At 37.8% G+C, this 144179-nt stretch overlaps 1 protein-coding gene and 1 pseudogene across 2 annotated transcripts; one reads left to right on the plus strand and one right to left on the minus strand.

Moving 5' to 3' along the window:
- The first annotated feature begins 7064 nt into the window (after positions 1–7064).
- Positions 7065–97368, plus strand: PTGER3 (prostaglandin E receptor 3). Of its 2 annotated transcripts, XM_004483713.5 has the most exons (4): positions 7065–8492; positions 41525–41704; positions 91443–91534; positions 93645–97368. In XM_004483713.5, the coding sequence occupies exons 1-4, from the start codon at positions 7596–7598 to the stop codon at positions 93646–93648; spliced, it is 1173 nt and encodes a 390-aa protein (XP_004483770.1). In that variant the 5' UTR covers positions 7065–7595; the 3' UTR covers positions 93649–97368. The 2 variants fall into 2 exon arrangements, with proteins under 2 accessions (XP_004483770.1, XP_071073480.1); XM_071217379.1 differs by lacking the exon at positions 93645–97368 and having other exon boundaries at positions 7118–8492; positions 91443–91538.
- Positions 64523–66599, minus strand: LOC111761980 (heterogeneous nuclear ribonucleoprotein Q-like; annotated as a pseudogene).
- Positions 97369–144179: the final 46811 nt, after the last annotated feature.

Genomic DNA, 144179 nt, shown 5'->3' on the forward strand with positions numbered 1-144179 from the left:
AAAGGGAATAGTCAAGAATACCCTTTGGATTTCTGGCTTGAGTAACTGAGTGGATAATTGTGGTGGTTTGAAACTGTATGTAGACCCCAGAAAATCAGGTTCCTAAAGCTAATCCATGTAAATATAAACCTATTGTAAGTCAGACCTTTTGATTAGGTTACTTCAGTTAAGGCATGGCCTAGAGTGGATCTTAATCCTCTTACTGGAGTCCTTTATAAACAGGATGAATACAGAAAGAAAGAAAAAAAGCCACAGAAGCAAGAAGCTGAAAACAATGAAACCCAGAAGAGAAGGGAGAGACTATCAGATGCCGCCATGTGCCTTGCCATGTGGCAGAGGAGCCCAGGATCACCAGCAGCCAGTCTTTAGGAAGAAAGCATCATCTTGATGATGCCTTGATTTGGACATTTCCACAGCCTCAAAACGGTAAGGTTGTAACAAATAAATTGAAATTGTTAAAAGCCAGCCCATTTTATCTATATATTTTAAATTAATTAAATAATTAATTTTAAAGAAACTTTAGGTTACATAAATGTTACATAAAAAAATAAAGGATTACCATATGCCCCACTTCCTCCCCCTCCCACACTCTCCCACATTAACAACATCCCTCATTGTGTGGTACATTTGTTACAATTGATGAACGCATATTGTACATTGCTACTACATGTGGATTATAATTTACATTATAGTTTAAACTCTCTCCCAGACAATTTTGTAAGTTGTGACAAGATATATAATGGCCTATATCTGTCATTGCAACATCATGCAGAACAATTCCAATGTCCCCAAAATGCCTCCATATTACACCTATTTTTCCTTCTCCCACCCCTGAGAACCTCTGGTGGCCACTGCCTTTATATCAATGATAAGAATTCTTTCATTGCAGGAATAATAATAACTCTATAGTAGAATAATAATAAGTCTACTCTAGTCCATCGTTTGTTCCCGAATCCTGATGATTCTGGGATGGCGATGCCCATTTTTCTTCTAACAGTGAGGGGAATTATATCCCATGGGGCAGATGGATGGAACTCTCTTGATTGCAGTTGCAGACATTCTCTGTTCCTTGAAAGGGCATTATCTGCCTTCATCTCCTTTTTAATTGTCCTGCGTGAGTCCAAAGAACTGGAGAGTAGGTGCTGCAACTCTTTTGAGATTCAAGGCCCAACTGGCACAGATAAAGCCCAAAGATTTAAGTCTCTTGGACATAAACCTTTCAACTTTAGCACTATCTATAATTTCAAATAGAATGGGCAGAAGAACCATATGTAGGGAAACTACAACTGAGTCCAACTCTGTCACACTGGGGAGCATAAATTCCAAAGTAGGGCACACTGGCAGGGCACCAAACTCCTGACCTGTTTGCCCTGCCTACAGTGTCTGAATGTCTCCAGAGCTCTCAGGAGCCCTGCTATTTGAAGCAATATTTACTGTGCCAGTCAATAAGATTCTGCTGAGACATGCATAATGAAGCCTCTGAAATGTACTCCTGACTCACTCTGAAGTCTCTTAGCCATATAACTCATTTGTCTTTATCCTTTCCCCCTTTTAATCAAAGTCTTTTTCCAGTTGCCTTGCTAGTTGGTGCTTGGTAGTAATCCCTCCGTGCCAGGAAGGCTCATCCTCAGGAATCACATCCCACACTAGGAGAAAGGAATGCATTTATATGGTGAGTTTGGCATAAAGAGAAAAATGTTAAAAGCCAGCCCATTTTATGGTATCTGTTTTTAGCAGCCTAGCAAACTAAAACAATGATGGCATAATATGCTGAGATTGGGAAGACTCAGGTTAAACCAGGACAGGGGAGGAAAATTTGGAAATTCCATTTTGAACATATTTAGGTACCTAAGAGCTATCCAAATGGGATGGCAGAAAGTCAGTTGGATATGTGATGGTGGAGTTCAAAGAAAAAGTATAGGCTGCAAATATGAATCCGGTAGTGATCAGCATATTGTAATACATTTCTTCTTAGAGTTTTTCATGTAAAAATAGTCCACAAATGACACATCAATATGTAAATGGATGTTATTGTACTAGTGTTCCTTATAGCAAATACTAGAAATAAGACAAACATTTAGAAGGGATTAGTTGGGTATTTAAGAAGAATGAAGAATTTCTATGCATACTGACTATGGAGATAATCACATGTTGTTAAATGCAAGAATACTACATATATTTTGTTCTATGATCTATGTCTATCTTTACACTAATACCACAGTGCCTCTCCCATGCAGATAATAATGAAAAAATCAGGTTAAAAAAATGTAAAACACAACTATTTAAATTCACTGGAAAATTTTTGGAGTAATGAAAATGTTCTAATGTTGATTGAAGTGATGAATACGCCACTCGGTGATTATATCAAATGCCATTGATTGTACACTTTAGATAAATTACATGGTTTAGGAACAAAAGAATAATAAAGTGGATTGGGAGAAAACACACCAAGCGTGTTTTCACTAGAGTTAGTAAAAAATACTTCAATGATGCTGTTTCATAATTTGTTACAAATGTTTCACAACAATGCAAGGTATTTGTGGTGGGGTGATATATGGGAGGTCTGTATGATGTTATGCATGTTTGTTTTGTAAGTTCACAACTTTAACTATACACTTATTGCTTATGTATGTTCATGTATAAACGATAGACTTCAATAAATTGTTTTTAAAATCAATTCACTGAAAAGTATACAAAGGCATATAAAAATCAGAGAAGGGATTAATCTCAATTGTAACTGAAAAAGGTAAGAATTAAGTGTAGCCTTTTGGATTGAGGGTGATGCCCAACCCTCATGACTATGGCTTTGGGAAATAGTGATGAAAAACTACAGGCTTAATGCTAAAAGTGCCAGAGATTGGAGTTCGAGGCTGGAAATGCCACTGCAAATTTAAAGAGGAAATCCTGGCAGTCAGAGAATCACAGAAGGAACCAGATAGAATTTCTGCCCAAATCCAAGTCTGAGAGCTAAACTATGCATGAGTGAGAGGGACGCCATGAAGCCTGGTGAAAAAGCAGGCAGAGTCCAGAAAGATACCTTGTCTTAAAGGTAGAATTATGCAAGACTAGATTTATTTCATCATTTTTTTAAGTGAGTGCATTCTCCAACTATATGTACCTTGGACGGCAGAAAAGTGAAGCTTTCCAAGCTTGAAACATCCAAGCACAGCCCAAAGCTGGCAGAGCAGCTGGAAAATAGAGGAGAATGCTTAGAACCAAGGAAACCACAGAATGAGCCCCTTCACTTACTAACCACCCCATTATGCAGGCACAGAGGAAACTGATCCACAGAGAACTAGCCTTTTAAAAAAGTGCGAATGAGAAACAATGAGAACAAAAAGAGATTTTAGCAACTCCATAACACAAGGGTGGCAATGTTGGCAATGTGAACCCAGGCAAGTTAACTGCATAGCAGAACAACAACAACAAAAAATCAATAATCCTCAGAAGAACACAATGGAATCCAGAGTTGTGCAATATATTAACTACAATGTACAGTTTTTAGCCTGAAAAATTACTCTGTATGTAAGGATACAGGAAGAAAAAGCAGGAGAAAAGGTGGACAACAGAAGGGACTCTGAGTGTGCCCAGATGTTTGATTTAGCAGAGAAAGACTTTGCAGCAGCTCCTTTATTTTCTCTCTATGGTATTTATTTATTTATTTTTAAAGATTTATTTTTTTATTTATTTCTCCCCCCCCCCCCAAGTTGTCTGCTCTCTGTGTCCATTTGCTGTGTTTTCTTCCGTGACCACTTCTATCCTTATCAGTGGCACCAGGAATTTGTATTTCTTTTGTTACGTCTTCTTGTTGTGTCAACTCTCCCTGTGTGCGGCACCATTCCTGGGCAGGCTGCACTTTCTTTCGCGCTGGGTGGCTCTCCTTACGGGGCGCACTCCTTGTGTGCAGGGCTCCCCTACGCAGGGGACACCCCTGCATGGCACGGCACTCCTTGTGGCGCATCAGCACTGTGCATGGGCCAGCTCCACACGGGTCAAGGAGGCCCGGGGTTTGAACCACAGACCTCCCATGTGGTAGGCAGACGCCCTATCCATTGGGCCAAGTCCACTTCCCTTTCTATAGTATTTACATTGACTGATGTTCAAGTGTGAAATCTCCCTTGCATTCATGAGATAAATATCACTTAATCATGAAAACTACATAGCTTTTCAGTTTTCACAAAACCTATACATAATTTTCTTATTGGGGGTCTATATAAGTTCTTACTTACATGGCATATTATTCTGAGATGCCAAGAATGAGCACAAATTTTTTTTTGTTTTGGTAGCCACTAAGGTCAGTGTTATTTCTTCTATTATTTGGGATTAAAAATCAGGAGTTCTGAATAAAGTATAAATCTCATAAATGTAGAGACATTCATGTTTTGGTTTTGTGTTCTTAACAACTAGAACAGTCTAACGTAGAGTAGTTTTTCAATAAACATTTTTGAATGAATGAATGAAAAATAGACTGAAAGTAGTAATGACTCCATGGAGAAAGAATTGATATCTTTCATCTAAAATGAGGTAATCAAAGGCCTGATCATGTGAAATTACTTATTAAATTTGTTTTTATATCCATACTTATTTTAAGGCCCCTTAATAGAAGTTTAATAGAACAATAGAAGAAGAGCAAAATATATTCTTTATAGCTAGTTAAATATTCACTTACTTTATAAATAAGAATATGTAAAATGCAGGAGGGGTACAATGAAATAATTGTGGAATAAAATAATTTCTAGGGCATAATTTCAGTTAAAAATAGAAAATGAGTGAATATGAATATGGGCTTTTAAATTTTAAAAAGCATATTTGAACATGGTCTTGTGTGGTCTTTCAATTATCTGACTATAATTTTAATCCTCCACTGGTTTATTGATTAAGCAGATATGTCAGTTAGTACATTCAAAGGAAAACAAAATGATCACAGTTATGTATTGATGAGTAAACCTTTAGGAAATAAATCAACGATTCCCTAATCAAAGTATATATTGGTCATTTTAAAATTATCTTTAATAGAGCACACAGCAGGTTATTAGACTTTAAGTCACTGGAGGGTGCTGTTGTTTCAGACCAATACAATTCAGACCATTTCTGTAGTAACTCCCTCACTAAAAAATGCCAATCAGAATCCAACCACTAGTTCCTATTATTTGATGCCTCAGATCCTAAAGTCACTTGTTTACAAGGTGAATCGCTCTGAAGCAGATAACTTGTTAGAGAATGAAGCAACACAGTGAAAAGAGGGATGTGTCATGAAATATCTGAAATGCAACATATTTAGTGCATTGCTGGAGAGGTGAGTAAAAGAGGCTAAGACTAATTTTTCCCTAATACATATCCTCATGCTTTTTCACTCTTAATTGGCTAAAGTGTGTACTGCAATGGGAGAAATAAAAGTTTCAAAAAGTCAACTACTGTAAATAAAAATGAAGATAATATTTGCTGTAATTGGAGAAAGATCAGCTTTGCTTCTTTGCTCTATAAATCATGAAATTGTCTTAAATTTTTACATAAAAATATAATTGCAATATAATTCCATTAATTGCTGAATATTACATTTAATATGTACATCAAATGCTTTGGTTAAAAATTATATCTGAGAATACCATCAAATATCATTTTACTTTTCAACTCACATTATCCTAGAAAAACTCCCACATACCACATATGGATTTGAGATGAATTCAAATAAATAAGATGTAAGTTTGGGGAACATATAAAAATAAAAATCCACTTCACTATTTCTTCCTAGTTGTCATCCTCATTATAAACATCACATTTTAATAAATAAATAAAATTCAGAGATGCAAAGATTAACATGACAGCAAAACATATTAAAAGTTGTGATTAATGAATGCTGTTAAATGGAGTTTAAATTACATTTTTTTCCTCCTTTAAAATATAATACAATATTTTCCGAGGTCTGATATAAAATAAAAACAACAGCACCTAAATAATGAATGCAGGAGGACATATTCCATTCTCATCCCCTACCACTCATTTACACCAAAACAGGATATCAACTAAACTAGGAAAGGCAAACAAACAAAACAAAAACAAAAACCTTACAGACTTGCTCTGAAAGTCAATGTCAGGTCTGAATAATAAAACAATACTATATGAGTAGGTAGGTCTAATGTCTTAAATATGAGGAAAAATGAAGTTTGTAAATAATTTTAAAAATCTATTCATTTTCTGGATAAAGTGAAGAGACTGAAAAATCAAGCCTTTTCCAGAAGTGATAACTGGCTTCAGCATTAATTTTCACCTGCTGAGAGAAGTTATAGTAATCATATAATGAACTCTGTGCTTCAGATAAGATGATAGGGACTAGAAAATTGCTGTGAGACCCTGAGGACAACCCTTAACTTAAAGGAACCTTACTTACCTCAGCTTACAAGGAGAGTAGTAATAATAGTAATAGTACCTTGCAGGGACTCTGTAATAAAGTGGAAAAAAAAGTTTGTGAAACACGTATAAACTATTGACTTAATAAAAGATGTTACTAAGTAATTATTCCCAATTTCACTAGTGTATTATATCAAAGGCAAAATGTCCATATGTCTAAGGCGTTCAGAACACCTAAATGCAGTTTCTAGTCCTAAATGTATGATAAGGAGCATTGTGGAGAATGGCAGATTTGCCAGTGATGCCCTGAGATGTGCCTCCAACCAATGATGCCCTAAATGGTTTTTTTTTTTTTTTTTTTTTTTTGGAGGGGGGAAGGTTGGTCGAGAGAGGGGAGCGGGATTGGGGCAATGGTAGTGTGGATTTCTTTTTCTTCGAACTTTGTTTTGTTGTCCTGTGCCTATTAAGCTGCGGGGCACTATGTAATGTTTTATAGATTCAGTGCATCCCCTGCTTGACGTGCCCACAGTCCCTTCAGGGTACCCACGTGAAAAGTTCAAGCTCCGCTGTGCAAAGGGTTATGTATGACTGGGGTAGATTGTTCAAGGACAGGTGATTACACTTCTCCGAGTTACAAAGAGGGCGGTCTCTGCATAAGTGCGGATAGAGTAGGAACTCAAGTCCTCCTTGGCAGTTTGCCTGGGGTCGGGAAGTCCAGTAAAGCTTTGTAGGACCTCGCGGTCCACCAACGCTCCTCTGCTGAGGAGCAAAGCCGCGTCCTGGAGCGGGCGGAGGTGGGGAGGGCGGCGAGTGCGCGCCGATCCGCCAGAAATGGGGGCGATTCACGAGGAGTCCTGTTGGGGCTTTCCCAGACCAAGCGGCCAGGGCGTGCAGGAGTGGAGTGGCGCGCACTTACTTCTCCACCCTCCTCCCGCCGCTCTACTTTTCACACCCACGGGCGTCCCGCCCCCCTCGGCCTCATAGACTGGGCAGTGCCCCTCCGCGCCGCTCGCAGCGGGAGACCGCCTGGAGCAGACGGCGCGGGGCTGCGTAAGTGGCCTGAAAGCCGTGACGCCGCCGGGGCCGCGGTCCGGGTAACCAAGCGCGGCGATCGCCGCGCCCCGCACCATGGAGGGCAGGCCAGCCCCAGCCCGGGTCACCGCCTACCTCCGCCGCCACCCGCGCCGCGTCTGCAGGCTCCCGCTGCTGCTCTCCGGGCGTCGTCCGCTCCTCACCTCGAAGCCAACATGAAGGAGACCCGGGGCGACGGCGTGGGCTCCCCCTTCTGCACCCGCCTCAACTTCTCCTACCCAGGCATGTGGGCTCCGGAACCGTCCGTCGACACGCGCGGCAACCTCACGCGCGCCCCGGGGCAGGGCCAGGAGTGCGGCTCGGTGTCCGTGGCCTTCCCCATCACCATGTTGATCACCGGCTTCGTGGGCAACGCGCTGGCCATGCTGCTGGTGTCGCGGAGCTACCGGCGCCGGGAGAGCAGGCGCAAGAAGTCCTTCTTGCTGTGCATCGGCTGTCTGGCGCTCACCGACCTGGTCGGACAGCTGCTCACCACTCCGGTGGTCATCGTAGTGTATCTCTCCAAGCAGCACTGGGAGTACTTTGACCGGTCGGGGCGGCTGTGCACGTTCTTCGGGCTGACCATGACGGTCTTCGGGCTATCCTCGCTCTTCATCGCCAGTGCCATGGCCGTAGAGCGGGCGCTGGCCATCCGGGCGCCGCACTGGTACGCGAGCCACATGAAGACACGCGCCACACGCGCGGTGCTGCTCGGCGTGTGGCTGGCGGTGCTCGCCTTCGCCTTGCTGCCTGTGATGGGCGTGGGAAAATATACCATCCAGTGGCCCGGGACGTGGTGCTTCATTAGCACTGGGGGAGGGGGCAACGGGACTAGCTCTTGGCACAACTGGGGCAACCTTTTCTTTGCCTCAACCTTTGCCTTCCTTGGGCTGTCGGCGCTGGCTGTCACCTTCGCTTGCAATCTGGCTACCATTAAAGCCTTGGTGTCCCGCTGCCGGGCCAAGGCCACGGCGTCGCAGTCCAGCGCCCAGTGGGGCCGGATCACCACTGAGACAGCCATCCAACTCTTGGGGATCATGTGCGTGCTTTTGGTCTGTTGGTCTCCGCTACTGGTAGGTAGTTACCGGGTTTCCGGGGAATTCCCGGGAATGGGAGGTCAGGGTGGGCGTGCGCTATGGAAAGGGAAACTTCTGGAAGTACCTGCGCTTGCAGCGCTATGTTTGCAGAGCCTTGGGCGACCTCTCCGCCCTCGCTGTCCTGGCTGTGACTTCAGAGTTGATCTCCACACTTAAATTTCTGAGGGCCTTTTAATGCTAGGAAAAGCATTAGGCTCCAGTTATGCCCATGGAGACCCCAGGGTTGCAATCCTGGAGGCGTTCGCATTCTAAGCTGGGACGGGAGGAGATAGCCAGGTATCATTTCAGTCTTTGGGAGCAGAATGGCAATGGTAACTGTAGCTTGTTGCTGTGGATTTTTTCTTTGAGTCCCACTCGCCCATTGAGGCGAATGAAATAGAAGTACCCTACGTGCGACAGGCACAGCGCTCCTGCTGCTTCTGAGCCACGGCGTGCTCCTCGCTCACTCCTGACTGGAGGCCGGAGAAGACGAACGCTTCCCGACTCTGCAGCCAGCCCTAGCCCTCTGGAGTGGCACTTTCCCATTAGGAAATGCTTGAACTGAGTCAGTGCATCGAACCCCAGCATCCCAGCAACTCCCATGACCAGCGTTGTTCGCCTTTGTTGCAATCAAAGAACAGGTCTGGGTCACAGTCAATCCCGGGATATGATGTACAGGTTTCTCACTGCCCAGTTCCCCACAGCAGCGCACTGCCTGGGAGCAAGTGATGTTTCCACGTGTTCCATGTCCTTGCTTAAACACCCATTCTTACGTGCCACATTTTCAAGGCTTTCCTCTGCGGTGTTTTATCTAGAGATTTCTGTGAAACCTCAGAAATCCTTAGGAACAGTTCTCAGAACCCAGCCCAAGAATAGTTTTAAACTCCTTGTATTTTAAAATAGAAATGGTGTCCCTACCCCCATTCTTCCTTTCATTCGATAAAGCAGATAAAGGAAGAATCCCTGTATTTAACAGCTGTTGTACATTTAGAACACAAGATTTGGCCCCAAGTCAGTTATGTGTGGTGACAAGGAGAGCTATGTTGGGACCCGATTGCCCAGTGAGTGGTTGCGTGGCCGTCGCAGTTATGTGTTCCAGGAGCTAGAGCTAAGGCTGATGTCATTACCATGGCTTATCAAAACTATCACCAATTTTAGACATAGTTACTTCTCTGGTCCAGGAACTGGTTGTGTAGGGAGTGAAACAGAAGGGAAAAGAGTTCTTATTTAAATAATAATCACTTTATTTAAATGTGATAATTAACATAACTTTTAAAGGCAAACAAGGTATCTGGATTTTTCACAACTGTCATTTGATTCCCACACCTTTGAGTTTGTTGTATAATGTGATTTATGTCCTAGAAGGAAAAAGGCAATTAAATCATAGCAAAAAATGCTTGCTCATACATTTAGTTAGACTTAGAGTTTTACAAAAAAAAAAAAAAAAAAAACAACTAGAAAAGAAATTATGTGTTTTTTATTCGAAAATTTTGATTCTAATACCATGAGTATGGTGGCCTTAGGAAGAATTTAGATCCTGAAAATTATACCTTAGTTTGGCCAAGTCTATGTTGAGAACTAGTCATTTGATCTCAATTAATATATTTGTTTAATTGAGACCAAATAATATTTATTGTTTTATAACATTAATCAGCCACTTTATTAATTCAGTTCTTATAAAAATATTAAACTCAGAATAAATTCAACATGTCATATTTCAAAAAGAAATTCATGGTTTCCACAATAGATACTTTCAAACTAAAGGAAACGGCTTTATCGTTTGGTTTATGCACCGCTGAAATTAAATCTCCGAGTATGTTCAGAGGCATCTAGAGTACAAAATTGCAAAAGAAACTGGCAACATTGCTTTCCTAATAGTTTAGAGAATTATAGGAATGAAACACTACAATTTAGTGAATTGAATTTTCAGTATATTAGTGTTAAAGCGAGAGATTATTTTACACTTTTTCAAGCTATGGACAAAATATATGTTTTCTATTGTTGAGTTGAGCATAGGATACTAATCTAATTATCCAAACCCCTTACTTAAAAAACCCTGATGTCTTCTCTTCAGAAGGCAATCACAACTATAATCTTCAATTGTTACTGTTGGAAAACTTAGAGCAGAATTAGCATAGAAAGAAAATGCACCACTGCAAGTTCCACATAAACACTTAGAACAGTAGAACAGAGGTTTATCTATGGTCAAATAAACACTTTTTTCCCCCATTTTTCTCTCCGAAACTTAGTAAAATACAATGTGAGTTGTCAATTTAAGGGAGACAGTGGGAAACAATGTCACCATTATAGATGATCTAAACTTCTCAGTCCCTGTTCGTTTGAAGCATCACATTGCCATTTTGTTGGAACTAGCCAGTTGACTTAGCAAGGCAATCTGTTTCACTTTTTATTATGACTATTATTTTATTTTATTTTTGAACCAGGTTTACCAAAAATTCTGATTATTTTGACACAATATGCAAGTTTCCAAGAAGCAGAAATAACCTTACAAAAAGTCTGGTTATTTTGGCATCATATGCATATTTCCAGAAGCAGAAATAGCCTTAGAGTGTTGTTCAGAAGAAACCATGAGTGTATTTTGTACTTATGTAAGCCTGGCACTTCCCAAACAGGTAAAAGGTAGCTAATATTGTAGCTATCTTAAAAATAGTAAATAGAAAGCTATCAACATTGTGTAAAATGAGGTATGAGGAACCAGCAGATTTCTTCATCTATAACCTTGAAACAGAATGAAAGCAGCCTTAGGAATTTTTGCCTATAATATTGAGAACAAATTCCTGACTCAATCTCCACAAGTGCAAACAGGGATGCTTCAGTTAAAAAAGGTATTTTATAATGTAGTTGTGATTTTTTCCCCTTAATTTAAGGAAACACTAAAATATTTTGAACAATGAAGTTGCTTTAATATGCCCCATATGATATAGATTATGTTACCAAAGTAACGCTAATTTACAGTATAAAAAAGTGTTATTCAATTGCTAATATTCTCTGCTAATAAATCCCTGCCATATTCAGGATGTTGCTTCAGTGAAAATGATTAAACATGTGAATCAGTTTTATAGGAAAAACTTCCGAAATTTGTTTTCATGAAAGTTGAGATTTTCAGAATTTTTTACAATTTTGAGTTTACTACAATACATTTTAGGCACTGTGGAGGGACATTACATAGGCTTACTAAAAACTGGTCAAAGAGTTATAATCTATTCATGGAAGCAGAATTTCCTCATTTATGAATGAAACAATTAAAGAAAAACAAAAAATAGCATATAATTAATGCATTTGGTCTAAGAAGCAAAGAGTCTATCTGAATTTGCCAGAGTAGGTCTTCAGGAAGAGAGGGATGACAGAACTGGAGCTCACAGCTGAGGAAGAGTGGGCCTTAGGGCCGAGACAGTGGAAGAGATGAGTCAGGGAAGGAAAGGTAAGAGAGAACTGATGTTATTAGAAATGAGCAATTTAAGGAGTGATGGATTAAACATACATTTAGTGGGCATCATCTGTGTCCTACACACTGTGGTAAATATTTTTACATACATTACCTCATTTAACTGAATCCTATAAGACTGCCATTATAACTTACATCATTTAGATGAAGAACTTGAGTATAAAGGATATTAGAACCAGAATTCCAATTCGGGATATCTGAGTCTGAGTTTATTTTAAGGGTTTTTATGTCTATTTGTTTGGCTTAGATAGAGGCCAGGAGTTCTAGCTTTTCAACCTTGACAAGTTATTTGTCGTCTTACCTATAAATTGCGGAGGTAGGACTAATAGTTAGCTAAGATCTTTTTCAATTTATATCATTCTCAGCTTCTCTTATGTGGAAGAATCCTGGTTATTGAACCAAAATGTGCAATTTGGAAAGGGGACTTTTTGATTGATGTTATGTAGGAACGGGGACTTCCTTAGTGGCTGGGGCTTTTGACCGTGGTAAATTATCTGAATGATGTATCCAGAGGCCAATACAAATTGAAGATGAATGAGATAAATCAGAGCTAAAAATACAGATTTGGGAATCTTTCTATTTTGCGTTTATCAGAGAGAGCCAAGAATTAAACACTTCTTAAGCCTTCATAGTTGAAGAAATTTGGATAGTCTAGAGTTGTTAACATAACTGCAACTCATTGGCCTTTTTCTTTTGAAAAACCTGTAAAGGTCAACTGCTCAAGTATAAAAAGTTTCCATAGATTCAGTTTTTTGGGAATAACACTCAGAAATATTAGCTACAAGTATTTGCAACAGACTGTGATTCAACGAGGAGTTCTGAGGGGTGAAAGGTGAGCGACGCTGGGTGCCATGTTTCAGTTTTCAGTTCTGGCCTTGCACTGTGGGGGTGGAAGTCGTCCCTACAACACCTTACCTTTTTGTAGCATTTTCTAATCTTCCAGCATGTTGCATTTATCTCATTCATGCCTAACAACTCTGATTATGCTCTGTAGCAAAACGTGTCAAGTTTTCATGACCCCATTTCCCTCAATTGCTTGTCATAGAAGTAAGAAGTTTGTAGTTCAATTCCTGCCATGCTTGAAGGTTAGTAGAAGGTCTCTCAAATCCTCCTTTTCCCTAGAAAATTCCAACTTTCATAGATTAAAGAGGATAACCAAAGAAGAAACCTAATTTTTCTTGGGGTTCCCCTTATATCTTATACCTTCACCGTATATCAACATTTCACAGAACACATGGTAATTCATTCTTTATTATTTGTAAAAACTACCACTTATTGATGTCCATTATTCCACATACTCTGCTGTTTTACTTTCATTTTTAAATTTTAATCCTCACAACAACCCCATGAGTTGTAGGTATTATCATTCCCACTTTACAGATAAGAAAACAAGCTCAGAAAAATTGGGTCATTTGCCCAAGGTCACATTGCTAGTCAGTAGTGGAGCTGGGGTTTGTCTGTTGCTAAAAGCCCGTGTTCTTTTATTGTACCCACCTAGGTCAGCCTTGGGCAAAGGTCGTGATGGTCATGCTCAGTTCTACAAAGAGCCCCTGAGGGTGGAGGTTGCCAGCCATTCTCACTGCCAGTAGGGATGCTTTGAAGCTGACTTAATGCTTGTTTGTATTCCACTTGGTGTTTTCCCTGGTTGACCTGCCTGGGCCATTTATACCCCACTGAGCATTGGCTGCTGCCGGCTTGGAACTCCTGCCATCTGCACCGGCTGTAACCCTGAGGCTTCTGCAAGGATTTCATAAACCATTCTTAGATAGAAATATGCAGAATGTGTATATGTGTGTGTGTAGTTAAAGAGATGATTAGCTGTCCAATATATCCACATACACAACATACACTGTGGAATGGAAGTTCTCTGTGATTTCATGCAGATTGTTTTACTCATAATACTTATCTGTCCATTTCTCCCCTTGCTACTCCACTCCTTAGTCATTCAACAGTATCTGCCAAACAATCAGTCCTTTTGGATTGGCAAAGTTAGATGTCACTTCCTAGGAAAACCTCCTTTAATCCTTTCCAGGTTAGGTTGTGTTCGTTTGCTTCCACGGCACCATGCAATTCCCTGTTCTAGTCTGAGTCACAATTCTTGGGACCTAAAAGTTCATTATCTTTCTATTCTCTTAGACTTCCTGAGGGCAAATACACTATCTTATGCACTCTTCTCTTCTCAGGAACTGTCAAAATTGCTCATACATCATGTGCTCAATGCATGCATACTGACTGGCTGCCTGAGCACATCAATCAGAGAATAGGCTCTGGTTCCAGATGCTTCAGCAATTACTTCTGTGACCTTAGACAATTTCACTTGATACCTTTGTGAATTATATAATAGGCATAAAACACCTACCCAACCCATTTCACAGCGTTGTCATAAAAAGCAATAAGGTAGATGTATGTGAGAACAATTGGGAAGTGTAAATTGCTATGAAAATGCTTTATTACTGAGTCCTTTAGCAAACTGGAAATATTTCTTCCATATTAGGGATAAGTCTCTCTAATGATGTCTTACTGGATAATAGTGTTGACTTCTTATATTGAGATAGATTTTTCCACCTAGGAAACCGGAGAAAAGAGGAAAGTGGAATTTCACAGCTTGATTAGATACAGTTCACTAGGAAAAAAAATGTGGACAATGTAACTTTTCGAAAAATAAAATAAGAAAAATGGTAAACTGCATGGGTATGAATTTTTACAGTGTATTGTAATTCATCCCACCCATTTCTCTTCTGCATTCTCCCAGCACTTGAATCCATTACCCCTCACAGCTATGAATTAGCTCTCTAAACCCAAACCATATTAGATCCAATCTCCCCTTTCCTCTAAACCTAGAAGAAGAGCCCACTATCTCCAGAAAAACTCATCCTTCTAGCAAAGAGCGAAAGGTCCTTTGTGATCAATTCCCAAACTCCTTTCTGAATTCCTTCTTTCCCCCACCTTATACCCTTACTGCTTTGGTTGTAAGACCAGGTAGCATGCACTGAGTGAACCACATGTTTTGAAGACTTCTGTCACTGTTCTAGAATGCCCTTCTCCTCCATGGCCTTCAGAGGGGGAGGATTTATCTTCTGCAGTGAGCTGTGCCCCTTCCCACCTTAACAGCCTTTCCTCTCTTTTAGACTTGTACTCATGCCCTTCCTGCCTTCACATCCTCTCCTGCCTGCTCTCTCCAGGCCAGGTCTTTGCCACAATGTTCTTTGTGTGTATACACCTGTTATCTAGTGAATGTTTGAGTTGAGTTAATTGTGCATCTAGTTATTGGCCTAGGTCAGGCCATTTTGCAAGCCCCTTAAGGCTAAAGCCTGTGTATCAGTTGTCTTATCCCTTCGCAGGTGACGAGAATTGTTGGGGCTGAACTGAATCTCTGCCACTGACTCACAGACAAGAATTGAGTTTACACGGGTTATAAATAAGGCCAAATATTGAGAATCATAGAGTTGTAAACTGCCTCACACAGCTTTACAAGGCATTAATACTATTTGTATCCTACAAATGGAACAAAGTGCTGTTTTTTTCCATCTGGTGGCCTTCCCAGACATTCTCTTGGGTGACATTTCAGTGGCTGATCCTGGTGCTTGTTCAAAATCCACACATTATTTTATCAGCACTTTTTTTATGATAGGTGTTTGAAGGGCCATAAGTCAGGAAAGAAAAATGGTAGTAGAGATAGAAATGAAACCTTGATTATTCATGACTTAGCTACTAATTTAGTAAAAGTCATGTAATATACATGCAAGTTAAATCCTATACAAATAGCATTCCTATTATAAAAGATCTTAGTAATACAAAAGGAAAAGATCAAGTTGGAGCTGTGTAGCAGTTTGATATTGTTTATGAATTCCAAAAATAGATATTAGATTGTGCTTGTAAACTGGTCTGTTCCTCTGGGCATATTAGATTGTGTTAGATTAGAGGTTCAGTTTTATTTTATTAAATCAAGATTAGGGCTTTTATTTGACCACATCTTTAGGCTGTGCAAGGTTGAGTCCCCACCCTCTTGGTGAGGATAAAACAGACTCTCACACGGGAGTAAACACACAGAGAAGGAGAATATAGAGAGTTTAATTTTGGATGCTGGCGTCCTAGGGAGAGAGCCAAAACATTCGCCTGATAGTTTGCAGCTGAAGAGACCAGAGTCCTGAAAGCTGAGAAAGCCTGAATAGAAATGAGCCCAGGTGGAGAGACAAGGCTTATGCTAACCTACAGCTGAGATTGGAAGGAGCTGGGACCAAGGAGCCTTAGAAGGAAGAGGAAACCTGAACCCTTACAGAGACTGGCAGCCATCTTGCTCCAACACGTGGCAACAGACTTTAGTGTGGGAAGTAACTTGTGCTTTAGGACCTGGTAACCATAAGCTTTTACCCCAAATAAATACCCTTTATAAAATCCAACAGATTCCTGGTACTTTGCATCACCACTACTTTAGCTGACTAATATAAGCTGGAAGCCTATTTATTTTAAGCAATTACTAATCCAAAAGAAAATCCAGTATAATTTTAAAAATACACTTTTCACTGATCCTTTAATATTTCCTGAAAGTAGATTTTGTCTGTATATCTTTTGTTCCTCTTTCAGAATATTTAATAAATGTCATTGTTCCTGTTGGTACGATTCATGAAAATTTGAAAAAAAGGACATTGTTAGTGTTGAAAATGGTGGAAGAGAAATTGTAAAAGATAAGATGCATTTTTGGGAATTCACAGAAGTGAAGATTTAATTGTTATCCTGATGTATGAAATCTCTCTGATAACTTCCTGCTATGAACCACCTTGTATGGGTTGGGGCTTCTGGCAGATACCTCCCATCCAGTATTTCCCTAGATTAACCTGTGCCACAGCATCCAGCAAAGGCCAGTTATTGACTAAATGATCCCTGACTTGTGAGCACTGCTCTCTGTTTCATGAGAAGAATAAAAGAAAGTCAATGAAGGAGGCAGATGAGGGCCACAAAGAGAATAAGGACCTAGATGGCAAGAGGCCTGAGTCCTTGTCTTGGCTTTGCATCACACGATGGAAGTCACTTTATCTTGCTGTTCTGTCCTTTCCTCATCAGTAAGATAAAATGTTTATCAACTCTAGACTCCCTTTCAGTTATAACTTCCTGTTCTAAATAGATAAAATGGTCTCTGTGGGGGAAAACATTCAAAGACTTCTTAGGAAGAAGCATAAAAAATGTATACAAAGTAAATTACTAATTCTTTTATCCAATCATTCTGTGTTAGTTGAGTGTGTGTTATGTGCCTACTCACCTTGGCAGTACAGTGGTAATCACAGCTGACTCATGTGGTTGTAACGTTGAGCAATATTTAATGGTTGGGGCACTATTTACATTATAGTACATGAATGGCACTCCTTGGAGGTGAGCAGTGTGCATCCTGTGAAGCTATACTTGGTAGCAAATGCAATGATAAGTGAAACAGACATGCCACCTTCCTTCATGAAGCTTTCAGTCTACTAAGGTAGACAGGCAGTAATCAAATAACCATTCCAATAAATACATGTAACCAGTCTGTGGGCTATTACGTGCTCTTACTTGCTGCTGTGGTACCCCTGTTTGAACATGTGCCTGCTCACGCTATAGCGGCTCAGTGCTTGGGCTCCATCATCATTGGAGTGTATGTGAGTTCACACCCATAATTCATGCCGTAATGCTCGGCCATAATTCCAAAAAGCACAACCACTGTGCTGGGGTCTATGGAACCACAGGCTGGTCGGCCTCAAGCCACATATTGTTCCAGAAACCGGCTCTTCCTCTTGTGTCCTTTGACTCTGGGTTGTACTTAGATCACCCCCTGTGAAGTTGGCATTTCTCTTCCAATGAATTTTTTCAAAGACATTCCATGGCTTTTCCCTCTAGTGAATGTGGCCAAAGTCATTTGGATCCAAATCTCTTGGCTTCGAATCTTGGGGAAAAGAGATTAGATTCTTGGTCTCTTCTTTCCTAGAAGACTCCAGAAGCATAATGGTCCACCTCTTCCCTAGCAACCAACTGTACATACTAGGAGTGTCGGGTGGATTATCCTTTGTTATACCACAGAAATTTCCACTATGTAAATACCTACTCTCTCTACCTTTACCAGAGTAAGTGATTTTTCCTTATATAACATCTGCTCTACTGTGACTTACTCTGTCCACGTGACAGAGAAGTAGGGGCAGCTCTCAGCATCTGCTTACGTATATCACTAAAATGATGGGCATGTTATGAAGGCAAGAAAAAGGTGCTTTGTCAGAGTGTCAAAGAGGAATACTCTTGATGCATTAGTGGGGGTTGGGTTGGTTAGGGAGGTCCTCTCAGAGAAAATTTCCTTTATGATAAGTCTTGAAAGATGAGGTTTCAAGGAAGAAAGAGCAGCGTGCGAAGGTATGAAGGTAGGAAAGAGCTGGAAGCACTAGAGGACCTGAAATAAAGGCAGATGGATGGATTAGAGTGAGTAAAAGGGAAAACAACTTCAAGCTGAGGCTAGCAAGGTAGACAGGGGCTGGATAATGCAGAACTTTGTCATTTTTTTCCCTTTTTTTAAAATTGTCTTTTTAAAAAAAGATAAATAGATCACACAAAAAGAACTTTGTCATTTTTGTTTGGGGGTTTAGATTTCTGCCTTAAGTACAATGGAAAGCAACTAAAAGCTTTGAGTGAGGAGTGATTTGATCTGCTTTATATTTTAAGAGGATCGCTCAGGTTGCCTTATGGATTAGAGGGGGCAGGGTATCAGAGCCCTTGAATACTGAGGATGGATAATGTAGAGAAGTTGATGAGGAAAAACTACCTGGAGTCGTGTTTTAAGTGTTGCCTTAAAAGAGAGGAGGGATATAACTTGACATAGAATTGGGAGGGTGAGATCCGTGCAGAGTGGAGCCAGGTATACTGGGAATGGTAATGTATGTTTGAGAATATTGAGAACTATTGAGTCCAATGGAGATTGGAGGGTAAGGGAAGGAGGAGCACATTGTTAGATTGCCTTGAAGTATTTGTATTTCATTTGGGGCAAGTTGTATTGCTTTTCTATATTTCTGTTTCTTTTCTGTAAAATAAGAGGATTTATGTTATAAAGCCTCTGAGTACATGAAGTATGTAGTAACACAACTCATCTAATGAATGTTCTCTTTCCAGAATGTCCTTGGCCAAGTTGTCAAACTTTTAACTTTGTTTTATTTAAAGGTTTTTTTTCCTGAGTCAAAGCCTGTTTGGGGCTCTTTATCACACCTATCTTACAACATACCTATGAGGGAGATATTATTATCTCTAATTTACAGATAATGAAGAAACCAAATCTTAAAGAGGCTGACTGGTGTGTTCAAGGTAACAGAACTAATAAATGGTAAGCAGGATTCAAAGGCCAAGCTCTTCCTTCCATGCCATTGGAAGTAGCTGAATTCATCTTATATTATTCTTTCTATTAAGAATTCCTTATGTTGATTGGCTTGGAGTCTGTCTTCCCTTTTGCTTGCTTCCATTGTGCTAATTCTAGTCCTTGGGTTGTGTGGATCAATACTAAATTTAATTAGCAATATCTTTTATTTTTAAAGTTATATGGTGCTGTGCTTCTTTATTAAATATCAAGGAATTTCACTAAGTTTATGAGCAGGAAAATAACATGAAATTATCCTGACAGTGTCAGGGTCAGGTGTCATGTTTTATTAATTCATTTAATGGACATTTATTGAATATCAGTTATGTGTCAGGTACATAGCCCTTGTCTTCAAGAAATGTATTGTCTATCAAATGATTTCCTGGCAAAACTTGATACTGTAACTCAAAAAAGCAATTTTCCATTGTCAATTTTGAATATAAGAACAAAACTTGGATCCATTTATTTTTTGTTCTATTTTTATATTTTTTAGTTACGCCAGTAAAAGTAATTTATTTGGGAAATGGGGAAAAGACTAGAGCTTGCCGAGAAATGGGAGAGAAAGATTGAAATACAATCCAAGATTTGGTGCAGCCCCTCTAAGCAGTGAGAGCCCTGGGTCCATTTAGTATTCACTAACCTGTTCATGCCTTCAGTGAATGCAATGGGCACATACTATGTGTCAGGTTCTGTTTTAGGTGCTTGAGGTACAGCAGTGAATTAGATAGACTAGCTTTATGCTCTTAGGGAACTTACATTCTAGTGAAAGGATAAAGTCAGTGAACAACTAAATAAACTAGAAATCAGGTTGTGATTAATGCAGTTAAGAAATAAACAGTGGTAAAGCCACATGATGTGATAGAGAGAGCCTGGGGCGCTTTTGTAGATTGGTTTGTTTCAGGGAAGATGCCCCTGAGAGATACCATTTAAACTGAGACCTGAATGAAAGCAAAGAACCATTCGAGAATCCTGCAGGGAAGAAAATTCCAGCCAGCCGGAACAGCAAAAAAATCTCACTTGGTGTGTTCAGGGGTTGGAAAGAAGGCCAGGATGGCCAAAGTGAAGTGAGAATGGGCGAAGGGAATAGTGTTGTAAAATAAGGTCAGAGGGGATGGCGGGGCTGGATCACATAGGACCATATCAAGGGTATTCGATATTATTCTAATAGACCCAACGGAAGGTTGGAAGCAGGGGAGTGAGATTATTGGATTTCTGTTTTTTAAAAGATCCTCTGGCAGCTGTGTGGAGACTGGATTGTAGGAAGGCAAGAGTGGGAGTGGGGAGACCAGTTAGAAGGCTGTTGTAGTCTTCTAGGTGAGAGAGGACAGCTGAGTGTGGAGACCGGAGTGGAGAATTTACAAAGGGATTTGGAGACAGGGTGTACAAAATGTTCTGAAATATCCCTAATCCCTATCCTGTGATTCTGATGAGATGTAGGGGCCTCCCTTCCTTTCTGGGTACTCTGGCAGTGAGGTGGCCACCTGTTCGAGAGGAGTTCTAGGGGTTTATGGAACTGTCCACAAATTTCTTTCCATTTGGCTCCCTTAAGAAGAAGTGGCTGCTTCAAGTTTGTGCAGAGTCAGGATATAAGTTCTATCTAATAGGTGTTTTTTTCCCATGAGAGATGATTCAGAGCAGTCAGGCAAAAGCACAGAATTTGACAAAGTAAGTTTGCTTATGAAATAAGATGTCATAAGAATCATGATCTCCAGAAGAAGATCCAGACCAGACCAAGCTAATTTCACAGAAGGAATTTAGTTCATTGTGGTTGTTCTGGTTAAACCAGATCCTGGTATTGTGTGTCTCCACTTCTCCTAAACTGTGGAAGTAATTCTGAAACTAATATTGCCTACTTTTAAAATCAGGATTGTTTGGTTGCAAGCAACAGAAACCTAATACAAACTAGCTTTTCAAAAGGGGGGGGGAGGCGGAGTGGAAAGAGAACTGATGATTTATACAAATTGCTTAAATTGCAGAAGTGTTGATTGGAATTAGGCTTCTTGAAGATTGAAGCCAGGACTCGGTCTCTGCCTTTGAATTCTTGTCATTTATCAGAATTCTGAATTCAGGCTCTGAATCTAAGGAGTCAACTGAAGACATAACATTGCAGCTCATTGGCCAGACCCTGTGTTCTTTTTTCAAAGCTCGAAACTAATATGTTCACACTTACGATCTGCATATAGCATTTTACTTTTCCTTTCATAGCAAATCAAAGATTTTAGTAAATATATCATCTTGAAGCAACATCCTATATCTTTACTTTTTTTCCTTCCTCCCTCCCCTTCCCTCTCTCCCTTCTTTCTTTTCTATCCTTCTTTATTTCTTTAAAAAATTTTTTGTTTTGTGAATACAAGAAACAGCCATAGATGATGTAGAATGTCAAGACTCTACTTCATCTTCAGAGATGAATATGAGTTTTGCTAAACCATGAAAAATATTTGGATTCAGGGAGTTGTCCCGAAGTGAGTAAAGCTTTTAATGTGAGGTTTCCAGTGTAACAGAGGTGGCTGTATGAGGCTCCAAGTCCATAAATACCACATTAGCACCTTAGTGTGGGGCCAGAGAAAGAAAAAGTTATTTCTTGGTTTTTCTATGAAGGGTGACTTGCAGTCTGAGTTTGATGTTAATCTGGCAACTGATTTACTCTTTATAAATCAATACCTGTTTCATTGGTCAAAAGGATGAGTGGCAATTTTTGAATTTATTTAGTGGTAGTAATATTCTCCAAGAATAGATTTAGGATTTGCCTGAATCAAGAAAGTACATTTCTTAATATTAGCATTTGTTCTATAAGATACATTAGGGAACATTTTGAAAATTTGTTCTCTAGCATCTATTTCTAATAAAATTATGCTGTGGATCAATTTCAGGAAGTGTTTCATGAGCGCTCAGAGCTCTAGTCTCCTCCCTGCACATGGTTCCTGATCGTAAAAATAACAAAATCTAACAAAATCGGACTCCAGGCCCAAAGGGTATATGTTAGAAGGATATGGGATGGGGGTGGGGTGGGGTGTGCACAGCATCTATAGAAACCTGGCACACCAGCATTGGAAGAAAGGCAGGATCTAGAATGTTCTGAATGCCAAGCTTCAGGCCACACTGTCAAAGTCATGTTGCAAAAGTTTGCTGCATGCCTCTGTAATGAACAAAGCTCACTCTTTCTTTGTGTCACTTTCTCCAGATTCAGAGTTCTGGGGATAGCTATTTGCTCTAGCTTGGGTTATTGATCCCCCGGATAAAACAAGGTGTCAGTAGAAGAAGGATCAGGGGTCTCTGGTATCTGGATTTTTAAGTGGGAGGTGACAGTGGGAAGTAAGTGTGGTTATTTGTCTCCCTCCCAAAGTATAGAGAAATTTCTCCCAAACTTGCACACATATGTATCTATTAGGGAGATGGAGTGGCAGTGAGACTGGTGGAGAGGAAGCTGAAGAGACCTAAAAAGCAAAGAAGGGAAGAGTAAAAGAATTTATATTTAATGAATGCCTACTATGTGCAAGTACTTGAGAATTACTGCAAGAAATATTAAATCCTTTACATTTATTATCTAATTTAATTTTCACAATAATTTATGAGCTTAGTGTTTTTCATCCCCATTTTTCAGTTGCATATATGAAGACTCAAAAGATTATATAACTTTCCCTAGTCTCATATACCTACTAATTGGTAGATCCTTGGGGTTTTTTATACTACAATGCTCTGTTTCATATAGGTTGTCTCCTCCTTATTAGCCTATTACAATATTTTCAAATCACTATTGAAAATATTTTGCAAAAAAGAAAAGATTGAAAATAATCAAGATAGAAACTGCCCAGGTCAGAAAACCACTGTGATTAAAGATTTCCTGCAGAATCTCCATTGACTCATTAATTGATTGGCATTCTTAAGGAGCTTTGGTTTCTAGGAAACATATTCTGGAATTCCCTGAGGAAGGTGACAAGGGTTTTCACTTGCCCTATAATAATGTGTAAAAAGATTCCAGTCACTGCAGATCTTACAGTTTAGAAAGTGTTTTTTTTTGTTTTGTTTTGTTTTTTGTAAAGGCACGGCATCAATTTCATGCAGTGCTGTGTGTTCAAGCTCAGGCCACTTGCATTTAATGATAAAGTTTTACTAGGCAAACATATTTCAACAAGCATGATTCACAAATATTATTCTTTGCACTACACTATTTATAAAACAAATAAAACTGTTTATTGAGCTCTCTCTTCTTAGCGAGAAAGTGTTTGACTCTACTCAGATTTAGAAAATTTGTTTTGACAGTTTTGAAACTTCCAGCATAACACAGTGCAATTGGGATTCTTGTAAACCTACTTTCATCTTCCTTGCTAATAATTATGGAATAAAGACAGAGTCTTTGAGAACCTCAGTTTGAACACAGTGACTTTCTCATCTGGAATTCAGCCATGTTACTTTCTAGCATCTTCTCCCCCCAATTTAAAAACTTTTGGGTTCTTTAGTTTAACCCTTAAGATCTTCTTGGATGTGGCCACACTTACAGTCCTTCCCTCAGCACTCTTTACTTTAGTCATAAAAATCAGTTCACAGTTCCCAGGATGATTCACACAATTTCACACTTAGAAGTGTGAACTCTCTGTCTTTCAAAACTCCATGTGCATCAGCTGTTGGGGGAGCTCTTCCATGGTCCTGGAGACTGATTTAGATGCCCCTTGTTTTAGCTTGCCAGGGTTGCTATGACAAATATCACAACTGGTTGGATTAAACAACAGGAATTTATAGGCTCAGAGTTAGGAGGGTAGAAGTTCAACTTCAAGATATCTCCAGGCCACGCTTTCTTCCAGAGTTTGTAGTGTTCTTGCGCTGGCTTGCTGCAATTTGGGGGGTTCCTTGGCTTGTTGGTGCATGTCTACCTTCAACACATGGCGATCTCTCTGTCTCCTCCTTCTATTGACTGTATTAAAATTTCTCTGCTTAGAACAACTTTGTCATATGGATTAAGGCCCACCCTGTTTCAGTTTGACCTCATCTACATAGGATCTTTGAAGATGCTATTTACAAATGAGTCCATACCCACAGGGATGGGAGATAGGACTTGAACATGCCTTTATGGGGAACATGATTCAATCTACCACCTCACCTCTCTACCTCTGCATACCTTTACCTTAGCACTTAATTTTGTACAAATTTATAATAATGGCAGTGAGGATGGTTCATGGAAGGTGAATGCTTACTTTACAAAGGTACTGTGCTAAGCATTTTACAGACATAAATCATATTGCCCTTTCAACATTTTTAGGGGATAGCTTTTGAAATGTTTGTAACTTTCCTGTAGTCACAAGTTAAAATGAAACAAAGCCAGTATTCAAATCTAGATTTGTCTAATTCTAGATTCTATTTTTTCAATCCACTGCCATAAAACAGCCTCTTTTTTGTTAATGTACATCAATTTATCAGAGCCACCCATAAAATGTAAACGCTTAAGAGCAGAGACCTTGCCTTATTTGTTTACAGATCTTCTTGGCCCCTAGCAGCCACTCAGTAAATGGTTGTAGAATGAATTAAGAAAGGAAGTTGTGATAAAGTAACAAGCACAGAAAGTTTGGAAGCAGATCAGGGTATAAATTAGCTTCAGAGGTTTACATATATTAGGTAGCTTTTAATCTTCACATAAATCCTGCAAGGTAAGTGATATTTATCCCCAGCGTTTTCCATAAAAAATGAACCTTAGCTGGGTAACCAGCTTGCTTTATGACCCACAGCTGATAAATGGTATGTGCAGATTGAACCAAAATCTTTTTTATTACAAAGCCACTACTGTAACTTGTATCTAATGAGTAATTATTTATACAGTAAAACTTGAGTATTTTTAACAATTATGTCTTCCTTCCTATTTGTTATTTTTACTCAGTTTCCACATTGTTGTTAGTAATGAAAATTCTAGACAAATAGAAAATATCTTTAGTATGGACAAGGTTGGGAGAGACTATGAACTAGCATAGCCGACTATGAACTAGCATTAATGGAAGAGAGAAGTTAACTAGAAACAGTATGTGGGAGCACTATGAAACAACTGCTGACATGCCTGGTGTCCAATGAAGAAAAAAACAAAAAGGATGTTTGGGAAGATACTCGGGAATAACAATGAAACAAGTAGGGATTTTAGCAACAATGAGCAAACAGTAAAAACAAAGAAAGAGAAAAGCATAAGGTTTCAGAAGATGCTCTTAAGTTTCACTGTATTTAGATTGTTCTTTGTGTTAATTAGAGATGGTGTGATGTAGTAGCTCTGGAATAAAACCATAACCTCACTCCAGAAAGAGGGTGGCCTTCAGAGTTGGTTGATCTAGAGGCTTGGCATTGTCATCAGGGCTCATCTCATCTCTTTTGCAATCTACTGCATTGGTTTCATCCTATGGCTTGTTCCCCTCAGGTGGTAGGGCCATTGGAAGAGAAAAACTACTTCTGTGGTTCTCTCTAAGAAATGAGGAAATGTCCCAGATGCCCTCAGCAGACTTCCTCTTGGATCTCCTTGGTTAGAATTGCATCACATGCCCATCACTGACTTAGGTCTTTCCTAAAGCTATGGTTGGGGTCAGTCCTGAAGCACTTAGGCTCCAATGAAACTAGATGTGCTGTTGAGAAGGAGAAAGAGGAGAATGGATGATGGGTAGTCAACCAACAGTGGGCACTGCAATGATGATATATATGCAGTTTAAATGAGAACATATACGTGGAAGACCCTCAGAAAGTATAAAGTACTAGAACTGTGCTACCCAGTATATTAGCCACTAATTTACAAGGGATTGTTGGGATATTGAAATGTGGTAAATCCAAACTGGTATGTACTGTAAGCATAAAATAAACACCAGAGTTTGAGAGTTGCATAAAAAAACAGAAGTTAAAATATATCATTAATAATTTTCATATTGATTGTATGTTGAAATAGTGTTTTAAATATATTGGGTAAATTAAATATATTATTAAAATCAATTTCACATGTTTCTTTGTACTATTTAAAAAATTATGCCCATTCTGGACAATTTAAAAGCATTGATGTGGCTCATATTTGTGGCTTACTTTATATATCTATTGTGGACAACTCTACATTAGACCAATGGTTTTCAAAAATGTTTTTGCTGAGGAAACTATCAAGACACTTTTTTAAGTGAAACAGATAAAAACAACTCTTCTGGTTAAATGGGAATAGGTAGCTGGATTTTTTCCAAGTTCGTATAGAATCTAGTCACCAATTCCTGAAAAAAACATTCTTGAAAATGCCTACATCAAATAAAGGTTTTAAAATCAAATCGCAAAAGCATTTACACTAAGATATGTAATAGGAATGATTTTATAATTATGTGTCTCAGATCTGCCTTAGGAACTTAAGTAGTGCAATAAAAATTGGCTTCATTGAGCCTCCACATTAAGGCAAGAGGGACCTAATGGATTCAGGAGTTGGGGTCTATTCATCTTTTCACAGGAAGCTGTAATTCTCAGAGGAGTTAGGCATTTGAGTCATGGGAAAAATAAATTTATTCCTAATGCTTCCTTCCTTCTGGTTTCTATTATTTATTTTGCTGTCAGATAAAATGGTAGTAATCCACATAAATCAACAGTTGAGACAAGCACAACCCAAGGGGGAAAAACAGAAAATGAGCAGGTTACAATTATCTATTTTCCTGCATTACATATGATATGAATTTCATCTTTTTACGACCTCCCTTAAACCTTGTATAAAATTGTAAGGCTAACCATAATTTAAGTGATGTTTTGAAGTCTGATTTCCTGAGAAAGAAAAGTAAGACCTGTTCTTCAGAAGAGCATTTTGAAAAATAAAGTTTATGATTTGTAATATAAATATCACATAGCATTTGATGGTCTTCACCTGCACTCACATATTGAGTGAAAGAGATGATTGTGAAGGTGTGTTACAATGCTGCTGCATGAATCTTAATGGAGAAAAGGTGCCCCTCTTGGACCCAGCAAGTTTCCATTCCGTGGCATGCCATAACCACAGTCTTCCTAATTGGAACTTATATATTCAGGAGATGACAGTGGGGGATCACTGATGTTTTTTTTAAAAATTTTATTTATTTTTTAAAGATTTATTTTATTTCTCCCCACCCCCTTGTTGTTTGTGCTTGCTGTCTGCTCTCTGTGTCTATTAGTTGTTTGTTGTGTGCTCTCTGTATTTGCTTGCCTTCTTTTTTAGGAGGCACTGGGAACCAAATCCAGGACCTCCCATGTGGAGGGAGGCACCCAATTGCTTGAGCCACCTCCAATCCCTGCCTGTTGTGTTTCTCATTGAGTTTCCTCATTGTGCCTCCTAGTTGTGTTATCTCCTTGCATCATCTTGTTGCATCATCTTGTGAACCTGTCATGTCAGCTTGCCACCTTGCATGTCTTCTTTTAGGAGGCTCTGGAAACTGAACCCAGGACCTCCTATGTATTAGGTGAGCACCCAATTGTTTGAGCCACATCTGCTTCCCCACTAATGCTTTTTAAACTTTACTTAACATGCAGAAACAATAACAAAAACAAAAACAAGTGATACTTACATTATACTTACTGTGGGTTTATGATATACCTTTATATCTGTTATTATAGTGAACCTGTGAGGTGAGTGGGTTGCAGGAATCAGTGTCTTTGATGCTACAAGTTGGTGTACCCAAAAGGAGAGAGTCACCAGCAATATGTGGTCTGGTCACAGCTTTCGTCTTCATAAAGCAAAGCAATACAGGTGCAGGTTAAAGTCTATTAACACAGCTCCTTTTAGAAAGGTTGAAGCTTTGGAAGCCAAGCTTCCTGTCATGACCAGGAAATTGCAAAATATTCTCCTTGATGCAAAAGAAAAAGTGATGACAATGTATGATACTTAAAGCCTCCTGCAGTTGTGGATATGGCATTGTACAATTATTTTGCAAGTGAAGTAAACTCTTAAAGATGCGTATCTGTTAGACTCTGAGCAGTATTTTAAATCCTTAGTACTACTTAAGATACATTCTCAGAATTGTGAGCAAGAATTCTCTAAACAAGGAGTCCTACAATCATATGTAAAACTTGTTATGGCCAATAAAAGAACTTTTGACATGCTATAAATATAAGTCTGCATTCTTATTAGAGATGGCATTGATAACCATAGTATTTTCTTTTGTTTTTGTCTTAACCTACATTTTTGTAAAAAATATTGTTACATAATCAGGCAATAGGAATTATTCCTTTCTTATAGGTTCAAGATGTTTTCTAGGGTTACTGCTGTAACTATGTTCTGGACATCAGAACATTTTACTTAAAATCAAGGGTGGTAAGGAGAAGTGCCTGAAGTCCATTAACAGCTAGGTTGAGGCTGTCATCCTGACTAATTATATGAACGAGAGGGGGAGAAAAGGGGAGAAAGGCCAGAGCCAGGAACAGGGATGAATTTTGCTGCATTTCCTCATTGGGAAATAACTTCAGAATCTGCAACCCCTAAATGAGTAGAATATACTGTATCCTTCATTCATTTGTTGATTCAAGAATATTTATTAACCTATTATGTATCTTATTATGGGATATGCCATAGCAATACACCTAAAAAAAGTAGAAATGTTCCCTACACTTTTAAATATTTTTGTGACTAGAAGACACTAACAACTAAAAACAAGCAGCAACATAAAAGGTGGGTGGGATAAAGGAAATAAAAATTTATGGGAGTCCACAGTAAGACCAAGTTTAATAGACTTTAGTCAAAGGAAACATCGGATAAAGTGATGTTTCAATTCCACACAAAAACAAGCAGGAATTAGTCAAGTAAAGAAAGGGAATAAGAGTTAAAAGACCTAGGGATCCACATTTGTGAAAGTCCAGAAGCAAGAAAGAGCTTGCATTTTTAAAGAACTGAAAGAAGTTCACGATGGTTGGATGATAGAAGTGAGGGTGAGGAATGGTGAGATATTAGGCTGAACAACTCAACAGAGGCCAAGTAGTGATAAGCTTTGAAGGTCCATTTAAAGGGTTTGGGCTTTATACTCGGGGCAGTGAGAAACTATTGAAAAACTTTACGAAGTGAAATCCTGCACTCAAATTTACATTTTAGGAGCAGCATAGCCTGGCCTAAATGGAGGCTAATAATTATGTAATAGACTATTGTGGTAGTTCAGGCAAGAGATGATGGAGGCCTGGTTTTAGGGTTACTGGGAGTGGAGATTAAGGAAGTGATAGATTAAAAAGATATTAGGAGGTTAATTAGAGACGTCATGCTTGATTGAATGTGAAGGGTATGGCAGATGGAGTGGATTGGTGCAATACAGGAAGACACAGAGAGAAGTGATTCAAGATAAACCAAGAATGATGCTCAGGTTTCTATTTGAGGGAACTGAGAGACCATTCACTCAGATAGGGAAGATTAGTGAAGAAGCAACTCTGCAAAGAAATGGTTTTGAACTTGTTGAATTTGATTCATGTCAGTTTTATAGGCAGCTAAATCGATCAGTGTAGAGCTCAGAGAAGAGGTCTAGCTTATAGCACATAGATGATTTTGAAAGCCATTGGGATGGAAAAGGTCACCTAGTGAATGCATGTGTACAGTGTTGGAAGGTTGAATTGTGTTTCCCACAAAAGATATGTTCAGTTGCTTCTCCTCCCACCGTTTTGTGAATGTGACCCTGTTGGAAATAGGGTCTTTGAAGATGTGATGAAAAATGAGACCAAACTGGATTGGCATAGGCCCTAATCCAATATGATTGGTACCTTATAAAAAGAAGGATATTTGGATGCAGAGACAGACACAAGAAAGAATGTCATGTGTCGATGGAGGCAGTTTTAATTGCTGCAATTGCAAGTCAAGGAACACCGTGGATTGCTGGCAAACCACCAAAATCTAGGAAGAGACAAAGAATTCTTCTCTACAGTTTTCAGAGAACATGTCCTTATGACATCTTGATTTTGGAATTGGAGCCGCCAGAACTGTGAGACAATAAATTTCTGTTGTTTAAGTCACCATGTCTGTGGTATTTATTATGGCAACTCTAGGAAACGAGAATACACAGAGAAAAGAGGAGAGGAACTAGCATAGAACTTTGAGAAATACTAATATTTTGGATGGGTAGAGAAACAGGAGCTCATTAAAGGAGGTTGTAAAGGAGCATCCAGATTGGTAGCAGGAAATCTGAAAGAAAATCAGAACCAATAGTGACATGAGTATTAGGGAAAAATGTTTCAGGAAAGAGCTAGGTCTGATGTACAGAGAAGTCAAGCTAAGTGAGGACCGATAAGTGTCCAGTGAATTCAGTAATCTTGCTAGTGTCTGAGGAACTGTACTTTCTGAGGATTTGTTGGTGCTGAGGCCAGGTTGTTGTAGGTTGAGGAATAAATGACAAGTCTTTTAAAAATCTGGCTGTCAATAGGGGGAATTGCATAGGGCAGTATCTGGACTGGGGTGAAATTTCCACAGAAGACTTTTTCTTAAAATGGAAGAAATTTAGACATGCCAAAATGATAATGGGAAAGAGCCAAAAGAAGGAGAAGTTAAAGGTGGAGGAGGAAGAGGATAATTTAGAAAATCAGGTCTTTAAAATTCATGAGTGGTTGGATCCAGGGCCCAAAGAGTATGTAGGCCATAGATGGGAGATGGGACACTTCTTCCCTTCAAACAAAAGAAAAGGAGTGTGACTGGAAAAAGACTTTGAATGAAAGGTGGAAATGGTAAAGACAAATGATTTATATGGCTAAGAGATTTCAAAATGAGTCAGGAGGTCATTAGAGGGGTTGTTCTTATGCATGTCTCAGCAGGAGCTCAGAGACAGCCAAATCAGATACTACACCAAGTAGTGGTACTCCTGAGGGCTACAGAGTACCCAGGTCCTACGGTTGTGGCAGATGGCTCTGGAGTTTGGTGCCTGGCCACTGGGCTGCTTTGGAATTCGTGCTCCTGAGTTTGATGGAGTTGGACTCAGATGTGACTTCTCTACATATACCTCTTCTTTCCCTTTTATTGAACCTGTGGTTGGTGCTATGGTTGGTGTATGCCCCAAAGACTTGAATCTCTGGGCTATCCATGTGCCAATTGGGCCCTGAGCCTCAGTGGAGTTGCAGCACCTATTCTTCAGTTTGTTGGACTTACCCAGGCCAGCTGACAGGGAGGTGAGGATGGACAACCACCACACCAAGGAACTGAGAGAGTCTACAGCTGTGGGCAGGAGAGTCCCATTCATCAGCCATATGGGATTGAAGTCCTCTTTCAACTGAGAGGTGGAGTGGGCATCACCATCCCTGGGTCCTCAGGATTGGGGAATAAAATATGAACTAGAGTGGACTTACTGGTATTCTAGTATAGAATTATTGTGACTCTAAATGGAAGAAATTATATCACCGATGTGGAGACAGTGGCCACTGGAGTTGCTGAAGGCAGGGAGAGAGAAAAGGAGGTGTGATATGAGGGCATTTTGGGGACTTGGAGTTGTCCTGAATGATATTGCAGGGATAAATACAGGACATTATCTATCCCCCCATAACCCACTGAATGGACTGAATAGAGTGTAAATTACAATGTAAACTATAATCCATGCTGTGTAGCATGGATTTTGTGCTCCAAAATGCTTTCATCAAATGCAATGAATGTACCACACTAATGAAAGAAGTTGATGTAAGAAAAGTGGGGGATATGGGGAGTGGGACATATGGAACCCTCCTATATTTTTGAATGTAACATTTTGTGTGATCTATGTATCCTTTTTTAAAAATAAATAAAAAAATGTATTTAAAAAAAAAGAAAAGGAGGAATGCATGGCTGCAGATGCTGAAGTTGAGGATAAGAAGGTGAGTGGTCCTCCTGAAACAGCTTTTTCTTCCTTTGTGAGGTGAATTAGCTGAATGGAGAATGTGTGAAATAGCCTCTATGGAGGACGCCATAGAGAAGTGACTGCAGAAGAAGATAAGGTCAGGGACCATGAATTCAGAGACCTCAATCTATCCAGATTCACCCAGTGTCCATCCCGAGTCTAAAATGGATCTATTTGGGATCCCCCTATGAGGTAAAAGTTCTCCTACAGCATAGATCCAAAAGAGAGTGTCGTTTTGACATTCTTCAAAGTTAAGAATTTATTATTTAAGACTAGAATCATAATCATTAGCCTGCATTCTGTACTGACTGTGGCACAGGCACGTATTTATTATGTATGTTAATCACAGAGACCAGGAATTTACCACCAAGCATCACATTTCCTTTAGCCATTATGAATTTATTATTATTATTTTAAAATGTCAGATTGTTTACCTGTTGTTAACTTTACATTAAACATCAACGACCTAAGAATTAAAATTAAAATGAGGGAGTGGGTATAGCTCAATGGTTGAGCATGTGCTTCCCATGTACAGAGTCCTGGATTCAATCCTTGATAATTCCTAAAGAAAAAAAAAAGTTAAAATGACCACATCATGGCTCTATGGTGAGTTATGACACTAATATTTTATCCAATAAATTACTTTAAAGGTTTTTGTTTATAGCTAAGCTTCCAATTATTCTAAATATGAACATTTTTTCCTTATGTGAAGATGGGCATGTTTATTGTGGAGAATTTAGAAAATAAATAAAACGTCAAGAACATAAAAATCAACCTAAATCCCACCCAGAGATAACTGCTTCTAATGTTTTTTCTGTATAAAAAGAAAAAAGAGAGACTTGTTTTTTAAATTGTATTATACTATTTAATAAACATTTGTTTTCACTTTTATCACCCTGAGCATGGCTTCATGTAATTAAATGCTCTTTAAATCATGATTTTAAATGGTAGCATTGGAATTGCATATCTGTTATGCACATCAGTGGATGCTCCCTAATTTAAGCAGTACCCTATTGTAGTCCATTTAGACTAATTTTCTCCTTTTCTGTTACAGTGTATATGCCTACACACAAAACTTAGTCCCCATCTCTGATTCTTTCTGCTGCTCTTTCCTGCCATGGTCCTGTGATTCCCTGGGTGGATAAGTGGGATTGAGCATCTTGGTTTTAAACGACACTATTTTGGGGGAGAAAAAAAACTCTCCTAAAATCTAAATATTTTCAACAATAAATGTTCATTAAATCTTGGCAGAATCATATGTTCTATACTTTGTATTGACGCCTGAGAAAAAAGGTTTGAAGACTATTCTATCATCTATTATCCAAGAAATGCAAACTTTTATTGAGTAGACTCTGCCTTCCCCCTTTCAGTAAAAATTTGAATATTTACTTATTTACTGATGTTCTGTGGCAATTCTAATGAAAAAAATATTATCTAGACATAATTAAGTACCAACCTGTACAAAGCCAAATCACAGAGAATTTACAATTTATGTGAGTTGAGGGGATCTTCTTAAGCAGCAAATAATGTGGTAGAAGGCTATGGGCTTCCTTACAATTTTAAACTCTTCTGTGTAATGACTGGATAACGTTTCTGCATTTACAATAACCAAACATTTTTATAGTGAAAATTTGAGGGTATTTATTTTTCTAGACTATTCTTACTATTAAAAATTTAAGGAAAGTAGAAATATAGACAATAAACGTATTTCTTTGTCATATTCTGCAAAGCTTCAGCTGTTCTCCTGTTTTGAATGCCAAAGCATTGTGTTTTGAAATAGCGAAATAGAGCCTGTGGCTTGGGAGGAGGCAGCTATGTATATCGAAGGTGTGTATGATTATCATCTCATTTTATTATTACTTTTGCAACCGCACCCTAGATGAGAAGATAGACATTAAGCATGTATTAATCATATTTTAGAGAAAGGAGAAATTAGGATCCACATTTAGGTAACTGGTCTGAAAGTAGAAACAGAGCTGAGGCAGATTTATGTAAAGTCTTTAACTCTTGGTCAGTCTAGACTGCTGCTTCTGTCCCTCCTACTTCTCCCAAATACTTCCCTCTCCCCCAAAACAACTCCCTGCAAAGCCTCATGGATCTAGTCACTTGTCTTCTTACACTTTTTACTTTCTAACTTGGTAATTGCTCTCTCCCCTCCTTTGACCCCAAACCAAAAGACACAGGTTTTCCCTAAAAGAAATTTTACCTTTTTTCCCCACATTTTTTACCATTCGGTTTCTTTTTTGTTGGAAATACAATCCTTACTCATTTTTCCAGCTTTGTCCTAGACTTCATTGGAGAAAATTTAATCATAGAATTATATTGGTAGGCCATCCAGTCCAATCCCATTATTTGCTAAAGCCCAGAATGTAAATGACTTGCCTAAGGTTGTAGCCCAGAGAGGCGAGAGGAACCCTGCACCAAACAAGATGATGAGGACGCAACCAAGTAGGAAAAAAGAAAAAAAATGCTGGCAGAGCCAGCAGTAGAATTTAGTTCTGATCCATTGTCATATATATATATACCTAATTAAATAATAGTGAAGATAAAATTCTTTAAAAATATGTTTATGACCTGTTCATCTGTATAAAATAAGGCAGGCCAAACTGCAAAAATAGTTTTTCTCTCTCTATATATGTGAAAGATCTGAGAGTTTGGCAACCTGAGAAAGTGTCACCAGACTGGAAAAACTACACATGCTTTACAAATCTGCAGCGAAGCGTCTTCCCATGAAATCCTTCAAATTAAGTAATTAAATGGTTTAAAGGGCCCAAACTGGTTTCAGTGTATTATAATGTAACACATTTATTAAACTCTCAGGGGAATTTCCAGTAGAACAAGTTATAAAGAATTTTGGAAATCAAAACAGCATAGATAAAAATTGACTTGTGAAGAAAGTTCTCTTAAACACTTACATTATGAATAACCTGGAAATGCATTCAAACCACAAAATGGAGCCAAAGGACAGCTAGCCAATCGCATTCCCTCTCTCCACAAATTAATTTTCCTAGCCTTATTCATTTGTCATCTTCCGCAGACATTTGTGTCTATAACCCAGAAGTGAAGTAGCGAAGATTTTAAATGTGTAAGTATAAATCCTGCTGCAATAAAATCCAAATGCAGAATATTAAAACGTCTCCCTGTTTAGCTCATTTCACATTTAACAGAACATTATCACAAACAAAAAACAAATCACCTTTTTCTTAAAAGGATGGCACAAGGTAATTGACACTAGCCAGGGATGGCGAATTTAGGAGTCACTGGTGTAGTAATTGTATTCCTGGTTATTAGTGGATACAAAAAGAGCTCTCTATTCCTGATGATAACTAAGGCAGAGGCAAGAGGGACTGGGAGAGTCATATGGAGCCTCTGGGGAAGATGCTGGCAGAAGAGCTGCTGCCTTGTTCAGCCAGCATTGGTCTCCCTGCTCCCTTGACCAGATCATTACATGAGACTGCTCAGGAGGAGCAATCACATAAGGAATATGTGTGTCTGCTGAGAAAAAAAAAACCCGCCTCCTGACAAACCTTTGCTGGCCAGGCATTCTGCTTTTGTTTTGTCCCTACTCCCCTGTATAAAGAGTAAAATTGGACAAACAGACGTAATTAATTCTGCAATAAATCTCCACGAGCATGCCAAAGGTTTTCTTCCAAATCTGTGGAGTCTGAAAAATATTTGAGAACACAGAAAAATCTTAATCATTATTTAATTCCTCAAATATAGGAAGTCAACAGATGACGCTACTTTGCATTTATGTTCAAAGGTAAACTAGGAATTTGGATCCCTACCTCCATCCAGCCTTACCACCATTAGGAAAAGGCAATATGCTTACTGCTTCTAATTCCAATTATCTCCATACTTGCACATCTCATGATTTCTGGGAAAAGCTAGAGTGTGTGTCTTCTTATGCCAGCTATTGCTTATGGAGTTGGTTTCATAATTTCATAATCACTGCACTTGCCAATAGTAAATTATGGGAAATTTCAGTGTACTAAACAATGTAAGGCATATGAAACCCATATTAGCCTCTTAACATAATTAATTTAAAAATAAGGAAGACTGCGTAACATGACAGAAATCCCATCTTAATAAATAATTTTAAAACTTTTACTAATTATAAAAATCTGAAAATTCAACACTTATTTTATTAAAAAAATGTAATGTAAATGAGTTTTTAGATCATTTTAACAGGCCTGGAACAGTTCCTAGAACATAGTAAGTGGTCAAATGTATTTAACCATTGGATGAACTGACAGACTGAGAGAGACAGACAAAACTTATCCAATTATAGAAGGAAGAAAAATTAATTAATAGGCTTATATTTTTCTTTCAAGGCAATTCATTTGAAAATATGAATTTTCCACCTTTTAGTCAAACACATTGAAATCTGATGCCACTAGAATAAAAGACATTCATTTGTATATGTTGCAAATTTAGAAATTGAGAAAATTAGGCATTAAGATGAGCTTTACTTTTACTTTATTTATATTTATTTACTTTTCTAAGCAAGTGAACAATGTAAACAAGTTGGCTAGGATATTTTATCTGTGAGAGAGAATAAATTATTTTCAAGCACCTTCTTGCCCCAATCCCCCTCAATATTTGTTAAGCACTCACTGTGTGAGTGTGTTATAATAGTTTTCTACTGCTGCTGTAACAAATTACCCCAAATTTGGAGAATTAAAACCATGCAAATTTATCTCTTACCTGGGTTTCACTGGATTAAATGAAGGCTGCATTTCTTTCTGGGAGGTCCTAGGAGGGAATCTGTTTCCTTGCCTTTTTCAACGTCTAGAGGCTGCCACATTACTTGGGTTGTGACTCCTTTTCTCAGTCTTTAAAGCCAGCATCCTTGCATCTCCCTAACCCTTCTGTAGTCGCTTCTCCCTCTGACCACAGGTGGGAAAGGTTCTCAGATTTTAAGGACCCATATGATTAGATTGGGCCTACCCAGATAATCCAGGATAATCTCTGTATATCAAGATTCCTAATCTGCAAAATCCTTTTGGCCATTTAGGGTAACATATTGACAGGTTGCCGGGATTGAGACATGAGCTTCTTTCAGAGGCCATTGTTATACCCACTACAGTGGAGGCAGTGTTAATTTCTCAGGTTTATCAGACAGAGTCAGATTATGAGGGAGAATCAAAATGTTTCTTCACATTTTGGTAATTCTTACAATATTTAAAACTTTTTCACTATTATTATATCTGTTATTATGACCTCTGATTGATGATCTTTGATGTTAATGTTGCAATTCTATTGGAGCGTCGCGAACTATGCTCACAGAAGACGGTGTGCTTAATTATTATGTGCTCTGACTTCTCCACCCACTGGCCATTGCTCTGTCCCTCTCCCTCTCCTTAGGCCTCCCTATTCCCTGACACCCAACACTATTGATATTGGGTCAATTAATAACCCTACAATGACCTCTAAGTGTTCAAGTGAGAGGAAGAGCCACACGTCTCTCTCTTTAAGTCAAAAGGTAGAAACAATTAAGCTTTGTGGGGAAGGCATTTCAAAAGCTGAGGGAGGCTGAAAGTTAGGCCTCTTGCAACAGTTAGCCACACTGTGAATGCAAAGGAAAAGTTCTTGAAGGAAATTAGAAGTGTGCTAGTCAGTGAACACATGAATGATGAAAGCGAAAGCAAAACAGCCTTATTACTGATATGGGAAAATTTATAGTGGTCTGGGTAGAAGGTCAAATCAGCTACAATATTCCCTTAAGCCAAAGCCTAATTCAGAACAAGGTCCTAACTCTTTTCATTTCTGAGAAGGCTGAGAGAGATGAGGAAGTTGCAGAAGAAAAGTGTGAAGCTAGCAGAAGTTAGTTCATGAAGTTTAAGGAAGAGGTCATCTCTATAACATAAAATTGTGAGGTGAAGTAGCAATTGCTAATGTAGAAGTTGCAGCAAATTATCCAGAAGATCTGAATAAGATCATTGATCTACATTAAACAGCAGATTTTCAATGTAGATGAAGCAACCTTTTATTTGAGGAAGAAACCATCTCACACTTTCATAGCTAGAGAGGTGAAGTCCATGCCTGTCTTCAGAGCTTCAAAGGGCAGGCTTAATCTCTTGTTAAGGACTAATGCAGTTGGTGACTTTTGAAGCCAAGGTTCATTTACCAATCTGAAAATCCTAGGGCCCTTAAGAGTTCTGCTAAATCTACGGTGCCTGTGCTCTATACATGGAACAACAAAGTCTGGATGGCAGCTCATCTGTTTACAACTTGGCTTCCTAAATATTTTAAGCCCACTGTTGAGACTTCCTGCTGAAAAAAATTCCTTTTAAAGTATGACTGTTCATTAACAATGCTCCCTGTCACCCAAGAACTCTGATGGAGACCCACAGTGAGATTAATGTTGTTTTCATGCCTACTCACACAACATCCATTTTGCAATCTGTGGATCAAGGAGTTATTTAGACTTTCAGATCGTATTAAAGAAATACATTTCATAATTCTATAGCTGTCATAGATCTTGATTCCTTTGATGGATCTGGGCAACGTCAATTGAAAACTTTTGGAAAGTATTCACCATTCTAGGTGCTATGAAGAACACTCGTGATTCATGGGAGGTCAAAATTCCAACATTAACAGGAGTGGAAGAAGTTGATTCCAACCTTCATGTGTGACTTTGAGAGGTTCAAGAGTTCAGTGAAGGAAGTAGTGGCAAATTTGGTGGAAATAACAAGAGAACTAGAATTAGAAGTGGTGCCTGGAGATGTGACTGAATTGCTGCAAATCTCATGATAAAATTTGAATGGATAAGGAGTTGCTTTTTACAAATGAGCAAAAAAAAATGTGGTTTATTGAAATGGAATCTATTCCTTTTGAAGATGCTGTGAACATTATTGAAATGACAACAGGATTTAGACTATTATATAACTTAGTTGGTAGAACAGTGGCAGAATTTGAGAAGATTGACTCCAATTTTGAAGGAAGTTCTACTATGGGCAAAATGTTATCTGATAGCATTGTGTAGGAAGCAGACTTGGCCCAGTGGTTAGGGCATCTGTCTACCACATGGGAGGTCTGCGGTTCAAACCCCAGGCCTCCTTGACCCGTGTGGAGCTGACCCACATGCAGTGCTGATGCGTGCAAGGAGTGCCGTGCCATGCAGGGGTGTCTCCCGCGTAGGGGAGCCCCCTGTGTAAGGAGTGCACCCCGTAAGAAGAGCTGCCCAGCATGAAAGAAAGTTCAGCCTGCCCAAGAATGGTGCTGCACACATGGAGAGCTGACACAGCAAGATGATGCAACAAAAAGAAACACAGATTCCCATGCCGCTGTCAACAACAGAAGCGGACAAAGAAGAACACGCAGCAAATAGACACAGAGAACAGACAACTAGGGGTCGGGGGGAAGGGGAGAGAAATAAATTAAATAAATAAATCTTTTAAAAAAATAGCATGGTGTGCTACAGAGAAATCTTTTGTGAAAGGAAGAGTTGTTTGATGCAACAAACTTCATTGTTGTCTTATTTCAAGAAATTGCCACAGCCACCCTATCCTTCAGCAACCACTACCCTAATCTGTCAGCAGCCATCAATATCGAGTCAAGATCCTCAACCTGCAAAAAAGACTGACTCTTCAAAGGCTCAGATGATGGTTAGCATTTTTTAGTAATAAAGTATTTTAAAATTAAAATAGGTACATTGTTTTTTAGACATAATGCGATTGCACAGTGAACAGATTATAGTATAGTGTAAACATAACTTTTATATGCACTGGGAAACCAAAATATTCACGTGACTTGCTTTATTGTGATATTGCTTTACTGCGGTGGTCTGGAACTGAACAGGCAATATCTCTGAAATATGCCTGTAATTCAGATGAGAGAAGAATGTCAACAGGAGCAAAAGACATTTCAGAGGATGAGACAGTAGAAGAACTCATTTATGACTGATATTTTGAGCCAGGTGATTATGTAAGAATGAAAGTGTCATTGTTAAAATTGTGGGTCTCTGGTTAGGGGTATTTGGGATACTCAAGGATGTTGAATTCAATTTGGAATATGTGACCTGAGTCAGAATATTCAAATAATTGAGAGCCTCGAGAGAGATTGGGTCCTATAGAAATGTACTGTGAGTCACAAATCCAAAGTGCATATGTAATATAAAATTTCCTAGTACTCACATAAATGAAATATAAAAAGATAAAAACTGACAATTTTAATAATGTATTTTATTTAGTTTTATTTTGCCCAATATATCTATTATCATTTTACTCTGTAATCAACATTACATGTTTGGACTTCTCAATTTGCTCCAGCCGCATTCTTGAAATGTGCTCAATGGCCACATGTGGCTAGTGGCTACTGAATTTTTGCAGGTCTAAAAAGATAAATTTAATAGCCATTTACAAGGTCAGCACCTTCCTTTGCTTGCTAATGTAAACACGTTTGCATTGTTTCTGTTTCCTGCCCCCCTATTATGATCAACACTCCTGGTGTAAGAATCTTTGGGTAAAATACTCCTAATAACATTGTTGCTGGGAAGTAGCAGGTGAAATAGTGCCAAATTGTTTTCCAAAGTGGTTGCTCCAGTTTACCTCCCAGTAGCAGTAGTTTGAAAAGAGTTATTGTACTATATCCTCTTTAACACTTGGTATAGCTATATCTCTTCATGTTTATAAAGCCAATGGATGCACAATGGTGTCTGTGTGTGCATGTGTGTGTGTGTGTGTGTGTGTGTGTGTGTGAAGAGGGATGGGCTGTGAGGATAACAGACAAAAAAAGTAAAAGCCAGTGGGTCATGAACTATTAAGTAAAGCTGGTTTAAGCCCGGCTCTGCCATTTCACATTTTTGAACCACAGTTTCTGCAACTGTGAAAAGAAGTTGATAATAGTACTTATCTCATAGTGTTTATTAAATGTATATGAAGAACTTGGCATAATGTCTTGCAAAGAGTGAGGACTCAATGCTAGTGGCAATGGTGGTCTTATTATTATCATATGTTAATTGTATATTATTATTGTTATTATATTCCCCTCTCTTGTTTCCACTTTTTCTTTAGTAATTCTTATTAGGTAGAACTACTGAAATTTAAGATTAAATATATTTTGGTTGCTGTTGAAGTGCTGGTTCTCAATTGGGTCTGTTAACCTATGGGTATTTTACTGAAGTGAGATAAATGACTTTGACTAATTGTCAGATGTGCTATTTTAAGGTATCTTAAATTCCAAGGACCAGGAGCTTGAGAATGTGTGTTTTTTAGCTGCCTTATGCCAAATAGCAAAAAATGTGGAGAAAAATCAACAGGAATGTTTTGTATAATTTAGGACTGTGTTCTATGTGTATAAATGTTGTTTAAATTAATTATTGCAATTCAGTAACCAATTTATTGGAAACTATGTTCAAAGTACTGCCTAGATGAGATGCATATGAGTTTATTAATCTTTGGAACTATTATTTGTCCCTCTTTTTAAGATAATGATGTTGAAAATGATCTTCAATCAGACATCAGTTGAACACTGCAAGACTCACACAGGAAAGCAGGAAGAATGCAACTTCTTCTTAATAGCTGTTCGTCTGGCTTCACTGAACCAGATCTTGGATCCCTGGGTTTATCTGCTGCTGAGAAAGATCCTTCTTCGAAAGTTTTGCCAGGTAGCAAATGCTGTCTCCAGCTGCTCTAATGATGGACAGAAAGGGCAACCTATCTCATTATCCAATGAAATAATACATACTGGCGCATGAAAGAGAAAACTTAATCAACTTGCATGTTCACAGATTTTGGCAAGAGATAGCCCTAAACCTTAATGTGAATTTAGGCATCTCTGGCATGTCACTGTTTATGCATCAAAATGGAATTTTTGATATAAAGCTAAATGGTCTCAGAAGCATAGATAATCCCCTATGTGCCAAAAATATTGAAATACAAACAAAGGAAAATATATTAATAACCGTCTAGTATTTTTGGGTCTCTGCCATTTGTAGCTGAATATGTGATTATTTATGTGATGAATACATTTTTTATAAATGATCTTGGTCTGTTTGGGGAAAGATTTTAATATTCCAGTATACTGAGTACATGAGATTTAGCCATATATATCATCAAAGACAAGGGAATAACAGTTTGTTTTTGTTTGAGGACATTGTTTCCCTCTGTTCTCCTTTACTCTCTAACATTCCTTCTGTGTCACCTTTTCTTCCTTACATATTTAAAAGTTTGAATTAGGATGAAAATAAATTTATAATATATTAGCATATTTATTTATACTGATGTTATTTAAATATTGCTCAGTATGTCAAATCGGCCCCTAACCTTACAAAGTATTAGTTTGTTTGGGTTGGTAATTAAGTTTACTTGTTATCTGAATAAGAGCAAATTCCATTTGTTTTGAAGATGGTGAGGTTTGTGACTATCCATGTTGCTAAATGTTCTTCCTTTTGAATACATTTTGCTTTCCTACAAACCTGGAGAATATTCATGAAACTACTCTAGGAGAGTCAATGAAGTGATTTTTCAGTGTCACACAAAGACTGATTTGAGCATTAAATATAGGTTCTCTGGTTAATTATTATTTCTCCTGATTTTTCTAACAAAAGAGTTCTCCAGGTTTTTGGATTTCTAAAGACTAACTCTGATTCTAACACAAACAAATACTTTGAAAGTTCGATTAAATCTTTTCATTTTGGGGCCTATTTATAGGATAAAAAAATCAATAATTGATTTTTATAATAATTGATCTCCTCTGCCCTCCCCTCACAATAGCCCTATCTAAATATTTATTATTAAAATGTTTTACCTACAAACTTTTATACAAAGTTTGATAGCTAAACCTGACATATTTGTGTCCCAAGCAGATCACTACGTTAAGTTTTGGGAATTGCACTTTTTTTTTTTTTTTAAAGATTTATTTATTTAATTTCCCCCCCTCCCCTGGTTGTCTGTTCTTGGTGTCTATTTGTTGCGTCTTGTTTCTTTGTCTGCTTTTGTTTCTTTGTCCACTTCTGTTGTTGTCAGCGGCACAGGAAGTGTGGGCAGCGCCATTCCTGGGCAGGCTGCACTTTCTTTTCACGCTGGGCGGCTTTCCTCACGGGCGCACTCCTTGCGCGTGGGGGCTCCCCCACGCGGGGGACACCCTTGCGTGGCACGGCACTCCTTGCGCGCATCAGCACTGCGCATGGCCAGCTCCACACGGGTCAAGGTGGCCCGGGGTTTGAACCGCGGACCTCCCATATGGTAGACGGACGCCCTAACCACTGGGCCAAAGTCCGAATTGCACTTTTTAAAACATTCGCCCCAACAAACACAGCGATCTCTTAAGTTAGACTACACATATTCTTTGGTGCATTCATTTCATAAACTCATTCACATTTTTTGTGTGTAAATATATTAATTTGTGTTTATTTTATTGCTTTTATTATTATTTTTTTAAGTTGAGATATATTTATACTTCTTTACGGTGACTATATTTTTTCCCTTGTGTTTATGGGCATTTGGGGAAGAATTAATTTTAGCAGCTACAGGATATCTGTTAGATTAATGTATACACCAGTCTAGGCCAATCAAAAATAATAATCTTAATTCAGCACATCAACTTGAGTGGGAAGACAAGGTCTGCTGAGAGTAGTTATGTAATTTAAGATGGTTCCACTAGGTGGGTTTCGGAAAAGATGATAAATAACCTATATGAAAACCCCATTATAAATCTTTCTGTGGGTATGCAAAGGTCATCTCACAGGGTATAAGAAAAAAACTAACTTAGAATCTCACATTATTAAAATTTATCAAATAATACAATTTGGTCAGTAAGTTGTGTCCATTTTAGAAAAAAGTGCATACAAATGACATAATAAAGAGGTTTTACCTCTTATGTGATCCTCTGAACCTAGGTTAAAATCAGATGAATACACATAAGTGAGTTTGGCTGATAGGAGTGTGATTGGGTTATTCCTTCCAGCACCTAGAGCAGCAACTGGAAGGTAGAAAGTGTTTAAAATATTATTTGTTCAGTGAATGCATGAATTAAAGTCTGCCAAACTGGGAGTGCATCAGTTGTGCATACACCACATGGTTTAAGTGCTTCATGCCATTACAATTCATAAGGATGATAAAGTGAATGATCTCTGCTGATTTAATTACAGAAATACAAATTTATCTTTAAATGTGTAGTGTCACATTGCTGTACAACAAAGTGCTTTATTTGTATTAATAATTTTAAGAGACTGATAATGCAGATTACTGTCAAAGGAATGTCACTTTTCATCAACCCACAGAAGTATAGAAGACAAAAGAGCTTGAAACTTATCCTTAACTACAGATTCCTGCCAAAAGTATTCTTGGTGGGAGTGGACTAATGGCGGGTTTTGAACAAGCATGAAAAGGAGGTGGATAAGGAAGAAATTATGTAAAGGCATGTAAGTTTTGTTATCTAGGCAAACATTTATTAGTTCAGGGAAAACATAACAAGAAAGAAAAATTGCAGGTGATTTCAGCCTTTGGATGATCATTGAGGCTAGACTTCAGAGACATTGTGCAAATGCTATAGATGTGGTTAAAAAGAGGACGTCTACAGTCACTGCAGAAGGGCATGTCTGTTTCCAAGTTTAAATGCATTGGCCTTTTAGTTCATGCTCCTATATTTAGTTTATCCACGCACATATCTGTACAGGAAAAAATGTATACCTAAATTATCTGCAGTATTGATTAATAAAACAAAACAAAATAAAACTAGAGGCTTAGAGAACCTAGTGGAAAGAAGTAAATGAGTGCAACGTAGAGATAATATAAAAAGCTGGGTAGCAGATGTAGCTCAGGGGTTGAGCGCCTGCTTTCCATGTTCAAGGTTGGGAGTTCAATCCCCAGTGCCCCCGCCCCCCCAAAAAAAGGTCATGAGTACCTGCGGTTGTACATAGTACTGATGTTCCAAATTCTGAATTTACACAGCTGGGCTGTATCACAGAAGGGAACGTTGATGTAATAGCCAACAAAAACAGTTTACTTTTCAAATAAAACAGGTATAGTGGGAGTCTTAAAGATATTTTTTAAGTTGAAGAAACAAAACATTATCTCCAGATTTACCAAATTTACCTAATGCTGTGTATCAAGATATTCTAGGCAAATATGTGTTTAAACATGCCAAATTTAAAACACGATGAAGTATAAAGTCATTCATTTATTTCTACTTGGCACTTTTTTATTATATATAAAGATATATAATTATATATATTACACAAAAAATATATATCATATATATATAAAGTTCTCTTGACCATGTTGCAGAAAAAATTGTGAAAGTTCATGTAAAAATTAAATAAAAATACTGTGTAACCATGCTGACATAGCATAATAGGCAAACTAAAAGCTCTGGCAAAACATTATTTTACTGTGGTCAGTCTGTAGCATTAGTCTAAAATTCAAGCCTTTTACTTATTCAGTGCTTTTTATGTTGTTGCTGTGTTGTGAATTTTTTTTGATCCCACATTAGTGATTAGCTTTCTTTTTTAATTTTTAAAAAAATTTTACGTGTATTTTTTTGAAGATACATAGATCACAAAAAATGTTACATTAAAAAATATAAGAGGTTCCCATATACCCCTTCCCTCCCCGCCCACATCAATACCCTCTTTCATCATTGTGGTACATTTATTGCATTTGGTGAATATATTTTGGAGCACTGCTGCACCACATGAATAATAGTTTGCATTGGCAGTTCACACTCTTCCCCAGGACATTCAGTAGGTTATGGCAGGATATGTAATGTCTACCATCTGTCCCTGCAATATCACTGTGGCACACTCATCGCACTTGGTGAACACGTTTTGGAGCACTGCTGCACAACATAGGTAATAGTTTACCCTGTAGTTCACACTCTCCCCCAGTATATTCAGTGGGTTAAGGCAGGATATATAAAGCCCAGCATCTGACCCTCCAATATCATTTAGGACAACTCAAAAGTCCCAAAAATGCCTCCACATCACATCTTTTCTTCCCTCTCCCTGCCCTCAGCAACTACCATGGCCACTTTCTCCACATCAATGCTACAATTTCTTCCATTACTAGTCACAGTAGTTCTATAGTAGAATACCAGCAAGTCCACTCTAATCCATATTTTATTCCTCCATCCTGTGGACCCTGAGATGGTGATGTCCACTCCACCTCTATATTGAGAGGGGGCTTAGATCCCACATGGCTGAAGTGATCAGCTTTCAATTTTGCCCTCATGATCAGTCATTTGATAGGTCTTTTGCATTGGGGTAAACAGAGACAGAAAATAATTTTGTTTTCTGAAAATTTTAGGCACATATATTGCCCACTTATTTTCATACCATAATCCCAACAGCTTCTCTCAAAGAACACAAGATACTAGGAGATGAGTGACACAGAAAGAACACGGAGTATTTGAGCTATTAACACGGGAAAGGCTTAATTTTTAATAATTAAAAATTCTATGTTTTATTTATATAAAAAGTTCAGATTGTCAATCATGCCAGATCATCATAGATGCTTGTTTGTTACTTTTTTGTGATTGTCTCAAAATATGCTAAAACTGAATCAAATGTACAGAATTGTGCAGTGAATGAAATGATATAATTTAAAAAATGAAGAATAGTTAATATTGTGGCTATGCTTTCTGAGTGGCAATAAAATGTTGATAAGAAGTGGCATATGTCTGTGATGCAATAGAGAACTTGGAAAAATATTTGAATTAAAGCTCCATTATTTTGGTGTCACTTATATAGACACTCATTTCATGCAAAAGTTCATCTTCATTTGCCTTATGTCCACCCAGACAGTATTAATTTTGACATGAATTCTTATGTCTAGTTATCAAGTAAAATCTTTCACATATCTTCCCTGAGTGCCTTTTTTTATTGTGTTTACCTTGAATAAATCTGAAGAGAGTAAAAAGTGTAGTTCAGGATAATTTTTTCTTAAAGTGAAAGAAAGGAAGATTGAGACTACACACATCTATGGCAGACTTTGACAAGTCTAGAATTAAGACATTTCTTACGATACATTTGTTTGTGTGTGTGTGTGTATATATATATATGTGTGTATATCAGTGATCAGTTTTCAGGGAAAAGCTACCAAAGCTACCAGGCTTCATGCTTGCATTCAGGTCACATTGGAAGATAACTTCATAACATGCTACTCAACATTTCCTTTCTTATTTGATCCTGTTCTCTACTCTTAGGGGAATGAAAGAAAATAGAACTTTTATTTTACATATTCTCTGTTTTATAATTCCTAAAATAAAGACATTATATTTAAAGGCATATAATTTATATAAATGTAGTTTACCTATTCACTGTGATAACAGAAAATATTATCAAAGATTCTCTAGAAATATAATCCAATCAGATATACAGATCTCATATTCATGAATGTCACACATTTTCTTTATTGAGAATGAATATCTTTCCTTCATTGAAAATAAAAACCGTTTTTCAAAAGTTTTGCCACAATCAGTTTCACATAATAAGCAGCACAAATATCTACTGGATTACTTGTTTCTTCATTAAGAATGAGACCCTTTCCCCAAATCCTACTTGTTTATCGATTCCCTCATAGGAAGAGAGTAACAGAAATATGAACTATTGGTGAAGCTAGGATTGCTTTTAGGGGAGAGAGAATAACTTACTGTTTCTAATATGCAGTGCTCTAACATATATGAAAGAGACTTGAGTCTGTTTTGTAATTTCTACTTTTGATGAAGTGATTTTATTACAGGTATAAAGATCAGAAAAACAAAGATCCCCATCAGGAGCAAATCATCCTTTTCATGCTTTTTGAGCATTTTGGAGATGATCCCACCTATAAAATTATTTTCAATTTGCATCTCCTAAATTCCGTTGTCAATTGTTTTAAAATTAGAATATTTTGATCCTTTAATTAAAATGAATGAAATACCTAGCCAAAGCTAGTCAATCACTAAACATTAACGGTAATTTGAAAATAGTTTCTTTATACAGTTTTCAGATTCTATGGAAATCAAAGTTGCAATAGTAGTAGAAAAAAAGTGCACAGGACTTCCTGGTACACTTCAATTTTCTTTCCACTTTGAAGCTATACTCCTCTGGGATAAGCATAGGGCTAAGAGAAATAAATGGAGCAAAACCTGTACATGTCCAAATGGTTAAAATTCTTCCATAATTTAGGCCACACCACAGGAACAAAGAGAGGAAGGTGCTGCGTTTAACTTGGCACACTTGGGCATCAGTAGGGCAAAGTGAGGCAAGGGCAGAGTTACACTCATTCAGTTCATCACTGACTACTTAATTCTCCTCCTTCCCAATCATCTACACTCAAGAATCATGTATGTTTTAATCATTCCTATATAATGGGGCAAAAGAAATATTTTACCTCCTCCTTCTCCTTTTACCAAATGTTTTTATATAGATAACATAAAGTTGAACACTTTTTTAAACAAACAAATTAAAATTAGGAACTGATTGTCTTGATCTGTTTACAATAAATGAATGTACGTACTATTTATGTGATTCGTCTAAGGAAGAACCGAAATCCTTGGCACTTTAATCAATAAGGTAAAGCTTAATGTAGAAAGCATGTTTCTCCACCTCTTCTCAGCAACCTATGCCTCCAGCCAATCCCTGGTTAAGTGGGAAGGTATGCTTTTGTCAGCTCTATGTAAAATTTTGCAGGGTTATCTTAAGTATATTTAAATGTCTCTTCCAGTGCATTTTAAAGACTGGCCTTAAATATGGCAACTAAGTATAAAAGAGACTATGAAAAGTACATTAGCATTGCGATGGCACTTAAGTCATAGCTAGTCTGTATATTTAATAAATGTGTGTTATTTATGTTGTGTTTGTCAATGGAAAATAAAGTTGGATGTTCTGAAAAGTCCCTGTCGTTTTTTCCAGATGCCAACTTCTGTCAGGAATATTTTACTTACAATTATATTATGTATTTTGCTGAAATCCTCTTTGACATGTTTTGTCAAATAACAGCACAATGTAATGGAACAACATCATGTTAATCTGAAACAATTAAATCATTTTATTTTATATTCCATAATCACATACAGCACAAATTATTGTTGATTTGCCATGAATCTGAGATGCTCTTTTTCCATTTTCAATATGATAATTATTCATGTTATAATAACCCCAGAGTTTTTGTTAACACAAGAGCAAACTTAAAAATTACTCTAAACGGTTCCCCCTCTTGTGGATTTTAATGTAAACTCTCTTGGTCAGCCAAAATAAAAATTGTCCTGCTTTGTAGTCAGACTACTTCAACAGGCTTTTTTATTTGGGACCTGTTTGAGCTGATTACTGGTGGAGGTGAATGCTGGGCTGCCCGTCTACCCTGTTTGTTTAGCTCACTCTGTCTTTTCCTTCTTCAGCAAAGCGAGACGTTCCTTAGAATGTAGACTACAAAGACGAGCTCATTAAAAGTAGCACATTGAGTTTGCCTTCCTTCCTCCCAAGAAAACGCATGTAGGAGAACCGTTCCCTGGCTTCTCTCCCACTGCTTTCCAACCTGAGTGAGTCCTGGGTCCCTGGACCAGATCTTATGGCCCTACTTTTTTTTTTTTTGGTAACAGCGACTGGGATTGAACCTGGGGACTCTGTTGTGGGAAGCCAGGGCTCAATCCCTGCGCCACATGGGCTGAGCTGGTTTTATGTTTGTTTGCTTGTTGTTTTGTTCTTTTTGTTTTTGGGAGGTACAGGGGATGGAACCCAGGGCCTCCCTTGTGGGAAGCAGGCACTCAATCACTTGAGTCACATCCACTCCCTCCACATTTTTTGTGTTGTAGCATTTCTGTTAAAAGTCATTATGGCTACCTTCTGGTAGGCCAGTAATTTCCACCACAGCACTGGTGAACCACAGGCTATGGAGAGAAAAATTCCCCAGTTTCTTCCTTAGAGGGCATGAGGCCAGATACCCTTTGGGGCCCTGTGCTTGCCTGTAACAGTCCTGAATAGATCCTTCTGGAGGATGGCACTGAGAACCCAAGCCAATCCCCCAGGCTCATTCCTTCCTTCACAAATATTTATTATGTGCCAAACACTCTGCTAGTTACTAAGACACAAGGATGAATAATTAAAAAAGAACAAAGCTCGGCTTTCAAGGAACTTAGAATCTAGGGGGGATAAGCAATATCCAAGCTACAATGAGTAACCACATGGTACTATGAGAGCAAATAGGGAGGGCTGTGAAGCTAAGATGGGTTATGGAGTCTGGTAGAAGGTGATATTTAATCTTCATTTTGGAGAAATGAGTAGTGTTAACTGGGGAGGGAAGGGCATTTTAGGATATCTTTTTCACTTCCCTCTACCCACAACATTATAATTTCCAAGGTGGCTCTCAAACTAACCAACTTCTAGTAGCCCAGTAAATTGTGGATCTGAATCGAGTATACCTCTATAAACTCCCAGATGGGCCAAGGTGGCATGACCTTAGGGCAGGGTTCCTCAACCATGGCAGTACTGATGTGTCGGGCCAGATGCTTTGTGGTTGTGGGACTTTCCTGTGTGTTGGATGTTCAGCAGCATCGCTGGCCTCTATGTACCAGATGATGCCAGTACTGCCTCCCAGATTGTAACAACCGAAAATGCCCCAGACGTTGACAAATGTCTCATGGGGAGCGCAGTTGTCCCCAGTTGAGAACCACTGCCCTAGGTCAAGGGCCACGACCACTAGGAGGGTGCTGTGTGCCAGCGAGCTTGCAGGACAAGGCCGTGTGTGGACCTTGGACCTGACAGGCACCGTTCTGGCATTTCCCAAGGCAGCAGGCACCAAAGTGCCAGTTTGTGTCTGACCGCACAAAAATGTGGCACTACCACTACAACAATGCCTGGGTCGCCACAGGCCCCTATCTGCTTCCATAATCACATAAACCTATTCACAGACAAGGAGGTACAGTTTCTTAGAAAGTATCATCTTTCCATTGATGCCTCTGATTCCTATTTGTTTTTGATAAGAGGCCCTAGGGTTGTATGTCTCTCAAAGGGATATCTGAAGAGAGCAAGTACTTTTCTCTCAGGACCTTTAAGAAATCTGTTATAATTCCGCTTAATTAAGTTTATATTTCCAGGCAGGTGCTTCACTTGGAGGGAATTACTTTACTGAACTTTTTAATGGACTTTTTGTACATTTGGTCTGTGTAACAGAAGCTGTAGCAGCTTTATTTAATCTGAAAGATGATTTTCATCAAAGGGCAGTCAAATATTGGACAAATCTCTTTATTAGCCTGTGCCTTTCTGAGATCATGCCAGCCTGAATTACCCAGATACAGAGTTATTACCATAACTTTTGCTAATAGAGCTTAAGTCATGATCTCTATGACTGACATTTAGTCCTCTTGTTTACATGAAATGGGAAGTTAGATTTGCCTAAAGACTTAAAGCCCTAATCTGACTCCCCAAAAATAAAATTAGAACAAATGTACACACTAGCCTACTGTAAAGTTTTGAGACCAAACAAGAAATGGTTATATATAATCAGTGTTTATGCCAAATATTCTTAAGTGATTTTTTGAAAGAAGGCTTTGGAGACATAGCATACAAACCTGTTTGAATATGATTTATTGGAAGAAAATAATTTCGAAATCATCAGCTGAAGCCTTTTAAATTTAGATTTACCCAGAAAGTACCCTGTAGAACCCTGATTCTTAATCATTTGGGGACCAAAGACCCCCCTGAGAATCTGGTGAAAGCTGTGGATTCCTTCCTCACCAAATACATAGGGAATTTTATTCAGTGTCAGAGATTGTACATACTTCCTAAAGCTTGTCTATAGACTCTTTGCTGATTTAGAGACACAAGTTAAGAATTCTTGCTGCGACAGAGTCTTTATGATTAAAGAGCCATCACAAATTTCCATGTTTGGTTAAAAAGCTAAAACCTAAAGCTGGGGTTAAGTCAACATAATTACTTCCATACAAATGCCAAAATGCCTTGGCATCTTACTACATACCCATAAGAGTAAATCAGCACAATAGGGGTAAAATCATTAAAAGGAAGTACAAAATAAATTGCTATCACATGGGGGGAAATAAAAAACAATCCAAACCAGAAGAGAAGCAATAGAGACTTCCTACTCAAAAACAGGCTGAAAAATTAAAGAATCATTTTTTTTTAACCAAAACTTATCCAGTGACCCATTTGCCTTACAAAAAAAGTTGTATTAGTTTTGCTTTGTGTGACCCAGCAAGAGAGACTGAAAATGTAACTAATCGAAAGGGAATAAAAAAATCACTCCACCTGGAAAATGCAATCTTCTGCACCCAAACAAGTTAAATGGTTAGAATGTAACTTGATGTTACCAGGATTTATACATCTATATATATATTTACGCTTCTGCACATGCTTCATCTTTGTGTTTCTATTTAGAATGCAAGCAGCAGCTATGACCTTATTAAAGGATTGAACTTTTCAGTGAAATATAAGGCATATATATTATAGACCCTCTTACACATGTAAAATTAATGATGGTTTAACTTTTAAAGCTATTAGTAGAATGTACTATTGGTGTTTTTAGTTGGCATTTTTCTTGGGGGAAAAACGTGGAGGCAATTAATGACATTTATCTTTGCATTTCTCTTGCCTTGTTGAGGAAGATAGAAATGAGGTTTTAGAGCATCAAAGTATCTGTCAATTGGAAACAATGCTTTGATACCAAAGGTCATATATCCTGGTATGAGTTGGATGGCTATACAAGGGTGTGCATGAAATTGCAAGTTGCTTTTCATGAGTCAGTGGCTTGGAGTCTTTCTCCTTAGAAGATCTATGAGAGACCATTTTTAGAGGAAAAACAATTGTACTTTATTTATTTTTAACTTTCCTTAACCATTTAATTTTTTGCCTAGCATATTTATCAGAAGAATTACAGTGACAAAATCAATTTTGTCTTTAAAGTTTTTGGAGAAATATCTTGGGATATTGTCAAGCTCTGAATGGGAACCACTGCTTTAAATGTTGTGCAGCTCTAGTTAGATATGCATGACTCTTATCCTTATCTTGGGTTTTCTCTCACCTTGGCCATTTTGAATATTTTTGCTACTATCTGTGAAGAGCAAGTGCAGTTAAAGCTAAAATAATGCACTTAATTTGACCATTACTAAGAAATTGTAAATTTAAAATATTTTAAAGAATTTTGAAAACAAAGCCATTACACAGAAATGCTTATAATGAAAAAGGAAAACTTCCGACATCAAACAAGGAAGCAGAACACCTAGGTCAGGTGATCTGATTTACTATTCACAGGTTATTTGTCCTTTTACTTTAGTAAATCCTTCTGAACATAAATTTTCCCATCGGTAAAGGTTTATTAGGATTAAATAATGTAATGAAGATAAAAATACATTTGAAAGCCCTATACAAAGGATTAACACTTTTATTATCCACATGCACCAATGGAACAATATTAGAAAATTAATTGTCTTTGTTCTCATCTAAACAAGTGTAGTACCTAATTTAGTGTTGGGCAATCATACACGCACCAGAATGTACAGGTGGTGTTAGAAGGCTGGTTCTGTGTGTAAACTTTGGAAAGATACATAGCATCATCTAGGGTTTGTTTCCTCATCTCCACCTTATTGGTCTATCTATGTGGCATCTTCTAACTGACGCAGCATGACTCTCCTGCCATGCAGCTTATCATGCCAGCTATAGACAGACAAATTTGGAAAAGAGCTCATAGGAAATCTCTAAGAGACATAGTTCGCAAGGCCCATAAAACATTTCTGTTCTTTTTTTCTCAAAAAAGTAGTTTAAGGTTCTCACCCTCCCTTTCTTATTAGCTTATTCGATTTCCTCAACCAAATAGCAAGATCTTTGAACGCAGGGGCTGAGCTTCCATTTGTGGTGTTTTTCTACAGCCTTCCTTCCCCTTATTCCACATCCAAACTAACAAATCCTACGCTTCTAGTTGTCGGATGATGACTCCTATTAAACAGTCTTAGGCAGCAGAGAAGTGTCAGTTTTTCTAACAGTATGGATCAGATTCAGCAAATAAGATTGTCAGCAAGAATTTGAAAGTCCATATGTCCGATCTGGGCGTGTGCACATTATTGCAGATCTTCAGACCCTTGCCCGGTATTTTCGAGACTGCTTCTGCAGTGGTGGGAACCATCTGCTCTGGGTAGCAGACAGTTGTCCAGAAAGACTGAAACTCTGCTTCTGCCCAGGCTAAAAGTTATCCTATTTTGGGTTACTAAGGATTATATCTTTCAGCCCAGTGTGGGGTATTGTTTTTTACTTTTTACTTTCCTTTGAACACTTGCTCTCCTTTATGTAAAGTAACTTGGGAGCATGCTTACTGAGGAGCTGAAAAGCAGAAAGCACTTTTGCTTCCTAAATGCAGAGGGACTCCTGGGAAGAATTTGTAAAATTCAGGACCGCAGAGAAGGAGAGCTAGCCCTTTGTCATCCATGAAATTGTTGTTCATTTTAATTTTGAAATTTGCTCTAGCTTCCTTCTGCAAAATACGAAATACGAAATACAACGTGATTTCAGAGTAGAGCATATATATTCTTTGAGAAAGAGAAAATACTTCTGCTCCCTGTTTTTGAGTCTGCCATCATTGCTAGCTGGCAAAGTTCATTTGGTGTATTTGACATTTATTCATTCACTTGTTTTCTCTTTAACTGGACTGCTCTCTGGTTTCCACAAAACTGGTCAAACTAATTAGTAACAGTGCAGAACATTTTTCTGAAGGCAGTAAAATCCTGACAACAACAAAACTTGAATTCTATAGTTATCTCCATACGAATTTAAAAGAATGTCTACCCATAGCTATATAAATTTTAAAATTTGGGACATCTTAAGGTTTCTCTCTGGTCTAGCTTTGCACATTATCTTTTGACTATTTCAGTATGAATGTAATGTCTCCTCAAAATAATTCTCAAGCACCTCAAGGATCACTCTGCACTTATTCAGAACAGGTTTAATCCAATTACATGTATTTATTTATTTATTTATTTAAACCCAGAGTTAAACTAAGTGGAATGAGTCACTGATTACGGCAAATTTTTGAAGGGTATTTTCTGTCTGCCAACTGTTATATAATTTGCATTAGAAATGGAGTCTGGAGATCTTCATAATGGTGTGTTAATAATAATATAGTTTTTTAAGTAATGGAATAATTCATGGACCTTTTTGTCATGAGAGATAATTTTAATAAGAAGGTGGGTTAAGAAAAAGAATCAAAATGGATGAAAATCCATTTCAGTGAATGATAAATGGTTCCACTCAACCTTAAGGAATCTCAGATCAAAATTTTCAAACACAACCATTTGGAATGAAGAGAGGGATATCTTTAGAGAGAAGTAGGATGCATCTAATTTGCCAATTAGATTAGTAAGCTTTCTTTTGGATGAGAACTGTTTTACAGTCAGATCACCCACTTCTTTGGGAGTGTGAGAGTATGTGTTTTGGAGTCAGACCTGTGATCAAATGTTGGATTAGTAACTACAGAATCAGAAAGATTTTGTCTCATTATTTGAAGAATTGGGATTTTTGAACTTACAAGTATAAGGATTAAATGAAGTAATAATATGTAAATCTTTAGGAACAATGGTGGGCACCGTAATTATGGAGAGGTGCATTGTTGTTGTTGATGTTGTATTAATAGAGGTAGTAGTATCAGTAATGCAGTAGTAGTTGCTGGAGGAATCCATAAGTAGTCATACTGGAAATGCAGGAAGGATACACAAACTTCTGGATTCATTTCTGAATATTATTTTGGGAGATACAATTATAGCATTATATTTGAGAGCATGGGACCTAAACTCAAACTAAATTTGGCATCAAATCCTAGTCTGTTCATTTAGCTGACCTGAGTCAAGTTAATTTAACCCTCTAAATATTCATTCCTTTAACTATAAATGAAGATACAATAACATCTAAAATTCACAAATTTATTGTGAGCATTCAATGAAATAATTCATGCAAAATGTTTATCTAATGCCTGGCACATAATAGGCATTCAATAAATTTAATCATTATGTTATTATAAATTATTATTATTATTAAAGCCAAACTCAGAAGACTTGGTTGGTGCAGTTTCCAGCTAAGCTGAATGTCTTCCAAATCATATAAATTTTATCCAAGCTTCTCAAGACTTATAATAAGAAGCTAAGGATCAATATCATAGAAAGTGGGAAATATAATAGGAAGCAGCGAAACAACAATATTTAATTAAGCTTTCTTTCTGGCTTAAGAGTACATCATTGCCTGAGTTAAGGAATTGGTTCCACTAGCACAGAAGAGGTATTTTGAAAAATCCCTGTATCAGCTTCCTTAAATGAAACTCAGGATAAATAAATAATAATGCATACAGAGAGGTGAATCTCTGGGTGGCAGATCTTGTCCAAAAAGCAAATAATAGTTCATAAATTTGGTTAACACTTTCTTGCCACTCTATAATATAGATTAGTGTAACACATGTCCATCACCTCAATTTACTATTCTTTAAAGGACTATGGGGATAATCATTTCTAATTTACAGAATGACTATAAATATTAAGAGAAATGTGCAAAGCACTTGGTATTGATGCTAGGTTCTTAATATGGCGCTTATCTGTCATTATCATTATCATCATCAGTTCATGTGAAAAATTCTCATAGATGTGCCAAGGTCCAGGCTGGATAAAGATTTATTTCTAGGTACCCAAGTCATTTGTTTTCCTTTAGCTGTAAAGTCACTAGTAAACAGAACTACCAGAGAAATTTTGCTTAAGCAAATACCATGCAATGGGCTGGCTTAAACAAAGGAAGTTTAATGACTTGTGGTTTTGAGATTAGGAAAAAGTCCAAATCAAGGCATCATCAATTTAGTGCTTTCTCCTCAGAGACTGTGTTCTGTAACTGCTGCTGGCTATCCTTGGCCCCAAGCTTCTTTGTTACTTTACAGCACATATGGTGGCCTCTCTTACTTCTCCCTTCTCTTCTGGAGATTCTATTAATGTTCAATATCTGGCTGCTCTCTCTGTGGCTTTCTCTTTGTCTGAATTTCATTTCACTTTTATAAAGGACTGCAGTTACAGGATTAAGACCCATCCTGATTATGGTGGGACACACTTTAACTGAAGTAATCTTTTTTTTAAATTAATTATTTTTATTTTTAAAGAAGCTTTAGATTACATAAATGTTATACAAAAAATATAAGGGATTCCCATATGCCCCCCTCCCTCCCCATTCCACACTTTTCCACATGAACAACATCCCTTATTTGTATAGTACATTTGTTACAAATAATGAACACACCCTGAAGTATTGTTACTAACCATGGATTATAATTTACATTATAGTTTACACTCTGTCCTGCACAATTTTGTAGGTTATGACAGAATATACAATGACCTGTCTCCATCACTGAAATGTCATGCTGGACAGCTCCAAATGTCCCAAAAATGCCCCTATATAACACCTATTTTTCCTTCTTCCATCCCTCAGAACCTCTGGTGGCCACTATTTTTACATCAATGATAAGAGTTCTTCCACTGCTAGAATAATAATAAGTCTATAGTAGAGTAATAATAAGTCTAATTTAGTATATTGTTCATTCCTCAATCTTGAGGATTTGGGGATGATGATGCCCACTTTATTTCTAAGTGAGAGTGAGTTTAGATACCATGGGGCAGATGGATGGAACCACCTTGCTTGCAGTTTCAGACACTCTCTGTTCCTGGGATAGGCATTGTCCATCATCATTTCCTTGTTAGTTGTCCTGGGTGAGTCCAATGAACTGGAGAGTAGGTGTTGGCCAAAGATTTAAGTCTTTATATATATATTTAACAAGTACCGTACTAATTAAAGGTTCAAATAAAAGGGGCAGAAGAGCCTTGTGTAGGGAACTATAAATGAGTCTAACTCTGTTACACTGGGGAGCATAAATTCCAAAGTAAGGCCCACTGACTTGGTGGCAAATTTCTGAGCTTGTCCACCTTGCTTATATGCCTGGATGTCTCTAGAAACTTCAGGATCCCCACTATTTGAGGAACCGTTTACTGTCTCCTGCTGAGACATACATAAGTGTAACCTCTGGAATGAACTCCCAACTCCCTTTGAAATCTCTTAGCCATAAAAACTCATTTGTATTTACCGTTTCAAGCTTTTTTCCAGTTGCATTGCTAGTTGACACTTAGTAATAATCCCTCAGTGCCAGGGTGCTGGTGCGGGGGAAGATAGTATATTTATATGCTGAGATTGGCTTAGAAAGAGGCTACATTTGAACAACAAGGAGGTCTTCAGGAGGTAACTCTTAGGCAATATATAATACTACCCTAAGTTTCAATTTCACAAGAAAATGTTCGTAAGTACAATCATCAGTATCAAGGGGCTGGTGTAATGGTCTGTCTTCCTTTATTAGGCACTGCCCTTGTACTCGGCAGGGACGTCTTACTAGAAAATGTAGCAGAACTCCCCAGGATGATAATTCTATATTCTTTCAGATTTGTGTGGGTCTCCACCCACTGAGACAATGTCCCATGAACACTTGAACATATTCATAGGCCTTAGAGGTATGCCCCAGGTGAACCCCTTCCCATGCATTCCCCATCACTGACAGCCCGCTCCAGTGATCTTTCTCCGCCACAGTTGTGACCCTTCTGTGACCCAAAACCTCTCCAAAAACAAGGCCAACAAAATAACCAAATAAAATTAATAAAAAAATGAAATAATAATAGTTTTAAAAATAAATAAAATACAAAAAAAATTGAAATAATACAAAAAAATTTAGACATTGCGTCTTTCATCACTGTAAGATCTCTTGTCTTACATACAGTGACATTTTCTTCCATATATTCCTCCACTGTCTTATTTTTTTCATATCTGAGTAATCTTAGCAAAAGGATCTACTTACCATGAGTTCATACCCACAGGAATAGCTTAAGTTTAAGAACATATTTTTCTGGGGAGTTCTCACAGCTCCAAACCATGACAATGCATTTTGGTAAAACACAACTTAAGAAAAGGCATTAAAGCAGTTTGAATTAGCCTGGAAGTGGTTCTTTTCCTCTTAAGTTCTTGGATCCACAGCAATAATAACTTGTCTTAGTCTTAATGTTACTTCTCTGGTGATGAATAGAAAAAAATAGGGATCAAATTTTGCTAGATCTGATCACTGATTAAAGGAATCATGGATTTATTTAGCCAGTCTCTCATCTTTATTGAGCCTATGTCTTGTGAGTCTAGGTCCTGGGGAGACCGAAGTTCACCACTCACAGATTTCAGATTTCAGATTCTCTGACTCTTCAAAGTCATGTCTCAGTTTTCATTTCTCATATTTAGGACTTAAATTTTTCCTAAATTGTATATAGCTTTACTTTTCTCTTTGTTGTAATTAGAATATGTATTAATGTATAGACTTCAAACAATGTGAAATAGTAGAGAGACAAAGGAAATATTTCTATACTCCATCACCCAAAGTTAACCACTATTAATGTTTTAATTAATAATTCTTTAGATATCTATCTTTGCTACTTTTCCCTCAAACCTGATTGCAAGTAAGAACCATGATGCAGTTTTCTAGAAGTAATAATGGCCAGTTCCCACCTCTGGAGTCCTGGTTTAGCATATCCAGGTAAAATTTAGAAAACTCTCATTTTAGAATTCATGATACATGTTGAGAACCATTGTAATTTGTGTGCAGTTGTTTCAAGTACTTTGTCAGCAATGCTGAAATGATCATCCTTGTAAACGTAACCTGGTATAATTTCTGATGACCTTCTTGGGGTAAATCATTCAGAAGTCAAACTACTGGTTACATATATTTATTTTCATTCTAATGCATATTACCTAACTATTCACTCAGAAGGTTGATTCAGCCCTAGACAACACTTGAAGACTTATTCAAACTGATGTAATCAAGTAAGTGCTTTCAAATTGTTCATGGGAAAGAAGAGACGAAGAGCCTCAAAATCTTGAAGAGAAATATAAGTAAATGCAAGGTCTTTTAGAACAAAGTGGTCAGTATGGCGAGGATATTTGGATTCAGGTACTCTAAGGAGTAATTGTAGGAATTGGAGAGTATTTGGCTAAAGAGAGAAGACTTAAGACTGATAGATTTTTCAAGTGTTTGAAGGGATTTCTTGTGAAATAGGAATGCATTACACATTTCCTAAAGGTTTTAATAAATTTATGGAAAAAAGTTACAGGTAGACAGATTTTGATTCAGTCTAAAGAGGAACCAATCTGTCCTAAGACTGAAGGGCCTGCCTTAGGAAGTAATTTCCTGTCACTGCAAGTATTCAGTCAAATACTAGGCAACCACTGGGGAGTTTCTAAAGAAGGTGAAGCACAGCCTAGACTAGGCATTGAGGTGGTGCAATTGACATGGAATCTGCTCCACCTCAGAGGTCCCCAGGATAGAATCCCAGTGAATCCTAGAGGAGAAAGATAAAAAAACAAAAAGAGACGTAGATGCAGAAGATCACATAGCAATAACAGCAGGGTGGGGGTGAGTAAGGAAAAATAATTAAAAAAAAAAAAAAAAAGCAAGAACCAGCCCCTCAGGGTGGGGAATGGGCTGGCAGGGGTCAGACCTCTGTCAGAAAGCACAGGCTGGCAGAGTCCAGGCCCCAGTGGAGACTCTAGACCAGGACTGCTCATTGGAAGGCAAACATGACTCCATCCCATCTTACTAATGAGGTTTTTTATTCTCCCCTAAAAACAACTCAGAAAACAAGACAACTATCCAGTAAGAAAAAAGTTTCCAGCATTTACATGTATAATACACAGGTTACATGCGGGTTGTTTGTACCTTTGCTATTCTGTACAAAGGAGGAAGAGGAGTGCATGAGTTAACTGATCCGTAGGATATTATCGCCGTTTTTTTCCTTCCTTAAAAATCTCCTCTCTATAGATACAACCCCAGGTATTGGTTCTTCTGAGGGCTGCAGAGGCCCACAGGTTATATGGTTATGGCAAATGGAGTTCAGTGCCATGTCAGTTGGCCCTACTTTGGAGTTTGTGTTTCTGTGTGATGGAGCTGGACTCAGATGTGATCTCTGTCCATAAGTCTCTCCTGTTACTTTTACCAGATCTGTAGTTGGTGCTGGAGTTTAGTGTATACCCAAGGGACCTGAATCTCTGCACTGTCCATGTCATAGCCAGGCCCTGAGCCTCAACAGACTTGCAACTCCTACACTCTGGTTTATTGGACTTACCCCACTCAGCTAACATGGAGGTGAAGAAGGTCAACCACCATACCAGGGAGCCAAAAGTGCCTACAACTGAAAGCAGGAGAATGCATCCAGCATCCATGTGGAATCTAAGCCCCCTCTAGATATAGATGTGGAGTGGACACAACCATTCTAAGGTCCACAGGATGGAGGAATTAGAGTATGGATTAGAGTGGACTTACTGATATTCTATTCTTGAACTATTATGATTACTAATCGAAGAAAATGTGGCATTGATGTGGAGAAAATGGCCATAGTTGTTGCTGGGGGTAGGGAGTGGGAGGAAGAGATGTGATGTGGGGGCATTTTCGGGGGTTGGAGTTGTCCTGGGTTGTGCTGCAGGGACAGTTACCAGACATTGTATGTCCTCCCATGGCCCACTGGGTGGACTGTGGGAGAGTGTGGGCTATGGTGTGGACCATTGACCATGAGGTGCAGTGGTGCTCAGAGATGTATTCACCAAGTGCAATGAATGTCTCCTGATGATGGAGGAGGTTGTTGTTATGGGGGGAGGAGTGGGAGAAGAGGTGGGTGGGGGGTATATGAGAACCTCATATTTTTTGAATGTAACATTAAAAAATAAATTAAGACAAAAAACATCTTTCTGCCTAGAAATAATGAATGATGAAGCTAAATACATTTACTTAGTTGATGGGCTTTACATACAGGGAAAATCGACATCCTACAGGGCAGAAACCTTTTCAACATCTTTCTGAAAATAAACCAAACCGTGGTTGCATGAATGGGAAAGAGGGGTGCAGGGTAGAAAGTGGGTGCCAGTGGCCCTCTGCGGTGACCCGGGGCAGCCCCTGGCCTGGCCAGGCCCCACGCCCTGGCAGGCGAGAGGTGGGAGGACGGAGCCGAGCCTGGGGCAGTCACCGGAGGGGGTTCAGGTCTTTCTGACGTGAGGGGCAAAGCTGGGCTGCTGGAAGCCGGGGCTCGCTGGCCAGCACAGGCAGTGCAGGGGCGGGTGGGGCGCGTAGGCTTGGCACCCCGGCAGGAGACACCACACACGTCGGAAAGGCTATCTCCCCTTGGGGCCTAACAACTCAAAAAGCCGGCGGAGCACGCGTGGCAGTGGGGGGCGGGAGCCCGATGCCCCCTGCGCTCACAGCGCCGTCTCACGAGGCACGCGCGCTGAGACCTTTGTTCCAGCCAAATCATTTCGTGAAAGGACCGAAAAAACACAAATCCGGAGAAACGACCTTGAAAACGGCACCTGCCCCTCCCATAACAAAACCCACCCTCTCGGCGGTGCGGTCACGACGCCTGTGGAGGGACACGCGGCGCCGGGACCTAGGTTTCCGCGCACGCGGACCTCAGAGCTGCGGGGGAGAAACAGGCCCCGCGCCCAGTCCCGGCAGACGCGGCGCCCCGCTAGGCCTTGCGACGCGCTCCCGCGGGGCCCAGGAGGGCCCGAGCGCCCCCCACAAACCTGGGGAGAAACCCCGCCCGGGCCGCTCCGCCGGCGGCGAGGGGCTGCGCAGGCTCGGGGCAGTGCCTCTCGCGGCCGGCGGCGCCCACCCCTCTCCCTCTTGTGCTGGGTCTTAGAGCTGCCACAAGGCCTCGAAACGGACTGGAGCAAAGACCTGTAAAGTCTTTCTTGTGTAAATAAATTTACCTTAGGGTGGGAAGCCGCCTCTTGTTTATTGGGGCTAGGACAGAAGAAACCTTATACAATTTGCATAAACAGTTGAGAGTAAAGGAGATTATTTGGAATAAATGCGAGTAAGTTATTTTGATAGTGGCAGATTCAATGGCTACTGACGATGGATATTTTGGGGGTAAATAGACATGAGTCAGTATTTTGCTGTCCAAGATGTTGGAATGCATAGAACTACCTCATGAGTTTTTGCATTTTTGTTTCCTTGTGATTCCCTTGTTCAGCCAAGCATCAGAGGGTTCCCCCAAGACGTGACGCAAAAGCTCAGGGCGTAAACTGCCAGGCAAATCTGCCTGCATGTTTTAAAATAAAAACTTCATTTGACTGGGAATAAATACAGAGGGGAAGATTTTATATATGTTTAAATGAACAAACAAAAGAAAAAGTGATGGGCTTCTCCATCCTGTCCCAAATTAGGTTGTTTTTTTTTTTCTTGTTGAGTTATAGGACTTTAAAAATATATTCTGGATATTAAGCCCTAATCAGATATGTGGTTTCCCAATGTTTTCTCCCATTTTGTATGTCGTTTTTTTACTTCCATGATAAAGTCTTTTGGTGCATAATTTTAAAAAATTAATCTATTTGTTTTCTTTTGTTGATCACAATTTTGGTATAAAGTCTAAGAAACCATTGCCTAACACAAAGTCCTGAAGATGCTTGTCTCTCTTTTCTTGTAGGGTTTTTTTTTTTTTTTTTTTTGTTTAGTGCTCATATTTATGTCTTTATCCATTTCGAGTAGACTTTTGTATATGGTGTAAGTAGGGGTTCACTTTCATTCTTCTGCATGTGAACATGCAATTTTCCCAGTACCACTTGTTAAAAAGGCGATTTTTCCCCATTGAGTGGACTTGGCATACTGGTCAAAAATCAATTGGCCATAGATGTGAGGGTTTATTTCTGAACTGTCAATTTGATTCCATTTGTCTATCCTAGTATACTTTTGCAAATATCATATTGTTTTGACTACAAGTAGCTTTGCAGTAAGTTTTAAGATCAGGAAGTGCAACTTCATTCTTATTTTTTGAGATAGTGTTAGCTATTCGGAGCCCCTTGTCCCTCATATAAATTGGATGATTAGACTTTCCATTTCTGCAGAGAAGGCTTTTGGAATTTTTTTAGATGTGATTTTTTTATTGGCATAAACAACAGCAAAAAGAATATAAGTAGCCAAATGGTTTTGAAAAACCAAATTAGGTAAAAGGTCTAAATTTTTTAAAAAAAGCAGTTGTGCATCAATTAACCTTATTCTAGCAACTTAAGTTGGTAACATACAAAGTTATTCTGATACCAGGTATTAAACATACTCAGTTTTAATCAAGACTAAATATGGATGAAGACACCAAATCTATACACTATTGGAAACATTGTATACACTACAGCCAAATGGACTTGAGCCAAAGTTTCTCAAGCATGAATGCAAACTCATAAACTATTTCTTTCAACATGTAAGAATACCTTTATTGAAAAAAATTAAAAATAAAAATACAGTCAGTTCTCCAGAAGCGCTGAGAAGTATGGCTTTGTTCGTGTCCAAGTGGATTGTTAAAAAATATACATTAAAGGTAAATCTTGCCAGATGTCAAATTATAGCAGCAAATTTAGGGCCAATCAGTTTCTGATCAACCTGTCACTTTCCGATTTGACAGAAGCCATACTGTTCTACTTACGATGTTGCCCAAAAGTATCCTGATAAAACTCCTGGTTTTCAGGTTTGCAACAATAGTTACCTGAATGATCACCATCTTGGAGCAGATGCTCCAGCAATGAGTTGGGAACCCTAGTTTTGATTATTGGTCAGGCACTGCTTGGAATCCGGACCCATCAGCTTTGCTCTTTCCATCTACATTTCCACTGTGACCACCCTTTCCACCGCGTACCCCGTGATCTTTTGTTGTTGGGCACCTCCTCTAGTATCAGTAACACCTCTTCCTCTTGCTGATCCAGGACCTCCTTTCTGTGAATAACAGACTCTACCACCAGTAGGACCAGCCCCATGACCTCTGGATGGAGCAGCACCCCTTGCTCCGCTACCATGCCTTCCTCTAGCTCCAACTTGAAAATCTTCAGAACAGTAGTATGGATATTCATATCCACCATGAGAGTTATGGTAATCATAGCTATAATAATCATAATAATCTTCACATACATAATAATCTGGAGGATATCAATAACCACCTCTACCTCCACCCCTTGGAGGGGGTATATGAGGTGGAGCATATAGTAATAATACTATATAATAGTAGGATAATGGTAGGAGTGATCATCATATATCTGATTCTTTGCTGCTTGCCACTGAGCTTTTCTTTTTTTCCTTTTCTGATGTGGCAGAAAAACAATTTCAATGTTTTCTCCCTCCAAGTCTTTACCATTCATTTCTTTCATAGCCTTAACAGTACTATCTTGCTCATCTAAATGAATGAAAGTATACTCTTTTAGTTTCTTCACTCACTCCAGATTCCCAAACTGACTAAATGCTTTTTCTAAAATCTCTTCAGTTACAGTATTGGCAAGGATGCTTACAAAGAGCTCTTTCACCCTTGACATACCTCAGGATCAGGATCTTCTATAGCAGGAGTTCTTAACCAGGAGTCCATGAAAAGATTTCAGGTGGTCTGTGCGCTTGAACTGAAAATTTAAAAAAATGTTATACTTGTGGGGACGTGTTGGTGTGGGTGTAATATATTTATTAAATAATACACGGTATGGTGTGGACTTAGTAAGGGGTCTGTGGTTTTCACCTGACTGGCAAAGGGGTCCTTGGAACAAAAAAGTTTAGGAACCCCTGATCTATAGGGTGAGCCCATTCAACAGTTCCAACAGTTCCCCAGACTTGGGCTTTACCATTTATTAACCTAAGCCTTGCCTGCACAGCTGTTTTGTGATCTTCATATTCAAGGAAACAAAGCCTCTTTTTTTTTTTTTTCTTGCCGTTAGGTTGGTGGTATAAAATGACACCTGTAAGATCCTCTGTGACTTTGCTAAATTATTCAAGAATCTATTCCTTGGTTTTACTTTTAGGAATAGAGCCCACAAAAAACCCTGTTTTTTTTCGGCAGCTGATTGCATACACAATGTGCTTTCCAGAATAAATAACATGATTATTAAACAATTTAACAGCTTTCTGAGCTGCTGCTTTTGTACAAAAAGTGACAAACATATAAACTCTATTGAGACCATTGAGAGTAAACATCATTAGATGAAGATTCCATATAGGTTCAGTTTTCTCAAACAAAGGAACAAGTTTATCCTCAAATAGATTTCTTGGGCTCTTCCCCACAAATATCTCAGTGCCAATAGAAAGCTGCTTTCCTTAATAAATGGTATCTGGAGGTAGTCCCCCATACTTCTTTTGTCCAGGAAGGACATCAAGTGTGTAGTCTGTTCTTTCCAAGAGTGCCTTAATTTTTGCCTCATCTGGTCCTTTGCTAGAATCTGATATTCTAGTCCCATTGTTCTCTCTGCCTGTAAGTTTTCATGACTCCACATAAAAAGGAACTTTTGTTCTGAACATGAGAAAGATCATTGTCTTTAAACTGTGGAAGAACTGTCCATGCTCTGTCTTCATTGAATTCTTTATGTGCAATTAACCCTGCAAGGTAAATTTCATCTAGTTTTTCTGCAACTTTCTGTGGTAAACTGGCATCAAGCAATGTCAGAAAATATTCTGAATGGATAACTGCAAAAGTAGTATCTATGGCTCTTCAGTACCATTTCCATTAACAGGTTCTTTAGCCATGTTTCCAGAGATTGTGTCCCAGGCCAAGACGATCATCACTGGTTCTTGACATCAACCCGAAGCCACAGGGCTGAACCCCCAGAAAGCAACAGTAGTATAATCTTGCATTTCCACACCTAGGCCACCGAGGTCCCAGCCCACAGACTCATCACAGCCTCCCACCCCAGCACTGCCATCTCCACTGTGACACATGGCTTTCTCCCACCCAGGGGCCTCTTGGCCGAGATGTGACCCTGTGCGTGCACTCTGCAAGCTCCCACCCCTCACCCGTCAGTGCGGTCACTGTTGGAATTTTTATCTGGATTGTGTTGAATCTAACTGCTTTGGGTTGAAGTGATATCTTAACAATGTTTGGTTTTCTAATCCATGAACATGGAATGTCCTTCCACTTATTTAGGTCTTTGATTTCTTTTCATGATGTTTTGTATTTTTTCATGTGTAAGTCCATCCTTGGTGAAAATGTTTTCCTAGGTATTTGAATCTTTAAGTTGCTATCATAAATGAAATTTTTTTTTCTTGAAATTCTCTTCAGATTGTTTATTACTAGTGTATAGAAACTATTGATCTTTGCTTCAGGGACACTGGTCTATAATATCTTTTCTTGTGGTAACTTTATCTGTCTTTGGTATGCGAGTGAATTTGGTCTCATAGAAAGAGTTAGGTAGTGTTCCTTGTTCAATTTTTTGGAAGAGCTTGAGCAAAGTTGATATTAGATCATCTTTGATTGATTGGTAGAATTCACCTGTGAAGCCTTCTGGTCCTGGGCTTTTCTTTGTTGGGAGGTTTTTGAGTACTGATTCAATCTCTTTACTTGTTAATTGTTTATTGAGATCAATTGTTCATAATATCCTCTTAAAGCCCTTTTTAATTCTGTAGGACTTTAAGTAATGGCTCTCATTTCATTTTTGATTTATTTATGTCTTCTCTTTTTTTTTTAATTTGTCACTTCAGCTAACAGTTTGGCAATTTTATTGGTCTTTTTAAAGAGTCAGCTTTTGGTTTTGTTGCTTTCTCTCTTTTGTTTTTACCTTACTCTCAATTTCATTTCTCTCCACTCTGATATTTATTTCTCTTCCTTCTGCTCACATTGGGTTTAGTTTGTGCCTCTTTTCTAGATTATCCAGTTGTGAGTTTAGGACTCTGATTTGAGATCTTCCTTCTTTTTTAATGCAAGCATGTAGATCTATAAATGTCCTCATCACTGCCTTTCTGACATCCCATAAGTTTTGTTATGTTGTGTTGTTATTTTCATTCACCTCAAGTTATTTGCTAATTTCCCTTGTGATTCCTTGAAATATTGGTTGTGTGTTGTTCAATTTCCACATGTTTTTGAATTGTTCATTTCTCTCTCATTATTTATTTCTAGTTTCATTCCACTGTGGACAAACAAAATACATTGTATGATTTCAGTGTTTTAAATTTTTAAAAAAATTACTCATGTATACCAAGGAAGAATGTGTATGTTGCTGCTATTGGGCAAACTGTGCTATATATGTCTGTTAGGTCTACTTGGTTTTATAGTAGTGTCCAAGTCTTCTTTTTCATTATTGATGTTTCATTATTGATGCATTATTGATGCAGATGTTCTATTATTTAAAGTGGTATATTGGAATCTCCTACTGTTACTGTATAACTATTCCTCCCTTCAAATATATAAATATTTGCTTCATATGTTTTGGGGCTCTACTGTTAGGTACATATATATTCATAAAATGTTGAATTGACACTTTTAACAGTATATAGTGACTTCCTTTGTTCCTCATAACAATTTTTGACTTAAAGTCTCCTTTATCTGATATTGATACAGCTTCCCCAGCTCTCTTTCTTTTTTTTTTTTACTTTTTGCATAGTATATTTTTTTCCCCATACTTTCACTTTCAACCTACTCATGTCTTTGAATTTGTGGTGAGTTTTTGGTAGACAGCATAGATTTGGGTTATTTATTTATTTTTTAAATTTAGTCTTCCATCCTCTGTTCTTTGACTGGACCATTTATTTCAATTGCATTTAAAGTAGCTACTGATAATGCAGGATTTTCTTTTGCCATTGTGCTATTTTTTCTTTGTAAATCATGTCTTTTTTGTTCCTCAATTCTTTCATTAATTCCTTCTTCCATATTTGCTTGATTTACTATTGTGTACCATTTTGAGTCCCTTCTCACTTACCTCTGTATATATTTTTCAGATATTTTCTTTGTGGTTACCATGGGACTTAAATTTAACATCCTAAATCTGTAACAATCATGTTTGTTTTGATATCAATGTAACTTCAATAGCATACACATATACTATCTCCTTATAGTCCTTCATCCTTCCATCTTTTTGTTGTACTTATTACAGATCATATCTTTATACATTGTATGTCCCAAACCATAGATTTAGCTTTATTTTTATGTATTTACATTTTAGAATCTGTAAGAAGCAAAAAGTGGAGTTACGTACCAAAAAGTACAGCATTACTCATATTTGTAAGAACTCATATGGTTACCTTCACTGAAGTTCTTCATTTCCTTATGCTTCTTCAATTGTCCTTTTGCTTCAGTCTGAAGAACTTCCTTTAGCATTGCTTGGGAAAGAGGTCTAGTAGTGATGAACTCTCAGATTTTGTTTATTTGTGACTGTGTTAATCTCTCCCTTCTCTCCGGATATGAAATTCTTTGTTAGTAATTTTTCCCCCAGCACTTTAAATACTTTGTTGCCTTGCCTTCTTGCCTCCATGGTTTTTTATGAGAAATATGCACTTAATCTTATTGTGGCCCTTGTATGTAACACATTACTCTTTTCTTTTAGCTTTTCAGAACTCTCCTTGCCCTTTGTGTTCAGCACTTTGACTACTGTGTGTCTGGGCCTGGTTCTCTTCAGGTTTATACTGTCTGCAGTTTGTTGGACTTCTTGATTGTGTACATTCACGTCTTTTGTTAAATTTGGGAAATTTTCTGCCATTATTTCTTTGCATATTCCTTCTGGTTTTTTTCTCTCTTTCTTTTCCTTCTGGGTCTCCCATCATGTATATATTGAGGTGCTTGATGGTGTCCCACAGGTCTCTTAGGCTCTGTTCACTTTATTTTTTTCATCCTTTTTTTCTTTCTCCTCCTTACCCTGAATCATTTGAATTATCTTTTCTTCAAGTTCACCGATGCTTTCTTCTGCCAGATGCAATTTGTTGTTGAAACCGTCTAGGGAATTTTTCATTTGAATTATTGTAGTCTTTAATCCAGTATTTCTGTTTGGTTCCTTTTAGAAATTTATTTGAGATCGTCATACTGTTATTCCTTGTTTTCCTGATATCCTTTTGTTCTTTCTCCATGTTTTCATTTATCTCCATGAGCATATTGAAAGTCATTTTTTAAAAAGCCTTCATCTGGTTTGTCCAAAGTCTTGCATTTTTCATTAATAGTTTCTGAATTTTTATCTTGTTCCTTTGGATGGGCCATAATGTCCCATTTCTTTCTTTGTCTTGTTATCTTTTGTTGCACACTCTTCACTTTAATTTTTTAAAGTGTTCATTCCTCCTATCAAGAAAATCAAGCTGAGGTGAAATTAAAGTACAGGGTCCTCTCAGTCTTTTCTGAGTCTGTGTCTTTTCCTGGGATTTTGGAGACCTGTGGCCATAGGAATTTCCCCATTTAAAGTAATTGGAATGTCCCATGACCTCCCTATGAGCTAGATTACCCCCCCCCATCATCAATTGTGCATCTTAAAGCTAGTAATGCTTTGCCCCAGGCTGCTATGACTTAGTTGTTTCTTATACTGCTTTAGGTAAACTCAAGTTGCTTCTACCTGCAGGGTAATTTCTGGGAAGGTGAGCCAGTGACCATGTTCCTGATTCCGTCTTTCATGCTACTTCCTTCTCCTGCCCCAAAGGATTAGCATTGACATACAGGCACCCCAGCATGCACTGTTTCTTGCAGAACAGGGCAAGGGACCCTCCGATGGGGGTTCTGCAGCATGCTGGGCACTATAAACTTCTCCTACCATTTTTTTTTTTTTAAAGCTGAAGTTCCTTGATTTGGCATTCAGGTACTGCAACTGTTTAACTCTTTTCCAGACTTTTTAGGAAGACAGCTATACTAGGTTTTGCTAGTTGTTCCAAGAGTCTGTGGGGGAATGGCACCTTGGAGCATTTTACACAGCGATCATGGTTGACTAGAAGATGTGACTGGGTAATTTTTAAATCTCTTTGTCCATCTGTTTACTTACCTGTACACTGGAAATAACAATATCTCACAGGGTGGAGAAAAGAAATTAAGTAGTATATATACAAAGCATAGTAGACTCAACCATTTCTAGCTAATTTAACAGTAAATACTACTACTTGCCCTTACAAAAATGCATTTATGGTACTTACAGGTATAAGAGTACTTGTAAGTGTGAGTACAACAACATAATATTAGTATTTAGCAGTCACAGAACTTTTTTATAGTTTTTAAGGCACATTAACTTCTGTGACTTTATTTGTTCTAACATTTTAGGTGGATAGGAAAGTATTATTTTTATTATTCCCATTTTATAGCTGAACAAACTACGACTAAGACTAGATGTAATGTTTGCACTTTTGGTTAGATTTTAGTTCAAATAACACCTCCACACTTGCGTTAGGATGGGCTTCTTACCCCTTTAAGCCTCACTTTTCTCATTTGGAGTGTGGAGATTGTTACAGTGGTCTCAAAAATCTTTGATGTTTTTTCAGGACCCTTTGTACGAAACCTGAATGCTTTAAATTTGTTCAAAGCTCCCAATAAGTTTGTCCCTACCTGCACTTCCTGGTTTATGTGGCAATGCTGACCCCAGTTTTTTGGAAATTCTTTCCCCAAACACATTATGTACTTCATGATTCTCTCAGTTCTGTTCCCTTTGCTTGAATGTTTTTCTTAATAATTGAAAATTTCTACTCATTCATTAGATGCTCAAATGACATCTACTTTAAGAATTCTTTTCTAGTGCCTGTTTCAGAATTAAGCCCTCTTTCCTTTGAGTATGTAACCATCATACCATACTTTTTTGTCTCTGTGATAACTTCTCACTGTTTGATTTTTATTATAGTCAGCTCTCCATGTATCTGTCTCCCCAATTCCCCCAAAGAATAAAGTCCTTGCATGTGAGACCACATCTTTTTAACCTTGATATCCTGACCCCTATTTCCTTTTTATCCCATACCTACAGCCACCAATCCAATAAAGGCATTGAAGTGTAAACACATAGTAAACATTGAAATATTTATTACATTGATTTTAATGACCACAGAAAATAATACAAATCAAAAATACAAGATGTCCAAGAAGGATTTTTAGTTGGAAAAATAAAAAAATTAAGGCTTATAGAAGTTGCCACAGTGCTAGATATATATACAGTATATGGTCAAAAATAGTTGTTCACTAGGGAATGAAATTAGAGATGATGGCCTCAAATCTTTGGTATATATCACCCAGTGTTTCTCTCATCCCTCCCCTGAAAAGGTCCCTTGGTGCCAACATTGGATAGAATATTAAAGTGAATAGACTATTAGTGGGTATAGCGCTTCTTCACTCTTAGGTTTTGCTTCAGATATACTGTGAAGGAAAAACAGTGTTTGTGTTGATTCAGTTAATAGCCTTAGCTAGGGAGGCAATAGGCTAAGTCATTGTCCAGGCTAGCAAGAGAGATCAGCTGTGGTTAGCAGGAAGGTGCTGGAAGCAGAGCAGCTTTTGACCACTAGGTCTAAATAGCCTGAGCTGCAGATCCCACATCCCATTTAACACGTAGTTGTAGAGTCAGAAACTGATAGAGAATGAAGAAGAAGAAGAAGAAAAAAAAAACCACTTCCCTTCCAAGAACTGAGAGATTTTCTAGAGAAACAAGTTCTAACAACCTCCTTTTTACATGCAAGGAAGTTGAGCTGAGAAGTATCAACACTTCTTGAGGGCTTCCATCAGTTAACACTAGGAACTGCTTGCTTTTTTGCTTCCTGTCAGGTACTGGTATGCGAGACTGCACTTTCCCCATTGATTTTAATTATTACTTACTCATTCTTGCTTTCAGGCACTCAGTTTCTGTTGTATGCCTATTATGCTTGATCTCCGTACGGATTCAAATTGCCCTTGAGGAGCACAGCATGCAGGTGACTCCTCCCAAAGACTGAAAGCCCCATAAAGTGCCCCTCAGCAGCCCCATTCCTGAAAGTATCTGACAGACTGAGCCCTTCAGACAGAAGTCACAGACCCTACTAATGCCCCTAAAGTACTTCTCATGTTTTCTAACAGGCTGCAGCAAAAGGTGAGCCATAAATTAGGTTGGATGTTTTAATCCTAACTGCAAAACAGAGATTTCTGCCCAAGATGGGTTCTGTTTTCAGTGCTTAATGAATTCTAAGAAAATAAGTATAGAACTAGGAGTCCTGTAGCAAACCAAAGACTTGGTGATCTCTTCCTCTCTAGGAACTTTCCTTTTAACATGGACATCATCTGTGATGTAGTGTGTTTTTTGGGAGGACAGACAAAAAATGTAGGACAATGATACTGAAAAGACAATGGTATAAAGCTGATTGTATTCCACTATGCAGGAAAAGTAGGGTGAGGCTCTTAAGAGAATAATATCTAGAGGTGGGAAGGAAGGAAATAGATGCAGATCTAATATCCACATGCAGTGTTAGAGGAGGAGGGATTTAATATCGAGAGACCTCATGTGTGTTTTTATTGAAGCAAGAGGAAAATAAGGTTAATGGAATTTACTTTTAAGTATCTAATGGAATTAATTTCAGAGAGTTCTGCCTAGAGTATTGTTATAATTTTTTATGTCTGGGCTCTTGGACACATTTTTTGCTACAGTATTTAATACAGCACTGACCATTGCTGGTCAAGCTCTCCCAAGATGCCAACCACTGCACTAAGGGCTAAATGCTCAGAAATTGCATATTTCATCCCTAATCCTGTGAGGGAGATTCAGAGTATAGAGTGAGGCTTTAAATTAATATTTCCTTAAGAGTCCTAAAGGAAAGCAAATGAGATAATGAAATAAATTTCCTTGCTTATTCAAAGGTTGCCTCTTTTCTGACTCTGACCCTGGGCTACATTTCCACTTGAAAGCACCCTAGAGAAAATTTTGCTACTGAATGTTTCTATGCAACTGGTCCCAGTAGAATCCTAGAGCTGAAGAGGCAATAGAGATCACTGGGTCAAGTGCATTTCAGTTGGGCTTCACAGAGCCCTGTCTGCAGGGATTGTTGTGTGTGTGTCAGAGTGTGTGCATGTGTGTGGGTAGGATGGATTTGAGAGCAAGGGTGATGAGTCAGATTTTGAACAGCACATGTCCAATTGCCAGCAGGCTGAGGTTGATTCCTCTCTTATCTGTCATATATATTCTAGTTAGTATCTAATTTAAAGAAACGGCCCTCCCCCCAAAACAACAACAACAACAACAACACACACACACACAAACCAACCAACCACCACCACCACCAACAACAACAACAAAAACTGCCAGGGATTTAAACAATGAATTTAGTTCATCTGAGACCCAGACAGGTAATTAATTTGTTCAAGTTTGTACCACTTGAACTAATCCTTAAGCCTTATGATTCCCAGGCTAATTTCAGTCTTGATGGTGTTTTTCACAGGTATCTAGATGGTTAGGAGCTGGGATTCTGGAGCCTGACTACTTGGGCTCAAATCCCAGTTTATCTGCTTACTAGCTGAGTGAGTACGTAAAGTCCTTAACCTCTGTGTCTCCGCATATTCATGTGTAAAGTCAAGATACCTTCCTCTGGGATTCTTATGAGCATCAAATGAGCTAAAATGTGTAAAGCACGTAAAAAAGTACTTGCTGTTTACTACGAACTGTGTCCCCTTAGGGGGACCCACTGTAAGACCTAAAAGCCTAGAGTTGCCATTCTTTTAAGCAAGGACATGGAAGATCTTTCCTGGAAAGTGAATGCATTTTCTTGATACAACAACACAGTGAGTCACTACCACTCTCTAATATTCCAGGAACTATTATTTCCATTAGTTCTAGGTCCTTAGTACAGCCTTAAAGGAATGGAACAAAGAAAGCTAAGCTTTACTGATGAGTTGGGGGCAAGATTTCTTTAGGGAAACCTAGGAAAGGCACATGGGTTTAGAAGGAGACAAGTCCAGAGAGAGGGAGCCAGTAGAAGACAGATACCTGAAGGAAATGTGGCCTTCAGAATTTTCTTCTGGGCCTCATCAGAGAAGGAGACATTCAGTGAGTCTCCATGCAGGTCCAGGAGGGCGGCAGGGACTTTGTACACTCAATCTCTACCTGCATTCTCTTCTTCCTTCTCACTCCACATCAATTGTGTGCTCCCTTAACTTTCTGGGCCAGATAATAGATTGAAAATAGGAGTGAAAAAGCAAAGAAAGAAAACGAGTTTGTAAGGGAAGACTGAGAGTTTAGAGGGAGCATAGGAGAGGGGAGGTCTCAGGCTGAGGGCAGGGCATGTGGGTGGGTGGAGGGAGTGTTAAGAGGAAGTGCTGGAATGAATGTACAATATCACAAGTCTATTTTACGAGAGTCGTTTCCTCTTCCCTCACGTTTTCTTGTACAGTCAGATCTAAAGTGTGAGGCTAGGACTCATATGTCCTGAGTTCCGGTTCATGTCGAGCACCTCATTTGTCTAGATCACATTAGAGACGGGGAGTTCTAATGGTGTGTGTCTGTGTGTGCCTATTAGAGAGAGAGACAGGCAGAGAGAGACAACACACACAGAGGAAGGTAGAGTTGGGGATGAGTGACTTTCACTATGAATAAAATGACAGTTCCATGTCACCCAGATTTAAATCAGAAGAGAGCCTACGAAGAGAATCACAGTTCAGAAGGCAGTTCTTGGAAATGAGCCTCAAATAATCCACTTCTTTTTGAACAAGGTCAATATCACTTTCACTATCTGTGAGTGAAATGGGATTAAAATGCTTTTCATCCTGCTCAAGACAGACAGTTCTCAGATAAACTAGTGTTTTTATTGCTATTAACCTTCCTGTTACAAATAGTTGTGGAGTGGTATATACTTCCTTTGTTAAATACTTTGGTTCCACTGACAGGTAATATTTCCTTCATGATTCAGAAGGTACTTCAATATTTTGCAGGTTCAGAGTCACTTTTATGGTCTCTGATAATTGTTCAATGCCATGGAAAAAAATTCTGCTTATGGAAATATCGATGTTAGATTATGGGTCAAGGAAGATTTTCTGCACATAGCGTTTTGATTTCAATCAGTAAGTGACATATTCTAACTGCAAAGTCTTCTATAATTTGATGTTAAATATATTTATTTTTCAGTATCTGTCCAAGTTCTGTTCATATTCAGGCATCAAAAGAAGTGGTTGTAAGTTAGCTAGATAACCATATACAAAATATTCTTTTAGCCTAAATATTTGCATGTCCGTAGGTCATAAAAGCTCAGGCGTCATAAAACTAAATTCTTCTGTAGATTCATGGAAGTGAGATGGTAAAGAAGGTTAATGCAGACCAAAAGGTCAGTTTTTAGGGTAATTGATCCAAGACAATTGCAACTCCTTGAAATAATGTAAGCATAAGAGAGCACAAAAATTATTTTAATAGCAATGATAATACTTTGATACACGTCTATTTCATCTATTTCATTTGATTATCTCAACTTCCCTTTAAGGGAATTGGGGCCAATGTATCATCCCCATATCATGGAAAAGGGAACTGAGATTTAGAAAATTTAAGCAACCTTGCCCAGGTTTATAGTGAGCTAGGATTCCAGCCCAGCTTTTCTAATGTCAAATTCTGAGCACTAACCAGTATTACTATCTGTGTTATAAATCCAATGTGGGGAGGGAATAGATTTGTCTTATGTAAAGTGTGATGCTATGCCACATCTCTTCTATAAAAATGTAAAAATATTTGTAAACTTTGGGAATATTATATGCAAATAATTTGTATTCATCATTGAACTTCTAGGTATGAGACATGTTAGGATCCCAAAAAACAGTCTCCCTATGTCAACTCCAGAAACCTCGGTGACTATATATTGTAGGAAATTGACTTCATTTCAATCTAGACATGATAAAAGCACAATTAATATGACTTGTCTTTGCATTACATTTGGTTTTCTCTTGACAACTGCCCAGAATTTATTCTAGCTGATGCAATGGTTTGATCAATGTTTTAGGTTTTGGTCAGCTGCAGAAGAATCCAAGGTAGCAAAGGCTGCAAAAACATAGAAGGTCTCTGGAAGTACATAGATAAATTCTAGATATAGGCAGTCCAGGGCTGATCTGGCCACTTCCTGATCACCAGGAACTGAAGCTATTTTTAGCTGTCATTCTTATTGTACTATCTCATGGTCCAAAATGGCTGCTAGAGCATAGGCCATTATTAGTCTGCCTTCTGGTCAGCTGGAAGGAGGACGGAAGAGAGAGGGTGTGCCCTTTCCTTTTAAGTCAACTGCCTAGAAGTCTCATATGTCACTTCAACTTACATATGTGTGATGGTGTGAAGCTGTATGGACCCCAGAAAAATATGATCTTAAAGCTAGTCCATTCCTGTGGGTGTAAACCTATTGTAAGTAGGGCCTCTTGATTAGGTTGCTTCAGTTAAGGCATGGCCCAAGGTGGGTCTAAATCCTCTTACTGGGGTCCTTCATAAATGTGATGAATATGGTAAAAGAGAGGGAGAGAGGGAGAGAGGGAGAGAGGGAGAGAGAAATGGGAATTCTTTGAGAATTTAGACTTACCATAACCATTAAATTCATACAATTTATACTATATAATGAACACTATTCAATTAGATACAGTTTATAACTTTATTGGTGACTATTGAAAATTTTATTTTAATGCCTAGCACTGGGTCTTACACATAAAAGACAGATACTCAATGAGTGCAGATTGAATGGACCTTAACTGCTCAGCTGAATTTATTTGCCTGATGTATGAAAGATCCTTGATAGCTTCTGCTAATATTCAGTCATTAGTCTCATGACAGTGTTATGCTGGCTCTGATCTAATTTGACTATATTGGTTGGTGATCATTATTGCAAAGCATAGCAGGTACCACAAGGAGCCAGGTAATTTCCTAGCTCTGTAAGTGTTTGCCCCAGACAGACTGTGACCTCACCTGCTGCTTTAAGAACCAGGATATCCTCCAGAATACTGAATTACATAGGGAGCAATCAGATCAGCTCTCTGACTTGAAGAGTGAGGATTTGATTTATCACGAAATTCATTACTTAGTGCAATTACCAAATTTACGAATGTCTCCTTAGTCGTATTTAATTTTTCTCAATTATAGATTACTGTAAGGGGGCATTTGATTATTTTATTTGAGCTGTGGTTCATGAGATTTCACTTTTAAAAACTGGAGATAAAATTATAATGAGACCCTTGATTGAGGCTCTCCGATTACATGTTATACAACAGAACATATCATTCCTGATATGTTCTAGTAGATATCATTTGTCTTTAGAAGTATATTCCTTACTTATTTGGAATTAGTGTGGCTTTCTTCTATTAGTCATCTTAAACTCTGTTTCAAGTACCTTCTAATGCATCAAACTGGCACTAAAAGGTTCATATTCACAGATTTATAAAAAGAGGTCACCACATTTATTTAGCACCATTAGCATCTGTTTGGCTCTTAGGGTAGCTACTTTTATTAATGGCCAGGGTAAACATTTTGCAGTTTACAAATTAGGTATTTTTAAAAGTGCACCTTTTCAAGTTTTCTATATAGAACAGAACAAATACCTATTCTTTGCTGGGAGGTGACAAAGTAAGAGATGGTATGTTAGTTAGCCAAAGGGGTGTGATGCAAAGTACCAGAACTCTGTTCGTTTCTATAAAGGGTATTTATTTGGGGTAGAAGCTTAATGTTATAAGGCCATAAAGCTTAAGTTACTTCCCTCACCAAAGTCTGCTGCCATGTGTTGGGGCAAGATGGCTGCCAATGTCTTCAAGGGTTCAGGCTTCCTCTTCTTCTTAAGGTTCTGTGGTCCCAGCTTCTTCCCATATCAGCTGTAGGCTGGATAAGTCTCATCTCTCTCCTGGTGCTTATTCCTCTCCGGGCTTAGCTCCTTTGTTCTCTCCACAAGGTCAGCTGTAAACTCTCAGGCTCTTGCTCTTTCCATGGCTTCTGCTATTTATATGGAGCTGTCTCTATTCCTCTTTGTTCTCCTGTGTGTTTACTTCCTGGGGTTCCAGCATCCAAAACTCCAACTAACTCCTTTGCCATGTAGTTTTCTCTGTTAGTCCCCACCCCCTTGGTGGATGGGGACTCAATGTCCTCTGACATGGCCCAATCAAAGTCTTAATCATAATTTTATCAAGTGAAAGTGAAACCTCTGAATCCAATACAATCTAATATGCCCAGAGGAACAGACCAGTTCACAGGCATAATCCAATATCTATTATATATTGGAATTCATAAACTTTATCTAACTGCTATTGATGGATTCTTTTTTTTTATAAGTTAAAATTTTACTTTATTTTAATGAACAGAAGTAGGGGATGGGTTCTTAAACTTGCAGTTAAAGGTATTATGTCCATCTCTTTTTTCTTTGTTTAGTTAACTCAATCTCTTGGGGAAAAATACTCTTTGTTTCATGGTTTCTCCCTGCTCCCCCTTCCCCTAGCCAAGGTAGCATCTAAGTGAAGGAGAACGTTTCTACATTCTCATGATGATTGGGGTAAGGGAGAAGATGCAGCGTGTCAAAATGTAGGTCCTAGTTCTGCCCTGTGCTTCTTCCCTGGCTACCTTAGAGTTGACTCTTTCCTGTATAGCTGCTGGCATCTGACATTGAGTTCAGGGTCAGTGAAACCTCTGGGCCATTTCCTCAGCACTTTATGAGCCCTGTGGTCCTGCTTTGCTGACTTGGCCCCACTTGCCATGCAGACACTGCCTTGAGCTGTCCATCCCATAGGAACTGCTGCCTCTGCCCCGGCTGTTCCTGACAGCCCCTCTGGTATTCAGCTTTCCACTGTGTTCAATAAACCCCAGATGGAATGCATGGGGTATTCACTGAGTGGAGTCAGGCTGAGGGGAACTCAGGGGAAAGGTCGTTGTCCCTGCCTCTGCCAGCCCCCTTCTCTGAAAGTGTCCATTCGTGAGAGTGGGGCACCCTGTGGGGTTGTTCTTTCAACAGCTTGTGGCCATTCCTGCTTTCTTTTATTCTTCTCTCACCCTCCTACTCCTCAGGGGTTGATGATAAGGCAGTCGTGGTGGAGAAGTAAGGACATTATCTCCTGCCTCTCTTCCTATATTGTCCCCTCCTAGCACTTAAAGAACTTTTGTCTGCTAGGGCTCCTCTATTACCTTCCTTCCTCCTCAATTTGGCAGTTGCTTTCCCACTTCCCTAGGATTAGCCTGGTGGAAGGTTTGCCATGGGGTGGCAGAAGGGGAAAGGATGGGAGACAAAAATATTACCATACTAAGAAAACACATTCGGAGTTATAAAGAATAGATTTAAAGACTATTGCTGCTGCTCCACCAAAATAACTTCCCCATTTTTCTAAAGCTGTGCAACTTTATTCTTACCTGTCTTTCAGAAAATTTACCTTTTAACTTTATTCCATTTTCCCTTAAATTGAAAACTAGGATGTGAGGTCCTAGACTACCCTTATTCTCTTATTAGTAATTCTGAATAAAGTAATTGTGTTATTTTAGTCAATTCAAATATATTATTTAAATCAATTAACAACATAGACTGCTGTAATAGCTAAGTCATACATTACTGTATACCTAGTAACAGTAATTCCCAGTACTCTTCCCAACAATTATGTACACTAACAGGTCTCTGGACAGCTCAGATTCTCCATGACAATAAGGCTCTGGGACCCAGGATTTTTCAGGAACTATCCTCAGATGAAATTCTACTTCCAGGGATATGGATGCACCCTTCTGGTTCTGAGACCTAGAAAACTCCATCTGGTTGTGGAACAAACCAACCAAATTAAATGAATCTGAAAGTGGCAAGGATGATGAAGGGATGGGTTATATCCCTAGTGTACGTTATTGTTGATACCAATTAATTGTTCTTCCTTTTGCATGGTTTACCTTTACTGAACTAGGAAGCACAAAAAAGATAAGGCAGAGTGTGAATTTGATCAGCTGTGCATGGTTATTGCCAAGCTTAAAGAAAAACTAAAATCTCCTTATAATACAAAGTGCGTCATAAATCAGCCTATTCCTAATAACTAATACCACAGTGTGTCAGGCACCTGGCTGGGTTTTTTGGAGTTGCACAATTTTTATAACACCATCCCTGACTGCAAAGAGCTTAGAGTTTTGTTAGGGTGATCATTCAATCAATCATTCAATCAGTATTTATGAGTTCATTCAAACTTTGTGCCTTCACTGTGATATGTGGGTGTAGAGCAGAAACAAGATATGAAGACTGCCTTGAAGGAGCATATACTCTGGCGTACAGATACTTAGTAAGTGATTCCAGCTGTATACAAATATCCTCAATTCTAGCCATATAGAGTTCTTTTCCTTTAATATCAAGTAAAATAACATAAGCACTCTCTGTGTGACTTCAGGAGGTGCAGTCCCTCCTGAATTCTCTGACGACAGCAGTGAGTCCTTCATGTTCTGACTGTCACTTGGTAGATTGCACGCTGGACCAGGTGCCAACCCACCACTGGCCTCTCTGACCCCTCTTTGGCCTGTTTTTCTGGGACTTGTCCTCTACCAAAAGTGCCTTATCTCCAGCCTGACTGCAAGCTCCTCTCTTTATTTTCCATGGCTCTGCCTATATAGAGCTGCTCCTTCTAACAATTTTATGAGAGCTTAGCCTCAGACAGGGGTGCATGAAGAGGCAGGAAGTGGAAAAACAGTGGAATTTAAAAACAGAGATAGCTGCTCCTAATGTTCATGGACAGCTCCCCTTCAGAGAAGTCTGCTGTTGGACACCAGCCTTCTCAGCTCTGCTGCCATATTTCATCTTCAGATCAGGATACCCTCCCATTCTGGGTCCCAAGACTCAAAATCCAGAGCCTGCTTCAGCCCTCAACCATCTGCCCACCCTCAAAGGAAGCCAGGATATCAGCTAACCATGTACTCTCCTCAAACACTACCCTTCCCAAAATTATAGGAGCTTATGAGGTATCCGCAGGGCAGTTCAATGCCTCTGTCTTACCCATATCTTCTTAAGTCCTGGTCTTCACCTTTATAAGACCCAAAGGTCCATTAAAGTAAACAAAAGGTACCAAATTTCTCCAAACATGAATTCTGCTGCCACCTCTATATTACAAAAATGGCTTCAATTAAAATGGCTCTGTTGTGTCCTGCTCACAAGTAAGGGGAGGTCTAGAACAATGTGGAAGCATGTAACAGTGATGCCTCCTCTTTTGAGGGCCAATGCTAGGTGGATGAGTGCAGTTTTCCAGAGGAAGAAGTAGCTAGTGGAGGGGAAAGAGCATTTCAGGCATTGGAACAGCATGTGCAGAATATCTGTAGTTTAAGGAGGCATGGCATTCTCAGAGCAACAGCAAGGCAGGTACAGCTGGGGCTTAGGTAGATAGGAAGAGAGAGAAATGAAGGTGCAGAGGTAGACAGGAATCTTGTGTGCTGATTAAAGGTTTTTGGTACTTATTCTAGGATCACAGGAAAAAAATGTATGTGGGCATATTTGTATATGTATGTGTGTAATAACCAGGTTTTCTTTAAAAACAACTGTGTGGAGAACTGTTTAGCTAATAATAGTAAGCGGCAGTTGCTAGATGCTAAATCAACAGGAGCATTGGCAGGTACCAATGTTCCCTACCCAAATGTAGATTTGTTGGACATGGAAATTTCTGTCCAAGACTATAGGAGAGAGGAAAACTGTATCCCAGTTACAATGTTCCCAGAGTGGGAGGCAGCAAGTGTAAGACTGTGACAATTTATCTAGCGGTCTTCATGCTTATATACACATTATTGTATAAGACATACCTGCAGAACAACTTCATGGAAGAAAAGTTCTTTTGAGCTAGTATCTGGGGCAGATTTATGGTGAAGCTAATGAAGCTCAAACTTTCGAACCCCTCACCTACATGGGCCTTTTCCTAGGCCTTGTACCTTGTTTTATATTCAAAGTTGTATACTTATTTTATTAAAAAGAAATTGTATATGCTTCAGGTTCTGCAAAACTTGGATCTACCTGTGTTTGATATGGTATCCAGGTAATCATGGAGGAAGTGGGGTTTGAAAGAAAATTAAGCTGCGCATAGCCAGAAGGAATGGGGCCCATTTGGGATGAGGGAACTGTGTGGATGGTATGTAGGACACACTGGAAGCAGTTAGTTGATTGATGAATATTAGGGATCACTAAAGTAAGGATCAGGTTCCCCAACCCACCATCAAAAGGACCTACAGGGCCATTCTGTAGTTATTTATGATTTTTGAAATATAAAGAATAGAGAACCACTAAGGTTAGCTCAAGCAGGGGGTGGTTTATTTGAGTGGCACATGTGGAATGCTAGGAAAGGTGAATATTATGGCAATCCAAGAGGTCAGGAACCACAGTGGGTCTGGAGTAGGTTGAAGTTGGAGGCTGGATCATGATCCAGAGACTCAACAACTGGATTACATGGAACTTCGAAATAGTTCTCTTCCAGCATTGGACTCAGCTACTCTCTACCTAGTTCTGTTTCTGTTACCAATTCCCTAGTCTTTCTCTTGACAGACTACATAATTTCTTTTTGCTTCATAATTTTGGCTTCCTTCCACTACCTTTGCTATCTCTTTCCTCATGGCTCTGTTTTTGCTGCCAACTTCCTCATTTTCTCAACAGTTTCAAGTACAGATTCTCAAAGAGTGGAAATCCCTGCCTTGCCATCTCTTTCTTTGCCCGACAAGATCATCAGTCAGAGGCTCGCCTTTGGCTTGGGTTTACAAACCTTGTCCAATCAGTTATACCTGGGATGAACAGAATCTTGGTACAAAACATAGTGGCCTATGGCTGCCTCTTCAGCAGGTGTTGTGGGCAGGAAAATTTCCCCTAGAAGGGTCTGTAGGTGTGTCTGGCACCATGAATAACCTACAGTATAGCTATAATAAAGTTAATACTCCTGAGAGCTTACTCGGTATCACTAAGTCAGATTTTGTTTGGGAATTTCATATTTTTAACTCTTTTAATGCTACTCTCTTATGAAGTAGGTACAACATTATTCCCATCTTTCAGAGGAGGAAACTGAGACATAACAAACAAGTTCAAGTAACGTGCTCAAGGTCACACAGATAATAACTAGTGGAAACAGGATTCTAACTAAGTTCTAGAGCTCACTGTCTTCTATGCCATATGGTTGAATGAGGGATTTTATGAAGAATGGGTTATAGCAGAGATTAAACTGAAGAACATGAGGAATGAGTAGTTTCAGAATGAGTAGTTTCGTTTTGTTATTTTCTTTTGAGTTATGGAATCTGGGGATTGAACCTGGGACTTTGTATCGGGGAAGCCAGCACTCAATTACTGAGCCACACTGGCTCCTTTGAGTTGAGATTTTCTTTCGTTTGCTTGTTTTTGTTTTGTTTTTTAGGAGACACCAGGAACCCAACTCAGGACCTCCCATATGGGAAGCAGGCACTCAGCTGCTTGAGCCACATCTACTCCCCAGTATCCTTTTTTTTTTTTTAGTTTTTTTTTTTTTTTAGTTTTTTTTTCCTGAGATATTTCTTTCACCTCAGGTTACCTATACTTCCAGTGATAGCATCTTTATTAGCCCATTCTTTTCACAAGTATCTTCCAAATATTTATCTGAAATTCAAATTTAAATGAGAATCTTGTATTTTATGTGGCAATCCTATATCTGGTCCTAATAAGTGGGAGCTTTAGCTCTTCCATTTTGAAAATAGTTCAGATAGCCATTGCATTGTGAATCACAACACTGAGAGTCTGCTAAAGGAGTTTCAGATATCATTAGAAAGAACCTTGAGAAATTGCTGGGGAAATATTTAAATACCTTCTTGTTTCACTTGAACTTTTATTTCAAAATCCCTATTCCAATCAACCACCAAAGCCAAGTGATTCCAGGTTTTTAATATATCCAGGAAATCTTTCTTCCTTATCCCCTCCTCATTTTTCTTAGTTCATCCCTTTATTATCCATCTGCTGTGCTGCAACCTTCTTTAGTCCTCTAATTGATTTCTCTTCCTCCAGTCTTCCCTTGTTGTCTCTAAAATTCTATTCTGGGGGTTACCACCTACTCTACCTGTGTGTGGTGCATTCAGAAGTAGTTCTCCTTAGAGTGAGTCAGTGATTAACCACATGAAAACCATTTCTCAACCACATCTTTTTTTTGTTGCTATTCAGTTTTTCCAAATAGTGGTTTTGATCAGTTCATTGAACCTCACACTTAACAGCATCTTTAGGCATTGAAGAGGTGGCATTTTTGCAAGACAAATTATATTATATTTGAAACAACTCACCATTTCCCCTTCTCCCTCTCTCCTTTGCTTCCATGGGTTGACACTTGTTACGTGTCAGGCATTGGGTATATAGTCACCAAGGCACAGACCTCATATTCAGGCTGCTCAGAGCCTTGGGGGAAACCAGATATGAGAGCAGATGCACCTGGAATGTAATTGGTGCTAGAGTAGAATGTGGGCAGTATTCCATTGGAGCCAGAGGCTGGAGCAATATTTCTGACTGTGGTGACTGGCAGGTTTCTCAGAGAAGGGGATTTGGGAGAAGGGAAGTGGACTGGATACAAACTTTAACATCTATCTGTTTTCCTGCATTAGATTTTTGGCTACCAATCATCAGTTTGTAATCCTCAAAAAAGTATGTCAAAGACTGAGACTTAATTGAGTGGAGTAGCAGTTCTGCTTTCACAGTTGCTGCCAGTTCTACCCAATTTAGTCTAAAAGCTAAACTTCCATTCTAGCCCAGTGTATAAACTCACCCTCTTTGACTCTTGCTCATTCAGGTCTGTCTTTGTTCAAGCTATCTCCCTCCTCTCTACCCATTCTTCTTTCCACTCTATACCTCCTTATGAAACATCCCATGTCCCTAAATAACTCTTATTTCCCCTTTCTCTGAATTCTTAAGGCTGCTACGATCTATACTATTGCGAGGAAATCAGTGTAACTGTATTTAAGGTCTGTTCTCTTTAGAATAAATTTTAATGTTTAAGAAAGGGAAAAGACCAACATTCCAATAGGAGTATTAGAGATTCCAGAGCCTAGTTACAGTGCAAACTTTTTGAACAATGAGGCTGTAAAAATACCAAAAAAATATACATATTCAGAAAGAATTATATTCAAAAGAAAGATATATTCAGAAGAAGGCTGCAAAACATTAGAGCTTTTAATATAATTCAAGCTTTTCAGAATCTCTTGGAAAGCCATGAGAACATCCATGAGAAGGAGAGTCCCTGGGCTTGGCTTCTCTAGGCAGTCTGAAGTCTGAGGAGAGAGCAAGGAAGGGAAGGAAAGGCAGCAGGGCAGTACAGAGTGGTAGTTAGCAAGGGTTGCTGTTGTTGTTTTCTGCATAGCAAGTGTCTTTTGGAACTAGACTGCCTGATTCTCAGCTGGGTTCTGCCACTTACCTGTAGGTGATCTTACGCAAGTTACTTAACTTGCCTGTGCCTCAGTTTCTAAAAAATAAATGATTTATTATTTGTTTAAAGAAATATTAAACGTGTTTAGAACAGAGCCTGGCAAATAGAAAGTACTTTATAACTTAGACAATTGTTTAGGAGGGAGTTGATAAATAGGCTAAATCATTTAGAGAAGCTGGTGGTAAGTTAGGGTGAGAAATTGGACCACCTTTTCAGGAAGTGAAGAGGCAAGCAGCCATGCACAGGTCTTTCTGTGTTTTCTGTTTCCCAAGACAAGGGAAGCCTAGGCATGTGTGAAGGTGAATGGAAAGGAGCCAGCAAATAGAAAAACAGAAAAGGACGGGGAAAGCTGTGGGAGCAGGATGAGCTGTAATAAGGAGCAGGTAATTAGAGGTGATGAGAGGAAAGAAATTCTAGAATACTTTCCTCTCTATCCCTCAGGGATCCAGCTAGGCTTTATAATGTTAAAATTCTGGCATTGAAATTCTGAAAACTACAGCACTGACTGCCTTACCCCTCAGCTGTTCAGAATCAGGAAGAGGATGGGAAGAAACTAATGAGGGGCTGTGGGGCTGAGTGATGGGATCTCCCTGATGACATGCTGAGGAGCAGTTATAGCCCTGCAATGCAGCTGGGTCATTCTGGAAGGAGCACTGCAGACAGTGTTTAGCAGACAGAGGCAAGTGTCTCTGGGAACACAGGCGTCAGGAGTCCTCAGCCAAACCACAAACAGCCAGAGGACCCACAAGCCATGGCAGCAGACGAAACAATTGGGCTGTGCCCAAGGTGCCTGTGGAGTGGCCACACACGTCACTCTTCTTACCACAATTGGCATAGGAAAATAATTCTGTGCAAGCGTCCAGTTCAAACTGGAAGAGCAACAGCAACAGCAATGTACATACACACATACTCTTTGCTATGTTAACTGGGTTCTTTAAAATTATTCGGTAGGATAAGCTTTACTAAGAATATAACTTAGTACATAAAGCAGCTTTAACCAAAATCTTTGGGCTCTCGTATCCAGAGAGAGGAGCAGCTTTTCTAGCAAATGGGATATGTAGTATGTTTGGCAATTTGGGAAGGACACAGCAAAACTAGGAGCTTAGCTGAAATAGGAGGAAGAGGACTTACCTTGGGCAGGAAGATCTTGGCCCACATAAAGGAAAATCTTCAGTGCGCCAAGATCTAAGGTGGCTTAAATAGGTCCATTCAGTGGCCTCCTTAGTAACTTCTGATCATACTACACTCTTGAGAAAGGCCCAAATTTGATGTGAATGAAAGGCAGTGTTTTAAATGAGTTAATTCTATATGGAATTAAATGTAAAAGTACCTGACATATGGTATGTTTTAAATAAATGTTTCTACCCTTGCTTCTTTCCTCCCCAAGATAATTTCCTTTTTAAAATAGTGTCTTTCAAAATGGATTTTAAAAAAACTCTTTCTCTAGCTAAAGGGATTAAGGGACTTCAAGGATCAGTGGAGGAAGTGATTATTTTCAGCAGGACACTCTTCTCAGACTTCCGAAGTTTTTCCACATGGGCAACCTCCTCCACTACCAGCTTAAGTTAGTTTGCCAGATATTTGCTTGGTAGCATATTCCGCACTGTTGGAGTCCTCAGATTCCACATTCCTGCTCTGTGGACCCATCCTCAGCTTCTGCTAGTTTTGTTGCTAACTGCTCACGTCTGTGACCATCAGTGGCTTGCCCATAGGCCGAGCCAGAAGGGCCTGACAGTTTTATTTCCCTGCAAAAGTAACAAAGACTGACAGGTGTGGAAGTAGAAAAGCCCAGACGGCCTGTCCAGAGCTGGGAACAACTTTGAGGTGTTAGTTACCCTTGAAAGTTCCCCAAAACGATCAGGCTGATTTTGGATTGCACCCTGCTTGTCTTCTTTGTCCTACTTCCCCACTTCCTTACTGGTTTCTCTTGGGATCAAATCCTTTCTAAATCACTTGCATACAAATCCTTGGCTTAGTACCTGCTTCTTGAGTACTCAATCTAAGACAGGTCTCTGTTTATTATGTTTTAATTCATACAACAAAAGTTCATTGAGTGTGTAAGTGCTCTTCCCAGTATAGTGAAGAGACTGATATATAGTTAGGTGAAATGTGACTATGGGTATTCTCAAGGTATTGTGTGAGTTACACAGAGACTACACATTCTAGAGCCAAGAGAAACTTTTAGAATATGAGCATACTGCCTTATCTGATAAGTGACTTATATCTAGAAGGTTCTCATGAATTTTTAAAGATTTGGTCATTCCTTGGCCTTATAATTTCAGCCATTGAGGAGGAGCCAATCATTTTCCTAGAATTCCATTTCATTTTTATTTTTTTAAAGATTTCTGTTATTTTATTTTTTCTCCCTCCTTTCTCCTCCCCACTGACCCCACTGCCTTGCAGCCTGCACTTGCTGTCTACTCTCTGTGTCTGTTCACTGCACATTCTTCTGTGTCTGCTTGTCTTTTCTTCTCATTTTCTCTTTGGGAGGCGCAGGGAACTGATCCTGGGATCTTCAATGTGGGAGAGAGGCACTCTATCACTTGAGCCACCTCAGCTCCCTGGTTTGTTTAGTCTTTCATTGTCTTTATACTGTGTCTCTTTTTTGTTGCATCATATTGTTGCACCAGCTGGTGGCTCGGGCCAGCTTGCCTTCATCAGGAGGTCCTTGGAACCGAACCTGGGACCCCCCATGTGGTAGATGGAAGCCCAATCACTTGAACCACATCCGCTTCCTGCTTTTTATTTAATAAACATTTATTAGATTCCTGTTGGGAAACAGAGTGTGAGAAACTGACATGTCAACTAAGAAGTATAATGTGATGAGATAAGCACATCTTGAATAATGTTTAAATTGCTATGGAAATATGATAGAAGGAATGGTACTTGTCCAAGAAAATGGAATAGCTGGGTCTCAGAGGATAATCAGAATGAATTCTGGAGATAAGTGGAGAGAAGCATTTTAGAGAGAGGGAATAGCTCACTCTGCAGTAATTACGTGAGAAAGAGCTTTGACATGTCTCAGGAAGAGTGTGTAGCTTAGGGGGTTGAAGTAAAGTTTTCATGAAGAGGAGAGACAGGTGATAAACCTGGAGGTGTAGGTTGGAGCCACTCAGTGGGCTTTAGGTGCTTCAGAACTTAATCCTGTAGGTAATGACAAGCTTTAATTTAGGAGTCACCATGGTTTCTCTTAGCAATTATGTGAAGGGTGTGTTAAAGAAGAAAGATAAGTCAGAAACACTAGTTAGTTAAAGCCTACATTTTTGGGTTACATCATACATAATTTCCAATATCTAACCATTTTTGACTGAAATGACAATTTCATATAGTTCAAATTGACCCACCAGCCAAGAAGAATGAGGCTGAGAATCTGAACTATGACATGAAGACTGGATAGAAGGGGTCAAATAAAAGAGACATATAGGAGAAAAAATTAACACCATGATATTAATGATTCACAGTTGCAGGGGTAGAGTAAGTTACAGAAATTAGGTCTAATAATGAAGCAAATGTTCCTAAGGAGATTGGTGGAACAAATAATGGAGAGTACCCTTAAGGGAAATAGGACTCCATGACACACACATTTAGGCAGTGTAATAAGGAGCATTCCATGTTTTAGAACTCCTGGTTCTTCAGGAATTTCCTTGCAATGACTCATTTCTTTAATTCCTTCTTTTTCTGCTGTTTGACATTGGACAGGGGTGTGGTATTCAAATTCCAACAGTTGTATTTGTTACTAAATTGATCTAAATGGACCCCAAGTCCATTTATTTAGAGCAGCTCTCTAAACAAGAAGAGGAAGAGAAACCTAATAGCCCATTTGAGCAGGAACCCATCCTAACCAGGTTATACTTTAACATTTGAACTGTCATGTGAAGGATTATAAGAGGGGGTTCTGAAAGTCTCTCAGAATAAATAGGAAAATCTGTTATCATTTTAACTCCCACAACTCTGACCCCTTATCCAAAGGCATAACATTTCTACTATAAGAGCCTCTAACCTTTTTCTGTTTCCTCTGAAGTAGATATCGGCCAAAGTCTATTTTTTTGTTGCACCTAAGACATGTTATTTTAGGATACTTCTTGTAACATGGCCTTCCTAAAGCTGAAATCATCTATTTGCTTAATCAAGAAAGGAAAAAACTACAAGACTGTGTGGATGTGTCATGTAATACCATGCCACTTGGGATGGGCATCTTGCTTAACACAGTAATAACTGAAGTCTGTTTTGAGAAAAAAGTGCTATAGAAAAGCAACAAAAACAGGTTGACCAAGGTAACATTGAATTTCATTTCTTTCTGTTTTTCCTTGTGAGAGAAAATTACTGAGAAACGTACTTAAAAAGATATATTTTTAACTGGAGCAAAATATTTTCTCAGTATTTTCAATTTCAGTCAATGAATTTTAGGTTATAATTTAGAGATTGCTGTTAAGAGATGGGCTTAGGACCAGTTATGCAGCATCATCCATTCATGCCAAAATACTTATTGACCATGAATTACATGTAGGACATGGTGGTAGCTGCTGAAAACACACTGGTAAGCAACCCAGGCATGACTACTGCTCATGAAATAATGATGAATATTACATAAAAATTATTAGTTCAGTCTATAATAAATGCCTGAAAGGAAAAATAGGAGGTACCATATAATAGGGGGCCAGTCTTAATCAACAGGATGTTCTCTAAGAAAATGATTTTCTAAGATGAGACCTGAAAGACAAGTAGGAGTTAGCCAAGGAATAAGGAGATGGAAGAGCATTTCAAGAACAGGCAACTGCAAGCGCAAAGACCCTGAGACAGGAGAAAGGATGACACTGTTCATGAGGTTCAAAGATGGCCAGTATGGTTTGACGACCTTAGAGAAAAAGGACAAAAAGTTTGAAATGAAGCAGGTGTTGCAGCCAGAGGTCAGGTCAAACAGGGTCTTTGAGGTCATGATGAAAATTCTGTTTTTTATCCTAAGAGCAGTGGGAAGTCACTGAAAAGTGATTAGGTGGGGAGTGATAGAATTAGATTTGCCTACATGAAGCATTCGAAGTGAATGAGTTTTTTTCAGTATTTAACTTGTGTTGTGATAACTGCTCTAGGGATTTAGAAATCATATCACACATGTTCTCTGCTCTCAAGCAATAATTGGTGTGGAAGTATAAGAGGAAGCAAGAATGTGAGCCAAATCATGGAGGCAGGAATGAGATCATCTTGGGAAGATAATATCTAAAACATCTTTCATTTACTTGATCATAGCCAATGTGAGTTGATGTGCAGGTTTTCTTTTAAATGTTTGAGGAGGTGTCATCTGACAAAAGAAATCATAATCAATAATTCTGTCCACTGAAATTGTCTATTTGCAGATCAGGTACCACACAAAGAGCTATGCATCCAGCTCCACTTCGCTGCCCCACCAGTGTTCCTCAAACTTGATGTGGAGTGATCATTTGGAAAGGTGAGATTTAGACGTCTGGGACTTACAGACATCTCTATTCTGATCTAAGTTCAGAATACAAAGGCAACAATATCTCTAACAATTAAAATGCAAATTAAGCACAAATATCAGGTTAAGGAGGACTAGATTCCTTATAGGAGCTGTTGATTTTTAAACATCATTTAAATTTCCTTGTAGAATTTTCTGAGACTGTCTCCAATTTGATCTTATGACTGATCAACTATCATGCCTTGAAAAAGCTGGCATGTCACTTTTGTCATGGTAAGAACAGTGTTCAGGAGCATTTTAAGGCTAAGTTACTTCTTGATTAGATGTAGAATTCAGAGTGATCGTCATATGGTTAGCACACTCTTGGTTGCCGTTTTGATGAGATCTCTTTTGTATGTAAGGTATAGAAAGCAGGTTTTAAAGTCAAAGGTGATACACAACTGGCCATTTTAAATTTGGGGCATTAGTTTTCTCAGGCAAACACCCCTTCTCAGTATTTCTGGGAGCGACTTTAGGGTTGTTGAATGAAAACTTTGCTGGAATCTTTTTTTTTAAATTTTAAAGTGAATGTGAAAAGTTTTAATTATTTTTTCAAAGATTGCAAACTTGACTTTTCAAATAGGTTGGACTTTCCTTTTAATGGAAACTCAGCATGTCCATTTTATTTCATTCCCTGGATAAGGTTGGACACATTAACTCCTCTGCTCAGTACAAGTTGTTATTATGAATGTGGGCATTCAAGCAGCTCAGTTTCTTGGGCTGTCCATTCTCCCATGGTTGAGGTAACTGAGGGATAACCATCTCTGTTCTGCCTAAAGGGTAAGCACAAGCTGATTCTGCTTTGAAAATAGCTTAAAAAATCACATGCCCACAAATTTGTAATTAGTTCATATTTATGCCTCTTTATCCTTCCCTTAAATATCTGCATATACTACAGATATTCTGGGAGTTGTGCTCTAAACACAGATTGTCCTGGAAAATAAATGATGTGAAAAGAAAGGAGATACCCAGTTCCAGTCTCATTATTGGTAGGCTCATTCTAATTCCTTAAAAAAACATTTTTTTTAAAGTAAAGCTTATTGTACTTTTCCCCACTGTAAAAATAAGCCATGCTCTCTCTAGGAACTTTGGAGAATAAAGAAAATGAGAGAGAAAGGTAGTTTGCTTTTAGTTCCAGGAAAAATTCATCCTCATTTTGTTATATTTCTTTTTACTCATTTTTTCCCCTGAGCTGTATTCTTGATTATGTTTTACATACCTGTGATAATATTATAGATGCATTTTAATCTTGTTTTTATTTCACTTAGCATAAAATAAACATTTCCAAAATGATTCACAAAGTCTTTGTAAAAGTAATTTTAATATTTATATAACAGCATATCCCAGTGTACACTATAGTTTATCTAAACATAATCTATGTTCAAATTTGGTACCATGATGAATAGTACTAGACCATTACCCAAGAACTGAAATGTACAGTTTTTTCATTTTTGTTAATTGTTTACCATAAGTAGATTTTAAGGAATAATACAATGTACATTTTAATGTTCTTTAAAGCATGCATATTGTCAGACTGCTTTCCAAAAAAATTACAGCAGTTTAAAATTGCATCAACAATGTGTGAGAGTTTTACCCCAACGGCACTGTACATTACCTTAAAAAAATAAACACAATTCTTTGTTGATTCTTATAGGAGAAAAATTGTATTTCATAGCTATTCCAATTTGCACTCATTTCTTTTTAAGTTGTAATTATATACTGATGGAGATTTGTTTTATTGATAAGATTATTTGAACATTCAGTGTGCCTACAGTTGATATAGCCTCATGATTCGCTTATTTTTCTGGATTAAAACTGCAACCAGAGAAATTACCCAGAAAAATGTATATCCTTAGCATAATTAAATGGTCCAAAGACTTAACTAAATGATCTCAAATTCAGAGTAATTTAAGTTGCTTTGATTTATAAAACACAGGTAATTACTTCAAATAAGAATGTTTTAAATGCCCATGGCATACATATTTATTATTTACATTTTATTCCTCATACCATATAAAATAAAAAAACAAAACAAAAATTCCCTATCCATGCTTATTACATCTTTCTCTCTCTATTCTAACAGATAATGAAAGAATGGAGTTGGACTTTTAATTGCAGTTCCTGCCTCCCTGAGATTGTGTATTTCATTTCACCTGAGGAGAATTTTATATGTTGATTTGGATTGATTCTTCATTTCCATCTTATTTTTTATTTAATTTTTTTCCTGCCGGTAATATCCCCTGAGACTACACTTATTTTTGTAATCCATGCCTCTGAGTATTAAACTGACTTCTTGAACTGGATTTAATATGAATTTAAGAAGTTGGGCAGAATTTTACAGATTATGATTAGTGATAAAGTGAGAAAGAGGAAAAAACCTATGTTCCAGGGTTTCTTTCCATCTTCAGCCTTAACCTGATTCTTAACCAATATGGATCTCTTTACATTTTATGGTAGTTTTGCTTTTACAATATGAATTTTAAAAATCAGAATAACTTTTTTGACAGTGAAAAGTCAACATATTGGGCAGAAGAAATTAATTAATAGGACATGAGCTAATGAGATAGAAAAGGATGATAAATAAGGCAACAGGGTATCATGACAAAGGATATTTATGCCAAATCTGTGATGAATGCTTTGGAGATGTAGCCTGGAACTTCCCTAAGTCTCAATTCTGACTATCTTTTATTTAGTAATGCAGGAATCTGCATAATAATTATTTCTGCACCTTGGATGCAGCAAAGGGGACTCTTGAAATAGCAAAGAAAACAATACTGAATCTAGAGGATTAATTGCTCAGTTAGAGCAATAAAGACTCCAGACCCAGCCTGCTGAACTGCCACTGACAATTCAGGATTTCTTAAAATATCTTCTTGGCCAGTTTACAAAATCGCAAAATTGATAAGTGGCATAGTTATAGAATATCATTTTTGCTCTATTTTTATGAAATATAGAAATCTCTTTTGTCTGAATTGAAATATAACCTTCCGTGAACTTCTTTTAAAAACTAGCCTGGCTTCCTCTTGCCTTTCTTTGCCTATTTCTTCCTCTTTCCATTCCCTCTGCTCTCTCACTCAATTCTCACTCAATTAGAGTAGCCAGCACAAAGCTGATGCTTTACATGACCCCTTCATTCAGATGCCATATTCCTGCAACCTCTGTCTATCCATCATTCATCAGTGTGGGAGTCTAGCTATCACCAATCTATTGTTTTAATTTTACAAAAGAAGGTGAATGCTCCAGATGACTTGCCCAGTGTCACACAGTCAATATGAGAATTCACACTTGAGTTATTTTAAAAAATTTGAATTATCAATATCTTTTAGCTGATATACCCCAAAAATAATTTTTTTTGATTGTAAGTTTATTGTTCTTCCTACAGGACAGGGGGATGTAATATTTGCTACACTGAGATTATACTTATAAGACAGTGTGATGTGTGTATAGCAGAATGGGCTTTGGAATCAGTTAAAGTTGGGTTTAACTACGGATTCTGCCACTTACCAGCAATTTTGAGAAAGTTAATTAATCTCATTGAGTCTCAATTAATTAATATATAAACTGGAGATAATATTTACCTTGTAGGATTATTGTGATAATATATGCCAAAATTAGTGTAAAACAATAGATATTCAGTAAGTATTAACTGTGATCATTTTTTAAACCATTCTTATTCCAGCTATGTAATGTGAGCCCTGAATTTTAACTACAAACTGGCTTCCTCACTATGGGTTTAAACATGTCATGGACAAAAGCAGCTCCAAACTTTTGTATACTGTTCTTCCTGTTTATAATAATTCATAGCTATCTTTGCCCATACAGATCCTAACCATCCCCCACATGTTTAAATCTCACCTTGTCCTGATCCTGAATAATTTAAGTATCTTTCTTCTTTCCTTACCTTTCTCCCAACTATGAAGCTATATAGTTTCATTTTGATGATTTATCCTGAAATATTTTCATGGCATATGTCTTTTTCCCTTAATATAATTTGAATTCATGGTGGACAGGATCACTGTCTTATATGTTTTTGGTAGGTCTCAGCACCTAGTGTAGTATTCAACACCTAAAAAGTTGCTAGGTGTTTTATTAGTTGTCAACAAGGTCACAGTTATATACAAGATTAGCAGTTGCAAACTTAAATGGAAGTAATGGAAAGTCCTTTGTTTCCATGTTGTTATTTAACGTGGCAAATTTCATGTAAAATTTTCCTGATTTGAAAATATCTACATCCATACAGAATAATCACGTAATTTATTATAATGCTGTTTATTAAAGCTCTTTATGTGAAAGTAATAACATAATTGGAAACATTTGAAAAATAATGCTTATTTAGCAAAGGTATTTCTCAAACAATCAGGAATGATATTAGTCCAATTAGTTTGAAATCTGATGTAGGGACAGTATATGGAAATTTTTGTTTTTATTATACAGAAATGTATCATTGCATCCAAAACCACTAAAAACAATAAGCTCTGATATATATGTACTCAAATATTCTGTAACATGATTCTAAACAGACAGTAATTTTTAACAAGGGCTTTTATCTTCATTTTCTTTATTATCTTCAGTACACACTGTTCTCATTATTATATAATGAGATTATGAAAAGGATAGAACTAAACCTCAAAATAAAATAAATTCCTTAGGAATTCTAACCCAAAACGTTACATGTATGGAGAAATGGTGCTTGATCTACATTTTATTGTAACTATAATCACTGTATTGTAATGCTTTGCAGGGTACATATGCATAACAAATATGTGGCATTAATAAGCTTTATAAGCAGGCTGTATAGAATTGGTTCCTGACTATATATGATGTATCACATGTAATTTTAGATCTATGACTACTGCATTGGGAGAAATAACTCCTGCCTACTCCCATCTTCATCCTATGTCGGTGCCAGTGTTGTCATTCAGCTCTGCTACAACTCCGTGTGAAACAAAACAAAATTAAACTAAACTGAAAACTGTTTCTGCTCCCAAGAGGGGTTGGGCCAAGGTAATGCTGAGATCTGAGAGCCATGACCAGATAAGGAAACAGAGCATGCTAGGTTTAGAAGACTGGGCTTCCATTGAAAGGTATATTTATCAAATTTCTCCAAGGAGGGAGGAGAAAATTAGTCTATCTTTTATGTGTACATATAAATATATGTCTTATAGTTTTGTGGACTTTGGTCCACAAAACAGATGAAAGTTCTGACAGAGTTGAATTGCTTTGCCTTTATATTGTTTGTAAGAACAACTTTTAAAATATTAAATTAATACTGTAATCAAGGTTATAAGGTAACCATATAAACTACTTAAGAGAACAATATTTTCAATATCCTCAGTAATTGGAAGTCCATTTCAAAGAAACCTGCTAAGATAATTGCAATTATGTTGGTACCTTAATGATTGTACAAAGTTGCTCTTGTTTGGTATAGTTTTAATTACTATGAGTACTTAAATGTTGATGTTCTCTCTTCAAAAATATTTGTGCTGATGTTTTTCATTAATCCAGGCTTTTCCTGAATTTAATTCAAAATATCTCTAAGCTCATTATATGGAAAAAAATATTTCTCTGTTTCTATTCATGTTCCAAGGCTTGATTTTTTCATTAATCTGAAATTCTTTTTTATGTAAAAATAATTCATACAGTGTAGTTTTAAGTGCATTGTAAGTTTTTTGTTTTAATACTCAATCACATTGTAAGGTCATTGTGGGCAGGACCCTTGTTTTATATATCACTTGTACCTATTGAACCTAACATGGTCCTAGGCACATAGAAATTGCTCAATAAAATGTGATGGATGGTGTAAGCAACCAGACTTCAATCTGTGTGAGTTATGCCTAAGACAACTTGGTGGCTGACACTGTGGTACCTGTGGCAGTTAGCTGATTCTCTATTTTCTTTCTTTCTTTTTTTTTTTTTTTACTATTTATTTATTTTAAAGAAACTTTAGATTACATAAATGTTACATAAAAAATATAAGGAATTCCTATATGCCCCTTCCACACTTTTCCACAATAACGTCTTTCATTAGTGTGGTGCATTTGTTACAGTTGATGAACACATATTGAAGAATTGCTACTAACTGTGGACTACATAGTTTAGACTCTGTCTTGCACAATTTTGTAGGATTATGACAAAATATAATGGCCTATACCCTATATTGCAATGTCATGCAGGACAATTCTAATGTCCCCAAATTGCCTCCATATTACACTTATTCTTCCCTCCCCCTCCCCTCAGAATCTCTGGTAGGCTGCTGCCTTTATATCAATAATAAAAGCTCTTCTATTGCTAGAATAATAATAAGTCTACTTTAGTCCATTGTTCATTCCCCAGTCTTAAGGATTTGGGGATGGTGATGCCCACTTTGCTTCTAATTGAGAGGGAGCTTAGAGCCCATGAGGCAGATGGATGGAATTATCTTGCTTGCAGTTGCAGACTCTTTCTGTTCCTTGGGATAGGCATTGTTCATCATCATCTCCTTGTTAGATGTCTTGGGTGAGTCCAATGAACTGGAGAGTAGGTGTTGCATCTCTGCTGAGGTTCAGGGCTCAACTGGCATATGGACAGACCAAAGATTTAAGTCTCTGGGACATATATTTTTCAAGTATATATCCCATTTTTTTTTTTTTAACAGCAGTCATCCAATAGTCAACAAATATTTACAGTAGTTTTCTACAGGAAGTTGAAAAGACTTGCTTCTACTGCTCAAATTTAAAAGCACAATATCAAAGAGGAAAAGAAGGCAGTAGAAGCAAGTCTTTTCAGACTTCTTTCAGAAAACTACTATAAATATTTGATGACTACTGGATGCCTACTGTTAAAAAAACAAATAAATGGGATAAATATGAGCCCATATATAAAATAACTTGACTTTCAGCCTTCTAGATGATTTCTTATTTTGGCATTAAAGCTGATTTTAAACTCTACTCTTAGAAGCAAATTAAGATGTTGCAGATATGTAGCCTGTGGAATAAAGTGAACATAATTTGCACATGTAAGGACAGTAGAAAACATGCATTTTATTACTTCTTTGAACAAAGTATAGTGCTTTCTTTTAGAAATAAGTACAACAGAGCCTTAGTAAATAAACATCACTTTTGAGTTAATTTCCTAATGAAAATTGCTGATTATGATTTTAATCTGTTTATTAATTTTACTTATAACTGGAATAGTTAATCCCTTAAAAAAACTTAGAATTATGTAAGAAGTATTCACACAGAACTATTTTGAGAAAAAAATTAAAAATAAAAATTTTAGATACACATACAAAACATGATGACAAATCAAGTAATAAGCACTGAAATAATATGGTATGGGAAGTGCAGTAGAAAACGCACATTAAAAAGCAGAAGGCTATTAAAAATACAGGATAAGGGCCAACGACAACTAATAAAAATGCAAGAACCAAACAGAACAGGATATAGATTTTTTACAAGACTGGACAAATATGATTTAGTAGTATGTGCTCCATAAATATTTGCTGAATGTTCTGGTGGCAGTGGAGTGGAGGTAGGGAATGCTGATGCAGTGGCTGCTGCTACTGGTAGAGACTACGAAATACATATTCAAGTAAAGTTAAGTAAATATCACACTAAGAGAATATGGAGGGAATGGGAAAAAGAGAATATTTTCTAAAAATGGAAAAAATAAAAACTTTGAATTAATCTCCTGTCTGTATATGTAATCTTATTCCAAGTTCTAGTAATTCCACAAGTACTTCTCAAATCTAGGCCTCCATTCTTTCCCATCTCAAGGACCTCAGTCACGGGTGTCCTGCTGCTGGTCTCAGACCCTTCACACTTAATGCCTGAGGGTGTTTGTTTTTTTTTAAATAAAACTAAAATCTGTTCATGTTATTTCCCTTCTTAAAACCTTTAGTATTTTCCTATGGCTTTCAGGATAAGTTAAAACAAATGTACTAAACTAATAGTTCATAGCATAGCTCTTGCCGGCATCCAGTTTCTCCCTAGCCTCTGGTCTCCTCTTCCACACCTAACCTTATTTTCTACCAATGCCAAACTGCCATCCCATAGTTTCATGTTTTGTGTATGCTATTACGTCAAAGCTGGGTGCTCTCACCCCCTTTTCTATGTGGCTATACCCAACTCACTTTCATGTTTCAGCTCAAGTACCCCTTCCTCCAAGAAACCTTCTTTCTTAGTAAAAGATCTCACTGTGTTGTAATTTTTGGTTTGTTTGCCCTCCTTCTTTGCTGGACAAGCTGCAGACTGTTTTCATCTCTATGTCTGCTGTGTCAGTAATTGTTATGGCACAGAGTGGGTACTCAGTAAATCCTTGCAAATGACAGAGAGACTGGGAAGAATGTACTATGAGAGTTTGAGCAAAAGCAATAATTCAAGATAATTCATGGCCCAAACCATCTTAATGTTACTTAAAGGAGGTAATTAACTGTACTTTCTGAATAACCATCTAATTGTTGGGTTTCCAGTTACAGACCTAGTTTTATATTCACACTTGAAGTAGGCAGAGCTTCCTGTGGAAGTGACAGACAAAACTGAGAAGACTATCACAACCTTAATCTTCAAGGTAGAAATATAAAAACGGTCTTGGAAACTCAAGGATAAAGAACAAATTGAAATGTTTATCTTCTGCTTAAACTAGCATTTCTTTAAAGGAAGATTAGTGTAGTTTAATAAAAACAGCTTGGGCTTTGAAGTCAAAGCCCTAGGTTTGAATTCTAATAGTAGGTAGTTGTGGGACCTTGAAAGTCTGTACTTAATCCCGTTTAACTTCAATTTCCTTAAATGTAAAACAAAGTAACTAACACCGACCTTGTAGGATTACTGCAAAAATTAGAAATAATGTGTGTAAGGTTCTCTTCCTGGCATAAAATCATCTTTATTAAGACACAACAAATCCCTGGAGTTGAAAGATGATCCAAAGAAAGCCATTTATAGGAAGTCTCAAATTTTAGTATGTGGCTGGAATTTGGACCTAAGAAATAGGAAATATATGTTCATCAGAACAGCATATGGACTTAATAGGGCACTAAACAATCTTACCACAAAGCTCTTCGCAAATCTCCAGGCCTTTTTAGAGAGTCTAATTTGAGTTGCTGTCAGCCAGCTGTTGAGCCAATGGGGTTTCCTCTTCAGGATCCAGCAAGAACATTCCTGCCAAAAATGAGAAGATAGTTTTGAAATGAAACTTAGAGAGGAATACATACAGGTAAGTTCTTAATGAAGTTAAGGAGATATGGCCTGTGGCTAGAGACCCCATTAATGTACAGAGTGAGATGTGGGGTATGGGGTAAAAAGTAGCTAATGGAATTTTGAAAAGAAGTGGGAGAGTTGCAGTTTAAGTTGAAGTCTACATCATTCAGGCCTATTTTGAGGTAGTCTCCAGGCTGTACCATGATAGCAGGGCCAATCGTACTAAGGAAAACTGCCTTTGATTTCAAAATCTAACTGCTGCCACCAATTCATGTTGGTGCTTTGGAGGCCTCTGAAGGCTATTTGTGATCATAGAGAACATTTTTTCAGTGTTCAATACTTATTTTTAGGTTATAGCCAGTAAAATTCCTTTGTATTTTTCCACTTTGTCATTGTATTTATGTACACCCTCCCCCCTTTTAAATAGTGGTTGAAAAGATATGTACTTAAGTTTCTAAGAAATGATGCAACCATTTTTGGAAAAATAAATTTAACTTTCAGCACTTTTCTAAAGTTCTTTTTGTATCAACACTTCTGGCTGTGTTTTCACAGTCACCGTGGGAGATTTTGACCAATACTTGGCTGTTACTAATCTGGTATACAGCTGAACAAATCGTTTTCTTGGTATGGCTCTCCAACAAAACCTAATTATCAGTTCCTATAACTACCTAGGAAATCTCTGTGTACACTAGTGATGGTAGGAAATAGCGGGCACTGCATTTGTATGACCAATTAAACAACACTCACCATGTCCTTTAATAATTTCACAGTTCACTTGGACTCGTTTCTGTAAGAAATGAACCCTTCTTCATGGTGGAGATAGCAGCCCAAATCTGTAGAGGTTCTCCTCTTCAGTGAGGGTGGAAATACCTGCAGGAGGTTCTGTTTAGGAAGTCATAAACATTTTCTAATGCTATTATCAGAAGAGTTACAACAAGTTTTTTTATTTCCTCTATCTCTACTGGGGAAAGAGGACAAGGCAGTATAGTTCCAAGTCCTTGCAATCTCTGCTGATAGAACAACGTCATATTATTTAGAGAAGGAAAGGTGTCTTCACCTGATTGCAGTGTGGCTTTCCTTAATAGGGGCCTCCCTCCCTCCCTTCTTCCTTCCATCCTTCCTTCCTCTCTCCCACTGCTTTCTCCAGATATTTATCAAGTGAATGAAATCCATTTCACTGTACTTTACTTGAGAACATGAATCAGATTCTCTCGAGAATGATTTAAGTCTATATGATGCAAGGGGAGAAAGGAAGAAATAGTTTTTTAAAATTTGCAGTACATAGGTGCTTTATAGACACTATCTCATATGATACCAATTTCTCTGTGAGGGTGTTACTATAAACTTTCATTTTAGAGATGAAAATGTTGAGATTTAGCTCTAAATCGGGACTTAATTAATTTACTTGCCCAAGATCTTAGATCTTTAGAATGTGGAAATAGAATTCAAACCTAGGTTTGCCTGGCCACAAATCCTTTGTTTTTATTGTACCTTTCAAGATGTTGCCAATGTTTAAAAGTGATTGAGGATAGGATGCAAGTAATTATATTAGCCACAAGAAAACAATTATAGCATCTTAAAGAAATGATAGGATTTTAAAACTTAGCATCCTTCCACACTTTCTTCTTATTTCCATCATATAGATAGAGATGAACTGTCTCTGAAACTGTGGGTATTATTCTTAGCCAGAACACACGACCATACAAGACACCTCACCTTAATTTCCTTATCAAGAGTATATTTTTAGTTTAAAATGTCTTTTATCCCTTTTTAAGTTATTTGGTAAATAGAGAAAACCAAATTTCACATTTCCAAGGATATGACTAAAAAGAAATATTTGCATTCCATGACAGTAAAATGCTGTTGAAGCCAAGAGACAATGTAGAATTTGCTTCTCTAGAAGCAGAGAAAATTGTGCTATAGTAACAAGAGAGAAAGAGTATTGGGTCGAAACCAGGGGACCTGGGTTGGATGTATACACTTCTACTTACTGTCTATATGAATAAGGGTAAATGATTTAAAAGCTTTAAGCTTCAGTCCCATCATCTGTATAAAGTATCTGAATGCCTTTTTTGTGGGATTGCTGTGAAGCTTAACGTGAGGATAGTCTGTGGGGGTGCTCTGTATACTTTTTTTTTTTTAATTAAATTAAAATTTATTTTTAAAGAAGCTTTAAATTACATAAATTTTACATCAAAAGTATAGGGGATTCTCATATAGCTCACTCCCTCCTCTCCCACAGATTTCCCCATTAACAACATCTTTCATTTGTGTGATATATTTGTTACAATTTATAAAGTATTGCTGCTAACTAACCATGGTCTATAGTTTACATTATGGTTTATACTCTGCACTGCACAATTTTATAGGTTTTGAAAAAATGTTACCAAGCACCAACTAACAATGCATTTGTACACTTTCAAAAGGGATGTAAATACACAGCACTGGTGCTGCCAGTCCCACTGCAGGGCTCACGGAGGACCTTGCTGGTCCATCACAGTGCTCTTTCCAGTGGGGCCCAGACAGCCTCATATTGATTTTCTTTAAAGAAAATTTGCCCCAGGAATTCTGCCTTGGGTGTCCCATTGCCCTCCACCTAAAGCCTGAATATATTATGTTGGAGCTTTAGTCCTTAAACTCAAGTTTGATTCCTTTAAAATGCAGCTACTTTGATGAATGATTTCTGTCTAGTTTTCTGGGAGCAGTTTGTGACAGGGGAGTGAGAAGGCAGAGAAAGCAACAGGGTACACAGAGGGAGACGGAAAGGTATGCTCAAGACTAGGAAGAGACTTGCAGGGGGAGAAGGAAGGGAAGAAAATGAATCACAATTTCTTTTTTCCCCTTTCTGCAATCTGCTCAGAGTCAGTACTGCCTACAAGGACACATCCTAGATTTTTAGTCTATTTACCATGACCCTTCGCAAATATAGCTATTTTCATTGAACATGTTCTTTGGTTTCGCATGCTGCTAGGCATTTTATATATGGGCTTATTAAGTTGGGATAGCAAATGTATGCTATTATTTTTCTTTGACTTCTGAAGAAATGGAGGCTCAAAGAGCTAGTAGGGCAAAACCAGGAATAAAACAAGGGCCATTTGAATCCCAAACCTCCTCATTTTCTGCTGACTACACTGTCATACTTCCCTAATGTGGAAATTGGTGTTTTCAAGACACAAAATCGGGAAACGGACTTTGGCCCAGTGGTTAGGGCGTCCGTCTACCATATGGGAGGTCCGCAGTTCAAACCCCGGGCCTCCTTGACCCGTGTGGAGCTGGCCGTGAGCAGTGCTGATGTGCGCAGGGAGTGCCGTGCCACGCAAGGGTGTCCCCCGCGTGGGGGAGCCCCACGCTCAAGGAGTGCGTCCGTGAGGAAAGCCGCCCAGCGTGAAAAGAAAGAGCAGCCTGCCCAGGAATGGCGCCGCCCACACTTCCCGTGCCGCTGACGACAACAGAAGCGGACAAAAGAAACAAGATGCAGCAAATAGACACCAAGAACAGACAACCAGGGGAGGGGGGGAAATTAAATAAATAAATTAAAAAAAAAAAAGACACAAAATCAACAAGAATGTGTGCACTGCCACCAACAAAACCCCAAATATTAGTGCCTTGAAAGAACAAAAGTTACTTTGCAGTTATCAGCATGTTTGTTGAGGGTGAGATGGGGTCTCGGCTGCAGATTGTCTCTATTCAGAGGCTCAGGGTAAAGGAGGCTTCAAACATCGCCAGCCCCTGCAGCAGGGGAAAAGGGAGAACTGGGCATCAGCTCTGAAATGCTTCAGAGCAGTAACACGCCGACTTGAGGAGACTGAGAAGGAACTAGCCTGCAATGCACCGAGAAAGAGGAGGAAGGGCATTACTGGTGAGCAGCTCTAATATATGCACCAGAATCTAAACAGTGAAGACTGAATAAAAGTAAGCAAATAACTGCAAAAGTGCTGAGTTTTAAAAGAGAAAGTCCTTTCTATCTCAGCCTGTGACTCCAAGCCTTTTATAGATGTTGACTTTCTTGGCAAGGTGGGAGATTATCAGCAACCTAGGGCCACTTTAAACATGGACGGTTACACGTATATTTTTAGCAAAGCTGAAAAAAACACAAAACACCATATTAGTTTCTCAAATTACCTAATGTGTTAGTAAAATGCCCAATTTAGATTTATGGCAAGTACAAATTCCTGAAGACTGCTGCTTTAGTTAATTGAGAATTTTCTATATGTGTGATGAAAACTCAGCACATCTCTGGAAGAAATGCAAAAGCATTATGACTTTTTGTACAGAAGAAATATATCGAGACTGCCAGTAGAATTTGGTGACTTTTCAGGTGAACTTGGTTGTGGAATTGTTATCCAAAATTCTGTAAACTGTCCAGATTATTAAAGCTGTTTTTAATTTTTTAAAAAATTTATTGTAATATATCGCTCATACATAAACATGCATAAACAATAAGTGTATAGCAATAGGTGTGAGCTTACAAAACAAACATATATAACATCATATAGGGCTCTCATACCTCACTCTACCACCAATATCTTGCATTGTTGTGAAACATTTTTAATTAATGATTAAAGAACATCCTCAAAAAATTACTACTAACGAAAGTATCTTACATTTGGTGTATTTCCCCCCAACCAACCCTATAATTATTATTACTTTAATAACATTTATAATTACTTTAGTAACATACATAAACAATAAGTGTATTGTTAAAAATTTACAAAGCAAACATGCATAACATCATACAAGGGTTCCAAACATCAACCCACCACCAACACTTTGCATTGTTGTGACATATTTGTTATAAATTATGAAAAAAAGTCATCAAAATCTTACTAATAACTATAGTACTGATATTACATTTGGTGTATTTCCCCCCCAATCTACCCTATTATTATTTTAAAAATATATGACAGAAATTGTAAACTTACAGAACAATCATGCATATGTATGAATTCTCATACAATATCCCTCTAGCAACACATTACACCAGGATGGAATATTTGTTACAGATTATGTGATAATATCATCAGATTATTTGTAGGTCCATAGCATATATTTGGCACACTTTTTCCATACTCTTCCATTATCAACACAATAACATCTTTGGCATAGATGCATGAATGTTATATTTTTACTGTTATTTTTTTTATATTTTTACTTTTACTGTTTTTTTACTGTTTTTTTTTTACTGTTTTTTTTTTATATTTTTACTGTTAACCACAGTCCATAGGTCACTTCAGTTGTATTTTTCCCATGCTTCTTCACATTCCCACCACCCTGCAATAGTGATGTACATCTGCTCTAGCTCACAAAGGACACTCTTGCATCTGTGACATCAACCACAATTCTTATCCACCTCTGGGTTTACTGTGTTATTCAGTCCTTAGATTATTTTCTACCTTTCTGTCAATTGGCATTTACATCCCTAGACTACCCTTTTCTGTCACATTCCTATTTATAAACCAGCTGTTACTCACTATAATATGTTAGTATCAACTCTATACATTTCCACACTTTTACAGTAAAGTTAATTAAAACTTCTAAATACCTTAAATATCAGTAGTCCATCTCAGTCCTCTTATCTCCTTTAAGAATTCACCGCCTAACACAAGGTCTTGAAGATATTTTCCTAAATATTCTTCTAGAAGCTTTATGGTCTTGGTTTTGTATTTAGGATTTTGTTCCATTTTGAGTTAATTTTTGTATGAAGTGTAAGATAGGGGTCTTCCTTCCTTCTTTTGGCTTTGGATATCCAGTTCTTTTAGCACCATTTGTTGAATGTAATGTTCTGCCTGAGCTGGGTGGGTTTGGCAGTCTTGTCAAAAATCACTTGACCCTGGATGTGGGGGTCTGTTTCTGAACCATCAATTTGGTTCCATTGTTCTATGTGTCTGTCTTTATGCCAGTACCATGCTGTTTTTACCACTGTAGCTAGGCAATATGATTTAAAGTTTGGAAGTGAGAGTTCTCCAACTTTGCTTTTTCTTTTTAATGTTTCTGGTATTGAGGTATTGAGGACCCCATACCTTTCCAAATAAATTTGATAATTGTGCTTTCCATTAGTTTAAAAAAATGCTGGTGGAATTTTTATCAGGATTGTATTGAATCTGTATATCAATTTGAGTAGAACTGACATCTTAATGATATTTAGTCTTCCAATCCATGAGCATGGCATGTTCTTCCAATTATTTAGGTCTTTTCTTATTTTATTTAACAATGAGTTGTAGTTTTCTGAATATAAATGCTTTACATTGTTGGTTTATTCCTAAATATTTGGGTTTTATCAGTCATATTTTATTTCCACTACTCTTTCGACAGTTTTAGTTACTTTTACTGATATAATCTTAATTTCTAGACTCTCTTCCAAACCTCTATCTCCTGTCTTTTCTTTTCAGGCTGTAGCACACCCTTTAGTAAATACTGCAAACTGTCTCTTGTTTACAAACTCTCAGTTTCTGTTTATTTGTGAATATTCTAAACTTGCCCTCATTTTTGAAAGACAATCTTGCCAGATATAAGATTCTTGGTTGGAAGTTTTTCTCTTGCAGTATCTTAAACATATCATACCACTGTCTTCTTGCCTCAGGTTTCTGATGAGAAACTGGTACTTAATCTTATTGGGTTTCTCTTATATGTTATGCATTGTTTTTCTCTTGCATCTCTCAGAATTCTATCTTTGACATTTGACATTTTGATTAGTCTGTGTCTTGGAGTTGGTCTGTCTGGATTTATTCAGATGGAAGTACATTGTACTTCTTGGACATGGGTATCTATGTCCTTCAATAGAGTTGGGAAATTTTCTACCACTATTTCTTCAAATATTCCTTCTGCCCTTTTCCCTTCTCTTCTTCTTCTGGGACACCCATGAAACTTATGTTTGCACATCTCTTGCTGTCATTTAGTTCCCTGAGAACTTGTTGAATTTTTTCCATTCTTTTTTCATCTGTTCTTTTGTATATTTGCTTTCAGAGGCCTTTTCTTCAAACTCACCAATTCTTTCTTTTGCCTCCTCAAATCTGCTATTACGTGATTCCAGTGTATTTTTAATTTCATTTGTTGTGCCTTTCATTTCCATAAGAGCTGCTATTTTTCTATTTATGCTTTCAAGTTCTTCTTTGTACTCATCCAATGTCTTCTTAATATCCTCAATCTCTTTAGCATCTCATTGAGTTTATTAAGGAGATTTATTTGAACACCTATGATTAATTGTCTCAGCTCCTTTATGTCATCTGGAGGCTTATCTTGTTCCTTTAACTGGGCCATATCTTCCTGTTTCTTGGTATGTATTGTAATTTTTTGTTGGTGTCTTGGAATCTGGCTTACTTGATGTATTTATTTTGGGTGCAGTTTCTCTCTTTAGTTTAGGGCTTTCTTGCCCTTTTTTCCTTGCTGGTTGTGTAGTAGGAGCTACGGATGGAGTTGGTCTTTAAGCTGTGGAGGCTCCAGTTGCCCTCATTGCCCCAGGGAACAATGACGCTTCTTCAAACTTTTCCTTTGCCAGGGATAGAGACAGAGCCACAGCCATGTGTAATAATCCAAGTCATGCAGGCCTAGACTGCAGTTGCCCAGAGAGACTGATGAAACTTCTGGACACTTTCTCCCCTGCCCAGGGGGATGAAGCTGCAGGTGTGGGCAGCAATCTATGCCATGTGCCTGCTGAATGTACCTGCAATTACCTGGAGAGGCTAGTAGAGGTTCCGTTAGCTTCCTCCCTGCTAGAGGTGGGGCTGAAGACTAGGACAGGGCTGCAAGCCAATCTGGATGAAAGAAGCCAGTCCCAACCCTCACTGTGATTTTCAGTCAGCTCAGCTCCCCTCATGCTGGTGGCAGAGTCAAAATGGCACTACCAGACTCTTTCTGACTTGGACAGGTTCAAACGTTAGTGTTCTTAGGGTTATACTTTAGCTAGCTGAATTTACTAATCTGTTGCTGAAATTGGTGGCCAACCATCTCTTCCTCCCATGTTTTTGGGAAATGGAGTTTCCAATTCTATTCACAGAACAGCTCCCGGGGTGACCTATATTGCCAGGGTAGGATGATCACCAGACTCTGCTGCATGACCTGTATTTTCTTGGAGTAGCTGGCACAGGTTCCCCAGTTTCCTCCCTCCTGAAGGTGGGGCTGGGGCTTAGGCTAGAGCTGCTATCTGATCTGGATGGAAGGAAGCGGTCCCCACCAGCACTTAGCTTTTCAGTCCACTCTGCTTCCTCTCCTGCCAGGGGAGGAGTTAAAATGGTAGCTACCCGCCTCTTTCTGACTTGGATAGGTTCAAACTTTAGCTGTTCTTAGGATTATACTTTAGCCCACTGAATTTACTAATGAGTAGCTGAAGTTGGTGCCCAATCATCTCTTTCTCCTCTGTTTCTGGGAAGTGGAACTTCCAATTCCAGCTATGGAATAGTTCCAGAGGCTGCTTGTGCTGCTAGTGGAGGATGGGCAACAGCCTCCGTGGTGTGAAGTGCTTTGCCTAGGAATTTTCTCTGTAGATGGGCAGTCTCCTCTTCCCATTCTTTCAAGGATGGTTCAGAATGCTCTTCTGGTCTCTGGGGGCCCCCAAACAGGTGCCTTAGATAACTCTGGGTATTACTAACTGCCTTGTAGCACAGTCTGACTCTAGGAGCTCCTTACTCTGCTGCCATATCTTGCTGGTTGTGCCCCCATGAAAGCAATTTTTATTTAAAATCATCACTGGCAAAAAGTCCTACTTTTAGGACCCTATAAAACCTAACTTGACATTGAACGTCAAGTTAGGGAGTAGGAGGCAAGGGAAAGGAAAAGGAAGACAGAGTTCATGTCTCAATTCCTAAGAATCTATAAGAATTTGAGTTAGTTTCCTTATCTTTTAGTCTGTTTCTCTTCTGTAATGTGGGACTCTTAATACGTGCATTTGACAAGTACTATTGTTCTACCTCGAGAATATAGGTTAATAGTGTTTACTTCTCTTTATCTTCGGTACTCTTATCTAATTCAGGTGAACTTGACAGCTTAGGCAGACCACTGCTAAAGGCCTTGTAATCATTTGACCACTTCTGCTCTTGTACCCAACCCATTCATTGCTTGACAGTTCTAGAGAATCTTTCCCACTCAAGGACCTTTGCAACTGTCCCATTTTTTTTCCTATTTTCTATATGGACAGCTTTATGCCTTTCTTTGGATATCAGCTTAAATAATTTTTGAAGCAATTTTTCTTGATCTTTCTATCTAATGTGACCCTATCAGTCTCAACCTCTTATAATCCATACATATCCTACTGAAGGTATACTGGCATGCTCCCTCCCCCCATCACATACAGATGTCCTAGAAATCTAAACTAAAGGACAAATGACATTGAAGAACAGGGAACAGAAGAGGTTACTCTTGATTTCGATACATTAGTCTTTTAATACTTCTGTGCTTTGGTGAAAAATGCACTGACACATTTACATGACCTTTCCAGTGTCATATTTGGAGTTTTTGTAATCAGCTTACAAACATTGGTTTCTTATCTTTTTCTATTATTTATCCAGTATCCCTAAGTTTATCTTGAATAGTGATGTTGTAAAATTATTTGAATATTTTATTGCCATTTTTCCTTGCTACTTAAAAATGAGTGGAAAATGGAAAAATAGAAATGCAGCAACTAGTGATAAGAAGTTCAGGTTATAAATAATACAATTGAAACAAAGGTGAAAATAGTTATGCAATATATGGTTAACATTTAGCTTCAATTTGACACTCAATTAAATTATACTGATTAATGGTGCTTTCAGTGATAAATGAAAAGAATAAATTTAAAGCATAGACAAAAATGCTGGAATATATTATCAGGTATTTTGTCTCAAATGCAAGGCATAATTAAGAATTTTATATCAGTTTTAGCTCTCTGTGGAACAGAATCCCATTTAAAAATATATTATCTATTGCATATTTTACTTTCTTATATGATTTTTTGGCTGATTTTATATGAAAGTAATGTGTGGATTTCCAGTAGAGCACACTCCTTTTTACCCCCAACATGTGGGCAAACCAACTCCCTCAGTCTGCAGAGGAGGAACAGATGATCCAGAAAAGTGAAGGAATTAGTCTTGCAGGACTTCCTGATGAGTTATCTGAGTTACTTGAGGGCCTAGGTTTCTGGGCATGTGGACCAGTGTTTAATTTGAAGGAATTCTAATAGTTCTGAAGTAAAGTTCATTTATGAATGTTGTTCTGTTTGAGATGGAAAATATTGACCAGTGGACAGCCAACATTTCTAGATGCACATGAAGACGGATCCTCAATGTTCCCTCTGCTTTTTCCCCTCTTGGTTGATTAATCCTTTCATATGCAATAGCATATTCATTTCAGTAGATTTTCTTTTAATACCAAGGAAGATCAGTCCTTGGAAACAACATCCTGGGCCTCCTAAATAATTCTGTGCCAGTGAATCAGGTCTGGATGAATTCTTCCTACCCTCTTACATGCATGTCTAGCCTTGCTCCTTAACTCTTTTCAGTTTGTGCTGGAATTTGCCTCTAGACTTTGGCACTTATAGTCACTGCATGTTCTGTAGTCTCTGAATTTGTTCTTGGTCATTTTCTTGATGTGGCTTTGTATTTGCAGAATGAGTTTTGGGGTATTGCCCACATTCCCTAGTGTCTAATCCCCAACAAGCCTATCCCTGTTTTCCCTTCACTATTCACTGCCCCAAATGCAATTATCTTCTCTTTTTTTCTTAAAAAAAAGATTTATTTATTTATCCCTCCCCACACACCCACTGTTTGAGGTCACTGTCTGCTTTCTGTGTCCATTTGCCGTGCACTCTCTCCCTATGTCTGTTCATCTTTTCCTTAAGAGGCACCAGGAACCGAACCCAGGACCTCCCATGTGGAAGAAAGGCACTCAAACACCTGAGCCACCTCAGCTGCCTGTTTTTTTTGTTGTGTCTCTCATTGTCTTTCCTCTTTGTGTCTCTTTCGTTGCATCATCTTGTTGTGCCAGTTCACCACTTCTGCCCACTGTGCCGGTTCACCTTCTCCAGGAGGCACCAGAAAATGAACCTGGGACCTCCCATAGGGTAGGCAGAAGGCCATCATTTGAGTCACATCTGCTTCCCTGTAATTCTTCTGAAATCAATCCTCGCTGATCTCCTGGGCCTATTCTTGAGATGTACTACCTAGTATGCTAGCCACATGTGTCTATTAAATTTAAACTAAAAATTAAATTAATTAAATAAAATGAGTTTCTTGTTACACTAGCCACATTTCAAGTTCTCTATAGCCACTTGTGGCTGTAGTGACCATACTGCACCACACAGAAAGCTCGATTGGGCAGCATTGCTATAAAGTATCCAGATATTTACTATCTGTGCCACCAATGCCCCTATAGATGTACAACTTAACTAAATTCTGAGCATCCCAGATTGGAATGCATTAATGTTCACACAACTCTTTGGCAAGCTAAGTCTCAGTATAAATGTCCTTGACATTTTTCTCCTTAGTTAATGATGCATATCATTGCTTTCCAAACTCTTGCACAAAGCTTACAAACTCTCTCATGACCCTTACCATTTCTCTAACTTCATCATTCCTCTTTCCCTTGACCCCTTTACATTTTTCTGAACTACTTTGAATTTCTTGACTCCAATATTAAACTTGCTATTTCTTTTGTCCAGATTATTCTTCCTTCCCCACTCTGTGCCCTGAAGTATTCTCTGGTTCTGTGGGGCATTCTAAAAGGAGGTGCTCAATCCCTTTGTTCAAGTTAGAGATATGGGGGTAAATTAATATAACTTGACTCTTCATGTAATTCAACATCAAAAAAACAATTTAAGGCATAGAGAGAACATGGAGCTGTATTTTGTTAATAGAAGATTATGAAAGACCATGTTTCTTAAAGGAAGCGATCTTAACTGCACAGACAAACTCTCCCAAGTGTTGTGTAAGAAACAGAGTTTTTATATTTTGATGTGATTGTGTGTGAATGTACGTGTTTGTCTGCAACTCCCTGACCATCCCACTAAGAATTTTCTCTCCACTTCTTCACTCCACACACAAAGAGACAACAGAGGAACTCTGTTGGTTAGATATAAACTGCATTGGAAATCCAGTCAGATATTTAAGAAAGTATTTTAATGCCAGCATGGCATTAAAGGCAAGTTTCAAAGCATTCTTTCTTCTTTATGATACCTTTCTAGACAGAACATTTGGTGAGGTTGCCCATCCACAGTCAGTGTAGGACTGTCAGGAGCAGCACATCTCCCAGTTAGGCTATGGTCCCTTCTTTACAGCCCTACCTAACCCCTTTCTGGTGTGGAACATTTGGAGAGATCAGTAAGAGTTGTAGCAATGAATGCCAAAGAGTTGGGTTGCTCCCTTCAGGATACTTCCTAGTGCTAAAATAATATCTTTGACTAGTATATTTGAATAGATATCAAACTTGGGCTGGCATGTCATCCACATAACTTCTTTGTCTCTTCCTGATCTCACTGTCTCATTACATTTTGGGGGTTCAAGGACTGAGGATAAAGTTCTTTGCAGGAAATGTATTTTGTGACTAAAATGCAACTCCTTGACTTTCTGACATTTTTATTCAAGACGTGAAAATTGAACCTGATACACATGCTTCAAATGGGTTAGGAGACAAAAGAAAATTAATGAGATTTTATAATATACCTATAGCTTCAGAATCATCCTGCAAATACAGCAACCATGACTAAGATTTTGTGAATTTCATTCAATAGATCCCAACTTGACAACATCAGAATATTCACCTTAATTTTTACGTACTCAAGCCAAGAACTTTTATTAATTGGCTTAATTTTTACATAATCAAGCCAAGAATGTAGACTCACTTGAGAAATTATTCACAACTTAGATAGATTGCCTCTGATCATTTTTCTTCCTCATTTCACGGAAGGCCTGCTTCAGTAAAACATGCTTATCTTTTTTTGTATAATTAAAAAATATCTTGTACAAGGAATGAAGTACATGAAAAATTATCAGACACACTTGCTAAACTAATTGTGCATGAGTTAAGCATATGAGTCTCCAGGCCTAGTGATTGGATTATGTTTCTCCATTTCCTTTTAACATCACAAAAACAACTGCAAATTGGTATGCAGTCATTATCAGATTAATGGCAACATGTAAAACTCAAAGATTCGTGTTCAATTTTGCAAGCTATGTTGACTTTGTATGATAATAGTTACTGGATATCCTAGGCTATGAAGCATGATCAGGCTCTTTCTAAGGTATTATAGGAACACCCTACCATTCCACTGTGCTCACTATCGTGACAGCCGTGATGAAACCCTTGATTCGTGATTGTTCTCCCTGGTACTTATATTATGTTTTGATTAACATGTGCAAATCATATTATTATTTTTTAACATTTTGCTCCTTAGGATTCCCAAGCACAAAGAATCATGCATCCTATCAAAACAAGCCAAAACATAGCACGTATAAGCATAAGCTTTTAGAACATGCAGACACAGATAATTTAATGAAAATATATGGAGTACAACAGTTTCTAAACATTATCACATTGCCTATGGTAGTTTTAAGTACTCAGCAACAGTGTAAGCAATTCATGACCCCTCAGCTCTGAGTTGTAACCAGAAGCTCAGTCATCAAATTTTATAGCTGTATGAGAACTGAGTTTGTGCATTAGCCAGTGCCAGTGTTAACTTGAATTTTATTTCAAGATGTATGTAGTTCCCCTTTCCTTTCAGAAGGCAAGAGAAAACAAATTTGTTGGGCATCTAGTTTAGGTTATAAACATGGCTCTAGATATATCCATATACAATATTATGTTTAATTCTCACAATGACCTTGGGAGTAAGCATTCTTATCCCCATTATTACAGATGAGGAAAATAAAGAACAGAGCAGATAATTCACTTTCCCAAGAACACACTGCTGAAGCTAAGATTCAAACCCAGGTCTGGAACTGTCGAGTTCATTTCTTTCCTAATTCAGCATGCTACTTCAGAGAGAAGCCACTAGAAGCCTTCTTACTTAGTTGCAACTGGAATGATATAAACCTTCTCAAGGACATACAGGGACAAATCAGCCCATCAAAGCGAAGTGTGTCAGGACCTGGAACTTAGGACCTGTGACCATGCATACCTGAATCCCAAAGCAAAGACACTCAGTACCTCAGCCAAGTGAGCCAGGGGTCAGGACTGAGTCACAGTCCCATTAGAAACAGGAATGTCAGACTGGCAAACTAAAGCAGAAGTCCAGGTGCACAGACTGTACCGATTGGGTAGACTGAAAAGCATTAGCGTGATCACCCACGAACACGACCAGACATACTGGCTCTGTAGTAACAGGCTAGTTCCAGACCCCATGGACTGGCTTACTCTCTGCCTGTTGTGCACATGTTATGGAGCGAGTTGCTAAAACTGTGTGTCGTGAGAACCCAGGTTGAGGGCTCAACAGAAACTTTCAGCAAATGATCCCTTTACTACTTGTGTGGTATAAAGAGTTCAGAAAGGGCCAATAATCTCTTTGTCACTTACTTAGCACAAAGAGTCCAAAAGAGCAGGGAAAGAAATCCCATCAGGGTCGATCTCCTGGGGTGGCCAAAAATTGCTCTGGGTCCAGATGGCAGCTCTGCATGTCCCATTTTGCACTGGAGAAGAGAGACAAATCTGTACTGTTTGAGTGTGGTTTTTATCCAGTTTAAGGGGGTGGGGGCCCTGCCACTGAGAGTTCCTGTTCTGATAGCATCTGGGGCTGCTTGCTCCCGGTTTCCTAGTTCAAGGTCTGGCCAAGTCTTTTCATTAGACTGAACAACTTCCCCTGTTTGTGGAATGGCACACAGGAGAAGAGGAGTGGGGGTAGTGGAAGGCTGGAGGATGGCCCCTTAGCCTGTGTTTGTGACTTCCCCAGAGAGGGAGGTGGGAGTAGGTGAGAGCTGGGAGATGGAAGCTTAACAGGTGTCTGCAATTTCTGTAACAGATGCTTCGTGTGGATTATCTCCATTAAGCCTCACTGCAATCATGAGGAAGCATTCTTATTTGCCACAGTTTAGTGAAGCCAATTCAGTAGTGGTAAAGAGCATGGACTATGGAGCCAAATTGCTTGGGTCTAACTTTTGCATTGGCTCTTACGGGCACTGTTACCCTCCAGCTTGGAAAATTTTCCTATTCTCTCTGTAACTCAGCTTCTTTATTTAGAAACTGACAAGGATGATAGTGACCACCTCTTCGGGTTGTTAGAATATAAAGAGCTTCAAACAGTGCCTGCTGCAGGGTAATTGCTAGGCAAATATTTGATAAATAAAGGAGGATGCTGAGTAAATTGCATAAATTTCATAAATGTAATTTGTGGTGGAGATGGAACTTAAACCAATGATGTGAGTCCAGAACCCAGGCTCTTAGCCTATGTTATGTAGAAGATGGGTCCAGATGGATGCAGTCAGATCAAGGTATTTGCCTGCAGGTGAGGGACCTCAGGAACTTCATTTGTGAGGGGACTAGGGAAAACAGGTATCAGTATGACCCTAAGATTCCTTCTTACTTTTCTCTCATCCCATATTGGTCTCTATCTCGATGTCGATCATGATATATTTGCAGGTCATTTTAAAATATCCTTTCATTAAACTGTTTCCACTGTCAGCTGTACACTTGAAATCTTTTAAATTTTGTATTACTAAATTCACCTCAATTTTAATAAAAAAATATGTCACAGTTGCTAGCTTCCGAGGGAAAAAAAACAGTGGTGAACTCTAGACAGATTTTTATTTCAGAATAAATACAATTGAGGTTGGCTGTGCCTTCTCCATAATAAGAAATGTACCTTACACTTACAAGAAAAGTGCACTATGAGATTTTCAAAGACCTTTTTACATATGACTTCTTGATGTACTTCCATAAATCAGACATTTCAAAAAATAAATGTAGTTTTTTCTATGAAGAAAGAATTGTTGTTTTATGAGTTTTTTCTCCTTTTAAATTTGACATGAAGCAAATGATAAAACACATTACTCGAGCCTTCACAGTTTCACTAATTTATGAGAATGTGAACTTATTGTAAAAGCAAACAAACATTTTAACCTGTGCAAAATCAAGTCGTGTTGTATAGGATCTGTTGTCCCATGACTCTGAGTCCTTGGAAAGCCTTTCAGTTTAGCCTTTTAGAGCCACTTTCTCAGGATTTCATATGCATAGACACACACCTGGTGGGCAGAGACACAGCCTGAATTTGAGAGCAAGTATTTAGTACTAAGGGCCACATCCCATGGTTCTGACTGGGAACAAAATCTCTGGTGCTACTTTCCACTAAACTGCAAAGCTCTGCATTTTGAGAGGGCAAGTTCAGAAGAGTGTGTAGTATATTTTCTTGCACCAGCCTTTGTGCCTCAGTGGTGCCAGTTTCTCCAAGTTAAAAGGGGTTGTGTTCAGTTAGTTTTTCAGCTCAGAAAATATAGGAAGCATATTGTGGTGAAACGTAGTAGGTAATAATAAGGTAATTAAACAAAGACTTTGAACTGGCAGTCCTGGATTTGAATATTATCTCAACTACTAGCTAACTATGTGACTTTCATCAAGTTATTTTTACCTTTCTGGGCTTTGTGTTCTTCACCTATAAAAATATAAAAATATCTCAAAGAATTACCATGAGAACTAAGTTAAAGTATGTAAAGCATCTAGTACAACCTAAGCACCAAAAAAAACCCAAAAACACACAAAACCTGTTAATACGACTGTATTATCTTAATTGTTCTAGACATTTTAATATTAATTGATATGGCATGCATAGTGTTAGTTGCCTTATATACATAATATGTAATCTGTATCAAAACTACAACCTGAAACCATGGATAGAGAGAAGTCTCTTATAACATTGTATTAAATGAATTGGAGAAGAGATTGTCTGGAGGCATGAAAACCTGTCAAGAGGTGACTGAACTGATTCAGCTTGGTAACTATCCTTAGGATGGTGAAAGTGGGATGGAGGAAAAGGAAAAACAGATTAGGGCTTGGCATTTGGGAGACAAGTACTATAACTGATTGCTAAGATGACAAAGAATAGCAAGGAGACAAATAACCCTTTCTATATAACCCCTCCATCCATAAATCCATTGATGATAGAACACTGGTTTGACATAGTATTCTGATGAAGAGGTAAGACTATAAAAAGACATATACAAAAATGACACATATCAGGCAGCATTTTTCTTCTTCATTCATCATCAGCAAATAGTCATTCAGCAACTCCTAAATTTCAGATACAGCACTAGGCATTGAATATAATGTTAGATGCACAAAATAAAGCCTTATCATGTCAAAGGTATGACAAGAAATCAATATATTTACAAGGAATGTTTCTGGTTGCAGATTAAAAAAAAAACTCCAAATGGTTTAAAGAACAAAAAAAGAACATTATTGATGAAATAACGGAAGAATCAAAGGTTTCAGATGCTGGTGTGCAAATTATATATTAAGAAGTTGGGTTTCTCTGTCTTGTGCTCTGCATTCTTCCATATTGGCTTCACTCCTAGAAAGGCACTCTTTTCCTAGTGGCTCAAGCTGTCATCCCAATAGTTAAGCAATCCCAGTGGGGGAAAAATGCTTCCATTTCTAAATAGCACCAGAAAATTTCCCTGACGGAGATATCATTAGCCCAGTTTGGGTCTTGTGTGCCTTCCTGAACTAATACTATGGCCTGGAGTTAGTCCTACAGGTTCCTCCTAGAATAGAGGTAGTGGCTCTAGAATGGATAGTTGTAGTGTTATTAATAGAATCATGGGTGAATGAACTGACACATAAAAAATTACCGATGTCACTATACTATCTAACTGATTCAAGCAAGAATGCTTTTGTTGCAAATCACAGAAGCTTACTCTAAACTAGCTTAAACCAAAATGGAATTTGCTATAAGCATCTAATGGCACCTAAGAGTAGGGAGTGCAATAGGTCGTTCTAGGAAAATGAAATTAGCAAAGGAAAATAAGTGATGTCATAGCTGCCTTTCTCTCTTTTTCTCTTTGTGACCATTGTATTTACTTTTGTTTTTCTCTGCACATCTATTGTATTTTTCTCTTCAATCAAATATTGATCTTCCTCAATGCACATGACTATCCCCTAATTGTGAAGTTTTAAAAATATCTTCTCAGTTTCAACCACTCAAAAGAGACTGAGATTAGCTTCTCTCACTCTCAATTCAAAATTTATGAAAATCTTATTAGTCAGACTTGGATTTAGTGACCACTTCTGGGCCAATGAAGTGTGACATGAAGGCCAGGTTAAACTGACCCTTCTGTATGGAGCTAGTTCTTGGGAAAAGGAGGCTACTGTAATGTGAACAGAACACCAAAAGCAGTCCACTACAACAGACTTTACCTAAACAAGATCTTGTTATTGCTATAAAATTAATCTTCATCTTCTGGACCTTAGTAAACATGCAAAGCTATAGAAAGAATCTCTAAGTGACACCTACATAACAATACAAGAAATGGCAAGCCAAACCTGTAATAATAAATTTCTGTGTCAAAATCAATGTACTCTGGCCATATATGTAAGGAAGCTAGACAACAAGAAGAAAATCATGCTCTTCATTTACTTACCAGCAAGCTGTAGGTTGTGGAGAAAAAAAAATCTATTCAGAAGAACATTTATTACAAATTTCCAAACATGTTTTCAAGAGTTGAGGAAATAGAAGAATAGAACAGAGTACTTCTCTCAAGGATTCCTGATTAGTTGGGGAGATAGAAAAAGAAACTAACACTTGTAAAATAGTTATAAGTGATAAGTGGGGCCTTCTCAAGGGTGCTACCTCATGTTTCAGAGGAACAGACATCCTGCCTTAAAGGGTAAGAGAACTTTTCCAGAAGGATGATGCCTGACCCTTGTCGTGAAGGATGAGCAGGGAAGGGTAAAACTCTGCAGGTACAAACAATGTAAGAGCAAGAAAGAAGAGGAATTATTTATGGAATCTTAAGTAGTTTGGTATGATTAGAGCTTAGAATACCCATGAGAGATTGGAAATTAGTAAGAGATGAAGTTGGGGAGATAATTAAGGTTTAAATTTTTGAAGTTTTGTATCAGGGTGGACCCAACTAGGGTAATAAATATACCATAATAATGTAATAGCTTGAACCTAATAAAAATTTATTTCTCTCTCAAGTAACAGTCAGGATGGGTGTTCCAGTTGTACTGGCAGCAGTCTTCCACATAGTGATTTAGAGGCCCAGATTCCTATTATTTCAGGGCTCTAAAACCTGTGGTCACTGTATGGCCAGGGTGGGTTGTCGTGTCCAGCACATTTGCTTTAAGGTCTGAACCAGCAAGGGGTGCCCCTCACTCCTGCTATAAGAACTAGTAAAATGACCTTTCCTTGTTGCAGTGGGGATTGGCTGGACAAACCCTTACTGGCTATAGCTCTTTTATTTTGAAAGAAAAATCACCAATTCCTTTAAGAGATCCAGAAATATAATATCAATTTTCAGTTTTTGCCTTTAAAATTTTCTTCATTTTCATGTTTTATATTTAATTAACAATGTAACAATAAAGAAGCAGCTTAAATGTAGTACACAGGGAGTTGTCTGCATCATAGTCTTGTTAATCTTACTAAGGAATTTGGGGATCTTATGGGTAATAGAGTGACTTTGAAGATTTTAAAGACAGAAATGATGTGATTAAATTTTAATTTAAATTAGAAAATGTAATGATGTTAATACATAAAGTATTGAGAGTAAAATATTAGAAACAAAGATGTACTAGAGAGGCTTTTTTGGTAACAGATTCCAATGATATTTCAGAAAAAACACTCATGACTTCAAGGCTGATTTCTTGTAAAGAGTGAGTATTGGAAAATTCTAATTTCCCAATTTCTGGCTTGATGAATGATGAGATTTTGATAATGTTAAATAAAAGAAGGAGGTTGGGGGAAAGGGGATTTTAGTTTGAAACATGCTAAATTTGGATATCTGTGTGATATCCAAATGGCAGTATCCAGTGAGTTGTATATATGAATCGCATTTTCAGGAGACCATATGGGACTGAAATTAGATTTTGTGGTTATTACAATGATAAAAGTTAGGTGAAACCACATGTGGATGAAGTCATTTGTCCTCATCACAGATTTGTGCAATGACACAAGAATATTGATTTCCAAATTCCATTTTAAGTCAAAATAAAACAAAAAGTTTTAAGGTGAAAAAAGTATTTAAATAATGCCAAATTACCAAAGCCAGTGGTAATTATTTCACAATTATTTAATTGTGAAATTGCTATTTCACAAGTATTTAATGGCAAAATATAAGACAAAATAATTCCCCTGAAAGGTCAGAGATTCATATATTATAAGAAGATAATCATCATAAAACAGGGAGCTATTACAAGTTAGAGGGGTTTTCTGAACTTGAGTCTATGCATGAGCCCAGAGCACTGCCACTGTGTGTACAGTCATTGAAGTGTACTTTAATTAATAATCCTATGCTCTTGGGTGTATCCATCAAGTATGTTGATAAAATAAGAGGTGACAAATTTTATTCTATCATCAGTGTTCCTGGCAAATAGCCAACTCCTTTCTGGAAGCCCAGAAGTATTTGTATTTGTGTTTTCATTAACCTGCTCATTTGAGAAGGCTCAAGGTATTTATTGCTAGATTAAGGATGTCTGTGTGACCACTGCACTAGTTGGAAACATTAAAGACAACAATGAACGATGTTATTTGATGGCTTTTAATAAATAGCCTACAAACAACTAAATGAATATTCAGGTGCTAGAAAATGTTAAGAATGTCTTTAAATGATGTTCCTAAATTCAGGAAATGAAAATGTTTAAAGTTTTAAAGTTTAGCACCATCATGGAGTATTTCCTAAAATATTGAGATTTCCTTTCACTAGGATTATTACGGTAAATTTTGGAACTCATCCTCATAACTGAAGTAAGAATCATTTACAAATTATATTTGAGTTAATTATACACAAAAATTTTTAGTGATTTGATTTTTGCCCTGGCTTGTCCTATGCTCAGATTTGAATGTGATATTTGGGTATTGACATTATGTTAGACTATGTTTAGAGCAGTAGATTTTTCATCTTTTCCTGAGTTCCAGTTTTCTACTTTTATTTCTGTATAGCTAGGTGTTTTAAATAAGTCTTTTGCTGAATTCTGGTATGATCCTTTCCTTTTTGAAGAGAAAGGGTATAAATAGTATTTCAAAATAGTCTGAATCCAGACTTTCAGCTAATTAAAATTTGAGTTTGACTCCAAAATGTCATCTTTCATCTCACAGTTAAAAGCCAATGCCTTGAGTAAGCATTAACTTTTACCCTATTCAGTGGGAATTAATTTACAGAACTAATTTCTTTTTCTATGGAATAAAGTAAAAGGATGAAAGCAAAACTAGCCAATTCCTGAAGTGATCCAGAAATATAATATCAATTTTCAGTTTTTGCCTTTAAAATTTTCTTCATTTTCATGTTTTATATTTAATTAACAATGTAACAATAAAGAAACAGCTTAAATGTAGTTAATGATTTTAGTCAGTCAGCTATTTAAACAGGTTTTTAGAATAACCTGCCTTAAATTCTATAAACTCATAAGTTTCTTTGGGACTGATACCTGAAAATTAGTCTCAAGTACATATCATCCATAGGCTTCTCTGCACCTAACTATTCTATTTGATGTTCTCCAGGGATTTATTTTTATCTCCACCCCTCCTATTCTGCATACATACTCTTCGTGGGTGATGTACCTTAAATTCACATATCATGCTGATAACTCCCAAGCTTAATCTTGCTCAGATTTCATAGCTGTATATTCAAGGTCTGGCTGGATTTCAAATTCAACCTAACCCCACACATAACCTCCCTCCCAAAGTCTGGTCCTTCTCCAGGTCTCCAGTGCCTTTGCCATGAACTCAGGAATACCTGGTAGCTCTTCATGTCCCTTCTGTCCACATCCTACCACATAGACAAATTCTCCCTCTTTAGTATACTTGAATCTGTCCCCTTCTGTCTTTTCCCATTGCTGCTAAATTAGTTAAGCTAAATTAGTAAGCAACTCTTACTTCATCACTTACTCTAACACTCTCTTGTTGCCCACAGTCTAATTTCCTTCAAACCCCACAATAATTTATTCACTATGTAGCCAAAGGGATCTCTCCTCAACCTCAGTTGTCCATGCAGTAGCCAGGAAAGTATTTCTAAAGCATAAATATAACCTTGACACTTTGCTGATCAGAAGTTTTAAGAATTTTTCATTTCTCCTATAATAAAGTCCAAACTTATTAGCTCCATATATATGACCCTTACTAACCAGGATCTTGCATACTTCTACCTTGTTCTACTTTTAGTTTCTTGAATGTGCTAGACCCTCTGCAGCTTCCTGGGCTTTCTTGAGGGTTTTCTCCACCTCAAACTCTGCCTGCCTGCCAACCCCCGTTGCCTTATCTCAAATTCTCTTTCATGACTTAATTTTGATTTCCCTTCCTCCCTGTGAATCTTTTCCTAGCCCACCAAGATTGGATTTGTGGTTTTCTTCCTACGTGCTCCTTCAGCATCCTGTTGTTAAACCAAACATTCCAGTCATCATCACATCGTATTTCAATAAACAGTTTTTTTTAAATCTCTCTTCCTTTACAGATTGCAAATTCCTAGAAAACAATTCCCCTTTACCCCCTTTTTCCTCTTCTTCTTCTCTCTCCTGTGGCTAGCAGAAGTCTGGAAATAAATTAGGCACTCATTTAATATTGGTTGTTTGAATGAATGGATACCAACTAGACCAGAGTGACAAAGAGGTGGTGGGTGCTTTAATTTGATCACTGGTCACAAAAATCATCTTGTCCCAGAAAGGATTCCCTTATTAGGCTGTAACTGATACCTAAAATTTTGCAATTGTAGAAACATTCATTTTGGTAAAAAAAAAATTTAGATCCTGTGAGGGGGTGAGGAAACTGGCTTAATTCTTAGAACAATTTGTTTAAAACGGATATAAGCAATAAATATCTGTACTCTTAAAAACCCTAGTTTCTCCCAATCCTTAAATAAAGAGATCATATTTAAATGAGTTGGAACAAATGGACTCTAGACTTCAGATGTGTTAAAAAAAGAGAGTTCTTACTCATATTACCATCTCCACCTTAAAATGAGCAATGGCTTAGCCCACAGAATCCTTCATGCACTTTGAATCTTTCTGTCTTTGCCAGCAGTCAGAGAGGGTTCTCTCTTTTTTAGGGCTAATGTTATTAAATCAGATCTACCCGGATAGTCTCCCTATTTTATGACCAACTGTGCTATATAATATAATATAATAAATATAATATAATATAATATAATATAATCTTGTGAGTGACATAGTCACAGCTTCTGAGGGTTGGGGCTGTATAATTTGCAGGACTACTTTAGCAATTCAGCCTATCACACTCAATGTCTTGGAGTAGGTGGCCGAGAGAAGATATATGGCAACTGAACTTGAGAGGCATGTGAAAGAGCATACTGTCTGCAAATTCTGGGCCATCCACATTTGTGTGAAGACTTGGTGATCTTTTATTAAGTTGACTATACAAGTCATTTTACTTATGCCTTATAGCATAATGTCAACTCCCAAATGATGGTCTGGCATCTAACATTTAAAAAAAAATTTCTTCTTAATCAACATTGCTGAAAATACACATTTCAGGCAGTCTTCAGAGAGCTCAATATTTGTTACTTCCCATTTGAAAAAAAGGCACTTAGGCACTTATGGTTAGTAACAATTGAAAGAAACAAGTGAGATGTTCTATTATGATTAATAAAATTTCCCAAACTTATCTTTTCTAGACCACATTACATTTGTATGTTAAAAATCTCTTTATCTATCAAAGAAGAGTGGCCAAGAAGCCTTGATCAGAAACACGAGCTGATCAATGGAAATTTTAGTGGTGTCCCTGAACCTGTAGGAGGGAAAGATCACCCTGAAAATTGGTGATGTAATTTCTAGCACAGTAGAGGGTCTACTAGTATGGAAGACTGGGAGAAGTTAGAAGAAGGGTGAGGACAATGAAGGTCTTACTGAGAAGAAAGTCAACAATGTGCAGAATGCCTGGGAAATGTTCATAGGAGTTATTATCAGATAATTTTTCTCTTTGGAAAACAACTACACTTTTTATTATCAAATATTGAGAGCTACAATATCTGCCATGTTTCTCTTTTGCCTGGGCTACCAAATCTCAAAATTAATAGATCTGCATCTTCTCTCTGGTTCCTTGAAAATTTGTCTCTTTTCTCTACCTGGTGGTTAATACATTTTCTATTTTTATTTTGACTCAGTATACAACATTATACATGCTCTTATATGAATTATTTAAAAGAGTTTGTAAATGTACAGAAGCATGATTTGTAAATATGTAAAAATTGCATGTTAGAATATATAGCAGAAATGTGCAAAATGATGAATTTAGTATCTTAACTGTAGCCAACTTACAGATATAAGCAAAAACAAACCAGAAAAAGTTAATGAAAATACACTGGGGAAGTCCAGGGGTGGGATAGGACTGGGGGAGAAGAAACCCATGTTCAGAGAAGAGAATACTGTTGAGTTTAGTGACTCAATGAAGCATTTAAACTTGAGATGATGTTACTGTAACATTATTGTAAGACCACCACTCTTTACTCTTTTTGGTGGGTAAAGCAGGTATTCATAGACCACTTTGTGAATACGATGAAAGTAAGAACCCTCTTCTTACAACAACCACAAACATACACATCAAATCATTTCCAAAGGTTCTGAAGCCTCCTAATGTTCATATATGAACTCTTTCTATGGAACTCTAGTGAAGAATCCTCTCTATATCGATATATTGTGAGTTACGAAAATAAAGTTTAATAACATGTAAAGTAAAATAATTTCACTGTTTTGTCCTCATCTTTTTGAAGAGACCACTAACTTGTGTTAGTTTTAGGTTGATGCAAAAGGAATTGTGTTTTTGGACCATGAATTTTAAATTATAACTAGGATGAAAAATCTTTATTAATCAAATTAGGAACCATTACAATCAATACATTGTTGCCAATGAGAAATAAGTTTGCTTATTTATGTAATGTAAAAATCCATGCTTCAGTATTCAACAAACTCTTGGAAAGCATTTTCTGCATCCTGCTGGTTGTGGAAATGTTTTCCCTGCAAAAAGTTGTAGAGATGCTTGAAGATGTGGTAGTTGGTGAGAGGTCAGGTGAATGTGGCAGATGAAGCAAAACTTTACAGCCCAATTCATTCAACTTTGAAGCATTTGAAGCATTGGTTGTGCAACGTGCAGTCAGGCATTGTCATGGAGAAGAATTGGGCCCTTTCTGTTGACCAATGCCAGATGCAGGCTGTTACAGTTCTTGGTGCATCTCATTGATTTGCTGAGCTTACTTCTCAGATGTAATGGTTTCGTCGGGATTCAGAAAGCTGTACTGGCAGCAGACCATCGACAGTGACCATGACCATTTTTGGGTGCAAGTTTGGCTTTGGGAAGTGCTTTAGAACTTCTCGGTCCAACCACTGAGCTGGTCATCGCGAGTTGTCATATCAAATCCACTTTTCATCGCAAGTCACAATCCGATTGAGAAATGGTATGTTGTTGTTTTGTAGGATAAGAGAAAATGACACTTCAAAATGATGATGTTTTTGATTTTTGGTCAGCTCATGAGGCACCCACTTATCGAGCTTTTCACCTTTCCAATTTGATTCAAATGCCTAACAACCACAGAATGGTCGATGTTAAGTTCTTACGCAACTTCTCATGTAGTTTAAGAGGATCCGCTTCAATGATTGCTCTCAATTGGTCGTGGTCAACTTCCGATGGCCAGCCACTATGCTCCTCATCTTCAAGGCTCTTGTCTCCTTTGCAAAATTTCTTGAACTACCACTGCACTGTATGTTAATTAGCAGTTCCTGGACCAAATGCATTGTTGATGTTGCTCCACTGCTTTATGGCCCATTTTGAACTCAAATAAGAAAATCACTCTAATTTGCTTTTTGTCTAGCATCACTTCCATGGTCTAAAATAAATATAAAATAAACAGCAAGAAATAAGTCATTAACAAAAAAAATAGTGAGAAATACACATTAAAATTATGTGTAACGTAATCACCATTTATTTAAGAATGTATTCCAATATCAAATGGCAAATTTCAACAATGCAAAGTCATAATTACTTTTGCATAAGTACACAGTCAAGGATTAGGAAGAATCACCAAGTTTTCCCTTGAATTGACCTTTTTTATTTAGGTGATTTTACTAGATCTCATACATATTAGCAGCTTAATAGCTCTTTAATTCATCATTTGCTGAGACAAACTCTATACAGATTGAGATACCAAAGGTACATTTTGCTAGTGAGGAGAATGGGTATAAATTGGAATTCAGTCAGAACAATACCTGAGGAAGATGGGTTGCTGTATGGCACAAAAATGGAAACAGGAAAATCCAGGTGGCAACATGAAAGTATAAGGAAACCAAGGGCACAGAGAAATATTTTCTGAACAAAAACCTGGGTATTTACTAAAGGCAAACTGCTTTCAGATCTGGAACTGTGTTGTCCCTAGTTCTTTGTACCTAAACTTGACTTAATGATGCTGAATGGGAAGTCTTGCAGATGAGGGAAATGGAGAATCTTGGGGTCAGTTGCCAATTTAACTGCTGCTTAATTTATCCTGGGTCCAAACCAGCTTTTAGGAAAATACCTCTTCCTAAATATTTCCCCCAACTTCCTCTTCTACTTACTGGTAGGTAATCCTGGGCAGGTAGCTAAAATCTCATTTTTTCATATGAAAGAATAAAGATAACATCTGTTTAATTGTTTCTAGAATAAACTAAATAATGTAAGGAAAGGGCCTGAAACAATAACTGGAACATATTATGATGATTGATAAATTTAGTTTCTTTAAACTTGGAAAATTTCTGGAAGCAGCAAGCAGGTAGAGAATCAGACATAGGAAGTGTGGGAAAATGGAGGAAAATGAGAAAAAAGTCTTCTGGTTCTGTTTTGTTCCAGCAACTGTGAAGACATAACCATGGTGCCTCCTTAATACTGAGAAGAGATAAATGTACGATGATTCATAAACATAACTCTCATAGAAGAGAGAGGTTGTTTCTTTTCAGGTTTTCAAGGTGCAATGGGGAGTTTCTGGGAGTGAAGCATGGCCTATGTTTTCTATACCCTGATGAAGTTTGAATTTTTGTAAGACATAATGACACATAACACACTGTCTTAAATTCATGAGCAAGGAAAGACTCCGAATATGGACATTACACACAGCACCTTTATAAATTGTACTCTGTTTCTTGACAAATTCATTTTGCTGAGGGGAAATCATGTATAAATACTAATTTAAGTTGTTAGAATTGAGACATTAAAATATATTTCCTAGTGGCACATCAGGTATGTGATGTCCATTACATAGTTTATTGAGAAGTTTTATCCAATCTTTCAAAAACACTGAGTTATAGCCTGCTCTGGCCAAATCAATAAAAAATACATTAGCACACACCAGGTCCAGGTAGGAATTTCCAGCTGTCGCAAGTGACTTTCACCTGATACCCTTCCCTCACCCAAACCCCAACATGTTTATATCATAATATTCCTCTCCACCTTACTCTGAAATCAATAGCAGTCCCTAATCCTGGTTTCCTCATATCTTTAAATAGCACCGACATTGTTTTGGGTTGTAGGAGCCTTATTGAAACATGCAAAATGGGGAAAATATATGTTGGGCACTAACTTCTCCCCCTTTTAGGTGCTTTTCTTCTCCTGGTTCTTCATCTCCTTCCCCTCCAACTCAGACATTGCTTTCAGCCAGGTGTCAATTTTCTCCTCTTCAAGATTTTAATTGCTATACTATTTATTCTCCCAGGGGATTAAAAGAATGACCCTGTGGTGGTAGAAGTTTAAGGACTCTGCTCAGCATTTTTGGAAAATGTGGTCTTTCCTGACACCTTTCAAGTATTACTGATCTAGTTACCAACAAATACCTCTACAGTGAAGAATAACAAAAGAATCTAAACAACTTCTTTTCCCTTTCACTATATAGCTCTTAGCTCCAACTTTGAAAAAAATCTCTTTTTCCTTATATGACTATCCAGTTGGAGAACCTACCAAAGTCCTTCTATTTTTCAGGCCATTGTGATTTTAAATTTCACTGCTAAATCCTCAGTCTGTTCTTATCTGCACAGTGAACATTTTCTTCCACTGTGAGAAGTAGCTAGACTTTAAACATCTTCAATTCTGGAATTATTTTACAGAAAGGATTTTCCGGTGTAGGAATACAGTCTAGAGTTGACACTCAATATTTGTTAGTTAAATTTTTTATTCAATAATGAATAAATAAAGTCGTTAATGAACAAAATGTCATTTTGTCTGTTCCCCAGACACCATTATTCACAGTCCAGCCTCCCTATCTTTGCCTATACAATTTCTTGCACCTGAAATGCATACTTCCTTTCTCCATATCAGTGGTTCTCAAATGTCAGTGTGCATCAGAAACACTTGGCGAGCTTGTTAAATGCAAATGGCTTGGCCCTACCCTAGAATTCCTGATTTAGTAGTTCTAAAGTAGGGCCCAAGAATCTGCATTTCTCTCATGTACCCAGGTGATGTGTATGCTGCCCGTCTGGGGACTACACCTTGAGAGTCGCTTCTCTACACTTCCTAGAACCCAGCCATCTTCTGAGATATACCTTCTCTATCTCAAATGTTTTAGTGATGTCCTCTCTGATGATTTGAATCCATATTGATATCTACTACTTGTAAATTCTGTTGTGTTTTTTTTCTTCTCACATTTCTAGAGTTACACATTGGACTCTTTTCCCAAAATTCAGGGCTTTCACATCTTAGCCCCCTCCATGCTGAACTTCCTCTCACAGAAAAAAGTATCATGCTCTTGTGCCCAGCTTAACCCAGTTTATCTTCCATTCTTTTCAACCCAGTAAACTCTAAGACCTGATTCTATTGTCCCTTCTTCTGCAAAGTCTTTGAATTTCTTGGCCGTTACCACCTTCTGCGCCATCTCTCTGGTCCCGCGGATCATTTTACTTACTTACAGATGTCTTGAAAGTATGTTTACTCTGAATTCCTGTAAGTCAGGGAGTAGGTTGTATTTGTAACTCTAATACCAAGCATAAGGCCTCACTAATAATCTTTCAAAAAAGAGTGGCAATTATGTATAAAATATTGTGTCAGGCAAATCCAAAAACAATAAAAACCGCAAAAGGAATGTGCTATAGATAGACTTGCCACACTGGATTGTCACAGATAATATTGAAAATCAATTAGATTAAGCTAAATGGACCCTCCCATTAAGGCACAATTCTAAATGATTTAGGCTAAAGCATGCCAAATAACAGAATAATGTATTTGCTATTGTAACTAGAACTAGACAGAACTAGACAGAAAGAGTAGGCAAAAAGAGAAATTTCGCTAATTAATCTAAATTAAACTGACCAGATGAAGATTAGAAGAGGAAGTGAAGAAATACTTAAATTTACCAATATATGATAAATGTATATTCAAAAGAAAAAAATGCAATCTCTAATGTCATCTACAATGTGTAATTCCTGACCTCTTAATTTTTTTTCCTTTTAATGTACTTCCTCCCAATAAAGATTTGATTTTTCTCCTCAAGTCTACTAGACGCTCTCCTGCACTTGACTCTGGAGTCAAGGCATCATGGTGGGTCACCCATGGACACAGTCTTCTCTGGCTTGAAATATAAACCATGAGTAATCTCAATGATGCTTTATACTAGAAGAGGAAGTCTGGAGTTGCTAGGTTGGAATAGGTCAATTTGAGGAAGCAATCATTTTGTCAGCTGATATTATGGCATGTAATAAACTTGATCACTTGTTTCTTTTGGAAGTTTTATTGTTTCTCTTGTTACGGCTGCTTCTGCCAGGAAAGGAGCTCTGGAGAATGTTTTCGAAAGCATGTTTTTAATAATTCAAAGAATAAATCATCTTATGTAAGTATCATACTTATTTATATCTTCACATTGATATAGGAAAAACACAGCATGTGGCCTGTATTAAAATATTTATGGAGACTAATTTTCCTTACAGTAGATCCAAGAGCATTATTATAGCATAGAATTTTTTAAAGTATTGTTTTTTTATTAAAGAAGTCGTAGGTTTACAGAAAAATCATGCAAAAATTATGGAATTCCTATATATCCCCCTGTTATTAACATCTTATATTAATATGGTTCATTTATTAGAGTTGAGAAAAGAATATTATTGTAATTGTATTATTAACTATAGTCCATGATTTGCATTAGGGTTTACTTTTTGTGTTGTACAATCTTATGGTTTAATTTTTATTCTACTAAATATTCAGCCTAACATTTCCCCTTTCAACCACATTCAAATATATACTTCAGTGCTGTTATTTATGTTCAGAATATTGTGCTACATTGCCACTACCTATTATAGTATAATATTTTTTTAAGCTATGTCAGTGACAGATAGGATGTTTTTGCTGATATGGAAATTAAACTTGGAAAAACTCAATTTCCCAAGCATGAGTATAGCGTCAATGTGAAAATACATAGACAGAGGAAATAGAAGAATAAAAGAAGATCAGATTTACCAAACTAAGTTTCCTCCACAGAAGTAGCTGAATTCCCAAGTTGAGTCAGTCATTTTGAGATATGAGTTTTATTTATGCAGCAACATCTTTACATTGATGTATTACTCGTGTATATTCAGAGGCACATGACTGTGAAAGAAAAAAGAAAATTTAAGAACACCCATTTTATTCACTAACTTTGGTAAATGTCTTAGCTGGAAGAGTTGGTAGAGATCATTGTGCCTTTTGGACAGTTTAGTTTGTGGCCTAACGTCACCTTGTCATGTAATTAAGAGTTAACTTTTATATATATTTTTTCTGTCTTTTTGGTGAACTAGGGTGAGTAAAAGTCCTTTCCTAAGTCACAGGGAAATATGTGGGTCACTTATTGGACATAATAGGGCCCTGAAAGAAAGCTGGGGAATATTTTTATCCAATTTGATTTTCAGTCAGAATTAAATTACAACACATGATAAGGCAGTAGAGTTATATAATGTTGGATACATCTATTAAAATTACTGAGGGCAGTAATTTTACCACTTGGCCCAGTGGTTAGGGCGTCCGTCTACCACATGGGAGGTCCGCGGTTCAAACCCTGGGCCTCCTAGACCCATGTGGAGCTGGCCCATGTGCAGTGCTGATGCACACAAGGAGTGCCCTGCCACGCAGGGGTGTCCCCGTGTAGGGGAGCCGCCCAGTGCGAAAGAAAGTGCAGCCTGCCCAGGAATCGTGCTGCCCACACAGAGAGCTGACACAACAAGATAACCAACAAAAAGAAACACAGGTTCCCGTGCTGCTGACAACAACAGAAGCGGACAAAGAAGAAGACACAGCAAATAGACACAGAGAACAGACAACCGGGGTGGGGGGAAGGAGAGAGAAATAAATAAATAAATCTTAAAAAAAAATAAATAAATAAAATAAAATTACTGAGGCTTAGTCTGCTCATTTATAGAAAGAGGGTCTGTATTAGTCAGGGTTCTCTAGGGAAACAGAAATGACAGAGGTTATCTATAAATATTATGGCATTTTCTAAAATAGTCTCATGCAACCATGGGATGCACAAATCCAAATTCTATAGGGCAGGCTGCAAACCAGGGACTCAGATAAGGGTATTCATTGGATTCCCCAGGAGATTCTGGCTTTCTGAAGTAGCGATGGGGATTCTCTCTCTGAATGCTGAAATCACTTCTCCTTTTAAAGCCTTCAACTGATTGAATGAGATGTCACTCATTGCTAATGTCAGTCTCCTCAGTTGATTGCAGATGTAACCAGCCATCAGTGCAGTCAACTCACTGATGAGTAAAGTCCATGAAATGTCCTTGTAATACAATTAGCTCGCTTGGCCAAACAACGGGCCACCATTACCTGGGTGAGTTGACACATTAACCTAACCATCACAAAGTCATTACCTTGGATACTTGTTTTACAAGATTGTCTTGAGCATTAAATGACAATATATTTAAATGAGAACATAACTATATGTGTGTGTACGTGTGTGTGTATATACACGTACACGCAGAGAGAGAAAGAGAGCATTTAGCACAAAGCTGTCTTATAGAAGTTTTCTATAAATAGAGCTATTGTATCATTGCAAGGACAATGAGATTCATGAAGATTTTAATCTCAGTAAGTAGAGCCATCCTGTTCTTCCATGTTGACTATTGACTTCAGGACTTAGAGCATTCTTAACACTTCTCAACCAACTACTATGAAAGAGGCTACCTCATTTATTTACAACTATTTTATAATAGTGTTGTCACCATTTGAGGGCTATGTCAGCAAGTCAAAATTTAATGCTTTTCTAATCCTTGCCCTCACCTCTTCTTGCCCTCTGAAGTCATTATTTTCAAGGTACCTAAGCTTTGGAAGAAAAAGTATAGAATGAGTTTAGCCCTTAAATCTGGGTGACTGTAACTGTTCCCTCTCCCAGTGAAAGCAAATTAGAAAGAGCAAATTATTGTTATCAAATGAACAAGTAAAGGGTCTTCTACTTTTCAAATTCTTTCACTCCTTTATTGTTCCCAGCACTGGTTAATTTGGCATCTGCTATGTGCTCGGCCAAGGCAAATAAAAATAAATCTGAGATCATCTCTGCTCTCCAAGAAACTATGGAATTGTTTAATCATGTGTATTTGGGAAAATACATACAAATATATAAATTTACTTAAGCAAACATCAAGGAGACACTGCTTTTTACAAAACACAAAGTTATGTACAGAAAAGCAAAAGAAGAGGGTATGATCCTTTTTCAATAGGGTAGATGAGATTGTGTATGCAATTAAATAAAATCCAGGAAGTCAGTGACAGTGGATACAAGTAAGAAAAAAATTGGGCAGGAGAACTGAGAGAAAAAAAGTTTATTCCCATCATAGATGATCTGGGGAAGCGTCACTGAGGCAAGGGAATCTGATATGGGTCTTGAAAGTGAGCAGAAGTTTATTGATGCATCAATTAAGCATTTACTGAACCCTTATTAAGGAGGAGGTACTTTAACAAGTATCTGAGATACAGAGAAAATACAGTTCTGTCCTTTAGGAACTCCTGGTCTGCTCATGAAAGAGACAGACATGTAAGCAAATGATTAGACTTATAATGGAGTTACTGAGAGAGCCCCTATCATACATAGCTCTACAATAGTGTGTGGTTGTGTGTGTGTGTGTTGTGTGTGAAAGGGGACCTCGAAAGTCTTCCCAAAGGAGACATTTGAGATGAGTCTTGATGGAAGAGTAAAACTTGAGCAGGCTTCTCTAGAGACCAGAATCAAAGGAGAAAGGAAACTGGTTTTTCTTAGGAAACTGCAAAGAAAGTGAGTGCTGGAGTAAGGAGTGTAAGGAGATAAGGAGTAAGATCTGAGAATGGGAATGAGAGTATAAATATGGTTCTGACATGAAGAAGAAAAAGCTAAAACTGGGAGTTATTGAGGTGGCTGCAGTTAGCCTGGTGGCTAAGCCAAAGGTTAAACACATAGTATAGTGTATCTATGCCCCAGCTGTAGGTACCCCTTCGTTCCCACTCCCAGCCAGCTGCATTTCAAATGTATTCCCTTAATTTCGGGAGACATGAAGTAAAAATCTTCTGGTATTATTTGAAAAACTTAAAGAATGTAAAATAACCCTTTCCTTAGTTTGGACAGTTACCTTCACCTTTGGAAATAAGTGTAATTTAGTAGAGAATTAAAAGGTATAAAATCAGGTTGTATAGGTGAAAACATTTTTAAACTAAGTTTATATTTTTTGAGTAATATTCAGCATTTAGTAATGCTTTTCTTTACTCATGTTACTTAGAATACTTGGCATCCTTTGTTTTTGGAACATTAGAATATTCTCCCATACTTCATGTATCCATTTAACTCACTAATCTCTCTCACTGGTAGAAGTATTAATCAAAGTACTGATTCTCCTCCCTTTTACTGGAGTTGGTGAAGATCAAATAAAGCATTAGAGATAAAATTGCAAGTTGAGAGTATTTGTTTATTTCTCCATCAAGTGACTGGTAACTTAAGGGGCAACAGAGATAAGAGACCTTCCTTGTGAAATTCTGAGAATTTAGTAGGGGATTATCTTTCTACCTATTTTCCAGTTCACCACTTTGATATAAACGCTGCCCTGAGAGATCTGATTTATGGTGAAAGCAAAGTCATTTCATACAGAGTGGTGTGTGTCACCAAGTATTTGATTAACCAGGGTGGACTAAAATAACATTAATTATTTTGTCAATATTTTACTAGGCTTTTCATTTATTACCCATTTTATTTTTAATTACTTTATTTCCCTATTCTCCACATCTACAAATCTGATATTTTATATAATTGTACTTGAAATGTAAGGTCAACTGCAAAAAAAAAAAACCAAAAAAAAACCCAAACAAACCCAAAGATTAAATCATACTTTATCAGAAACCCGTACCTGGTCTCATTTTGTTAAGGCTTGTTGATGGAGAAGGAGAAGGAGAAGGAGGAAAAGGGAAGAAGAATTTTCTGAAACAGCGCTACTAATTATTATACTTTTTTAAAAAACCTCACCAAGTTCTTTCAAATTGCATTTTTTATAAACCCACATTGAGATGTGCCAGCAATGTCATAGGCAAGAACTATACAATGTAAACTATAATCCATGCTGTGTGGCCATTGCTCCAAAATGGGTTCATCAATTGCAATGAACGTACCACACTAATGAAAGAAGTTGTAAATGTGGGAAAAGTAGGAGGTGTGGGACATATGGGAATCCCCTATATTTTTTAATGTAACATTTTATATAGTCTGTGCATCATTTAAAAATAAATAAAAAATACATTTTAAAAAAACAGTAAAAAAACTTTCTCTTCATATGAGGAGTGGGGAATCAAAACATGGCTGAATCTATCCCTTTTATTGCTACTTTAATTTCATAACTCCAGATTAGTCATTAAAAATGCCAAAGAGGTCATATGTCTCCCGCAATAGAACAGAGTATTTGTGTACAAGGCTAATTTACTAAGCTCCAATTTGCAGCTTTCTTGAGAATGGAGCTCCGTAAAATCTGTGGTTTGGGGAACTTTTTTCACTTGAAAACAATGAGCAGGACTTGTACTGAAACCAAGTCTTAAACCAGGTCTTAGAATAGGATTCCTTATTTTCTAGAATGTGAGTTTCCTTATTGTTTTTTTTTTTTTGTTTGTTTTTTAAATACAGTATCTATAAATTCCTAGCAAGAAATAACAGGCTACTGAAGCTACCTGTTTTTCTGAAATGTTCTACTGAGTAGCTTCTTGTTCCCTAATTGCATGCTTTTTGTTGAAAGTCAAGCAATAAAGAAGTATATGAAGAAAAACATTATAGTCTCTTCACCTTCTGATCCCTTCCTCCCTGAATTAACCAACATTAAGTTCCTGATATATATGTCTCCACATCTACTTGAGCATGTCCTGCTACTTCAGACATTGCAGTTAGATATTTTTAACATGGCAAACATAAGTCATAATTTGGAATTTTTATATAATGCACTAGTTTTTAATCATTTTTAAAGCAGAACACTTCTTTTTTTCCAAATTTAATCCCCCAGGAAATTTATGTTACTTCCATACATAAAGCCTGGTCTTGACTTAAGTGTCATTTCCCCTGGGAAGTCATTTTTATCCCGTAAACTAGACAATTAATTCTTTGGTGGATTTTTTGTTGTTATTTTTGTTCAATGTGGGCAAGTCTTTGTGACAGAGATACTATCATTCTATTATTGATAGTTTCTAACCTAGTGTCAAATTAAATATATATTTATATACATACACACATATATTTAAAATGGTGAATGTGTTCCTTCATTATTAATAGAAAATGTTTCATAATTTTTGGAACCATAGTTTTTAAGCCCTTCAAAAGCAGGACTCAGGCATCTTAAATGGTGTCTGGTAGATAAAAGTTGTTCCTCAATCTCCTTCATTTTGGATGATCCCTTAGGAATCCAGTACAGCTCTCTTCTTTTTGCTCAACCTGTCCTTTTTGAATGATCTTATCAACTTCAGCGGTCTTAGGAACTGATAAGTTGGTGATGTCCAGATCCTTATATTCAGAGCCTGAGCTACAGAAAGTATTTCTAACTGCTGCTGAACAGCCCCACTTTCATGTTACATAGATGTTTCATCGTCTTAGATACATAATTCCATGGTTTCTATCCTATGCTCCATAATTTTGTGCTACTTTTGCTGTTTTTTCAAACAGCAAAATTTTAATGGCATTGGTCACCAACTCATCTTAAACACTTCTCACTTCTGTAACAAATCACCAACTCTTGTTTGTTCTGCCACTTAAGTAGCTCTCCAGTCCATCCTCTATAATCTAGTCCCATAACCACTGTCTTGGATTAGACACTCAAGATGTCTCACCTGGAATGTGTTTCCTTTGTTGATAAAGCTATCTCTTTAAATAAGAAATATCAGCATTTTATTCTCCTGCTGAAACAATATCACAACTTCCTTGTTTAATTTAGCATCTCTGGGTAGTCCCAGAGGATACATCAAGGTTCAGGAAGAAAATATTGAGACTTCTATTTATATCTAGTCTTCTTTATTATGTTATATTTGATACTTTTTAAGTCATAAAGTATAATAATAAAATGAATGCCTTTGAATCCACTACTCAAGTTCTAGAATATTGCAAACTGTCCCATCCACCCATTCGTTTCCACCTCTTCCTTCCTCCTGCTTTCGCTGGCTCACCTTCACCCAAAACAAAGTTTTTATATTTTTCTTGATTTTTCATAGTTTTACCACATAATTATTTACTTAGAAATAATATACAGTTTTGTTTGTTTGTTCTTGCACTTTCCCAGAGTGGAATCATACTGTTTTTGCTCTTTGCACCTTGCTTTGTAACTCAAGATTTATTTATACTGTTGCATGAAGCTATAGTTCATTTATTTTACCCTAAAGTATTACTCTGTTGTATAAATACATCAAAGTTATTTACCCATTCTTTGGTTTATTAGCATTTGGATTCTTCTAAAGTTTTTTCTGTTATGGATAATGTGGCTATGGGTAGTATTGCATATTCTTTTGGTTCACATGTATATGAGTTTTAGGAACATACCTGGCCCAGAATTGCTGTATCATAGATTAGGCAGATGTCCTAAAGATAATATAATTGCAGTTATACCATAATATAAAGATATATTAAGGGAAACACTTTTTGAATAGAAGTATGTGAGCAGAAATGTTTGGTGAACATTGGTCCATAGAATAAAGCTCAAATACTCATCACTCCAAGCCCCAGCTCTAAATTCCCTCTTCTGTCTCCATATTTCTGAAGCAAGTCTCTTAGGCTCTTGCTGCTATGAGGTCCCACTGCCTATCTCACCAGGATTACACTAGGATAATACTTAACAGATCGTTTCATGCCAGTCTCCTCATCTTCATTTTTTGTATATCTAACCCAATGCTGGCATGTAATAAGCAAAATTAAAGTTTTATTGCAAGAATGAGTCAATGTAGAATGGTAGTAACTCTATTTTTAGATAGTTGAGAGGATAAATGAAGTACTGTAAAACAAAACACTGAGCTGTCTAGGAGAAAGGCATTATATAAATTCAAGGTATTAGTGGTTTATGGTGGTTGTGGTGGTTTGAAGCTATATTAGTGATTTTTGATGGTTGTCGTGGTTTGAAGCTGTTGTTTACTTCAGAAAAACATATTCTTAAATCTAATCCATTCCTGTGGGTCTAAACCCATTGCAAATAGGACTTTTGTTGATGTTGTTTCAGTTAAGGTGTGTCCCACTTTAATCAGAATGGGTCTTTACAGTAAGAGAATGAAATTCAGACACAGGGAGAAAGCCATAGATGGAGCAGACAGAAGCTGAATATCAGTGGAATCTGGAGATGGTGCCACATGCCTTGCCATGTGACAAAGTACCAAGGATCTCTGGCAGCCAACCCCAGAAGCCGGGGAGAAAGCATTGCCTTGATGATTTGGGCAATACTTGATGACTGTCTTGATTTAGGCTTTCTTTTAGCCTCAAAACTGTAGGCTAATAAATTCCCATTGTTTTAGCCAAACCATTTATTTCATGGTATTTGTTTCAGTAACCCAGGAAGATAAAACAACAGTATTTAATCAATGGTGTTCTACAGCCTGAATATCAACATACATTTTAGATTAGAATTAATCAAGAAAGCCAACAGTACATTGCTCCTTCTCTTCACCTCAGATGCACTAGCACTATAAGCAAAGCAATGTAAAATTTAAGTCACTAAATTATGTTCTCTTCATTTATATTCCTAAGAGTAGGAAATTATGTTATTACAGAAAGATAATTGGAGTAGAAATCAGACAGACCAAGATTTGTCTCAGCTCTATCTTTGGCTAGTCATGTAATCAATTCATTAAATTTCTTTGATTTTCTGTATAATAATTGAAAAGAGCTACTGTGTTTTTAGCATGTGCCAGGTACAGTGATAAACAATTTATATGGATTATCTCATTGAATAATGGGTATGAATATTACCCCCATTTTACAGACATGGCAAATGAGGCTAAGAGAGATTATACAACTTGCTCAAAATCCTACCGACAAAAGTCACTTATCTTCTTCCTCTGGAAATTGTTCTACTTTTTCTGACTTCTTCCCAGGAATTTGGAAAGGATCAAATGAGATAATCTATGTGAGAACATTTTATAATTTTTAACATTTTAATGATTCAACAAATATTTACTTAGCATTTAGCATATGACCTGCTCCATACTAGGCACAAAAGAAACAAAGATGAATTAAATTGTCAGCATGTGGACTTGTCGAGTAGAGGAGGTTAAAATATCTATAAATGTCAGTAATACAAGAATGACTATTTTTTCTTTAGGGTGGGAACCAGGGAAGATTTCACAAAGGAGATGCCATTGAACTCTAAGATATTAAACGAGGTGTAGGAGTTGTTTAGGTAGAATCTGGGTTGAAGGTCATACAAAGAAGTGAGAATAAGAGCAAAGATGGGATATGAAATACGATATTTGGGAAATGACAAGTTATCCATTTTAACAAAAGTATAGCGTGTAGGGCAACATGCAGTAGAAGATAAAGGTAGACAGAAAAGTAAGTTGGACAAGATTTATAAAGAATTTTGGAGCTTGAACATTTTTTTGTGCTAATGGGTACCATAGAAGTGTTTTAATTAAGCAAGTACCAGGATGTTCACAATACTCAGAGTAATAATGATAATTATTTTTATAATAATAATAGATAATATTTACTAAGCCATTAATATGCTCTAATAACTACATGAACATGTTACTGATTCATTTACTCCTCATAGTACCCAATGAGGTTTGCATTGTTTTTACCCAATACTGTATTTCAACCACATTTCCACATTCCTAGAACTCCAATGCAGTAGATTAGGTGAGGCAATCCAGTTGGTAGGGGTGAAGGGCTAGAGGTTAGCTGGCTTTTGTTGTTGTTTTTTCATTTTGTTTTTTGAACTTGCATTTACATAGCAAACACATTATTTCTTCACACATATTTGTGATGGCTTGAGGGTAAAGTAGTAGAGATAGGAAGTCTAAAGCCACCCCTGACAAAGCTTGCTGAGGGAGCAGCACTATAGAAGGAGAGGGTAGATTTATGGGCCATTATTATTAAGTGTTTGTAACTGCAGCACATCAGCAAAATTAATGGAGGACATCAAAAGCACTGAAGCAGTAGTAGTGACATGGTAGGCCCAAGACACAACAAGTTTTTAAGCATTGACAAGCTTACTTATATATATAACCTCAGATTTGAAACCCCTGCTGACTAAAGCTATGCTTGGCAGCAGACATGGGAGGCAATTAGTCATGCATTTGCCACATACACAAGAAGTCAGTAGGCACTTATGACTTCAGAGATTGTACTGGTACCCAAAAACAAAACAAACTATGTAGGCAAAAGCAGCACTTGCTCTAGGTAGAAAAATATTTGGTCCATGAGAAACCATGCATTACATACTCATTACCTTATGCTGGGTATGAATTTGTCCTGCTAGAATGTTCAGCTTTACATTCTGTCTTCTTCCTCCACACTTGGAAACAAAGTCTACTTGGTCTTATATTTCATGAGTGTCCATTTTGACAGGCATAGGGATATTCATTAGAAACCCAGACACTTCCTCCAGGAGCATCCTTCTCTGTCTAAATATTTCCTTGGCTGGGAAAGAATCCAGGAATTCAGACAATTACTTGGACTTACAGACTAGGCACATCCTATGGGTTAGTCCTGCACACACACTTTGTGTTAGCAGAAAAGGATGACCTGGATTTGGTAGCAAAGAAACAATACTTTAGGGGTGGGCAACATAACTGAGTGCCCGTGTAAGCACATACATATGACGCTTCCTCCTGTGCACACTCAGAGGTACTCACTTACTAGATTGGTTTTTCTGGGTACAAGCTTATCTCTGCTAGTAGACTGTAAGTTGATGGTGAAGGGTTTAATTTTTTCCTTTTTTTTTTTTTTACTACTGGAACCTAGAATTGTACCCAGAAATTAGTAGATTCTTCTTTCATTCATTTTCAGAAACAAAAAAAAGTAATACTGAGCATGTGTATGTTTGCTTACAATTTGAATAAATAAATAAGGAATGAATAAAAAGTAAATGGAGGTCTTTAACGATAACAGCAATGTAAATAACTAAACATTACCAATTTCTGAGTTAGTCTTATCTGTCCCCAGTTAGCCTTGTATAGAAAGTGTGTAAAGTTAAAAACATACAAAAATTGTCAGGATTCTTGATTTCTTCTTTAGTGCTTCTTTAGTCTTCTGCTTCTACCACATTTAACGATCAGTAATAAAATATGAACAGGCACCAAATTCAGGATCCCTGTAGTGTTTCAGAATGCAGATCTGAAAGTAGCATTTATTCTTAGGAGTAACTTAAATTCTTACAATAACCCTCTAAAGTGGTTAGTATTACCTCTATTTTATATATACAAAGAAACTAAATCCATCTTATATTAAGGAGCAGAGGAAGGATATTTATTCTGTTTCTATATAATTCTTCATATATATGTGTTTTCATCTAAATTAGGGTTGTTGAAAAAGGCTCCCTTACAAAAATATCTCAATCCCTGTCTTTGTAAGTATATCTAAAATTCCCAGATTACTTATACTTTGGGCTATGGACACTGATACTATATGTCAACATGCAAACATAATCTAGAGGGGGACAAAGTAAGCCATAGTTAATCATTAATAACTGGGTTCAAATTGGTTTCTGTGATTTTTTTTTTTTTTTTTAGGAAGCAGAATTCTGAGGAAATGAAACTCAAAACAAAAACATTTGCAAGCCCTACCCAAATATGGCTGGTTTATGTGAGGGTGAAATATCTCCCAAGTCCTCCATTTTCTCCAGCCTGTTCAGAAGGCTGTCATCAAAAGAGGAGGTCACTCAAAAACCTGGAAGGGCATGGAAAACAAACTCAGCCTGGAGTAGAGTATGAATTCCAAATCTCTCAACTTTCTCTAGAGACTCTTGGTCTGCATCTTGGACAATCACTCCACGTTGCCACTCATTTTCTTTTGAAAAACTTGTGGTGATTCTATACCATAACAGAGGAATTAAGTCAATTGTCAGGATTAATCAGGTCCCCAGATCTTAGCCCCAGGGATTGACACAATCCATGGAGCAAGTAAAGGACAAGGCAGTGACGAGGATCTGGGCCCTGCTACTGGAAGACCTAGGGCTCCTTTATCATTGGTGAAGATGTGTCTGAATCATCTCAGGCTGGTGAAATTCAAAACTGGTGAGAGGTTCAAGGATTACTCTGGTGCTTTGATAACTGGGTGTTCACCCTACTCCTTTTCAATTATTTTTCTTATGAAAATTTGGACATTATAAGTGGACTTTTCCTTGGAAATGAAATATACTAGCTAAGAATCACACAGACTTTATAAAAGATTATTGTGAAGTAACTGCAAAAGAAGAGGTGAGGACATAAATGTGGCAAACTGGTGAAGAACACTGAATCTGGGTTCAGATTGTATTTGTGTAGATAGCTTTAGGGCCTGAATTCTATTCTATTAACTCCATGGTCCCAAGTAAATATTAGTAGCATAAAGATAACAATCTGTAAAAGTGAGAACAAATTTGGCCTAATGGTTATTGAGTCCACCAATATCTTAATGGTTATGAAGAGCCTCAGATATCATTGTTCATTTGGTCAATTTCTAGTCAAAATTCAAAGTCAACCTAAGTTGGAAGCCATTCACTTTGTTCCAAATACGAAGTTACCTTTTCTTTAAAGCATCTTAAATAATTTGATCAAGAAATGATATTCTGAATTTGAGTTATAAAAAAGTAGGGGTCAGAAATCTCAAATAAAACTTGGCTTTGTTTCTAACTTGCCATATGTTCTTAGGCAAGACTCTTCACAACTCTGGGCCTCTTTTCCCTCATCAAGGTAGGAACATTATAATGGATAATTCTTCTGGCTTCTGACAGCTCTAGCTGGATTCTATGGTTGAAGGTGAACAAAAAGTTATCCAATTTATGATAGACTTCTTATCATGTATACTAAAGCAAATGAGGAAAGCTAACATAGAGTTTGATCTCCCTTCCTCCCTACATACCAGACACATGGGATATTAGTACCCAAGCAAAATGAAAGCAGAGATTTAGGACAATTTGCTATTACATTTAAGCCCAAAATATCCATATCAATGAAATTGGCATGGGCCCTTGAATACTTGTTCAGAGATAAAGAGGCTCGGGTTTTCAGTAGAAGTAGAGCCATGAATAGCAGAGACTGGGACTGCACCTTGGGCTCACTTGGAATAACACTGCCCTCTTATCAAGTAGGTCATCTATGAAGTATGGGTCCCACATCCCTCTTCTCACGCTCTGTACACCCTGCCAGGTAAGACAATTTTATTTCTCTGTTAAGTTGACCCACAAACCTCATCTCTGCCCTGAAGTTTTGTCTGCAATGATCTAACCCATCATGAAGTCAGACCCATTGTGAAATACCTTTCTCTTCCAGTGACCTGAGAGAAACTGAGAAATCCGGGAATACAGCTGGTCAGAGAGAATAAAAGGTATATCACAGAGCATATTTGCCTAGGTAGAACTCCATTGAGATTTTAATCACCTTTCTGGTACTTCCACTTGTCTGAATATGAATGGCTAGATGACATTTCAATTCAGGCAGAAAGTCTCTTACCTACCAGATCATTTGCAGTGACTGAAATTTAGACAGTTAAATCTCTGCTTCTATTGAAGAAAAATCCTTTATTTAATGTTCTTTCATTTTGAGTTTTGCTGTAATTGGAGGGTAAAAGAAAACAGTAGTAGAATATTTCTTTGGCCTGCTGAGTCTGCATTTAATGGAAATACCATTCTTTATTATGTGTAGAAAAGCAGAGAATACTTAGAAGCCAGGAAAGTTCCAGCCTCCCTGGCACCAAGGGATCCTTACCAAGTGCCAACTAGGGATGCATTTGGAAAAAAGAACTTGA

The sequence above is a fragment of the Dasypus novemcinctus genome, chromosome 9, assembly GCF_030445035.2.
Source record: "Dasypus novemcinctus isolate mDasNov1 chromosome 9, mDasNov1.1.hap2, whole genome shotgun sequence".
NCBI lineage: Eukaryota > Metazoa > Chordata > Mammalia > Cingulata > Dasypodidae > Dasypus > Dasypus novemcinctus.

Excerpts from the sequence above, each read along its gene's own strand:
- PTGER3 (XM_004483713.5), top strand. The coding sequence starts at position 7,596 with ATGAAGGAGACCCGGGGCGACGGCGTGGGCTCCCCCTTCTGCACCCGC. Across the intron at positions 8,493-41,524 it reads TCTGTTGGTCTCCGCTACTG|ATAATGATGTTGAAAATGAT; the intron begins GTAGGTAGTTAC and ends CCTCTTTTTAAG. Across the intron at positions 41,705-91,442 it reads TTCTTCGAAAGTTTTGCCAG|ATCAGGTACCACACAAAGAG; the intron begins GTAGCAAATGCT and ends GTCTATTTGCAG.